The sequence below is a fragment of the Pelophylax lessonae genome, assembly GCF_965119305.1.
Source record: "Pelophylax lessonae genome assembly, chromosome: 4".
NCBI classification, from domain to species: domain Eukaryota; kingdom Metazoa; phylum Chordata; class Amphibia; order Anura; family Ranidae; genus Pelophylax; species Pelophylax lessonae.
In genome coordinates this window covers 494,831,761-494,975,939 of record NC_138771.1, presented here as the reverse complement: position 1 = coordinate 494,975,939, position 144,179 = coordinate 494,831,761, and the positions used below count along the sequence as shown (strand labels likewise).

Here is a 144,179-nt window from a genome sequence, read left to right as displayed (position 1 = left end):
AGAAGCACACAAAAGCTTTGAAATGCGTTGGGTACTTTATGCAATAGATTATCATTTTCTGTGTATCGATATCCCCATGATCCATTGTTTGCATCTTTTATATACGTGTTATAGTTTTCTATTATTTGATAATAAAATATATACGATTTTTTATAAACACATTCATGGATATTTTTTAGTGCCTTAAAAGTCCCAAACCCTTGGGGGATACGCTCTTTCTGTATCAAGGTGGGCACACATTACGTTGCCCAGAGGATGAGAGTGAAGCTGTATCAGGGAGGCTCACACTACATTGCCCAGGGGAGGAGAGTGAAGCTGTATCAGGAGGGCTCACACCACATTGCCTAGGGCCGGGGAGTAAAGCGGTAGCAGGGGAACACACACATTGGAAGTGCCCAGGGGAGGAGAGTTGAGCTGTATCAGGGGAGCAGATATTGGAAGTGCCCAGGGGAGGAAAGTGAAGCTGTATGGGGGGAAGGGGGGTTGGGGGGACTCGCATTACATTGCCCAAAGCTGGGGGTTGAAGCTGTATCAGGGGAGCAAACATTGGAAGTGCCCAGGAGAGGATAGTGAAGCTGTATCAGGGGGACACACTTTTGAAGTGCCCAGGGGAGGAGGGTGAAGCTGTACCAGGGGGGCACACATTACATTGCCATGGGCTGGGGTTTGAGGCTGTATCAGGGGAGCAGACATTGGAAGCGCTTACAATATTAAAATTATAAAACAGCAACATTTATATTCAGAATCCAAAAATATAAATAAGATCCTGAATTAAGATGTGAAATTAAACTCACACCTGCGTGAAGAAATAACTCATGTGACTCATTTCTACCCAAGCCCAACTGGGGAGCTAATTGAAATGAATGGACTGCCCTAGAAGCAGCAGTACAAATGTGAACCTTCACTTTGGGGTGCTCACCTCCACACACACCCCTCACTGCTCACCTCTGTACCCCGAACCCCTTTGTCTGTTTACCTCTGTACCCTGAACCACCTCTCTACCCACCTCTACACTCCCATTTGCTCACCTCTGAACCCTGAACTCCCCCTCTCTGAACCCCAAACCCCTCTCTGCTCACCTTTACCCCTCCTATACTCACCTCTGTACCCCAAACCCCCGTCTGCTCACGTACGTAACCTGAACCCCACCCCCTCTCTGCTCATCTCTGTACCCTAAACCCCTCTCTACGCCTCTTTTGCTCACCTCTGTACCCAAAACCCCCTGTCTGCACATGTCCATACCCTGAACCCCCCCTGCTCCTCTCTGTTCCCCAAACCTCTCTCTTCTCACCTCTATGCCTCCTATGCTAACCTCTGTACCAAAAAGAAAAACCCTGACTCATCTCCATACCCTGAACTACCCACCTCCCCCCTGCTCATCTCTGTACCCCCAAACCCCTCTCTACTCACCTCTATGCCTCCTATGCTAACCTCTGTACCCAAAAACACCCATCTCATGTCCATACCCTAAACCCCCCCCCCCCCCGCTCATCTCTGTACCCAAGCCCATCTCTACTCACCTCTACACCTCCTATGCTCACCTCTGTACCCAAAACCACTGTCTGCTCACATCCATACCCTGAACCCTCCCCCTGTTCATCTTTGTACCCCAAATCCCTCTCTACTCACATCTATGCCTCCTAAGCTTACCTCTGTACCCCAAACCCCCTTTATCTGCTCATGTCGGTAACCTGAACCCTACCCCCTTCTCTGCTCATCTCTGCACCCCAAACCCCTCTATCTACGGCTCCTATGCTCACCTCTGTACTTCAAATCTCCATCTGCTCAGAGCTATCCCCTTCATCCCCCCCTGTTCATCTCTGTACCCCAAACCCCTCTCTACTTACCTCTATGCCTCCTATGGTCACCTCTGTACCCAAAACCTCCTGTCTGCTCACATTCATACCCTGAACCCTCCCCTTGTTCATCTTTGTACCCCAAACCCCTCTCACCTCTATGCCTCCTATGCGCACATCTGTACCCCAAACCCCCATCTCTCGTACATACAGGGGTGGACTGACCATACGGGCATTTAGGGCACTGCCCGGGGCCTGTAGGGGGCCCCATGACGCTCGCCATCCTACTATATTCAGGGAAGATGTCAGCATGGTAGTGAAGCCAAGTATAACACGGATGGACTATTTGGTGTGAGCTGGAGCAGGCACGGGCAGAGGAACACACAGCAGCTCTGTGCTCCGAGGTTGTGTTACACTTTGAGCTATGGGAGAGTAAAAACAACATCTGATGTGGGAGTGCAGAGACAGTATTTCAGATTTGATGGACCAGCAAGCTGGAAGTAGAATTGAAAGTCAGTAAAGCTCTCTGCTCTCTCTATGACCGCTCTGACTTGCTGACATCCGTGGAAGAGCCCTGAGTGTTAACCATTGCTTATCTACTGCAAGGAAATGCTACACTGCTGCTATCCTCTGTTCTTGCATTAAAGCATATGTAAAGTGAAATTCTTGCCTCTGCTCACTGATTTTCTTACACTGAGCATAAAAAGCTGACTTGCTATATGCTTGCTGACAGAGGCGTAACTAGAACTTTCAGGGCCCCAGTGCAAGAACTCATGGGGCCCTCCTGACCCCCAGCCTGGGCCCATCCCACTGATCCCTGAGGCCATTTGCTCCCATTTCAGGTTTCTTTATTACAATCCAACAGCAGGACCTTTTCACATGTTCTGTAGCGGATCTCCTTCCTGTTGTTTTGGTCCCCCCCACGGTAGCTAAACACCAGAGCCTGGTCGCATATGCAACCTTTGCAACCCTGGTAGTGTCAGTCAGTAGGGCAATGGATCGTGTCAGTAAGGCCGTTTACAGTGTCCGCAGGGCAGTGGACAGTGTCAGTAGGGCAGAGGATGGTGTCAGTAGGGCAGTGAAAGGTGTCAGTAGAGCAGTAGAAGGTGTCAGTAGAGCAGTGGATAGTGTCAGTAGAGCAGACGACAGAGTTAGTAGAGCAGTGGATGGTATCAATAGAGCAGTGGACGGACGGTGGCAGTAGAGCAGAGGACGGTGTCAACAGAGCAGTGGATGGTGTCAGTAGGACAGTGGATGGTGTCAGAAAGGCAGAGGACGGTGTCAGTAGGGCAGTGGACAGTGTCAGTAGAGCAGTGGTTGGTGTCAGTAGAGCAGTGGTTGGTGTCAGTAGAGCAGTGGACAGTGTTAGTTGAGCAGTGGACAGTGTTAGTTGAGCAGTGGACAGTGTCAGTAGAGCAGTGGATAGTGTCAGTAGAACAGTGGATGGTGTCAGTAGAGCAGTGGATAGTGTCAGTAGGGCAGTGGACGGTGTCAGTAGGGCAGTTGACAGTATCAGTAGGGCAGTGGACAGTATCAGTAGGGCAGTGGAAGGTGCCAGTAGGGCAGTGGAAGGTGCCAGTAGTCTTTTTATTTTTGTTAATTTTTTTGCCAATTTATTTTATTATTTTGTTTTACAATTTAATTTTTTATTTTTTTTATTACTTTATACAACTTTTTTTAGGAGCCCAGTTGGGAGGCTTTGGTGATATACCAGGGTTCTAAACACAGCTCTAATCTTTCACCTTGGAGCGAAAATAAGAAAGAAAGAAGATTGAGGACACAGCCAGGGCTGGTGCAAGGATTCTTGACACCCTAGGCGAAACCACATTTTGCCGCCCCCCATTGGCTCTGCCCCTGACTCCACCCCCTTTTCCCTGCCCATGTATACGGTGGCAGGGGTGAAGATTTTTTGTGGCGCCTCTCTACCTATTTCTTCAGCCGTGGTCCCCAGGCCTGCACCTGCTCTTCTGGGCTCAGACTGAAGACAAATAATGGCAACACCGGCTCGCTTCCTCACGCCAGCTGTGGTCTGCAGGTATACAGACAAGCTAGGGAGGTATACAGACAGGCTAGGGAAGTATACGGACAGGCTAGGGAAGTATACGGACAGGCTAGGGATGTATACGGAAGGCTTCCCCTATGTTGTTCCATAATCAGAGTATATTCCTGTGTTCAGGGGATTTCTATGGTATTCTACATATAATAATAAACACACACACAGTTCCATGTTGGACTGTCACAACAAACAGTCAGGTGACTGCTTCTGCCAATCAGGTCCCCTCTGCCCTAGGACCCCCAGTACAGAGCCCAGGAGGTACTTCTCCCCTCTGCCCCTCATCACCTTCCCTCCAGGCTAATCTCCCCAGACAGGTCCTACTCACGTTCCATGAAGGAGGCTGCATCCCGGCCGCTTCCTTACTTTGTTCGGAGCTGACAGCACACAAGGTAGCAGCAGCCGAAACTCGGATCACCTCTGCCAGCTCTCCACCCCATCAAGCGCACAGCCCCGCCCCAACTGGTGAGGCACACCACCAACCTCCGCCTCTAATACCTAGCAACACACAGCTCTGGCAGCGTTTTGAAGAGGCGGCAGTGGGGCCGGGAGACGGAGTGTCACAGGAAAGAGCACTGACAGCACGCGCCCAGCAGTCCTTCTGCCCGGGGGGGGGGGGGGGTAGCGCGGGGGCGGCGCCCCCGACTGATGTGCACTCTAGGCCGGCGCCTACCTTGCCTATAGGGGTAGCGCAGGCCCAGGACACAGCCCTCCTTACAGTTTAGCTGCTGCTAGACGGTGACACACTGCTTTTCTTTTATTGCTGCTTTAAAGCATTTGTGAGTAGTGCAATATGTAGGTGTGGCTTGAGTGTGGATGGGGACACAGGGGGCCCCATGATCTCCTATTGCCCGGGGGCCCCATGAGTTGTCAGTCCGCATCTGCCCTTACGCACAGAGATTGTTCCAGATTCTCTGGATGATATTATGCACTGTAGATGATGATAACTTCAAACTCTTTGCGATTTTTCTCTGAGAAATTCCTTTCTGATATTGCTCCACTTTTTTTCACTGCAGCATTGGAGGAATTGGTGATCCTCTGCCCATCTTGACTTCTGAGAGACACTGCCACTCTGAGAGGCTCTTTTTATACCCAATCATATTGCCAATTGACCTAATAAGTTGCAAATTGGTCCTCCAGCTGTTTCTTATATGTACATTTAACTTTTCCGGCCTCTTATTCCTACCTGTCCCAACTTTTTTGGAATCTGTAGCTCTCCTGAAATTCAAAATGTCTCACTTTCAACATTTGATATGTTATCTATATTATATTGTGAATAAAATATACGTTTATGAGATTTGCAAATTAGTCCATTCCTTTTTTACTCACAATTTGTACAGTGTCCCAACTTTTTTGGATTTGGGTTTGTATGTATATATATATATATACACACCCCCCCCCCCCCAGCTAACAGAAACATCCCACAAGTGATAAACACCAAGTGCTCTGCAGTGAACAGGGAGGGAGCCATGGTTCTCCGGATTGTGAGAGAAACCGTACAGCTTCTGGAAATGAATGCACCTTCTAATAATGTCGTTTCTGCTTCCGGTTGCAAACCTGAGCTCGCGTATACGCAGGTTGCGAACGTGAGCTCGCGATCACGCGGCAAAAATGGCTATCATTCAAAATACACAATGCATGTCCAAGATACAGATGTACATTACACCAAACACATCTAACAGACACAATTACATACAATACATTGAAAAAATAAAACAAACTTTTGGGTAGACCATAAATCAGTTTTATTGAACACATAAGGAATTAGTTCAGCAGACATTTTTAACATGGCCGCCCACCACCATCAATGTTTATTCAAAGCACAGTGCAAAGCTACAACTATTCAGATATGGCATTTTTTTGGACAATATACAAGCCTCAAGCTATAATAGGTTGAGAGAGTTTAGCAAACAAACTACTTACAAGTACAGCAATAGAAAATACATAAAACATACATGAACAAAAAGCGAGTAAGATTAATATACATGTACAGATTGACAATACAAAACACAATTTACCCAAAAATAACAAACCTTTAGAGAGAGTCAAGTATTCATTCCCCCAAATACAGCCCTGGGGTATGTGTCAAAAGACATGACGGACAACGCAGCCAAACTTCCAAACCCCCCCCCCCAAAAAAAAAAAAAACATACCCCCAAAAAACAAACACAAAGAAAATAAAAAAAAATTAGAAATATCCCCACCAAAAGATATTTGACCTTTTCACAGGCCATGACATTCATGATGTCTCACAGCTTTTTATAAAATAGCTCAGACAACACACACCCAGTAAAGGGAACGCCCAGCAGACTAAAAGCAACACTAAAAGTGCAACTGCGAATTAGAGTGGGATGTGATAACAGGGATCAATTGCAAAGGTTTGTAGCATGCATTGTTTATCTACAAACTGCCGAAAATGGCAAAGTGTACGAGCATGCTCAGTAGATATGAAATGGCAGAGAATTTGTAAGAGAGAGAGAGCTATATCTGAACACACAGAACTTTATTGTGGTTGCCAAAACAGTTGCGCATATATATATATATACATACACAAAAAAAAATTATATATATATAACATATATAATATAATATGTGTGTGTGTGTATATATATATATATATTTATATGTATATATATTTATATCTACATATTTTTGTTGTTTATATAGAGTTATATATATATAAATATATTTATGAACAAAAACATTATAGATTATATATATATATATATATATTCACACACATACAGTGCCTTGCGAAAGTATTCGGCCCCCTTGAACTTTGCGACCTTTTGCCACATTTAAAGCTTCAAACATAAAGATATAAAACTGTAATTTTTTTGTGAGGAATTAACAACAAGTGGGAAACAATCATGAAGTGGAACTAAATTTATTGGATATTTCAAACTTTGTTAACAAATAAAAAACTGAAAAATTGGGCGTGCAAAATTATTCAGCCCCTTTAATTTCAGTGCAGCAAACTCTCTTCAGAAGTTCAGGGAGGATCTCTGAATGATCCAATGTTGACCTAAATGACTAATGATGATAAATAGAATCCACCTGTGTGTAATCAAGTTTCCGTATAAATGCACCTGCACTGTGATGGTCTCAGAGGTCCGTTTAAAGCTCAGAGAGCATCATGAAGAACAAGGAACACACCAGGCAGGTCCGAGATACTGTTGTGGAGAAGTTTAAAGCCAGATTTGGATACAAAAAGATTTCCAAAGCTTTAAACATCCCAAGGAGCACTGTGCAAGCAATAATATTGAAATGGAAGGAGTATCAGACCACTGCAAGGAGAAGACTGATCAGAGATGCAGCCAAGAGGCCCATGATCACTCTGGATGAACTGCAGAGATCTACAGCTGAGGTGGGAGACTGTGTCCATAGGACAACAATCAGTCGTATACTGCACAAATCTGGCCTTTATGGAAGAGTGGCAGGAAGAAAGCCATTTCTTAAAGATATCCATAAAAAGTGTAATTTAAAGTTTGCCACAAGCCACCTGGGAGACACACCAAACATGTGGAAAAAGGTGCTCTGGTCAGATGAAACCAAAAATCAAACTTTTTGGCAACAATGCAAAACGTTATGTTTGGCGTGAAAGCAACACAGCTCATCACCCTGAACACACCATCCCCACTGTCAAACATGGTGGTGGCAGCATCATGGTTTGGGCCTGCTTTTCTTCAGCAGGGACAGGGAAGATGGTTAAAATTGATGGGAAGATGGATGGAGCCAAATACAGGACCATTCTGGAAGAAAACCTGATGGAGTCTGCAAAAGACCTGAGACTGGGACAGAGATTTGTCTTCCAACAAGACAATGATATATATAATTTTCTTGGGCCGGCCCCCCCCCCCCCCCCCACCTCCGTTCTTGGGACATACATAAAAATAGCAGGTAGACTCAAAATCAGTTTACTGCAGCAGATCATGCAGTGATTACATTTGGTTGCCAGAGGTTACAGTCTATCCTTACTGCTCACAGACTGGTTGCTAGAGGTTACAATACATTATTTCTGCTTGCCAATTGGTTGCTAAAGGTTACTGCACATTATTGCCGCTCACTGATTGGTTGCTAGAGATTACAGCGGATCACTACTGTCAACTGATTATTGATTGCTACAGCTAATTGCACAATATTACCACTGACTGAGCAGTGGAGCAATCCCAAATAATTGCGCAAGTAAAGCGGCATATTAATACACCTACTACAGGAGAGGGTCAGAGATTGTAAACGTACTACAGGAGAGCCTCAGAGACTGCAGACATACTACAGGAGACGGTCAGAGACTGCGGACATGGTACAGGAGGGGGGTCAGAGACTGCGGACATGGTACAGGAGGGGGGTCAGAGACTGCGGACATGGTACAGGAGGGGGGTCAGAGACTGCGGACATGGTACAGGAGGGTGGTCAGAGACTGCGGACATGGTACAGGAGGGAGGTCAGAGGCTGCAGACATGGTACAGGAGATGTCAGAGGCTGCGGACATGGTACAGGAGGGGGGGTCAGAGACTGCGGACATGGTACAGGAGGGGGGTCAGAGACTGCGGACATGGTACAGGAGGGGGGTCAGAGACTGCGGACATGGTACAGGAGGGGGGTCAGAGACTGCGGACATGGTACAGGAGGGGGGGTCAAAGGCTGCGGACATGGTACAGGAGGGGGGTCAGAGACTGCGGACATGGTACAGGAGGGGGGTCAGAGACTGCGGACATGGTACAGGAGGGGGGTCAGAGACTGCGGACATGGTACAGGAGGGGGGCAGAAAACTTTCAACAATGCACACTTTACAGTTTAATAACACAGCTCAGGGTTTTAGAAAAGTAGGCATTCTATTAGTGTAAGGACATACCTGGCCAGCTGGGCTCATTATACAATGTCAGAGGTCACTGGATGGTACTCCCACTCTCATCTTGCTTGCTAACTCCCGAGCATGTAGGCTGCAGGGGGCGGGGAATAGAGGTCTGGGGGCGGGGCTCCCACTCTGATCATTGCTCTCACTACAGGCAGGCAGCGCTTCTCAGAGGCGTAACTAGAACTTTCAGGGCCCAAGTGCAAGCACCCTTTCACGTGTTCTGTAGCATGACCCCCTACCTGCATAGTTGCCAACTTTTCCCAAAAAATTTCAGGGACACCTTTTTTTTTCTGTGTGTTCAGCCAGCCATTGTAGGCGGAGAACGTATCTTAATTAGGGGTGGGCCATTTAAAATGGGCATAAGTTTACAAGAACCATCTAATGCCATTCACCTTTTCACATTTCTACACCCCTTAGCACATCTATGTACTTCCCAAATAACCCATGTACCCCTGGCACAACTTGGTACCCCCCCAGCACACTGCTGCACCTTCCACACACCTCTGCACCTCCCAGCATCCTCCGTACCCCCACACACCTCCTAGAATCCTCTTTATCCCCCAGTATGCCTCCACATGCCCAGCAAGCCTTTGTAACCCCCAGCACACAAACACACACACCCACCCGTCAGTGGGATCTGCTTGCTCAGCGGGGGATCTCTCCGCTGAGCAAACGGATGACAGGTCCATGTCTGCTCTGCTAATTCAGAGCGGACACGGACAGCCAGCTGCTCTCTATGGAGCTGTCGGATAGAAACAGGCCACCTGTCATTTGATCCGATCCACCGGATGGATAGAGAATGGACCCCCATCAATCTTTTTTTAGCAGACAGGATTGGATTGAATGGCAGGTGGTGTCAGCAGACACATGTCTGCTAAGATCCACTGCTCCACAGAGAGCAACAGATAGACAGATCGGGTCCATCTGAAAAACAAACCCGCAGACCTAATCAGTCCGTCAATGTGAAAGGGGCCTACCACATCTCTGCTCTGTACCCACTTGACGTGGACCTCCAACCCCCAGTGCATCTCTGTATCCCACCCCCAACTTTCATCCCATGGCCACTCACCTGAACATCTCCCCCTGCATCTCAGTTCACTTCAGCTGCAGTTCACTATGCAGTGGAGGGGGCGATCAGCAGCTCTGTGGTGTCCAAAAGCTGCAGGATCTCTCTTAGTCTAGCAGTTCACTTCCCGAGTCTATACAGTGGAGAGGGGTAGGGGCCTCTGACCATGGCAGGTATTGGCTTCAGAGTACAAGGAGAGCGACTTGTATTCTGAAGCCAATACCTGCCATGGTCAGAGGCCCCTATAGTTGCCAACACTTAAAAAATATTTTTTAGGGACATCCTGGTTTCCTGCATGTCCAGAAAGCCATTGTAGGCGGGGCATGTACTTTAATTAGGGAGGGGGCATTCATTTATTTTCGGTGTGGTTCTACAAGAAGCGTGCCATTAACATATTTATTTGTTGGGGGAAGCTTTCCTTGTATCTAAAGTTTACTGTTTACATTTTGTGACATGTACATCACTTGGGTCCCAGGACACCCCATGAGAGATTTGGAGCACCCAGGGCTAGCGATTATACTGCATGTATTATTATTGTCACTAGGACATTAGGATGTTATTTGAGATATTATCATAACATGCATGAAGATGTGAAAAATTGCTAAAGTGAACATATATACTGTGACTGTACTTTTATATTACTTCCATGGTAATGTGAACATACAGATATTTATTTGGATTTATTATTGTAGCTTATTATAAACTATAATAATAAACCCAAATAAATATCCACGTTCACATTAACAATAAATAAAAAAAGCAGTCCAATATATGGTGACTTTAGCAATTGTTTACATCTTCATACATATTAGGAACATCTCCATTTGTAGTCCTAGTCACAATAATAATCAATGAAATCTGTAATGTTGATTACTGACTACAAAACCTTACATTGGCTGGTGGTGGAGACACTGAGGTTCCCTGGATTTTGGTTAAGGGTGGAGGTGTGCACACCTCCACCCTTAACTGAAATCCAGGGAATCTCAAGGTCTCCATATGGTCACATTTTGCTGCTTAGAGAAGCGTCACCTGCTGCACATTTTCAACCTGGAATCCTCCACCGTGCGCTGCAGTCTCTCACAGGGTCTCTCTCTCCATGCAGCTTGAGCCTCGTACCTGCACTAGAACATGGACTGGGCACCATCAACTTTGAGGCTGGCCACACCCCCTCCCAGAGTCCAACCCAATCAAAATGCATGCCTCAGCAGGCTCCGCCTCGGGGATGTTCTGCAGAAGTAGGAGCAAGTGTTCTGATCTTCTGATCCGCAGATCGAGACAGCTGGCAACCACAGAGGCCCCTCCCCTCTCCACTGTACATACAAAGGAGAGTTAGCTGCTAGCCGGAGGGAGATCCCACGGCTCACGGGCACCGCAGAGCTGCCGATTGCCCCCTTCCGCCCCTACTGAATAGTGAACTAACAGCCGAATCTACAGGGGGAGATGCCGGGTCTTAGGGCCCCCCCCACATTGGCGGAACACCATGGCCCAAGTGCGACTGTCTAATCCTACCAGACAGGATGCAGCAAGGGAGCGGGACTGGGAGCTCCACTGATGCTCTGACCCCCGCCCCCCTCTAAACTGGCAGGGGAATACAAAGGTATGGGTGCGGGGCTCCCTCTCCGATCACTGCTCTCCCTACAGCCGCTCTGATCGAACATACAGGATGCATGGGGCGGGGATCAGAGCATCAGTGGAGCTCCCAGTCCCGCCCCCTCTCTGCTGGCTTGCTCGGGAATGCAGCCTCCGTGCGCTCTGCATCATCAGGGGCCCCAATGTGCGGGTTCAAGCCGCAGCTGCTTTGGGCCCCTCAATAAAGATTGGGCCCTGGGCAGTTGCCCCGGTTTGCCCTATGGTAAAGACGGCCCTGGTGCAGTGACAACATGCAACTTTTCCATCTTCGCCAGTTTACATGGGCGAAAACGCGATTTTGACATGCAAATTCACTATATCACGAGCTAACGTTTTGCAAAACGTTAAATTTTAAGCAAAGTTGTCATTGAGCATGCGCACATGTGCCTTCTCCCAGCTCTGGACTTCAGGAGCTATTTTTGTAATTTACACTTTTGAAGAAATCTCTCTTTATATTTCACTTTTTGACACAGTTTAAAAGCCATTAATCTCCAAATGATATACCAAATCTCCCACAGTCATTTGGGCTTTTTTGGGTTCTTAACCTCCTTAGCGGTATTCCCGAGTGTGGCTCAGGGTGGAATTTCAGTGCCATTAGCAGTAACCCCGAGCCACACTCGGGGTACCACCAGGGAGCATCGCTGGATCCTGGAAGAGAGGTTACTTACCTTGTCTCCGGGATCCCGGGATGTATTCCTGCAGTATATGGCAGCTGGATGCTCTGTGCCCCGACTTCCGTTCCCTGCGAGCGTCACGTCGCAGGGGGGTGGAACCGGCGGCAAATTTGAAAGGTAAAACACACAAACACACTGATATATTGTAATCCTATTAGATTAGATTACTTGATAAAATAAATTGACATTAGTTTGCCCCTTGCCTGCAGTTTTACTGTACTAATATGTGTGTGTGTGTGTATATATATACACTTTAACTTTTTTATAGTTATTTATTATATTATAATTTATGATTTTGTGTTACCTGAGATGTTATAAAGAAGAACGCACAGTAAAACAAAATCATATGTAAATAGTTGGTTTGGGCTTCTCGTCCTTAAGAATTACATGCAAAATAATGGTACCGTTTTCAGCACCTAAAATCGGAAACAATCATACCGCCAGGGTAAAAACAATGTTTTTGAAAAAAATAGTCCAGCTTTTAGCTGACCTGTTTTTAACTCTCGCCCTGATGTTATTGGATCTTAGTGAATTTGACATTAGGCGTTATTTTCCACAGGCGATACAGTGAATTCCGTTTTCAAAAGTTAAAATTCGCCATATCGCCAAAAGGCTGGCGAAGGGGAATTATCGGTACAGTGAATTAGGCCCTGAGTCCCCAACCAAAGAAGTGAGTAGAGTTCAGCACTCAGGATCTGGAACACAGGCCACACATGTATACAGTATGTAAATAAATACATATATATGCTAGAGGATTGTGTTCAGCAACAATATAAACACACTAAGTTTTCTTAGTAAATAGAGAGTGACCGCAAATTAAGGTTGACCACACTTAGTGAATAAATGTAGAATAAACAGTATAACAATACTAACTAGATAAAAGGGGAGAAAAAAATTCCTGCGCTAAGTTAAATAAATGACAGTGTATTCGATATGAATTATGTGAGCAGCTAGCACCAAAATCAACTAACAGTGATCAATAACCAAAATCTTTACAAAAAGTGCAGCGCTAAAGTAATTTGAATAATAATGTGGCAAGTGGAAAACCACAAAGAAAATATACAATATAAGCTAAATAGTGTCCAAAATACTGAATAAAGTCCCAAAACAGAAATGCAAATGAAAATGAATCCGCATGCAAGGTGTTGAGGAGAACAATCCTTTTCAGTGACACCCAGGGAAAAGTGAAGGATGGGGACACCTCTGTGCACAAGTATCACAAGCAGCTTACCAGAACTCCTTGGCTACTCAATTTAATGAGACAGCCTCTCCCAGCAAGATGTTATACCAATGTCACCAGCGGTTGTCAAGCTCCAATGCTTCATAATCACTCCATCATATATGCATGAGTATATAAAAAGAATAAAAGCCCATAGCGTAATTCCGTAACATATAAAATCCAATTTATTAAAAGAATACTACTCACAATGAGAAGGTAAAAAACAGGTACATAGAACAGTGCGGCGTCCCGCAATTGTCCAAAGCAGCATCAAGCAATGTAAAGCAGCCGGCTCCGTAAGGGGGCGTGTGGACTTTGCGCCTGGAGTCGCCAACGTTTCGTCATCAAAAGACTTCGTCTGGGCGTGACTCCAGACACAACTCACACGCCATTTGTACCCCCACATCTAGGTGAGTGACAACCTCATCCACCAATGATGAAGCAGCGTGGAGACAAAGGTTGTGTACATCCATCAATGATGGCCGACAACCCAGAAGTGTAAGCAGTGTCATCACATCTGCCAATGGTAACCACCAACCCGGAAGCGGAAGTAGTATCATCACATGGTCTCACTCAATAGGAAGTGATAAGACTACCCTGCACTCCATCCCTCTCTATGGTAGCTTAGTGCAAACGAACCACTGCGGGCTATATCATGCACCCACCACTAGAGACAGTATACCTCGCTCATGATTAAAAACTATAAGAAATAGGGAGGAGTACAGTGTATTAAAGAGGTTGTAAACCCTCTTGTATAACTTTTACCTATAGGTAAGCCTATATTAAGGCTTACCTATAGGTGCTATAAATATCTCCCAAACTTGCACCGTTTAGGAGATATTTACAGCGCAAACTGCCGATGACGTCATCGGCGCAGGCGCTCTGAGGGAACGGCCACCCGTGCCGTTCCTTCAGAGCTCAGTGCCGTGAACGGCGGCTCCCGCGCGCATGCGCGGGAGTGATGTAATCGCGCCTCCGGCCAATCAGATGGCCGGAGGACGCGAACCCGGAAGCGGGACGGCAGGACATGTCGCCGTCCTGTCGCTGAGGTGGCGGCACGGCGGGGGCTTCGTTTTAAGGTAAGTACTACTCGGATTTTTTTTTGGAATTTACTTCCTCTTTAATCACAAAGATTGAGGAGAATTACACAATTTAAAAATACCTATATTGAAACATAATACCTATTTAAGCACTATGTATTTCATATAACTGTACACATCTCGTTATTCATGGATTGGGCTAATATGAACACACATCCTGTTGTGAATAAACAAGACGCCATCTTGTGGCCAAAAATGTGTGAAACATCTAATAAAAAATTATGAAAAGGTGAAAAAACTGTGAAAAATGACTAAAAACATTAAACATTTATACAAAAAAGGCTGTTGGTGAAAACAGTGTAATATTAAGAATATATTAAAAAATGAAATTAATATTTGATCGTATGAAATAAAGAAAAATATATATAAAAATATATATATAAAAATATATACATGAAAGGTGTATATAAAGTAGTGCATGTGAATGTATGGAAAAAGGTATTATTATTTATTATTTATTAATAAATGATGAAGAATTCTGAATGAATCACCAAGAATCATACTATAAAGCGTGTCGTGCTAATGAAAAATTATATTAGCAGGATGTGTGTCCTATAACAATCCCAAATCTATACCAAACATATATTTATCACAGTTATCATCATCACAAATGTTAAATAAAAATAATAAAAGGTTAAAATATTAAAAATCAACTGTTATTAATAAAAGAGTTTACATCCCATTCCACATTCAACCCATGAGGGACATAAGTCTTTAAAAAATAGATCCAACGGGTTTCCATCCTTGATATCTCTCGTCTTACGTTGGATCCTCTCCAGTGAGGTGAGAACTTATCTATCCCTATAAACAATGTGTTTTTAGGGTTATTGTGGTGGCACTGGTCATAGTGTTTAGACACACTATGACCAGGGAAACCTTTCCTAATGTTTCCCACATGCTCCCCTAGCCTGATCTGTAATTTCCTCGTTGTTCGTCCAACATATTGCTGACCACACTTACATTGCAGCATGTAGACAACATTGGTGGACGCACAGGTAATGAAAGAATCAATCTTATATTCACGTCCTGTGGAAGAGGATGTAAATCTTTCAATTTTTCTCCCCTTAAAAGAGTTGAGAGAACAGATCTGACATCTGTGGCAAGGGTAAAAACCTTTAAAATCACCAAAAAATGAGGGTTGAATGGGTCTCTCAATAACATTTTGAGCTATTTTGTGTCTTAGGGAGGGGACTCCCCTAAAAATAACTTTGGGGTGTACAGATAAAATAGGGCCCAGAATGCGGTCATTTTTTAAGACCGGCCAATGTTTTTTAATAATGTTTTTGATTAAGAAATGTTGGGTGGAGTAGGAGGTGACAAAAGAGTTTTTGAAGCTCTGGTTGTCATTCCCTTTCAGACTCGGGCGTAGTAGAGACGACCTGTCAACGGCAGCTGTGTCCCTAATGGTCGCGTCCAATTGGGTAGCATCATACCCCTTCTCCACAAATTTTATTTTGAGAGTGTTAGCTTGTTGTAAAAAATCTTCTTGTCGGGTACAGTTTCTGCGTAATCGCAGAAATTGTCCTTTGGGAACAGCGTTAAGCCATGACTGATGATGACAGCTGTCATGAGGAATAAAGCTGTTCCAATCCGTTTTCTTGAAGTGAGTGGTGGTGATAATTCTATCACCCTGTGATACCAAATTCAAGTCAAGAAATGTAATATGGGTAGAGCTACTGGTATGGTCCAATTTAATGCCCCTATCATTGGTGTTCAGCCTGGAAATGAAGGAGTCCAGCGAGGGGGTACCGCCATCCCATAGGAGGAGGATGTCATCGATGTATCGCCGCCACAGTATTAGCTGCGGCGGTCGATTGACAAAGACGACATCCTCCTCCCACTTGGCCATAAACAAATTCGCTAGGCTGGGGGCAAATTTAGCCCCCATCGCGACTCCTCTATTCTGTAGATAATAGGTGTTGTTGAACCAGAACAGATTATGAGACATGGCAAATTTAATAATGTCAATTATGAATTTACTTTGTTCACAGGGTAAGGAGCTCCACAGATCCAAATAGTGCTGTACAGCTTCTAATCCCTGTCCATGATCAATTATGGTGTACAGCGACGCCACGTCCGCTGTGGCCATAATATACCCTTCTTTCCAAGAAATGTCCTGTAGAATATTCAGGACGTGAGTAGTATCTTTAAGATAAGACGGGATCTGTTTGACAAGTGGTTGTAAGAACTCATCTGCGTATTTCCCTTTTCGGGAACAGAGGGAATCTATCCCGCTAATTATGGGACGTCCCGGAGGTTTAGCAGGGTTCTTATGGACTTTGGGTAAAAAATAAATAATTGGCAAACGGGGCGCAGAGGGTATTATAAACAATTTTTCTTTTTTATTAATAATTCCCTCTCCATGGGCCCTATCCACTAGGGATTGCAACTCCTTTAATACTAACTAGATATCAGAGTGCACTCTGTGTACTAATGGGGGCCCCCTTTATACTAGATTGCAAGAGTCTCCTGGAGAGTGAGGCCTCACTAGTCTTCACCGGTAATTGTAATCCAAATATAGGTGATGGTGAGCTGTAATCCCCAAGGTAGTCAGTAATTGTAAGCAACAAAGATGAATGTTAAACAGATCTTGATGCTTCTTAACAGGCAAACAGCCTAGGACTGGAAAAAAGGCTTAAGGCCTGCTTCACCCACCTCGCACTATATGTAGCTGCAGTGTCCAGTGGTAATACTATAATTCAATATGGCCTTCTATTAAAATAGTTCGGCAGTCCCGTTCCCTGGCTCAGTCTAGGTCTGTGATAAATGTAGATGTAGATGCTGGATGTCTCTCACCCAATACCGGGAACTTCGCTCCACGCTGCAACCAGGCCGCGCTCTGCTCGGCGACTCTCTTGGCCTGTCAGACGTCCTTCCACTCGGTCACGCTACCGAGACTCCTCCGCACACACACACACCGCCCGCCTCAGCTCCGGTGTCCGCTACTAGGACTCCGGCCTTCTCCTCTCTGATCCGCAGCAGCTCTTCCCCTTCTTTACAGCACGCTGTCCTCCAGGCAAGAGAGCGAAAAGTCTTAATCAACCATCTAAAATAGCATTCATAGCAACTGAAAACTGATTAAAAAAGCACTATCTAGTAGCTTATTATATATGTCATCAGATAAATTTGGGTCACTCTCACAAAAGGCTAATAGAAGATCAGTAGCCAATTTATTAGTGTCAGTGGGTGGAATAGAACTTTCTTCTTGCGAGTTGTCAACAGAAGAAACAGTCGATGGCATAGACCATTGTGCTGTGGAGAATTGTTCTTCAGAACTTTCCCCCAGGGTACTATAAATTAGTCTCTTGGGAGGATGTATCTCTCTCCGCAATCTAGCAGATATTCCACTGTCATGTTCAGTAATACCTTCTTCCATTTGGGACTCGGGGCTCATTGATATTTCTCGCCTATCCTCAAAATAATCCACTTCTTCAGAAGGTGTGAACATTTCTGAACATTGACTCCCATATAGATCTTCAAATGATTCCATGGGAGAAGAACTTGAATTTTCAACAGCAGGCTCTTCTAATCTGAATGAGGGGGAATCCACAGAGGCATCCACATTAGGCAAAGGATCCTCAGTGATCAATATAATCTCTTCTTCCATCTGTCTTGGCTCCACATTACTCACAGGTGGACTATGTCCCTGACTAATGTCCCGTTTAGGAAGAGGGGCAGAAGTCCAGTCAGCAACGGGTGGAGACCGTTCAGAAGAAGAGTCCTCACAAGATGGCCACACCAATCAAAAATTACACTTTCATCATCGCTATCCCCTTCTTCATCTACTACACTTGCAGCTTTTGGATTCTGTAAAGATCGAGACCAAAGCCTAGGGGTTCAGGGAGTATCCTCCTTTTCAGTCAATTCAGTCGATGTTCTGACTGCTTCATAAGTAGGCAATAGGTGATTTCTGTGCCAAGCTTTAAGAGGCCCCATCTTACCCTCCGGATGGATTTGGTAAACTGGCAGCCCAGGGAGCTTCCTATGAATGATGAAAGGCTGTAGGTGCCAGCGGTCAGCTAATTTATGCTTTCCCAGTACTCCCAGATTCCTCAAACGCACTTTATCCCCCGGCTGCAGATTTTGGACTCTTACTTTTAAATCAAAGTTCCTCTTATTCTGTTGTTTTCGACTTGCAGAGGCTTCCATGGCCTTTTCATGAGCCAATTTCAAATTTCACCTACCGTATATACTCGAGTATAAGCCGACCCGAGTATAAGCCGAGACCCCTACTTTTACCACAAAAAGATGGGAAAAATCATTGACTCGAGTATAAGCCTAGGGTGAGAATGCAGGGCGGCGGGCATGGTACAGGAGAATGCAGGGTACTGGCATGGTGCAGGAGAATGCAGGGCGGCGGGCATGGTACAGGAAAATGCAGGGTGACTGGCATGGTGCAGGAGAATGCAGGGTACTGGCATGGTACAGGAGAATGCAGGGTGACTGGCATGGTGCAGGAGAATGCAGGGTGACTGGCATGGTGCAGGAGAATGCAGGGTACTGGCATGGTGCAGGAGAATGCAGGGTACTGGCATGGTACAGGAGAATGCAGGGTACTGGCATGGTACAGGAGAATGCAGGGTACTGACATGGTGCAGGAGAATGCAGGGTACTGGCATGGTGCAGGAGAATGCAGGGTACTGGAATGGTGCAGGAGATTGCAGGGTACTGGCATGGTGCAGGAGAATGCAGGGTACTGGCATGGTGCAGGAGAATGCAGGTTACTGGCATGGTGCAGGAGATTGCAGGGTACTGGCATGGTACAAGAGGATCCGGGGTTGTGGGCATACTACAGGAGATGCAGTGCTGTGGGCATGGTACATGTGGACCATGCCCGCAGCACTGCATCCCTCGTAGTGTGCCCGCAGCCCATGGCAGGTAGTGAAGCTGTTTCACTTACCTGTTCCAGAGGCGCCTTCATTTTAAAAATGGCGCCGCCCGGCGCCGACACGTCATTGCGCACGCGCCGCCGCCGCTCGTATACTTTCAGCTATTCCCGGCCTCTCCCGAGCGGCGCCGGGAATAGCCGAAACTACACGAGCGGCGGCGGCGCGTGCGCGGTGACATATATGCGACGGGCGGCGCCATTTTTAAACCTTAAACCCGTCGGAGCGGACAGAAATTTTTTTTTTTTTCCTTGACTCGAGTATATGCCGAGGGGGACGTTTTCAGCACAAACAAATGTGCTGAAAAACTCGGCTTATACTCGAGTATATACGGTAAGTCTATCGACATAGTTCTTATAAGAGGCTTACGACGTATGATCCAATGAAGTACCGAAAGCTAAGTCGATGGGTAGTCAAGCCTCTCTTCCAAACATTAGAAAATAAGGGGAAAACCCTGTGGAGTTGTTGACAGTACTATTGTAAGCATGTACTAGCACCGGGACATAGGACATATTCACTCCATTTCTGCTTCTTCTCAAGAGGTAATGTTCCCAACATGTTTAGCAATGTTTGATTGAATCTCTCCGGCTGAGGATCTCCCTGGGGATGATACGGAGTAGTCCAAGACTTTTGTACATCCAGAAGTCCACACAGTCTTTTTATCAGCTTGCTTTAAAAGTTTTGTCCCTGATCAGAGTGCAGCCTTTGTGGCAAACCGTAGTGAACAACAAACTTCTCAACCAGCACTTTGGCTACTATACTGACCTTCTGATCCTGGGTTGGAAAAGCCTGAGCATATCGGGTAAAATGGTCGGTCACTACCAAGATGTTACCATGCCCACCCAAATCAGGTTTGAGACACAGGAAGTCGATACACACCAGCTCCCTGGGACCATTACTCTGTAGATGACCCATAGCAGCCGCTCTGTGAGGTAAGGTCTTCCTTTGGATGCAGCGTATACAGGAATGACAATAAGCTTCCACTTCTTTCCTCATGAAGGGCCTGTCTCTGACAAACTGAAATGTCCTATCAGGCCCTAAATGTCCATGTGAATCGTGTAAAGTTGCAAGGACAGTCAACCAGTATTTTTCAGGCAGGAACAACTGACACACTCCACCGGACTCTTCCACAGTCTTTATTCGGTAGATTATTCCTTCTCTTAACTTTATCCGTTCCCAGTCCTGATGGAGTACCTTAATCCCCACTATAGGGCTCTCCACTAGGAGTTTAGGGTTATTGGTCTTCAATGCATTCTGTACTACTGCTCCCAAAGGAGCTTTCCTAATATCCTCCTTGGATAATTGGGGAAGTTCCTCATTCCATACTTGGGTCAAATCACAATAACATTTGGGCACCCCTGAAGGGGAAACTCCAGCTACTTCAGCTCCCATTGCTCCCTTCAGGCGGTTCTCTACTCCTTGGCAGGTGGCTTGTACTACCTCAGAGGTGAGATGCACCCATTCACGTTCCCTTTTATTAGCAGAATGCGGGCGTCTAGACAATGCATCAGCATCTAAGTTCCTTTTTGCCAGGCCGATACTTCAAACTAAACTGAAATTCAGAGAGGGCAGCTAACCACCTATGACCGGTAGCATCCAACTTAGCAGTAGCCAGCAAGTACGTCAATGGGTTATTATCGGTTTTGACCACAAAGTAAGCCCCATAAAGGTAGTCCCTCAGTTTGTCCACCACGGTCCACTTGAGGGTCAGGAACTCCAACTTGTGAATGGGATAATTCTTCTCTGAGGGGCACAAACTGCGACCAATATAAACAATAGGGCGCAGCCTTCCATTAGCTTCTTGGTATAACACTCCTCCTAAGCCATCTCTGCTGGCATCCACGTGTAACTCATAAGGTTTTGCCGGATCTGCATAGGCCAAGACTTGGGCCTTAGTGAGACTCTCCTTCAACTTCCAGAAGGCCTGTTCACACTTGATATCCCACTGGGCTTGAATAGACTCTTTATATCCTGTGGGCCCTTTTCTGGATATCTCTGTCTTCCGAGATGACAGCCCTTCGTCTTCAGTTTCCCTCTTTAGCATTTCTTTTAAATGACCAGCTATCTGAGAAAAACTCTTCACGAACCTTCTGTAGTAAGAACAGAAACCTAAGAAGGATCTCAACTCAGTCACATTTGTAGGTCTTGGGCAAGTAGTGACAGCTTCCAACTTCTTTGGATCAGTAGACACCCCTGCGGCAGACACCACGTGCCCCAGATAGGTGACAGAGGTCTGATAAAACTGTCATTTCTCCAGGGATAACTTCAACCCCTCTTGATAGAGCCTCTGGAACACCTTCTCCAAATGGGCTACATACTCTTCCAATGTTTTCCCAAAGACAATGATTTCATCCAGGTATACCAGAACTTCAATTAAATGCATGTCCCCTACAGTATTCTCCATGAGTCTCTGGAAGGTTGCGGGGGCTCCTGCCAATCCTTGGGGCATGCGGTTGAACTTGAAGAAGCCCAATGCGCTAATGAAAGCAGTTTTCTCTCTGTCTTCAGTATGCATGGGTATTTGGTAATACCCACTCTTTAAATCCAACACGCTAAACCACTTGGCCCCTGATAAACACTGTAGAGCATCTTCTATACGAGGGGTGGTGTATTGATCGGGGATCATTCGGCGGTTTAGAGTGCGGTAGTCGATACACATCTGGATGGTGTGCTGTTCTCCTCAGTTATTTGTACATTGCATTATCATCTTACTTTCCCAATGTTGTTTCTATGCATTGTCGTACTGCTGCCATCTGCTGGCCAGATTTGCATGCCGCACGCCTTGTTCTGGTTAAGTAAAGTTTATTGTATAATGGGCGTGGTTTTTTCACACTGTGTGTCTTGTCACACGCAGCAGCCATCTTCATTAAGGCTGTATGACTGGAAACTCTCCACATTTTTGGACTTGTGAAAAGGCATCAGTTTTTGACCAGCAGTTAGCCTCAGAACAGACACCCACAGGACAGTATTGATAACACTACTACAGAACAGTATTGTATCACCGTCTATTGCTGTATCTGGATTGAATAAACCCCACGTTTGATTTCATCCTCATGCCTAAGTCTGGATTCATCTAACCTGAGCATCTGCCGGTCCGGTCTGCCCCACTGCTTGGATACGAAGGTAGGAAGTCACACAGCTATTATCAGTTATACCTTCAATCGCCTTCATGTGGGGACAGAACAGTCAAAAACTGCCTTAATGTCCACACCCCAGCCACAGATTCCCTCAGAGTCCAGTACCACACTCAGGAATCTCCCTTGCAACAGGCCCACACGCAGCAAATCTGCCCGGCTACAGTGCATGTTCCACAAGTCTTCGCTCGCATAGCAGAAGAATTGTTAACGCACGCGGGGTCCCTCTCTAACCAAACCCCGCAAATCACTCAAAACACCTGAGGAACCTTGCCTGAGTGCCACAGCGCAGTCGCACTGCAATTTTCAGCCCCCAATTCAAAAGCTTATTTTCTTAAAGAGACAGCGCACCTTAAATAAAAATGGCTGAAAAGGACCTTGCACAGTTCCCCAGTGATGAAACAAAGTTAATGCAGCCTGATATTGATCATTATGAAGAACAGGAAGCAGAGCCCACACTTCCAGCAGACCAAGTCGTGCGACCAAGACGCTCCCTCAAACCGACACTAAAGGTCAGGGAAAACTATCAAACCACAAAAGATGAGCTATGCGATAACCTGGAAGAGCTATGGGAATGAGTTTCCTCCCTCATGTCAGGACTTAAATCTTCTGGTGATGTCACAAGCTTACAAATCGCCATCAGGCGGCTGAACACAGCTCATGAAAGATACAAGTGACTGTCCACAAGGTATATAACCTTTCTAAAAGATGCTAATATTGATGAAGCCCTTTCAGAGCTGAGCAAGGCAGAATCAATAGACAGAAAAAGAGACACCATGGTGCTGCGTGTTAAAGATAAAGCGGAACTCCGAATCTCCCATTTGCAAGAAACTAGATCACACAGATCAAATTCATCTAAACATTCCTCTCGGTCATACAGATCATCGTGCTCAAGAAGCTCAGCCCTAAGTGACAGATTACTAGAGGCCCGCATAAATGCAGAGCAATCCAAAGTGAGACGTTCCTTCACTGAAAAAGAAGCTCTTGCAAGAGCAGAAGCGGAGGCCAAGAGGGCTGAAGCAGAGGCAGATGCCAAGAGGGTAGAAGCAGAGGCGGAGGCCAAGAAGGCTGAAGCAGAGGCAGATGCCAAGAGGGTAGAAGCAGAAGCAGAGGCTCGAATAAAGATTCTTGAATCAGAGATGGAAGAGGAAATTGCATTAGCTAAAGTAAGACTACTTGAGCAAGCATCGAGCCAAGGTCTTGATCCAGTCTGCTCGCCACCACAGGAAATAGAAGATCCAGCTGATCGCACCAGCGACTATGTACTGGAACCACCTCCAGTATGCAGTACTGTCCAAGCAGACAACACCGAAACCTCCAAGTCAACTCCACTTACAGCGCCAGTGCCACTCACAGCGCCTATGCAACCTGATGGCATTTACCCAGATGTGCCTTCTCAAGGACAGCTATTACAGCAAAAAGGCTATCAGGCGTTTCCTGGCCTACCCCCACAGCTCAAGCAGCAGTCATCACAATCTACAGAGGCTAGATTGCAGCTCAACCCTGCAGCAACATCATTCTACCCGGAAGCATCTCACCCTTTCACGCCGCGCAGCCTACATGCCCGGCGGCATCACAAGTTGTCGTGGAAACAAGCAGTGAGAAATCAGATATGTCTGAGTTTGCCAGGTTTATGGTGAGCAGAGAGCTAATTAATACAAGTCTCTCAAAATTTGATGACCGTGCAGAGAGCTACAGAGCTTGGAAGGCAACCTTCAAGGCCGCCATTGCCAACTTCAACTTAACAGCAGAGCAGCAGCTCGACCTCTTGATCAAATGGCTGGCCCCAGGCTCCACAAATCGTATCAAGAGCCTCAGAACTGTCTATGTGGGACAAGCAGATGCAGGTCTCGATGCCGCCTGGCAGAGACTCGAACGTACCTTCGGCAGTGCAGAAGCAATAGAGAGAGCCCTATTCAAGAGACTGCAGAACATCCCAAAGATCAATCTTAAGGATGTCCATAAGCTTCAGGATTTGAGCGACCTACTCATGGAACTAGAGCTTGCCAAAAGAGACCCTCGCCTGACCGGGCTGTGCTACCTGGATACAGCCCATGGAGTGAACCCAATTGTCGTGAAACTACAATACAGTCTGCAAGAAAAGTGGGCAGCATCAGTCTCAAGGTACAAAAGGGTGCATGACGTCACCTTTCCCCCATTTATTCATTTCTGCAGATTCATTGATGAACAGTCCCAGATGAGAAATTACCCCAGCCTCGATTTCCTGGAGTTCAACACTACAGCTTCAGCGACACCATCATCAAGGTATGAAAGTGTCATGCATAAACACAGAGACTTTAAGAGCAGCGTGAGTGTTAGAAAGACTAACCTACCGTCTTCTACAGCACCCACGGGTAAACAGTACAATACCTCATCAGGAGACAAGTTCTTCAATCGTGAATGTCCCATTCATAAAAAACCACACTCACTGAACAAATGCACAGGGTTTAGATCCAAAACCATACAGAAGCGCAAGAAAGTCCTCAGTGAACTTGGGGTATGTTTCAGATGCTGCGCTTCATTGAGCACATGGCTAAGGACTGTAAATCCATCATCAAGTGTGAGGAGTGTCATAGTGAAAGACATGCCTCAGCTATGCACCCAGTTCCACTCCCCAGAGACTCACCAGCTGCTGTCACCACCAGTCCTGCTCCAAGTCATGGCGGGGAGCCCCAGAACCACGCTAACACAGCCGCCGCTGTTTCCTGCTCATGTTTGGAAGTATGTGGTGAGGGCCGGAGTGAAAAATGTTGTGCCTGCATATGCCTAATCAAGGTCTATCCAGAGGGACTACCAGAAAAGGCAGTAAAAAAGTATGCCATCATCGACGACCAAAGCAACCGGTCCTAAATTCTTCGAAGCCTTTGGGATAAAGGGACCATCAGAACCCTACATCTTAAACACCTGCTCAGGCCGCATAGAGACTAGCGGCAGGAGAGCGCAAGGATTCATTGCTTCTCCCATCAGTGGGAATACAGAAATATCCCTACCAACGCTGATTGAATGCGATCAAATACCCAACCATAGGGATGAGATTCCTACCCCAGAAGCTGCATTTCACCAGCCCCACCTAAGGCACCTAGCCAACGTTATTCCACCTATGGACAACAATGCCGAGATTCTAGTCCTGCTTGGCAGAGACAATCTAAGGGTGCACAAGGTGCGTCAACAATGTAATGGTCCTGACTACGCACCATATGCCCAGAGGTTGGACTTGGGATGGGTAGTCATAGGAAATGTATGCTTGGATCAACCAAGAATTGACTCCTTTAAAACGTACGTGCGTGCTGATGGACGCACAACTTGCATTAAGCCGTGTCCTCATCACTATGAAGTGAAGGAGAAGTCTCCAGACCTCATACAACCACCTGACATAATTTCTCCCCTCTTTGCTGACAATTTGGGGAGATCAGTCTTTCACACAACCAAGGATGACGATAAAGTAGCCTTATCAGTAGAGGACAAAGAGTTCAGGACAAAGAGTTCATCAAGAAAATGGACAGTGAGTTCTTTAAAGACGAAACCGATCACTGAGTTTCTCCATTACCCTTCCGAACCACCAGGGTAAGGCTCCCGGACAATCGGGAGCAAGCGCTATTCAGATTTAAATCTCTTCAGCGTACCATGAACAGCAAGCCTGAGACGAGAGAACACATTGTCGCCTTTATGGACAAAATATTTCGTAACAACCACGCAGAACCAGCTCCATCCCACGGAAACCTAATCAAATTAGGGTTGTTTTTGATTCAAGCGCCAAACATCAAGGTGTATCCCTTAATGATGTCCTTCTTACAGGTCCCAATCTGACGAATAACCTAGTGGGAGTGCTGATGAGGTTCAGGAAAGAGCTTGTCGCCATCACCGCTGACATCGAACAGATGTTCCACTTTTTTGTAGTCAGAGAGGACCACCGGGATTTCCTCAGGTTTCTGTGGTACAACAACAACGACACCAACGCACAGGTGGTGGAGTACCGAATGAGGGTACACGTATTTGGAAATAGCCCTTCACCTGCCGTAGCGACGTACGGCCTTCGGAGAACTGCGCTAGAGGGAGAATCAGAGTACGGTACAGATGCCAGAGACTTTGTAGAAAAGGACTTTTACGTAGACGATGGACTCAAATCACTACCAACTGAGGAAGCGGCTATCGATCTGCTTAAAAGAACTCAAAGCATGCTGTACCAAGCTAAACTTAGACTACAAAAAATTGCTTCAAACACCCTGGCCGTAATGAGGGCCTTCAAGTCAGGTGATCATGCACCTGGATTCAAGGACATCAACCTGGGACTAGATAGTCCACCTGTCCAAAGGAGCTTAGGCCCCCGATGGGATCTCTCAGCTGACTCCTTTGGGTTTCAAATAAGCTGTGCAGACAAGCCGTTCACGAAATGTGGCGTCCTATCAGTGGTGCTGGGATTTGTAGCACCCATCACTATACAGGGTAAATCCTTACTGAGACAGCTTTCTGAAACCATCAAGGATTGGGATACCCCTCTTCCTTCTGATAAAGAGCAAAAATGGGAAGCCTGGAACCAATCTTTGTGCGCTTTGGATGAGATCCGCATCCCAAGATGTTATATTAAAACCTCACTCACTTCTAGCGTAAAGATAGGAACTCCACGTATTCTCGGACGCCTCCACGGAGGCCATAGCAGCGGTTGCCTATCTGAAGGTGACAGACGCCAACATTCAAAGTCACATTGGATTCGTTTTTGGTAAGGCTAAGTTAGCCCCCAAGCCTGATCACACTATTCCCAGACTTGAACTCTGTGGGACTGTGTTGGCAGTGGAAATTGCAGACTTCATACAACAAGAATTGGATGTCGACATAGGTCGTTTTAGGTTACATTTACAATCAGACAAAACGATTTTATGTGTATGTCAGTAACCGCATTGAGAGAATCAGGAGGTCATCCAAACCCGAACAATGGCAACATCAAAAACCAAACTTGAAAGAAGGAGACCTCGTATTGATGAAGGAGCAACAAACTGAAAGGATTGCCTGGCCTATGGGACTAATTACAAAGGTTTTTCCTAGCAAGGATGGCAAGGTTCGAAAGGTGGAGTTGAAGATCTTCAGGAAAGGTGAGCTTAAAACGTTTGCAAGGCCAATTAACAAACTCATTTTAGTATTACCCATCGAGAATGTTCCTGAAGGATGAAAAGGACTGAACTTGAACTTCATGATCTACTCTATTACGAGTCAGGGAACCCGACTGTTATGTTTATTGCATTTTAACATGTTCTTTGTTGCAGGTTGTATCATATTTCTTGGACATTCGTCATAGTGAAATCTCCAAAGGAAATTTCAGACGGGGAGTGTGCTGTTCTCCTCAGTTATTTGTACATTGCATTATCATCTTACTTTCCCAATGTTGTTTCTATGCATTGTCGTACTGCTGCCATCTGCTGGCCAGATTTGCATGCCGCACGCCTTGTTCTGGTTAAGTAAAGTTTATTGTATAATGGGCATGGTTTTTTCACACAGTGTGTCTTGTCACACGCAGCAGCCATCTTCATTAAGGCTGTGTGACTGGAAACTCTCCACATTTTTGGACTTGTGAAAAGGCATCAGTTTTTGACCGGCAGTTAGCCTCAGGATAGACACCAACAGGACAGTATTGATACCACTACTACAGGACAGTATTGTATTACCGTCTATTGCTGTATCTGGATTGAATAAATCCCACGTTTGATTTCATCCTCATGCCTAAGTCTGGATTCATCTAACCTGAGCATCTGCCAGTCCGGTCTGCCCCACTGCTTGGATACGAAGGTAGGAAGTCACACAGCTATTATCAGTAATACCTTCAATCGCCTTCATGTGGGGACAGAACAGATGGTCCTATTCTTTTTGCGGACCACCACTATGGGTGAAGCATAAGAACTACGGGACTTCCGTATGACACTTGACTTCTTCAGCTCAGCCAATTGCTCACAAAGGTCTTCCAGGTCACTCAGAGATATCCTCCGAGCCCTGGAAGGGTTTGTCTTCACTGAGGCGGATTCGATGTTGGGCACTCTTAGCACAGCCCACATCATAATCATTTTTTGAAAATAGTTTCTCCCATCGAGACAGCTGTGTCTTCACCCGCTCCCCCCACTTAAAAAGGGACAGCTGGGCGGGCAGGAGAAGTACCTTCTGGCCCCTCTTCTTTATTCTTCTCTTCCTTCAACTCAGAAGGGGTAAGTGGAGAGGCAGCACTCACATGTCCCAACACCATTCCAGGCTATAGGCATACTGGCTGGGTTGTAACATTCCGGACACTTACAGGAATCTTCCCACCATTCTTCTGTAGAACCCTGGTCGGAATCACTTCCAGCACCAGTTCAATCCCGCTGTCCTCTGCCAACAGATCCCCTTCCACAATCACAAAGGGCCCCGGCTGGTCCCATGTCAGCTTCACCACAGCCTTCATGCAGGTTCTTTCTCTAGGTTGTAACACCTGCTCTTTCGTGTCCAACCGTCAGAGCTTCCCCACTTCTTCAATCAGGGTCTTCTGCTCCTGCAGCACTCGCTGGAAAGCTGTTCTTAACTTGGGATGCACCTCTTCTTCTGTAGATCCTTGGACTGCTAGAGGGATAAGCATCTGTCAAACCAAATCCGTGTTTGTATCAATTATCAAGGAATTCTGTTCAGCACCTGGAGGTCGAGGGCACACTACAGGCAGAGTATTAAACACTTCCATCTTTGCCCCTTTTGCTGGTTGAAACAATATCTTCACGGGGATGTACCCGTCATGGGGGAATTTTTGGGTCCCTAAACCCCAGATCTCTAGTTCTTCCAGCTTGCACAAAGGGATGTGTCTCAGATGCTTCTGGTAGAAGTCTTTATAGAGCAATGTCACTTGAGCACCCATATCTAACAAGGCCTTAGTATAAATGGTACCACCGGGGACGGCCCCAATAATTTCTTGGGTACAACTTTTTTGGTGGGCTGGAACAATTTCCGGGAGACCTTGTTATTAAAATTGTTCGCCCTCCGGGGCTTGCAGCATTCAGAAAGTTTGATGGTTTGCACCTTGACCAACTTCGTTTTTGGGGTTTTGAATTCTCTCTGTTGAAAAGGAGTGGAGGTGTGGAGGTATCAACCCCCTGTGTCTCTCTACCAGATTCAGGGGATTCCCACAAAGATATAGAGGTATTGGGGAAAGATGGGGGGGCGCACCCCATCCCATGGTGACTGTGGATACCCTCATGACTGCAGGAGCTCAGGCTTTTAGCGGGACTCTCAATTGGCTCCTTCACTGAGGTCCCCTGAAGTTTTCCGCCTTCTTGTTAAAGCGGAGTTCCACCCGAAATTTATACTTACCTCCATCTTCTCGCTCCCGGTCACCTGAAAAACAAATGGATAATCGCAATTCTCTTTTTTTTTTTCACTTACCTTTTAGAGAAAATATACTCACCTTACTTCCTTCTTCCTCCCCTCGGCGGCCACGGCGATTCGTCACTTCCTGGCTTTTGCAATGATTCCTGGGAGCTGAACGTCATTCTAGCTCTGAGGAAGAGGTACCGCCTCGAAACGCGTTAGTGATTTCCTTGACTTAGACAGTGGACTCCAACATTATGGACGTTGTCAGTCGGATTTGATATGCTGGTTTACGTCACTTGTTTGTGAGTAGACATTTTTTAACAATTTATTAATAAAAGCCTACTGAGGATAATGCGCTAGGCTGGTGCGCCCTCTTTTTTGTGTTTATGTTTACAGTGTCAAGTCGACCACCCCGGTGGTAGAGGGCAGCACGGTCTAGCCATTTGGGGATGCCAAGTGAGAGTCCCGTGACAGAGGTTGTTTGAGAACCAGGTTCTGAGCGCAGGAGCAAGGTGCCAAGCACCACAATTTTATTTTGGAGTCTTTAGGGTCAACACCTTTCCGCAGGAGGATTTGATGTAGCATCTTATCTACTCAGGCGATGTACTCCGATAGCTTTTCTCCTTTCTGTATGATTGAACTTATAGAGCAGATCAGTGGTTTTCTCCACCCGCCCGAACACATCAAAGAGGGCTTTTAAATAATCATCAGCTGTGCAGTTTTTGTTCCCCATCCATAGATTTCGGATCACTTCTGCTGCGGGGCCCCTCAAGCTCTCACTTAACCTCTGTCTCTTCACAGATTCTGCCACACTCCACTCATTCACAGCCTGGGTGGTCTGAGTCATCCAACTCTCAAAGTCCACTTCGCCGGTGGGGGTGGATGACTGCCCAGAAAAAAAACACAGCTTGCAAGAATTTTGGTCAGCTCCACTTGCCCCATTCAGAACCAGGCTGTCCACCAACCGACTCATGTCCGTGTAGAAAGACGCAGGAGGTATAGGAGGTATGGTGGCTTTGTCTCCATCCTTGCTCATGGAGCTGGGCCCTGGGCGGGGACTTCCTGGAGGGGAGGGTGATTTCCCTTCATGATCCTCCTTCTTCTTCAAGGAAGAGAAAACTCTAGCCAGGACATTCTCATCCAGCATCACCCTATTTGTTTGGAATATATCCAGCACTTCTCCCTTCCATTCCACCAACACTTGCACAATGTCTAAGGCGTAGTAAGCCCGAACATCCAGGATATAGGCAGATTGTCCCGGTGTTAGGGCCCGCACCCACCATCTGATTTTGGTCTCCGTATGTTCATTCCCTGCAACTTCCAGGACCACACTTTTGTCCAAACTGGCCCCTTGAGACAGTGCCCAGGACCGGGCAAGAGCAGGGTTCATTGCTTCTCCCGCTACTGGTCCTCTGGGGGGGGGGGGGGCAGTCATGGCAGAAGTGGCACTGGATATCCCGGACGAGCCCCAAAATGTAGCCCTGCTCCCAGGGGAGTGGCTTAATGCAGGTATATCCTCTTCACTTAGATCACCCTGAGTATGCTCCGACCCTACTGACACTATTGGTTCTGTCATGTTGAATGATTAAGACCACAAGGATTGCAGTGAAAAATCAAATTTACTGCTTTTAGATTTGAAGTTAAAGAGTTTACAAACACAATCAGTGATAATGCAAGAATGCCAACAGCAATATAGATCCTGAGTCCCCAACCAAAGAAGTGAGTAGAGTTCAGCACTCAGGATCTGTAACACAAGCCACACATATATATGTAAATAAATACATATATATGCTAGAGGATTGTGTTCAGCAACAATATAAACATACTAAGTTTTCTTAGTAAATAGAGAGTGACCGCAAATTAGGGTTCACCACACTTAGTGAATAAATGTAGAATAAACAGTATATTAATACTAACTAGATATCAGAGTGCACTCTGTGTACTAACAGGGGCCCCCTTTATACTAGATTGCAAGAGTCTCCTGGAGAGTGAGGACTCATTAGTCTTCACCGGCAAGGAATCCTCAATTAATCCAAGAAAAGTAATTGTAATCCAAATATAGGTGATGGTGAGCTGTAATCCCCAAGGTAGTCAGTAATTGTAATCCACTCCTGGGATATTGATCTGGTCAGGTAAGTAGCAGAGGGGGTTGTTAATCAGTTTCAGCTGCTTAGCTGTTAATGAAATTAACAAAAGGTGCACTAGACGAGCAACAATGAGACGACCTTCAAAACAGTAATGGTTTTACAGGTGTAGGCCACTGACATTTTTCTTTGCAAGAAAAAGGGGGAAGGTTATGGGACTTTGCATGAGGTCAATGCTGTTTGAAAAAATCCAACCAAAAGCCAGATGATACAAAGAATATATTTATTGCTACATGATGAGATGCAAATATGCAGCATATGTCACAAAAATGAGACCAAGTAATCAACAATAAAAAAGGATGACCAATAAGGACACGAGCATGAATCAAGAAATAAAAAATACATATATCAAAACATGCATACATCTAAATCATACTTAAATAATTATATATAGGCAGATAAAAACTATATCATACTAAGGCACATATATATATATCAGTTTAAAGATGCATGGTTAAAATACAAGTCAAAAAAACCATATGAGAGTGTACAGGTTCTGTGTAACCGATAGATCATCCTTATTCCCATACATATTCCATGGTTCGTGTCCTGATCAGTATAAACAGTACATAGCTCTACGCGTTTCATGGAAATCGCATCCACTCTTCAGGAGCTTTTTAGAGATAATCTATGAATAAAAACTGATTAGTTGACTGAGCATATATCTAATCTGTTTGTGAAAAAATACACCGATGAGTTTGAAAATTAAATCAAAAAGTCTAGAGGTCTAGTACTTACATATGGATAGGTAGAAAATTATTTTCCTTACAAGATTGGCAAGCAACAACCAGGTCTTTACTCAAAAGAGTCTGGGATTTGATAATATAGCTTGAGTGGTAATCCATTACTAGGATGCACGGTGTGGGTGTATGCCTGATCCGGGGCTGAGGCGGGTAAACGCCCAGACGGTCCAACAGGAGATAACAAGGAAGGGGTAAGCAATCCCAAAGGAGACGATGAATATTTGGTCAAAAGTATCAGCAAAATATATGACCATATGTGCTGTGCAAGAAAAAATATTATATATATAAACCATATATCTAAATATATTGAACGTATATTAGATGTGTATAATCTTGAAACGACTAGATCAAAAATATTGAAGATACATGAAAAAGACCAGTGGGGGGGGGGGGGGGGGGAGTTGTAAAAAACCCCCAGGGCCACATGTGAACCGAATCTGGTGATAGGATGCAAGATAGAGGAGCCAACAAAAGAAAAGAAAAACGAACAACCGTGAAAATATTGAATGAAATGTGAGGATACCAAAGGTAGGGGGGGTAACCAACGACCAAAAGAGAGGAGAGACACACGTCTTAAACCAAACGTGCAGCCATTAGAGAGTACAAACATATGGTGCATGTAAAGAGAATCTTACCGATTGTGTTGTGAAAAGAAAAAAAAAAAAAAAAAACAGGCACAGGAAGTGCTAACCACAAAGCATGTCATGTGAGGAAAAGACATAACGAGGATAGAGTGAGGGTGTGAATCAATTTATATCCTGGAGGACCGGGGCGGATCACCGCCAGCGCCATACAGACGCCGAAGGAAGAGGTGGAACAGAGTGAACCTGGTATCCGGTATTTGCCAGAAACCGTTCACTCCAGAGACTCCCCCCAACGGCTCAGATGGAAAAAACACCAACACATCCAATGATCCATATAGACGGACCATGGATTGGGTGGAATGGTATGACGCCGATGCTAAACGTGACAAGCCCCACCCCCTTGCCCATGCAAGTGAAGCAGGGGGTTGAGCAGCAGATCGAGCATCGCAGCCCCGGAACCGGAAGCCCACACTTGGCACATCCTTCCTAATAGGGGGCGATGGCACGAACACAATATTGTAGAAGAAAAAAAAAAAAAAAAAAGGGGGGAGGGGAGAAAAAAACGAATGTAAAAAATTGATAATAAAAAATGAAAAAGGGAAATCGGTGTATTAATCAATAGGTTGATGCAAGCGGATCAGAGGGGGACGGGTGTCTGCCACCCAAAAATTGTATGCAAAATATGGGATTGATCCGCAGCATCACAGCAGAGACCTCCATCCCTGAAGCTATTTGCAAGAAAAAGGGGGAAGGTTATGGGACTTTGCATGAGGTCAATGCTGTTTGAAAAAATCCAACCAAAAGCCAGATGATACAAAGAATATATTTATTGCTACATGATGAGATGCAAATATGCAGCATATGTCACAAAAATGAGACCAAGTAATCAACAATAAAAAAGGATGACCAATAAGGACACGAGCATGAATCAAGAAATAAAAAATACATATATCAAAACATGCATACATCTAAATCATACTTAAATAATTATATATAGGCAGATAAAAACTATATCATACTAAGGCACATATATATATATCAGTTTAAAGATGCATGGTTAAAATACAAGTCAAAAAAACCATATGAGAGTGTACAGGTTCTGTGTAACCGATAGATCATCCTTATTCCCATACATATTCCATGGTTCGTGTCCTGATCAGTATAAACAGTACATAGCTCTACGCGTTTCATGGAAATCGCATCCACTCTTCAGGAGCTTTTTAGAGATAATCTATGAATAAAAACTGATTAGTTGACTGAGCATATATCTAATCTGTTTGTGAAAAAATACACCGATGAGTTTGACATTTTTCCCTACTAATCTTTTCTGACTTTGTTTCGCTAGTTTTGCATTTGGCTAGGGTCCGTGTCACTACTGAGGTGATACCTGGACCCTATAAAGGTTGCACAGGCAGTCCAACTCCTCCAGGATGGCACATCAATACGTGCAATTTCCAGAAGGTTTGCTGTGTCTCCCAGAGCATGGAGGAGATTCCAGGAGCTGGACAGGGCAATAGAAGGTCCTTAACCCATTAGCAGGACTGGTATCTGCTTCTTTGTGCAAGGAGGAACAGGATGAGCACTGCCAGAGCCCTACAAAATGACCTCCAGTAGGTCACTGGTGTGAATGTCTCTGGTGAAACAATCAGAAACAGACTTCATGAAGGTTGACTGAGGGCCCGATGTCCTCTAGCGGGCCCTGTGCTCACTGCCCAGCACCATAGAGCTCAATTGGCATTTTCCACTGAACACCAGAATTGGCAGGTTCGCCACTGGCGCCCTGTGCTTTTCACAGATGAGAGCAGGTTCACCCTTAGCACATGTGACAGATGTGAAAGGGTCTGGAGAAGCCAAGGAGAATGTTATGCTGCCTGTTACATAGTTCAGCATGACCAGCTTGGTGGTGGTCTGGGGAGACATTTTCCTGTAGGGACTCACAGACCTCTACAGGCTAGACAATGGCATCTTGGCTGCCATTAGGTATAGGAATGAAGTTGTCAGACCCTATGCAGGTGCAGTGGATCCTGTTTTCCTCCTTGTGCATGACAATGCCGGTCTCGTGGCGAGAATATGCAGCCAGTTCCTGGAGGATGAAGGAATTGATACCATTTAATGGCCCCCACGCTCACCTGACCTAATTCCAATATGGGACATTATGTTTCGGTCCATCTGACGCCGCCAGGTTGCACCTCAGTCTGTTCAGGAGCTCAGTGATGCCCTGGTCCAGATCTGGGAGGAAATACCTCTTAACACTATCCATCGTCTCATTAGGAGCATGCCCTGACGTTGTCAGGCATGCATACAAGCACGTGGGGGCCATACAAACTACTGAGGACCATTTTGGGTTGCTGCAATGAGATTTCAGCAAAATGAAATAGTCTGCTGCAACATTTTTTCCCTTTGATTTTGAGGGTGTCTTTGAATTCAGCCCTCTGTAGGTTGATGATTTTCGTTTCCATCAAATGATGTGGCATCCTTTCCTTCCTAACACATTACCCAATCCATATCAGTATAGATTTGTTTTCAAAGTGTTCTTTTCATTTCTTTGAGTAGTGTATATGTACAAAAAAAAAAAAAAATTTCTATGAATAAATGTAAACTAACTTTTTAAAATGTATTAAAACATTGACATTTTCAGTAAGGCAGTTGATGGTGTCTGTGAAGTGGACTGTGTCAGTAAAGCAGTGGATGGTGTAATTAGAGCAGGGGACATGTCAGTAGGGCAGAGGTTGGTGTCAGTAGGACAGTGGACACTGTCAGTAGTTTTTTATTTTATTACTTTATTTTGTTTTTTTTACAATTTTTGTTTTTTTTTACAATTTTTTTATGAGCCCTGTTGGGGGCTTTGGTGAAATATAAGGGGTCTAAAAAGACCCCCAACGTCTCAGCTGCACTGCACAGTGAATGAATGGGAAATGGAAGTTCCTGTTCATTCACAAATTGAAGCATAATAAACAGTTTGCTATGCTTAAGTTATGATTGAATACAATTGAACACAGTGAGTGATAGGTACTGATCACTCACTGTGTTTATTCAGAAAAGGAAGCGGCTGGTAAATTACATATTTACTGGTCCTTCCCCCACTCTCCATCCTGAATAGATCCCCTACAGCAGCTGGCAGGAGAGGAGAGGAGAGGAGAGGAAAGGAGGGAAAGCCAGCAGCACTATGAGTGGACAGGGGGCCAGGGGAGCACACAGGGGGGCCGGGGAGCAGAAAAAAGAGGAACAGGGATAGGGAAGCGGCATTTACTGGTACTGATCCCCTATCTTTACCTCCTGTTGCAGGAGGAGAAGCATGCTTTCATGCTCCCTGTATTAGGGTGTGCCCAGGCACACCTGGCACATCCTGTGCTCACGCCTATGTGCATTGTGTAATTTACTGTAAAATGCAAATTTACCACAAGCTACTGCAACACACTAGTCTGAATAGACTCTGAAACAATGAAAACAAGTTTTTGTCTGGACAACAATTAACTAATATAAGACAAACATAAATATAAAACAGTAAAAGACTGTTAAATTAATAGTCAGAGCTCAGATAGGGAAAATAAACATTTTTATTCTACAGCTTTTGCGGTCAGTCCGAAACGTACAGCTTAGTATTCTTCGATATGCAGAGTTACACACACTTCTGTTTTGATCCAAAAGCAACATTCATTACAAATTATAAACATCCACCCTATCAGTTGTACATAGTCACAAGGATACATTTTCAACTTGAATTTTGGGCTCTGTACCATTTTACTGTACATCCTTGTATTCAGACTTGATTCTTGATGTGTTTGCAGATATTCTAGCCATGCTATAACATTGCTTCTATGTTGCAAACAGTTGCATTTAAAAGCGACAAGCTCCATAATATGTTCAATCCTACTATGCAAGGCTTTTCCTCTTGTGTGCTTGTAAATAAAAGACACGTGTCATTTTATTAAATTATTAATATTAAGAGCCCACAATTCACCAAACGCAGCAGACACTTTAGTAAATGTTTAGGAAATTAAAACTACACATCATTTTACAAAATAAAAAATGTAAAGATGGCGCTCACATGCATAAATAAAATGTGAAAAACATTCCACTTCTTTCCCTTAAAAAACTCTTTGTTTGCTTTCGCAGTATGCTTCGGGTCATCTGCACTGTGAAGCGCCGTCCAATGAATTCTGAAGCATTTGGCTGAATATGAGCAGATAATTTTGCAAACACTTCAGAATTCATCCTGCTGCTTTTGTCAGCAGTCACATCACCAATAAATACAAGAGAACCAGTTCCATTGGCAGCCATACATGCCCACGCCATGACATATACCATGCTTCACTGATAAGGTGGTATGCTTTGGATCATGAGCAGATCCTTTCCCTCTCCATACTCCTCTCTTCCCATCACTCTGGTACAAGTTGATATTGGTCTCATCTGCCCATAGGATGTTGTTCCAGAACTGTGAAGGCTTTTCTAGATGTTGTTTGGCAAACTCTAATCTGACCTTCCTGTTTTTGAGGCTCACCAATGGTTTACATCTTGTGGTGAACCCTCTGTATTCACTCTGGTGAAGTCTTCTCTTGATTGTTGACTTTGACACACATACACCTACCTCCTGGAGAGTGTTCTTGATCTGGCCAACTGTTGTGAAGGGTGTTTTCTTCATCAGGGAAATAATTCTTCAGTCATCCACCAAAGTTATTTTCTGAGTCTTTTGGTGTTGCTGAGCTCACCGGTGCGTTCTTTCTATTTAAGGATGCTCCAAACAGTTGATTTAGCCACACCTAATGTTTTTGCTATCTCTCTGATGTTTTTTTTTTTGTTTTTTCAGCCTAATAATGGCTTACTTCACTGATAGTGACAGCTCTTTGGATCTCATATTGAGAGTTGAACGCAACAGATTCTAAATGCAAATAGCACACTTGAATTTAACTCTTGACCTTTTATCTGCTCCTTGGAAATGGGATAATTAGGAAATAACACACACCTGGCCATGGAACAGCTGAATTGCCCCCAATCGTCCCATTACTTTTGGTCCCTTAAAAAGTGGGAGGCACATATACAAACTGTTGTAATTCCTACACCTTTCACCTGATTTGGATGTAAATACCCTCAAATTAAAGCTGAAAGTCTGCAGTTAAAGCACATCGTGTTTGTTTCATTTCAAATCCATTGTGGTGGTGTATAGAGCCAAAAAGATTAGAATTGTGTCAATGTCCCAATATTTATGGTCCTGACTGTGTGTATACACAGTATATATATATATATATATATATATATATATATATATACATATATATATATATATATATATATATGTGTATATAAATATACTATATATATATATATATATATATAGTGCAGTGATGGCGAACCTTTTTGAGCCCGAGTGCCCAAACTGCAAAAGGTGCAAGAGCAGTGTGCCAGAGGTCATGCGACTGCATCCAGAGGAGGGGAGAGGACAGAACTCCGCTCACCCCACCCTATGTCTGATCCCCGGAGGAGATCACGCATGGCTTGCTACAGTAATGGCCCCTCTAGGAGTCCCCGCCATCCCCAGCAGGTGCAGCACCCCCTCCCTTCTCACCTGTGCACTTTGCAATCCCAATCCTCCAGGGCCAGCAGTGACACCCAGCACTGCTCAGGGGTTGTGAGAGAGAGAGGGGACTGAGAGAGAGGGGTGTATGAGAGAGAGGGGGGACTGAGAGAGAGGGGTGTAAGAGAGAGAGGGGGACTGAGAGAGGGAGGCATGTAAGAGAGAAGGGGACTGAGATATGGGGGGTTGAGAGAGAGATAGAGTTGGCCAGAAAATATTGTGAAAGAACCAAAGGGCTATATCGGTGCTGGACAGTCCAATCTGAGAGACAAAACTAACTAATTTACATATAAAAAATATATTTTATTAATAATAATTCTAGTAAAATACCATACAGCAATAGTACAGTAGAGACATGACAAAAACATGTGTAGACCTCTTAATTCCACCCTGCCCTACCCAGCCCCACACAGGTGCACAAGGGAGATGCCTCAGGTGATAGCACAAGGTTAGGGTATCCAATGCATTTTGCCTATTCAGGGAATGATGGGTGTAGAGGATTCACAATGTCAAATTACTGAAAATAAAGAGAAAGAAAAAACAAATATGATAGTAATGAAAAAATCCACACACGGCGTAGTCTCAAAAGAGATAAACCGTATAAATGACATATATTGTAAACATAAACATATCCGATTCTATATACATTAATCATCTATAATCATAACATCATCATAATACTTACAAATCAGATAGGGTCCCATATAGAAAAGTGCAAAGGCCACTCGCAATGAGTTTTTAAAGCTGGCTCGCCAGTATATGAGACATATTCATAGTTGTCCCAGAAATTGTTGCAGAAATTATATGGTAATATTCCACGCCAATACAGAGAAAATTGAAAGAGAGAGGAGGAGGGTCTCTACATAAACACCCAACTGTAGTCAAGATAGCATGAGGAAGAGCAGGAGCGTACGTCTGAGTGGCACATATAATTATTTCCTGTGATGGCCCAGATGGGACCCTCTTTAGGTAACCCTAAAATTGATAAATAAAACCATATAATAGTATACTGTAAATTAAATCACTGTAGGTAATGACTGAAATAGTACACCTACAGAAAAAAATATATATATACAAAACATACCTCTCCTAGGTATCCCTAAAGGTCAAGAGAATCTGCTGTGTTCCAAGCTGTCCAAAAAAATGTTTTCTATAATTGATCTCTGGATCGCATCAGTATTGAGATTGATAATATTCAACATGAATTGACCCACATATTCCCGCTGTTTTCATTTCTAAGGTGTAAGTAACTGAAGGAAGGTCCCCGCTGGGGCTGCGGTGTATGTGATAAGATGATGGTTTCCATCTTTGCACATCACTACCCCCATAGGAAATTAATTATAATATCTTTCATTGGAACCATCTGTATTAATGTTTCCTGTTGGGTGTTGGTTGACCTCATACTTCACTTTGAGGCGGCACTGGACCACTCTAATTTCAGTGGGGGCTGGTTGTTGAAATATTTAATTTTATTTTCATAGGTATATACATTTTTTGATACTGAAGATAGTTGAATTGTGCAGTTTGTTATCTCACCACAAGAGGGCACTGTACTCCTGTCTATTACATTTCAGGGCGGGTTCCCTTTTATTTTATTTTGTGTGTAGTGGGGTTTCCTGCAATGTTTTTAGGCATCACATCTAGACAGCCTCAGCTGGTTAATCTGTCCTCTTCAGTCTTGTGGCGGGACGTGGCGGCCGCCTCGTCCTCCCCTGTCTCTCCCCAGGCTCCCTGTGAGGACGGGTGACAGGTAGGGTTGCCACCTCATCCCTTTAAACCAGGACACACATTAATTACACAGGTTCTGTGGCTGATTAAGGTGGTAATTAAACTCACTTAGTGCCTTATGTGCATTATATTAGCCTCAGAACCTGTGTAATTAATATGTGTCCCGGGTTTAAAGGGAGGAGGTGGCAACCCTAGTGACAGGGTGGGAAGATACCGCATGTCCCGCCATTACTGTGCATGCGGGGGTATCTGCGCATGCGCGGTAGCACCTTTTCTGCCTGACGATCTCCGGCGTCCAGCTGGAGATGTCAGCAATCAGTAGAGGAGAGAGGAGTATAGTTAGGCGGCTGTAGTTTTGGCGCCAAACTAACTATTTAAACGGCCCTGTGTCTGTAATCAGCAAAACTGCTGTGAGAACAGACTGAAGGTCTTTTAAGTGAGTACATGTATACAGGTATATGCAGGCCCGGATTGGCTAATCGGGAGCATCTGGAGTATTCCAGATGGGCTGGTCCATTTGGGGAGCAGGCAGGGCCGGTGTAATGCTGAAAGTTACAAGTATAATCTGCCCTGGACGTGTCCATATCTGTGATGAAGGGGGGGCGCACTGAGAGATTTTGCCTTCTCCTGCCTGACAGGGGTGAATATCATTCTCCCTCCTGTCACTGTACAACAATGTATGATCCTTGGACTTGTTCATTCCATTCACTTCACCTCTGCCTTATCTCTCCTTCAGCTGTTTATCACTCTACTCTTTACAAGCTCCCCCTCCCCCCTGTCAGCTTCTTCTACTTCCCCGTTCCCGGCCAGGTCACTTGAGTCTTCCTTGTTGGTCACTTTCACTTTGTCCGCAGCATGTGTCTCTTTTCCTTCCCTGAACAATAGTAAGTCAGCACCGAGTCTTCTGCTCCTCTCTCCTGTTCACATTAACCCTTCACATTAACCCTTCACCTTCTTCTTTCAGCTGTCCACTCCATAAATCTGCACTGTATGTCCTGAAGCCTCTGGTCCCAACTCTGGGCTATCCAAGCAGCCATTTAGCTGACCCTGTCCTGTCCTAAAATGCAGCATTAGCACTTTCTTTACAGCCCTTCACTCTGTTCTTCATTAACACATATTCTTATTACCCAGACCTGCCCTCCCCCCCCTATACCTATCCCCCCTATACCTATTCCCCCCCTATCCCTATCCCCCCCTATACCTATCCCCCCTATACCTATTCCCCCCTATCCTTATCCCCCCCTATCCCTACCCCCCCCATACCTATACCTATCCCTAATAACCTGTGCACTGCGGTTTGGTCACAGTGTGATTGTGTGCGTTTTACCTGGATTTTAGGTACACTTCTATTTGAATTTCTATTACAAAGTGTGTTTTCATGAAAGTACATCAAAGTCCTGCATGTTGCATCTGTGATGCGGTTTCAGAAATCGCACTGTGTAATGGAATTCAATAGAAGTGCACCTAAAATCCAGGTAAAACGCACACACAATCCCACTGTGACCAAACTGCAGTGCACCGGTGTGACCCCACTATAAGGCAAACTTCACACCTTTGAATGTCAGTCACAAGATTGTGGCTTTCCTGACACACACACAAACAAATTGTCCATTAGTAGACGTGCGACAGTGCCATTTATTGGTAATGGCACCCCACACATCTGCTATCACATGCACCAAACCACATGGTATCTCAAAAGTGAAACATCTGGGGTCTGTTTAGAGCCCTGATATTTCATCAAAGCTCCCCAACAGGGCAGTTAAAAATGTAAAAAGTATATATATACACTGTACATATAAATTCTCAACACAATATAAATAATGTAAAACATTTGTAAAAAATAAATAATTAAGGGCTTGTTCACACGTGTTTTGGTCTCTGAAAAGCAACCATCATGTAGATTGCTCTTCAGAGAGCATTTGACAGGAGGTAAGGAGCTGTTGTATCGCCTCCCTACTGCCTGAAACAAACCTTCTACTATTATTAGCCTTATGGGTTGGGGGGGCACAGCTTGCCATGTTTGCCCTGGGCACTGAATGACCTTGTCTCGGCACTGGGTGCAGGGGGTCCGGCCGCACCGGGCGCAACATCTGAGGGGGTGTCGTGTAGCATGACAGTGAAGGCAGTTTTATTCCAGGACAAAGCAGTGTCCCAAAATGAAACGCACACTGTGTGATTCCTGTACTGGTGATTCCAGTGACGTCAGGCACACACAGGCAGAAGCCCAGCATTCATAGCGGAAGAGGGTTTAAATTCCTCCAAGAAAGTAGCTCCACCCACCTCCTCCTCGCTGCAGGTAAGAGGATTGTTCATGTTGCCCTCGCTCTGGCTCTGATCTTCTTCCTGCTAAAAAGCACTGCCCTTACCACAGTGTAGGATTGTCTTCTCATGAGCTTTGCATTACTCAATATTCCCCAGGATCTCAATAGGAGGAGATGATGTCCTCCTTGGTTAGCTACCTCTGGAGGAGGCTCATTACCCCCCCCCCCCCCCCACAGGTATTTAGGGGATATTTTTTTTTTTTTTGCAGTTTTAACTAACATTTTATGGAGAGTGAGGTGAAGGATGGCCTTGAATAAGGAGATATTGCCCCTGAGTTGTAAGGTCCTCTTGTTGCCATCATTCATTTTGGTGTCCCTGAGACAACTGCACAGTACAGGAACAAGTAACAAGAAGCTTGCATTCCATGTGGGAGCTTGCATGAATCTTAGATTTTTGCATAATTCTTAGAAATACATAAAATTCAGATTAAGGAGAAGTAAATTAATTTCTGACTGCAGCACAGTTGCAGGGTTTGGTAGTTTACTGAAGCAAAATTGGAAAAAAGCCTCCAATGGACGCAGCTTAGGGGCTTTTGAGGTCCTTGAACAAATGCAAATAGACCTTACATGACCGAATGTAACCGTCACCTTTCACCAAACTGAATGTGATCTGTGGATTCTACATCGTTGCATGTCTGTGTATTTCTCTAGAAATTTGTACAGGGTAGAGGTTTTATGTGAGCTATAGCCGGAGAACAGATTACAAAAGTTCCCCACTTTATATCACTGCAATGTTTAATCTCATTTTTTAATACTAAGCTAAAACATGGAATAGGCTGCTTTGGCAGCACTATGAATTAGTGATTGACCGATATAGTTTTTTTCATTGCCGATACCAATATTTTGGCCATTGAATATCGGCTTTTGCCGATATTGGCCGATATTTTCGTACATTTAAAAAAAACTATGTGGCAAATGAGGTTTAATGTTGATAAATGTAAAGTTATGCACTTGGGGGCTAAGAATATGCATGCATCATACATACTGGGGGGGGGGGGGGGGAGGATCTGGGGGAATTCATGGCGGAGAAGGCTACTGTATTTGCACTGAATTGTAAATGATGATATTTTTTGAAAAATACAATGAATTACAAGGCTGTAGAGAACAGTGCGCCATTGCAAACTTATATTCTGAGGTTTTAATTACATTATTTTAATATAGTCAGTCGTGAACTAAAGTGGGCCGGTCTAAGGCATGAAACTCCAGGGCTGAAAATGAGTCCCACTCCGGCCCTGGGTATATGGATGGGGCAAGCAGGGCAGCCATCAGAAATTTTTGGGCCCCTTACACAGCTTTAGGTCTCAGCCCCCCAGGGCCCGTCCAATGGCTGTCCCACTGGATCCGCCCACTGGCCATTCTACCGAGTCCTTCAGTGCATCAACTTTTTTTAAAACTCTTACAATATAACCACTTTAGCCCGGGAAGGATTTGCCCCCTTCCTGACCAGGCCCTATCTTGCGATTCGGCACTGCGTTACTTTAACGGACAATTGCGTGGTCGTACGACCCTTTACCCAAACAAAATTTACGTCCTTTTTTCCCCACAAATAGAGCTTTCTTTTGGTGGTATTTGATTACCTGTGCGATTTTTAATTTTTGCGCTATAAACAAAAAAAGTGACAATTTTGAAAAAAAAAAAACAATATTTTTTATTTTCTGCTATATAACATTCCCAAAAAAAAAAATGTAAAAATCTTTATTTTTTTAACGTTTTAGGCCAATTTGTTTTCTGCTACATATTTTTGGTAAAAAAAAATTGCAATAAGCGTATTTTGATTGGTTTGTGCAAAAGTTATCACGTCTACTAACTACGGGAAAGATTTATGTCATTTTTATTGTTTGTTTTTTTTACTAGTAATGGCGGCGATCTGCGATTTTTTGCGGGACTGCGACATTGCGGCGGACAGATCGGACCCCTAACTGACATTTTTTGACACTTTTGGGGGGACCAGTGACATTACTACAGTAATCAGTGCTAAAAATATGCACTGTCACTGTAATAATGACAATGGCAGGGAAGGGGTTAACCCTGTGGGTATAGTAAACGAATGGCGTTAAGCGCCAAAAATACCTGCGCTTATTGGATAAAAGTGCAAACGTGCTGTGCAAAGTTAATTATTTGTGCAATATAATTAATGGTGAATATGTGAACTAAAGAAATTGTTTTATAATTGTATATAAAGATAATAAAATTATATAGTTTTATATAAATGTGCACAGTGTAATGGTGTAAACCAATAATGTAGGGAGCTGCAACTCAATCGTAAAAACGTGTGGAATGGTATATGATACACACAATGTGTACTAAGCTGCGCTCACCTTAAAAGTGCAAATATGTGGTAAATAATGACATGAACGGATAAGTCCCCGTTCACACTAAGGCGACCTGTGAGGCGACCTGGTCGCCTCACAGGTCGCCGTAGGTTGCCTTCCATAGGGAAGCTGCGGACCCGTTCTAATAGGAGCGACACAAGTCGCTCCGACTTAGAAAAAGGGTCCGGAGCTTCTTTGGGGCGACCCGGAGGCGACTGCCATAGACTTCAATGTTATGAAGTCCGTGGCGGCCGCTCCGAGGTCGTGGCGCGCTGCTCGCACCGCGACCTCGGAGGTCGCCCCCCCCCCAAGTCGGATTGCGGCAATGTGAACGGGGCCTAAATGGATAAAAGGTACACTTCTCCAAGGGATAAAAACTCTTCACATGATAAAGTCTTCAAACCCTTCACCATATAAGCACCCAATGTGTGAGTGTGCTTACCAGAAAGCACAGACCCCCTATTACAGGGGGTCAATGCAAGCAGGATAAATCAATGCGACCAAGATCCAAACGTAAAAGACCAGGCCCTCTAAAGTAATCCACTTCACAACCGTCTGTAAACCACAGAACTACACACTCCTCCTCCTCCTCCTTATGCTCCTCAGCGATATGTAAACAAAGGAATGGCCAGGATAGTGAAGTACATTTAAACAGTTTATTGTAAAATAAGGTGGACACACTTACATCAAAGGACATAAAAACGGGCATTAAGACTCGAGATCCGAGATTGGACTCAGGACAGAACCGCTTCCGCGTTCACTGGTCCTATCCAGACGGTCTCAAAGATGGCAGTGATAGTAGGGTGATTGTATCCCAATATTCCCGACCGGTTTCGTCGGCACGTATGGCCGTCGTTTTCAGAGATGTCATTATTTACCCTGTGGGTGATCAAGGGGTTAAATGTGACCCTAGGTGAGTGATTCTAACTGTGGGGGGGCGTGGCTTCTGAGATGACCATAGAGACATGTGATCCTATATAGAAGGATCATAGGCGCTCTGTGATCATCCCAGGGAGAAGGACGGTCGGCTGCGTTTACAATAGCCGATCGTCATTCTCTCTCAGCAGGGAAGGATCGCGGGTGTCAGGCGGCAATCGGAGCCGCCTAACAAACGCATCGGCTTCCCCGCAAAGAGACATCCCAAACCAGCAAAGAGACATTCCAATCCAGCAATGAGACATCACAATCCAGAAAAGAGACAGACCTATATATTTAGCAAAGAGACATCCCAATCCAGAAAAAAGACATCTCACTGCCTGCATTGGCTCACTCTGTGGCTGCCCTGCTCTAGCACTTGCTAGTTACTACAGCAGCAACAACTCGGTCTCATTGGTTGGGTCGCTGGGCCCCTTGGTACGTCTGGGCCCCCTATATGTGTATGGCCTGTACCCCCCTGATGGCAGCCCTGGGGACAAGGATCCCCATGTATGTTCTATGGATGCGTATATGTTCTTCCTTTCCCCCATATGCTCTGGATATTAGGGGTGTACCAACAGACCTGTGGAGCTCTGAGGGTCGCGAATATTGTTTCCCTATTTGGACAGCTTGGAACACAGCAGATTCTCTTGACCTTTAGGGATACCTAGGAGAGGTAGGTTTTGTATATATATATTTCTTTCTGTAAGTGTACTGTTTCAGTCATTACCTACAGTGATTTAATTTACAGTATACTATTATATGGTTTTATTAATCAATTTTAGGGTTACCTGGTGAGGGTCCCATCTGGGCCATTAATCACAGGAAATAATTATATGTGCCACTCAGACGTATGCTCCTGCTCTTCCTCATGCTATCTTGACTACAGTGGGGTGTTTATGTAGAGACCGTCCTCCTCTCCCTTTCCATTTTCTCTGTATTGGCGTGGAATATTACCACATAATTTCTGCAACAATTTCAGGGACAACTTTGAATATGTCTCATATACTGGTGATCCAGCTTTAAAAACTCATTGCGAGTGGCCTTTGCCCTTTTTTATATGGGACCATATCTGATTTGTAAGTATTATGATTATAGATGATTAATGTATATAGAATCAGATATGTTTGCAATATATGTCATTTATACGGTTTATCTCTTTTGAGACTATGCCGTGTGTGCCGTGTGTGGATTTTTTCATTACTATCATATTTGTTTTTTCTTTCTCTTTATTTTAAGTAATTTGACATTGTGAATCCTCTACACCCATCATTCCCTGAATAGGCGAAATGCATTGGATACCCTAACCTTGTGCTATCACCTGAGGCATCTCCCTTGTGCACCTGTGTGGGGCTGGGTAGGGCAGGGTGGAATTAAGAGGTCTACACACGTTTTTGTCATGTCTCTACTGTACTATTGCTGTATGGTATTTTACTAGTATTATTATTATTAATAAAATATATTTTTTATACACAAATTAGTTAGTTTTGTCTCTCAGAGTGGGCTCTCCAGCACCGATATAGCCCTTTGGTTCTTTCACAATATTTTTTGGCTATATTTTTGGGGTGATGGTGCAGGACCTGATTGACTGGACGTACTTTTCTTATTTTAGATAGAGAGGGGGGCTGAGAGAGATGGGGGGGGGGTGCTGAGAGATACAGGAGGGGCTGAGAGAGAGAGGAGAGTGAGGAGGGAGATGAGCGAGAAAGACCCTTAGCTCTGTCCCTTTATGCAGTAGCTGCTCCCCCTCCCCCCCCAGTCTCTGTCTGCAGGTAGGTGTATGGTCATGTCTGGTACCTTCCATGCCACTCTCCGTGTGCTCTCTGCTCTGTTCCTTCTGGCGGCTCCCTTGTAGCCTATGCCTCCCGCCTATCCTCGTCTTCCAGGCCCCCTGTCAGCCTGTTCTCCTGGCCTCCCTGTTGGTGTTTTAGCAGAGGGGAGGTTTGAGGAGTTCAGGTTCTGGGGGGCCCTGGGATGCTGCGCCCGCTGCTCGCCTCTTCGGGGTCAAGGAGGTAGTAAAGCTTTTATTCTCCCTCTCGGGCTCTCTGGCCTATCTCTTTACCTACCCCGTGGAGGCCGCGGGACCGCCCACTCACCCGCCTTGTGCAGATAGATTCCCACACCTCACCCTCGCCGCTGTTTGCTCACGCGCTCCTGCCCCCACGAACCTGGACTCTTCATGGATCTCCCTCTACCAGCTGTGGCATGCGTGCCATAGGTTCACCATCACTGATATAGTGTATATATAAAACACTAATACATGCGAGTGCAATTCCTATTTGTTATGTTTTTAACACCAATTACAAATAAAATACTACACTATGTTACTTTGTTAATCTTGCATCCTGCGGAGTAATTTTCTCTATACATTGTGGAATAAAGCTGAGCTTCTCATCAGAGGGATTCCAGCTATTTTTTGGTTTCACAAGCCCACTTTGACCACCTGTAAAAAGGGGTCAAACACCTCTGGTGAGTGTACATTCACCAGTTGAGCACAAGCGGTGAAGATTAGGAGCATCCAATCACTGAAGCAACCATTGGTGTTGGGACAGTCACACTGGACTTTATCTTATATTCAGTATCTCACAAAAGTGAGTACACCCCTCACATTTTAGTAAATATTTTATTATATCTTTTCATATGACAACACTGAAGAAATGACACTTTGCTACAATGTAAAGTAGTGAGTGTACAGCTTATATAACAGTGTAAATTTGCTGTCACCTTAAAATAACTCAACACACAGCCATTAATGTCTAAACCGCTGACAACAAAAGTGAAATACACAATGTTAACAGGCGCTTGATCACATATCGAACCAAAAGTCCATAGAGTTAAAAGTCATTAATGGCACAGGGGGAGAAAAAGTCCACCATGTAGGGCAGACATCCAGAAACCAAAAGCCAGGGGTTCCACAGGGCTAAAACAAAGACAAACAGAGGCGCCTCTAAGTGTAGACGTTTTGCAACAGGTTCAATGAATAAAATTATGCACTCACGTTAGTAAGCATAAATTCATGCCCATAAAACAAGGTTCCAGTGTGGAGAAGTGTACATCATCCAGTCATGGACATCCGTCCTGCTGGAGCCGAAAATCCTTTCGCCGTGGCCGGCGTGCCGTGAAGAAGGAGCGCGGCTGCCCTCCCCCAGGCAGCAAGCACGCTCGGAAACGCATCGCATGCAGATGACATCATCCAGGTTCGACTATCCACCAAGCCTCACTGTCAAGCAAATACACCGAGCCTACTTCCTGGTTCTAACCTTGCCGTACAAGCCGGCCACGGCGAAAGGATTTTCGGATCCAGCAGGACGGATGTCCATGACCGGATAATGTACAATTCTCCACACTGGAACCTTGTTTTATGGGCATGAATTTATGCTTACTAACGTGAGTGCATAATTTTATTCATTAAACCTGTTGCATAAAGTTTACACTTAGAGGCGCCTCTGTTTGTCTTTGTTTTAACAAAAGTGAGTACACCCCTAAGTGAAAATGTCCAAATTGGACCCAATTAGCCATTTTCCCTCCCCGGTGTCATGTGACTCGTTAGTGTTACAAGGTCTCAGGTGTGAATGGGGAGCAGGTGTATTAAATTTGGTGTTATCGCTTTCACTCTCTCATACTGGTCACTGGAAGTTCAATATTGCACCTCATGGCAAAGAACTCTGAGGATCCGAAAAAAAAAAAACATGTTGCTCTACATAAAGATGGCCTAGGCTATAAGAAGATTGTCAAGACCCTGAAACTGAGCTGCAGCATGGTGGCCAAGACCATATAGCGGTTTAACAGGACAGGTTCCACTCAGAACAGGCCTTGCCATGGTCGACCAAAGGAGTTGCACGTGCTCAACGTCATATCCAGAGGCTGTCTTTGGGAAATAGACGTATGAGTTCTGCCAGTATTGCTGCAGAGGTTGAAGGGGTGGCGGGTCAGCCTGTCAGTGCTCAGACTATACGCTGCACACTGCATCAAATTGGTCTGCATGGCTGTCATCCCAGAGGGAAGCCTCTTCTATAGATGATGCACAAGAAAGCCCACAAACAGTTTGCTGAAGACAAGCAGACTAAGGACATGGATTATTTGGACCCATGTCCTGTGGTCTGATGAAACCAAGATAAACGTATTTGGTTCAGATGGTGTCAAGCGTGCGTGGCGGCAACCAGGTGATGAGTACAAAGACAAGTGTGTCTTGCCTACAGTCAAGCATGTTGGTGGGAGTGTCATGGTCTGGGGCTGCATGAGTGCTACCGCCACTGGGGAGCTACAGTTCATTGAGGGAACCATGAATGCCAACATGTACTGTGACATACTGAAGCAGAGTATGTTACCCTACCTTCAGAGACTGGGCCACAGGGCAGTATTCCAACATTTTAACAACCTTAAACACACCTCCAAGATGACCACTGCCTTGCCTAAGAAGCTGAGGGTAAAGGCGATGGACTGACCAAGCATGTCTCCAGACCTAAACCCTTTTGAGCATCTGTGGGGCATCCTCAAATGGAAGGTGGAGGAGCGCAAGGTCTCTAACATCCACCAGCTCCGTGATGTCTTCATGGAGGAATGGAAGAGGACTTCCGTGGCAACCTGTGAAACTCTGGTGAACGTCATGTCCAAGAGGGTTAAGGCAGTGCTGGAAAATAATGGTGGCCACGCAAAATATTGACACTTTGGGCCCAATTTGGATATTTTCACTTAGGGGTGTACTCACTTTTGTTGCCAGTGGTTTAGGATGGCAACAAAAGTATGGAGTGGGTGTGTGTTAAAGAGGTTGTAAACTCGGTAAAAATTTTTTTTTTACAACCTGAAAGAGAAATACATAATGAGCTAGTATGCATCGCATACTAGCTCATTATGAAATACTTACCTTAGAACGAGCCCCCGCCGTGCCGTCCGCTCACCTCTATGACGGGCGACACGTCTAGTCGCCCGTCTTCCGGGATCGCGGCATCCGGCCATCTGATTGGCCGGAGCCACGGTGATGTCATTCCCGTGCACGCGCGCGGGAGCTGACAGTCACGGCACGGAGCTCTGAAGGAACAGCACGAGCGGCCGTTCCTTCATAGCGCATGCGCCAGTGACGTCACTGGATGCATTGAAGGTAAATATCTCCTAAACGGTACAAGTTTAGGAGATATTTACAGTACCTATAGGTAAGCCTTATCATACCTTATCTTAGCTGTACACTCACTACTTTACATTGTAGCAAAGTTTAATTTCTTCAGTGTTGTCACATGAAAAGATATAATAAAATATTTACAAAAATGTGAGGGGGTGTACTCACGTTTGTGACATACTGTGTATATATATATATATATATATATATACTGTGTGTATATATAATATAAATATATACCACATTACCTTTTCATTTGTTATTCATGGGTGTATAGGGCATGTATGTGAGCATCATTCACTATTATTTGTTTATTGTAAGATGCTGTTTTTCACAATTTATTTATGCATGTTATCTCCATCTTTACATTCTTTATTTTTCATAATTAGAGATGTTTAGCTCACCTATAAAGGGGCCGCTACATTTTCATCACAATTTTAAGGCGCCACACACTGTTATTGTATTACACATAATTTTATACCCCCCACCTTTCTCATTTACTGCCCCCTCTGAAAAGCAACCTGTCAAATACCCTTCAGAGGATTTTGAGAGGAGGTCTGCAGAAACTCAGGAGGCAATACTGTCACTACCTAATGCCTGTTGGGATTTTGCATTGTGGAACCCCGAGCAAACATGAGCCAAGTGTTTGTTTCACAGTTGCAGCATGGTCCCGTTCACTTCCATGGGAAATTTTGACAGGCAGTGCCACCTGTCCAACTCAGCATGTAGTGTTGAAACAGGTACACCTCAATGCAAAGCATTGGGGCCACAGCAATGCCTACTCACCCAAGTGGCATTATGTCTGCTTGTAGGTGGGAGGTCAGAGGGCAGTAAAAACTTAAGCCTCGTACACACGCAACGATTGTTGGCCGTGAATTTTCGGCCAACATCTGATCGGCCGATTGTCGACTTGTTAGTATGATGCTTCCGGCAACCGACTGCAACTTTTCGGCCGAACAAAATCTGGTGTGCATGCTATGAAATTTTTGTTGGCCGTCAACAGAATGGCCGATTGTTCGTCAGTCAGTACAGATTTCGGCAGACAAAAATCAGATGAGCAAGACTGGGCATGCTCAGAGAAGAAAAAACACACGGAAAGTAAACCAGCACATGACATCACTTCTGAAGTTGGTTTTTGTAGGCCGAAAAAATTTGTGTGCAGTCTAGAGCACATTTCAACCAACACAACAACACTGGACAAAAGACGGCCGATCGGTCGGCCGATAATCGTTGCGTGTGTACGAGGCATTAGATCAACTGCTTGTTTTTACCACCACCTATCAACCCGTGTGTTGTGTCTAGGCCAACAGTGATGCAGTGTGCTCACAAAGTAGCACCATTATTGGTTAACATGCAGTTAAAGTGCATGAAAAAAATGCTAAATATTTAATTCTGCGTTCAGGTCGCACTTGGCTTGATTGGCAAAACATTTGAACACCTTTTGTGTAAGGAACCTCTTGCCACCCCGCGATTTTCTAATTAGTGAAAATGTCTTTTAATAATAATTTTAAATTATTTTAACATATTGTGAGCTAATTGCAGCTGCAGTATCTGGTTTACATTAAAATCTTAAAGTATTTTGCATATTAAAGCTTAACAACATTCACACTATGTAAAATAAGCATCTTTTGTTAAATATTTAGCAGTATATGTTCAAGATAGTGCACACACCATGGTGCTGCCAGTAGCAAGAATTCAAATATTTCTTGGAAATACGACTTTTTTTATGGCACAAGAAAATCAATATATTACATCTTATTGTTTGCTACTGGCAACACAATACTTGACACCTTTAAGATGAACTGTAAGTTCATAGTTAGAAAAAAATGAAAGCAATTTGATATTTATTTCTTATTAATATTTTAATTTAAGCTAGTATAAGTATGTGAATTGGTCATTATAACCTCTCTTTATTTAATTCTTTTTATAATTCATTTCACAGCAAAAACTCAAAAATTATAGAGTACCACGACTCTATGCCAGACAGCAATATATATATATATATAGACAGTGTGTGTATATATATATATATATATATATATATATATATATATTGTGACAGGAAGTCAGGTAAATCTGGGAATGTAGTCACTGAGAGGAGACCCATTCCCACCTGCTTTGAAAAGTTCACTGATACTATAGGGTGTTGGCTGCAAAAAGAGCCAGCAGGAAGTGGAAAACCATTCAGCTGTTCAGAATGAGGAGATCAAGGCCTCTATAATTTGTCCAGAGAAAATCTATTGAGTGCTGCCTCCTGTCGCCGTGTAGGCTGGGAAGAGGAGGACAGACATACGTGTACCTCCCGACGCCGTGTGGGCATGGGAGAAGGACTGCTGCCGCCTGTCGCCGTGTGGGCTGGGAGAGGGGGACAGTCGGATGTGTGCCTCCCGACAAGCTGGTGAGCATGGGAGAAGACCCCCTAAAGCGATGTGAAGCTAAGGAGGGTAACCAAGAGTGAAGACGTCTCAAAGGTGAGAAGACGAAGTGTTTCTGTGTGAAAGAAAACAAAGGGACATGTTCAATGGACAATGTTTGTGCTGTGTGAAAAGCAAACAAATGGACATTTGAGTGTCTGCTGTAGGATCAGCAGTGTCGGCCCAACAGTAGGTTGGGAAGACTTCTTAGGTAGGTTCCAGCGTGAGAAGGTAGCCGCCCACAGAGGCAAGGATTTATTTTGTCTTTTATTTTATTTTGGCTGTTTTGACGCTTGCAATTGTGTGAAGTAAATTGCATGAATAAATCAGTCTTGTTTTCAACCTCTGCTCGGCTATCTCTCTGTGAAAACGCACCCCCAAAGGGGTCACCCATACGCCTACCACCGAGCTAATCCCTCACATATGGTGGAGGTATGCAGTGGGCATAAGCAGAGATCCCTGCAAGGAAGTGCAAATGTTTGATGAACTTTATCTGGTGCATGAGATTGCACAATCTATGTGTGCAGGAGAGAAGATCCTGACAGAAAAAAAAAAGTGTTTTAAAGAGACAGCGGTCTCAAAATTATTTGATGAACTTTGTTGTGTCTGGTGCAAGTGACTGCACAAACTGTGTGTGCAGGAAAAGAGATCTTGCAAGAGAGAGAGAAAAACTACATGTGTTAAAGAGACAGTGGTCTGAAAAATTTTTGCTGGACTGTGAAAAATTTGTTTGTGGAGTTATTGAAGATGGGGCGTTCAAAACGCCTGAAGAATGCAAAGATAGATGAAATGAGAGACCGGATTCTATGGATGGAGGGGATGTTGCCGTCTGAACCAGCCCCATCCATGCCTAAAGAGAGTCTACTAAAGAGGAAGGTTGTTGTCCCTAGCAACACTGATGAAACTGCTATGGAGACGCAGTGTGCTCAGATGAAAAGTAAGCTCAAAATGGAGGAGATGTTGAAACATCTGATTATATCAAATGCAGCTCAACAGCAAGCAAATGCAGCTCAACAGCAGGCAAATGCGGATTTTCAGCAGAGCTTTGCAGCTCAACAAAAGGCTCATCAAGAGAGCATGGCAGGCTGGAAACAGAGACGCCAGCAGCCAATGGAGGCCATCGGTTTGGAGGAAACCGAGTATGTGTGCAGGGCTGAGTTGGATGCCTTGCAACGGAAAATGGAAGAAAAGGAACAAGCCTTGGAATTGCTTAAAATGGAGCATAGAAACTTGCAGGAAACAAATGAACTACTCAAGTCTCATGTGTCACAGTGGGAAGAATCCACTGCTCTTCTTTTGGTCGAGTTGCAAAAACGCAGAGAGACTATAATGGAGAAAGATACCATCCTCATGGAAAAGGAAAGTGAAATTCAGACTTTGCAGAAGCAAAGTATGGTTGATATGTTGGAGTTGCGTAATCAGCTGGAAAAAAGTCTTCAGTGTTTGGAAGTTACAAAAATAGACCTGCAGGAGTCGCAGGAACAGAATGTCGCTCTGAAAACGACATTGTCTCTCAGCGACAACGAGAAAAGTGAAAGAGAGGCTAAATTACTGAGTACTGTGTATGAGCTCACCACTTTGAGCAATGTGGTAGATGAATTACGTGCAGACTGTGAAAGTTGGAAAGGTGAAGCCCAACGTTTCCAGCAGCAGTTAAAGGAGAAAGAAGCCTGTGTGGCAGAATTACAATCTCATTCCCAGAAACTAGCCAATGAGGTGAAGGCTCTTATGCAGGGAAAAGGAGATTGTGAACATAAGAGGGAAAAAGTAGAGGCACAGCTTCTGGAATCGCAAGTCAAGGTGTCAGAAGGTGACCGATTGTGTGCTAAGCTGTCAGAGAAGGCAAACCGACTGCAGGTTGAGTTGGACAATGTTACAAATCAGCTTTCTCAAGCAGACAGCAAATCTAGAGAAATTGCGGAAGATTTTTCTATCTTGGAATCGCAGCTGCAAGACACGCAGGAACTCTTACAGGAAGAGAGGTGTCAAAGGCTGAGTTTTAGCACAAAGCTCAAACAAATGGAAGATGAGAAAAATGGCTTCCTGGAACAATTAAAAGAGGAGGCGGAAGCAAAGAAAAACCTATCAGAGCAAGTCGCAACATTGCAAGCTCAGATAGCGGATATGAAAAAACGCATGGAAGAAAGCGTTGCTTCATTACAGTGTGTTGAAGATGTGAAAAAGAAGTTTGATCAGATGCTTGGTGAAGAGAAGACTGTGTCTGCAAAATATGCAGAAGAACGCGACCGCGCAGAAGCGGAGGCGCGTGATAACGAGAGCAAAGCCCTGTTCTTGGCTCGCTCTTTGGAGGAAGCTCTAGAGTCCAAGGCTGAACTAGAAAGAGTTAACAAGCAGCTATGTACAGAGATGGAACATGTGGTCAGCTACAAGGATGATGTTGTGAAAAGCGTTCAGGAGCTAGAAAAGTCTAAGCGAGCCTTAGAACAGCAAGTAGAAGAGATGAAGATTCCGTTGCAGGAACTGGAAGAGGAATTCCAGGCAACAGAGGATCTGTCCCAAAGAGGGGATAGTGTGCCTGATGCAGTTTTTAAAAGGATCAGAGTTTTGGGGTCTGTCCTGAGTGAGCCTCAGAAATGTGACGACATGTGGCTTGAATCACCCCTTTGGAATAAACCGTTCCTTCAAAAACTTCAAGCATTGGAAAATGTATCATTAGAACTTCAGCAAACAAAGGAGCTGAGTAAGAAATGTGGTGATTTCTCAGTTCAGGCTGAAAACCTAGTGGAGAAAACTAAGGCTGTTGGTGAAAACGTGAAGCAAATGAATAAGTGCCTTTCAGGGAGTGTTTCCAAAATGGAACTGGTGAAAGACGGGTGGCAGAAGTTTGATCGTGATCTTGAGATGCATTCCATGTGGAATTCAGATAGAGAAAAAGAACTAGGTGACCTTGAGCGGTCAAATAGTTCAGCAGAAAGTGCATTGAAGAAACCTGTAAAAGAATGTGTTGCAGTTCCATGCTTCTTCACTGATGCAGAGAGGAGGTCTATAATGGATACCACCCAGATCGCTGGGTTCAACTGTGTTGTTGCCTTTGACCCCTATGTTGGTGGAAGGAAAGTTGATGATGTTCTGGTTGGCTACTTCTGTGAAGAGTTTGGCAAGAAATATAAACTGAATATCAAATCAAATAGTAGGCCTTTACTGCGACTCGCTCAGGAGGGCGAAAAGTTTAAGAAGTTGATGAGTGCAAATGCTTCAGATCTGCCTATGAATATGAAATGTTTGGTGAATGATATTGATATCTCTGGGAAAAGGAACAGGGGTCACTTTGAAGAAATGTGTGACAGCCTGTTGTCTCAATTGGAAAATCCTCTGCACAGCATCTTAGAGCAAGCAAAGCTCAAGAAGGAAGATCATTCCCTTTTACAACAAAAAGTCAATGATTGTGTACAGCTGTATGGAGAGGCAACTCAAGTCACAGAGGGATGTCAAGAGTCCCTACTTGGAACAAAGCTTAGTGAAGCAAAGGTTCTCAAAGTTTTGTGGAAAACATTTATGGATTGCAGAGAGAGGCGTCTTAAGAATGTTGAAGACATTAAGACTAGCCCAATTGAGTTGCCTATGGATCACGGTCCTCCATGGTGGATTGGACAGACGGTTATGAGGGACAAGCTGTCTGACATTTATGAGAAAGCTGTCAATGAAGATGACAGAAACGAGAAGGAGCAAAATTATGCCAAAAATGCAGTTGAAGAATGTGTATATGAGATGAGAGACAAACTGTGTGGCATTTATGAGAAATCTGTCAGTGAAGATGACAGAAACAGTTTCATCCGGAAGCTTGAGGATAATAGGAGGCTTATCAGTGAGTCAGCAGTGCCTGACACATGCGTGCCTGGAAATATGTGTCCCAACCCTAGGGTTGAAACAAGAGGGGGGGGTATGTGACAGGAAGTCAGGTAAATCTGGGAATGTAGTCACTGAGAGGAGACCCATTCCCACCTGCTTTGAAAAGTTCACTGATACTATAGGGTGTTGGCTGCAAAAAGAGCCAGCAGGAAGTGGAAAACCATTCAGCTGTTCAGAATGAGGAGATCAAGGCCTCTATAATTTGTCCAGAGAAAATCTATTGAGTGCTGCCTCCTGTCGCCGTGTAGGCTGGGAAGAGGAGGACAGACATACGTGTACCTCCCGACGCCGTGTGGGCATGGGAGAAGGACTGCTGCCGCCTGTCGCCGTGTGGGCTGGGAGAGGGGGACAGTCGGATGTGTGCCTCCCGACAAGCTGGTGAGCATGGGAGAAGACCCCCTAAAGCGATGTGAAGCTAAGGAGGGTAACCAAGAGTGAAGACGTCTCAAAGGTGAGAAGACGAAGTGTTTCTGTGTGAAAGAAAACAAAGGGACATGTTCAATGGACAATGTTTGTGCTGTGTGAAAAGCAAACAAATGGACATTTGAGTGTCTGCTGTAGGATCAGCAGTGTCGGCCCAACAGTAGGTTGGGAAGACTTCTTAGGTAGGTTCCAGCGTGAGAAGGTAGCCGCCCACAGAGGCAAGGATTTATTTTGTCTTTTATTTTATTTTGGCTGTTTTGACGCTTGCAATTGTGTGAAGTAAATTGCATGAATAAATCAGTCTTGTTTTCAACCTCTGCTCGGCTATCTCTCTGTGAAAACGCACCCCCAAAGGGGTCACCCATACGCCTACCACCGAGCTAATCCCTCACAATATATATATACAGTGGGTACGGAAAGTATTCAGACCCCCTTAAATTTTTCACTCTTTGTTATATTGCAGCCATTTGCTAAAATCATTTAAGTTCATTCTTCTTCCTCATGAATATACACATAGCACCCCATACTGACAGAAAAACACAGAATTGTTGACATTGTTGCAGATTTATTAAAAAAGAAAAACTGAAATATCACATGGTCCTAAGTATTCAGACCCTTTGCTGTGACACTCATATATTTAACTCAGGTGCTTTCCATTTCTTCTGATCATCCTTGAGATGGTTCTACGCCTTCATTTGAGTCCAGCTGTGTTTGATTATACTGATTGGACTTGATTAGGAAAGCCACACACCTGTCTATATAAGACCTTCCAGATCACAATGCATGTCAGAGCAAATGAGAATCATGAGGTCAAAGGAACTGCCTGAAGAGCTTTAGAGACAGAATTGTGGCAAGGCACAGATCTGGCCAAGGTTACAAAAAGATTTCTGCTGCACTTAAGGTTCCTAAGAGCACAGTGGCCTCCATAATCCTCAAATGGAAGACGTTTGGGACGACCAGAACCCTTCCTAGAGCTGGCCGTCCGGCCAAACTGAGCTATCGGGGGAGAAGAGCCTTGGTGAGAGAGGTAAAGAAGAACACAAAGATCACTGTGGCTGAGCTCCAGAGATGCAGTCAGGAGATGGGAGAAAGTTGTAGAAAGTCAACCATCACTGCAGCCCTCCACCAGTCGGGGCTTTATGGCAGAGTGGCCCGACGGAAGCCTCTCCTCAGTGTAAGACACATGAAAGCCCGCATGGAGTTTGCTAAAAAACACCTGAAGGACTCCAAGATGGTGAGAAATAAGATTCTCTGGTCTGATGAGACCAAAATAGAACTTTTTGGCCTTAATTCTAAGCGGTGTGTGTGGAGAAAACCAGGCACTGCTCATCACCTGTCCAATACAGTCCCAACAGTGAAGCATGGTGGTGGCAGCATCATGCTGTGGGGGTGTTTTTCAGCTGCAGGGACAGGACGACTGGTTGCAATCGAGGGAAAGATGAATGCGGCCAAGTACAGGGATATCCTGGACAAAAACCTTCTCCAGAGTGCTCTGGACCTCAGACTGGGCCAAAGGTTTACCTTCCAACAAGACAATGACCCTAAGCACACAGCTAAAATAACGAAAGAGTGGCTTCACAACAACTCCGTGACTGTTCTTAAATGGCCCAGCCAGAGCCCTGACTTAAACCCAATTGAGCATTTCTGGAGAGACCTAAAAATGGCTGTCCACCAACGTTTACCATCCAACCTGACAGAACTGGAGAGGATCTGCAAGGAGGAATGGCAGAGGATCCCCAAATCCAGGTGTGAAAGACTTGTTGCATCTTTCCCAAAAAGACTCCTGGCTGTATTAGATCAAAAGGGGGCTTCTACTAAATACTGAGCACAGGGTCTGAATACTTAGGACCATGTGATATTTCAGTTTTTCTTTTTTAATAAATTTGCAACAATGTCAACAATTCTGTGTTTTTCTGTCAGTATGGGTTGCTATGTGTACATTCATGAGGAAGAAGAATGAACTTAAATGATTTTAGCAAATGGCTGCAATATAACAAAGAGTGAAAAATTTAAGGGGGTCTGAATACTTTCCGTAACCCACTGTATATATATATATATATATATATATATATATATATATATATATATATAATATCTTTCTGTGGATGTCACCGGACACATATCAGAGATAAAAAATGGGCCCAGGTGCACAGCAAAGACTGTAGTATATATAATCCAAAAAGAGAGAGCGGCACTCATGGGTCTTGAAAGGTTCAGGTTATATACATATATATATATATATATTTTTTTTTTTTTTTTTTTATTTTATTTTTTTTTTATATATTTCTTTTTTTTTTAATTTAACCGGAGTTCTGCTTGGGTAACACAAAAAGGAGAAGAAAAACAGGAGTAGTATAATTTTATACAAGGAACCTCAACAATATACATTTATATCACCATATAAATGACTATCTTTAGCTATGTACATGATAACATAATATACAAAGACAAAAATGAAATCTCTTTAAAAAAAAAAAAACAATTTTTCCTGTGACGGGGATCCATATTGTCTCCCACTAAGAGAGGGACTAGGGAGGGAGAGCCATTCAGCAATGCTGATTTTAAGGCATCATTGGTATCAGTAGCAGACAAGCAGAAGTACTGCAGACAAAAATATAGTTTTAGGGCAATTTATACGAGAAAGGGATGGGATGCAGATCACCGAGCAATGATTCTGTGACAAAAAGGATATATTCATCAAGTTTCCATGAATATTACATTTGGTCCATAGGAAGGGAAAAATATTCTTTGCTGATCTATAATGCAAGTTGGAATGATTCCTGGCTCACAATGTTCTCATAATGTCCCTTAGTATAGGGAACTGTGAGTATATTCTCTGCCACTCTGAAATGGCATCTTTCAGTCTAAGGTACATAGTTTGGTTGAAAACGACAAAAAGTCCATCCAGTTCAATCAATAGAAGGGGGAAAAAAATATACAGTATATAGTCCTATATGCACAATCTTAAACTCACAGTTGATCCAAAGGAAGTAAAAAAAACCCCAATAAAGCATGATCCAATTTGCTACCTGATCCCCCAAGAGACTATTCCCTGGATCAACTTTATCTATAAATATTAGTATTCAGTTATTTTATTTGTATCTTGAAAAGAATCCAGTCCTTTTGTTAAAACAATCTACTAAACTGGCCAGAACCAGCTTTTGAGGGAGTCTATTCCACATTTTCACAGCTCTTACTGTAAAGAAGCCTGCAGTAATAGATGTATTATAATATTTACCCCTTTAAAGTGTATCTAAACCCAAAAACAAAAAAATGCAGAATACCAGTCCTTGTGGTTGACTGCATACATTTTCTTTTCTTTTTTCACACACTGATTTTGCCGATAACACACTTCTTCTAAAAGAGTGACAGCAAGCACTCCTACATAAGCGGAAGCCATGCTTGCCAACAGGCTGGACTACAAATACGTCTGCCTTTTTTCATGTCCATTACATGCTGAGTGATGGGATTAGTAGGTAGAGAAGAAAGATAAGATTTTTTTGCTTTCATTGCAATTCTCAGGAAGTGACAAGGACTCTGCATTTCTGGCAGGATCAACAAGTAATTGATGTATTTGTTAAAAATGTTTTAAGCCTGAAAAAAAAAATGAATGCAGCCACCACATCTACAGACTGGAAAACAGCAATATATAATATTTTGGTTGTTGGTTTTAGGGATCAATTAAATCTGTTTAGCTTGGTGCTGTCTTCACATCCTTCAATCTAAAATAGCCATACAGCACAGAAAACACCAAAGAAAGGAATCTGATAAACTAGCGGCAAAATGAAAGAAGATAATTGGCAGGATGTTATCTCTACTTATAGGGATGTACAGTAGTTTTGTACATATTTTCTTTCTTTGATATAGTCAGGATAGGGATATATAATTTAAAACATTTATATATTATTATTATATTTTATTATATATATATATATATATATATATATATATATATATATATATATATATATATTATGTTTTCTTTTTCTTTTTTAGTCAGGTAAAGAGGAAATTTTGCCTATAATTATATTATAGTACTGAATTCAACCAACTGGTGGAACTTTGAGTTCTTTTTCACTTTATTTTTTTTTTTTTACTTTGCTGTACTTTACAGATCTTAAAGCAGAGTTCCGGGCACAGAAGTCATTTTTAATAAACATACCCCCGGGACAGTCAGGGCTAGCACATTCCACAATGGCTAGCCTCTGATCTGTCCCGGTTCGCACTTACCTTTTAGAAGAAATACTTACTTATAAAATTTCTTCCACAGCGTTTCCATCTCTCTTGTGGGCAGCTGAAGCCGGCGCGGTCCTCTTCTGTGTCTTCTTCCGCGTCTTCTTGTCCCAGAATGCGCCTGCACCGGCCCCTCTCGTCACTTCCGGTGCGTCGCCCGGAAGTGACGAGCGGGGCCGGTGCCGTCGCATTCATTCCTGGAAGCGATGACGTTCAGCTCCCAGGAATCATAGCGAGACAGGAAGTGACGGGGTGAGCCGCGGCTCCGAGGGAGGAAGTACTCTGAGGTGAGTCTTTACGATCTTCAATTAAAAGGTGAGTAAACAAAAAAAAAAAAAAATAACTATCCAATTCCTTTTCAGGTGATCTCGAACTAGCGGAGGGGCACAAAAAAAAATATCGTTTTTGTGCCCGGAACTCCGCTTTAACTGCTCAAATTAAAATTTACACACGTAAATGAGTGTTTGTTGCTCCTTATCAGACACCTCCATTAAGTGTTTCAGTCATGACAGAGCAAAACTGAAAGCGGGAAGATACTGCAACACACAGTTGCTCTGAGGAACATTTTTGTAATGTATTAAATATGTATTTAAATACTATATAATTTAAATATTTACCTGCAAAGCAAATATTCTAATATGCTAATATGCTGCCACTTAGCATTGTTATAGTTATTGTACATCATAAAATGTGTAGCTTTAAAATATACGGTATTTATTTGCTAATTGGGCATGGATGCAGTGGTTGTCAAATTAAATTATTTTTGAGATACAATTAGATTGTTTTTGAGATAATTCATATTCATCTGCTTAAAAAATAACAGATTTTTTTTCAGGAGCAACTCAATGCACTTAGAAAACAAAAAATTGGTAAATGTAAAAACAATATTTTAAAGGTATATTTTTTTAATGCTGTTGTCTGTATATTTGATGGCACCTTGGAGGCAAAAGACAATGCATCTGACTTGAAGAACTCGTTGTTTTTACATTCTAGTGGGGTGTCCCTCTTAATTCCCATCTATGAAACAGCAGATTTTGAATAAAATTATGACACTCCTTACCTCATTGTGCAGTGCTCTGGAGTGATAATTAAGAAATCTAAAATAGTATTAAAAACTTACTAAGCCTACCCTCCCTCCTTCATTTCCTTCTCTGTGTTGTCTCCTCTGCAAGAATTCTCCTGTCCCAACGTCGCTCATAATTGTCTCCATTAACACACACTTCACTCCCCTCCTGTTAGTGAGCCCTTTTATGGTCTGGTGTTGTGTGAAGTTGTTTCCTTTAGGGAAGAAAAGAAAGCAATCTGTATTCCAGCAGCTTTACGGGATGTCAACAAAATGGGTCTCCAATCAATTGTAAGCCTTCATGTCCTACTGGCTGTTGCCCCAGGTTTCATTGGCTAAATCTTCAATGAACTTGTCCCAGTTCTTCTGCCACATTTCCGTGAGCTTATCCTTCCCTTCCGCAGACAATGAACTGTAGCTGTACGCAACACAAACAGTAAAACCAACTTTTAGTGTGATTACAAACTTCTTTCTGCTGAAAGATCAGCTACAGGCAATGGGTACTAAACCCAAAATAGTAAAATCAGTCTGTATATGTATGCAGTAAAGCATGCTTGTTATACTCACTGGTAATCCTCTGCATTGTGTAAAAAGGCTCTTTGATCCTTTATGCACAGATCCTCCTCTTCTTCCACTGACTCCAGAACATGTCCGGATAAGACAGAGCCTTTGGAGTCAGGCTGCACATGCTCAGTTTGGTGTGTATTGCTCGAGGGTTTTTTTTTTTTTTCTGGGGAGAGTGCATGCAATCAGCACAGGGCCAATCAGCACTGTCCAGACAGAGGGTCAGGGGTCCTGCAGCCTCATAAGAAAGCTCAGTGCAGTATGAAAACTCCTCCTACAAGCTTCACCAGGAACTGATAAAAGGCACAAGACTGCTATATACTGCTGATAAGAAAAGGTATTTAGCGGTGTATATTTACTAGTATAGTTGCATTTCCATGTTCTGTGTATGGTGGGAGAGCAGATATAGTGAATGAAGGGTCCTGGGTTTAGTAACACTTTAAGATCATGGGGCACAAATCATGAACTCACATTAAAGTATAACTAAAGGCAAAATGTTTTCTTTAGCTTTGGATAGAGCGGAGAGGGATTAGAAAACCTGCCAGTTTTTATTGCTGTCTGTTCCCCCAATAGGGAAATTCACCCTCTCTCTTTGTCCTGTTTGCCATTATTATTGAAAGTGAAAGTAAAAGAAAATCCCAACTTTTGGGTTCTCCCCAGAAAAGTAATAGAGGGAAAATCTTCCAATGGGGACATCAGTTCCAGTGGCCTGGGGGTCCCCAAGGAATTCTCTTAATCTCACTTTGTTTTGGCTATGGGACAGCAAGTGAAGGAAAATCTCCCAATGGGGTAGAGGTGGAAAAAAAAATGAACCAAAAGGAGTTATAATCCTCCCTTACTCTAACTAAAATAAAAATGCCTATAGTTATACTTTAAATTCTTTATACTATAAGACTTACAGTAAGTATGTAAGAGCCTTGTCTGAACTGGACCAAGGCAAAACTTACGTTTTTGATGGGAGTGTAAGTGCTGTTTCACACTAGTACGACTTGTCAGGCGACTTGGTCAGCCTGACAAGTCGTGCACCATCGCGGTCCATTGTGTGGTACAGGAAGGGTTCTAATGGGAGCGACACAAGTCGCTCCGACTTAGAAAAAGGGTCCTGTACTACTTCGGGGCGACCTGGAGCCACTTGCATAGACATTAATTTTATGAAGTCCGTGCAAATCTCGCCGAAGTCGCGGTGCACGCCACTTCACAGGTCGCCCCCTAAGTCGGATCGCCATAGTGTGAACCGACGCTTAGGGTTAGAAGCTCTTTTCTTTTCCAATGTTTTTATTTGAATATTCAAGAAGGAAAAAACAAACAATGTTGTTCAGACAATAGTGGTTATCATGCCACTATGTTCCTACATTTATATTTTAACATATGTATTATCTTTATCAAAAATATCTATTAACGTGTTTTTTTTTTTTTTGGCACTGATATAAAAACATTGTCAGTATTGCTGAGAGTAACATATAGGGGTTGACCTCGATGGGGAGAAATATTGGTATATTTTGTGGCCAGTCTTCCGGCCTCCCCCATAGAGTCATCCTGAACACTCTTCATATTTAAAATATAAGTAGACAATGAAAAGGAAAAACAAACTATATTGGAAGGAAAAAGAGAACAGATGGAACAAAAATAGGGAAAGATGGGGTTTAAGGGTGTGATAGCATAGAATAGGTTGAGTTACTTCAGGTTAGATTCAATTAGAGTAGGTTATCTGCATGCTCACAATAGGCCCTCGGATGTGGTCTATATTGGCCCAACTCGGGGATCTCCCTTCAAATACTCAATCCACGGGCTCCAAACCTTTTCAAAGAGCTTCACTTTGTCATTTCGTATTGCTGAAAGGCGTTCATTGACCATTATCCTAGGTAATTTTGCCTTGAGCAGTTCAAAAGGTATGACGGCCAGCCTCCATGACCTTACGATCACTATCCTTGCTGCTACAAATATAAATCTGCTTAGTAGTCTGCTTAGATCTGAGAGTTTGACAAAATTATATAATGAAATATAATGGCTGCGCTCAACCTAATAGTAAATAAATTAGCAAAACCAATTGTGTAATATCTTGTGCTATGATTAAATATAAACAAACAGTATATATATTGAATGCAAAACCCAAATAGTTGGTATCAATTACTAGAATATATACTTTGTACATAAACATAAATAATATGCCATACACAATCAATAAAGTGCAAAATAAATTGTGACCAAGTGGCAAAAAAGTCCCAAAAAAGGAATAAATTAGAACCACTGCAAACAGTCCAATAGAGATGGAAAGGCTGAAGAATCCTATATTGTGCTTCTTCCGATAGAAAGACACCTCCACCAAATAACAGGGTCACCCGGTGAGTCAGGCTGCTTACCAGATATGGTGACTGGGTCTTATAACAGCCACCATGAAGTATAAACCAGGTATAGACTCCAATAAATCCTACATGGATGAAAAAAGAGAGCTCCATGGTGAAGTATATCGGTACAATGTGTATTTATTAATAGAATAAAACTTACAATCAGGGACGTCTGATCGCATCACGCTAGCCACGTCATTTCCGGCTCCGGGTGGAACGCGGAAACGCGTTCACCTGGCGTTCGGCATCTACTTTGTGATTTTATCTGCTCTGATTCAAGAAGACTTATTGTAAGTTTTATTCTATTAATAAATACACATTGTACCGATATACTTCACCATGGAGCTCTCTTTTTTCATCCATGTAGGATTTATTGGAGTCTATACCTAGTTTATACTTCATGGTGGCTGTTATAAGACCCAGTCTGATGTATATAGTGGGAACCAACTACTAATCCTGCCATATACTTATGAGAAAGGTCCTTATTGACCCTCTATAATTTAGGGGTCTACCATATCTGGTAACCAGCCTGACTCACCGGGTGACCCTGTTATTTGGTGGAGGTGTCTTTCTATCGGAAGAAGCACAATATAGGATTCTTCAGCCTTTCCATCTCTATTGGACTGTTTGCAGTGGTTGTAATTTATTCTTTTGTTTGGGACTTTTTTGCCACTTGGTCACGATTTATTTTGCACTTTATTGATTGTGTATGGCATATTATTTATGTTTATGTACAAAGTATATATTCTAGTAATTGATACCAACTATTTGGGTTTTGCATTCAATATATATACTGTTTGTTTATATTTAATCATAGCACAAGATATTACACAATTGGTTTTGCTAATTTATTTACTATTAGGTTGAGGGCAGCCATTATATTTCATTATATAATTTTGTCATATTTCACATTTTACGTTCACGCTGGGGCTCCCTTCATTTATACATTCATTTATTTCTGTTATTTGAAACAATCTTATCACCTAATAAAATTTTAATTTTACACTGCGCGGGATTGTTGGTGCTTAACGCCAATATTTTTCATCGATCTGAGAGTTTGCACTGAATCGGATCGCACTAGTGTGAACCACCATGCGATCCGATTCTGCTGCGGACCAAAAAAAGGGTCCTGTGCAAGTTCACTGCGATTGCGGTGCGAATTTAGCCATACAAACTGTATGGCTGAATTTGCATCGCACAGACATTGCATGTGATTTTAGGAGCAGTGCGCTCCGAATTACATGTGATGTCTGTGATCGCATAAATGTGAACCGGCACTTAAGGAGATGTACAGCCAAAGATCGTTCTGCACTCCTGTGAGCCGTTTTCAGCAGATAGCAGACTAAAGTCACAGATGTCGTTCCAGGCACCGCATCATCACGACCACGGAGTCGGGATCCGCCAGGTGCCTGGACTGACACCCGGCTCAGGCTCTCAGCGAGCCGTTGAGAGACTGAGCCAGCTGCTCCCTGCCCCTCCACAGCTCAGCGCTCCTATAAGTGAGGAGGGAGCAGAGCAGAGAGCTGTCAAAACCGAGCGATCGGTGTTTGATCGCTCGGTTCTCAGTGTAGAAGCGTCGGGGATCAAATGCAGCATTGGACCGATGCTGCATCCACCTAGGTAAATATAATTCTCCAAAAAATAAAAACTAAACCGTACTTCTCTTTTTAAATGTAAACTGTCCTTCCTATAACTACACATAAAGACTAGGCATTGGCAAATGCCAATTGTTGGTACTTACTTCGAAAATTTATCCTTCGAGCATACTGGGAGTCCTAAAACATGAGGGCATCGTAAGTATGTAGCTTCCTGGTTTTAGAAATATTGGTGTGAGCAAGCCCCTATTCCATCTCGAAATGTGCTACATGGGGTCTCTCAGTAGGTTGTTGAAACCCTTAAATGCATTGTGGAAAGTGCTGTGTGTTTTCCTCAATATCAATTTGGTAAAGCAGTAACGATTTATCCAGCAAAGGAGCACTGATTAAAACCTTGCAGTGCCTTTTAAATAACTTTCCATTACATTTAGGAGTATGGTGAAGGGGTCTAATACCTAGTAGCAGGAAAACATTGGTAAAGGTCACAGGACCATCTACTAGGGATGTGGGAAACTGAGGGTTATTATTTCCCCCAAATTGCCGTAAAAATGGAGGGATTTGAGTGAAATTTCCCCATTTTGGCAATAGGCATTGGAGTCGATAGGGTAAGGGAAAATTAAAGTGTTTTTTGGTGGTTTTAAGCCGAATGGGTCTTCTGTGCAGTATGAAAGCTTGTATCAACTATTCTGGAATGGATCTTGTGCTGAAAATGACCCCATTAGCTTCATTATTTTATGTTCTTTCACATAACTTAAAAACAGATAGGCAGTTTAAATGTTAATTTTCCTTACTTGATTGAGTTCAGTACCAGTTGTTTAAGAGTCTTCAGATCGGCCTCCATCCCCCCAAACCCCATGAACACCTCATAGAAGTCATATGACAATCCTTGGGATCCAAAGACAGATGGGTCATCGGAGCTGATGATCAGTGGGTGGCCATCAGCCAGGAGAGCAGCTGCTGGGTGGTTGCGAAGGTCAGACACCAAGAGAAGGACCTGAAGGTGAAATTAAATCAGATAAAGGAGAGTGATGAGGGGAAAGATGTACGCTATTATATGACTAAAGGCATGTGGACACTCCTCCAAATTATCACGTTTTGTTCCAGCAGGATTGTACCTCTGTGCACAGTGCCAGGCCCATAAAGACAAGTTTTGACCAGTTTGGTGTGGAGGAACTTAAGTAGCCTGCACAGAGCCCAGACCTCAAACTTACTGAACACCTTTGAGCAGGGCTGCTGTTCGAAATCACGGGGGCCTCGTACAGCCTACCTGAGAGGGCCCCCTTCTGAAAATATCAAATTATATTTCCTTAAAAGTTCACGAACACAAAGCCATGGCGAAATTTATACCCCCTCAAACAAGACCGATGCAGGTGAAGAGTGATCCAAATGCTGGCTGTTCTTCAGAGAGCAAAGCATATGTGAACGAATCCTTAATTTTTTTTTTCAAATTATTTTTTAGAACTTAAATTTCTTTACATTTTTTTTTTCATTTTTTAACTGCCCTGTTGGGGGGGGGGGGGCTTCAGTAAAATAGCCAGGGTCTAAAAAGACCCCTGACGTTTTGCTTTTATGTCAGAGGTAGGGACTGAGGACAGAGATTCATAAGTTCCTTTCTCTGCAGCCCCAGCTGCACTGGACAGTGAATGAATGGGAAGCGCTCTGAGGCTTCCTGTTCATTCACAAACTGAAGCATAGTAAACACAGTTTGCTTCGGTGAGGAATAGACACAGGAGTAATCAGTAATGATTGCTCACTTTGTTCATTCAGGAAAGGAAGGGGACGGTAAATAGGACATATTTATTGGCCCCCTGGTCTCCATCCTGAAACACCCCCCATGTGTCTGCAGCAGCTGTCGGCAAAGGAGGAGGGAAGCCAGCAGTGCTGCAGGGGAGGGGGGCACGCAGGGAGTGGGGAGCAGATACCAATTTCTCTGCAGCAGAGCAGGAGGGAGAAAAAGTAGGAGAAACTGGTAGTGCTGCAGGGGGAGGCACAAGAGTTGGCAATAAGGCAGTACAGCTGGCCCTCCTGCTCAGCAGGTGTCCTGGCCCACCTTTTGAACTGATGGGGCCTGGGCCCAGTACAGGAGGGCTGACAGTACTGCCACATCAGCAGCCATGCCTTTGAGATGAATTGTAATGCTGATAGTAAGCCAGGTCTTCTCATCCAACGTCAGTACTTACCCCACAAATTCCCAAAGTAGAGGCTTTTAAAGCTGCAAGAAGGAGCAACTCTATGTGACCTTAAACTGGACTTAGAACGCCGCTCAAAGCCGGGAATTACACTCCCACGATCCACAGGTGAAGGCGTGCAGGCTGTCAAAATGCCTACCCAGAATGATGTATACAACAAATGAAAAAGACGCCACCAGTCACCATTACATAAAAATCAAGATTGATTTCAGCCCGCAACTTTTCCAAAGGGCACGCCCCCTGATGTGCTTCGCCCCGCCCACCAGGGCTTAATCATAGGGTGGAGAGCCTGGAGCCAGTTGGGAAGTTTTATGCATCATCAGTCGCTATACAACAAAGACAAGACAGGTGAGGAATATTATATAATCAAACACAGTAGTGAAGAAACAAATTGAGTGAAAAGACTGAAGGAAAAATTGGAATGCAATGAAAATCAAAATAAATGAAAATCAAGATGAAAAAAGAAATGAAAATCAAAAAGAAAATATAGTAAAGGGAATCATTTTCTCATTACTGTTATAATTCTCATTACAGTACTATGTTTTTTTTTTTTACTTTTCATTTTCATTTCTTTTTTCATTTTGACTTTCTTTTATTTTCATTGCATTCCAATATGTCCTTTTCACTCAGTTTGTTTCTTCAACACTGAGTTTGGTTACACACAATATTCCTCACCTGTCTTGCCTTTGTTGTATAAATGTAGACCGCGCTCACATGAATGATTAATACTGAGCTCATAGACGTGCATATAGTGATTATACCACAATAAAAGATAATCAGTGATCACAATAAATATGATAAAGTGCAAACGTGCTGGAACAATTAATAATCCTAAGGGATTGAACTAAAATAAATATGTGCAATATATGGGCATCAATAAATATATTAGTCTCTATTTAATACGGACACAGTCCCAATCCATATGGTGTTTCTTGTATGGGGTCACCCATGCTCACACAGATCTTGTACAGCCTCCACCAGATAACAAGAATTTCACCCAAACTTGTGAGATTGCTGGCAGATTACCAGATTGACTTGACCCCAGAATCAGGCAGTCAAATCAAGCCAAAGGAGATAGAGGGTGATCTTCTTATGGCTGTTCCTCGGGTACCAGAATGATTGAAGCTCAACGATCAAGCAAACACGTTGGGTGCAGGAGAGACAATAAAAGGATCCTCATAGTGTAGTAAAATTTAGATTCCAACTTTATTTAGCATAATAGTAACTTTACAATCGTGCAGACCACATCAGACCGGTAATCCGTAACGGTAGCGGTATTCAGCAAACAAGGGACGCCGCTTCCACGTTCCACCTGCGCTCGAGATGCCGGAAGTGGCGTATGGTGATCTCATGTCCCGACGCATTTTGTCAGCATGCAACTGACGTCATCAGGAGTCGACGTTAGGTGTGTGCTGAGGAAACGCGTCGGAACGTGAGATCGCCATATGCCAGTTGGAATCTAAATTTTACAACACTATGAGGATCCTTTTATTGTCTCTCCTGCACCCAAATTGTTTGCTTGATTGCTGAGCTTCAATTATTCTGGTACCCGAGGAACAGCCATAAGAAGATCACCCTCTATCTCCTTTGGCTTGATTTGACTGCCTGATTCAGGGGTCAAGTCAATCTTGTAAGCTGCCAGCAATCTCACAAGTTTGGGTGAAATTCTTGTTATCTGGTGGAGGCTGTACAAGATCTGTGTGAGCACGGTTGACCCCATACAAGGAACACCGTATGGATTGGGACTGTGTCCGTATTAAATAGAGACTCATATATTTATTGATGCCCATATATTGCACATATTTATTTTAGTTCAATCTCCTAGGATTAATAATTGTTCCAGCACGTTTGCACTTGATAATATTTATTGTGATCACTGATTATCTTTTATTGTGGTACAATCACTATATGCACATCTATGAGCTTGGTATTAATCATTCATGTGAGTGCGGTCTACACTTCACTGTATACCCATTTATTGGGCGTGATTCACGCTCCTTCTGATGCGTTGCCCACATATCCATGCACTCTTACATCTTTATTTACAATATTTAATAGTTTACACATCTATATTTACTATTTAGTGTACATATACGCACCTTAATGGATTGTTATTACAATACATATACACCTACACCATTGGGAAAGGAACTGTTAGAGGTTCCCTTTTTGTTGACACCTTTGGTCCTTAGCGCAGATTAATTAGTGTAGCACTAATTGGTTTCATTACTTTGTTGTATAAAGGCTGATGATGCATAAGGTTACCCCAGCAAGCTCTAGGCTCACCACCCTACAATTAGGCCCCGGTGTACGGGGGTGAAATGCGTCAAAGGGGCATGGCCTTTTGGTGAAGACTCGCAGTCTGAAGCCGATCTTGATTCTTATGTAATGGTGGCGGTTGGGGTAGCAGCATATTTTTCATTTGTTGTAAGGGACAACTGTATATTAACAGCCATGGTTTTGGAATGGGATCTCCAACATGCTCATAAAGCTCAGGTATCCACAAACTTTAGGCAATATACAGTAATATATAATGTTAATGTCACCTCCAGCCACCAGGATGGGAAACAGCACCAAGATATTCAACAACAGCACTTTTATCCTTAAAATCAGCTACCTGGTTGGAGATGGGACAGATTTCAAGGGGGACATTCATCTTTACTGACATCTCTCGGGCCACTGGATGTTTTAGGAGGGCATACCCATGCCCGATTCTCGATGTGTTAAGTAGCAGGGCATCCAGGACGTTCTGGTCCACATCCATGCCTAGCCAGCCTGCAAAAAGTGAGAGTAATGACTGGAAACCAGATATACAGTAGAATGTATTTCTGAAACACACACACATGATAAAATCGATGTACATGCATGCTTTGCTAGTAGAATAAATTTGTTTCAGCATTGCTTCTTTTTATGTCAGGGGCAGAGAGCTTTGTTGTGCAAGATGGCCCAATAATTTTGACAAGAATCTAAATTTAAAGGGAGTTACCTTTTGGGTTAGTGGTTGAATATAGGGGTCTTGTCAAGATTAGGGTCAGAATTTGGACAAACATCAGGTTTAGGATTTATGAATTTATATGTCAAGTCAAGAACTTCAGCCAAAAATAACACAATAATAATGAATAACCCATTAAAAGATACAATAACAAAAATAGCTCTCAGCTTTAAAAACCATGTTTAGCTGCAATCCAGAGATTTCCCACACCGTTTTTTACTGCCACTAGATGTGCTCAGTCTGATAGCCAGCAACATTTAACCCACTGCCTTTAAGCCTGCTCCCTGCCTAATGCCTCGTACACACGCAACGATTATCGGCCGACCGATCAGCCGACTTTTGTCCAGTGTTGTTGTGTTGGTTGAAATGTGCTCTAAACTGCACACAAATTTTCTCGGCCAACAAAAATCAACTTCAGAAGTGATGTCATGTGCTGGTTTACTTTCCGTGTGTTTTTTCTTCTCTGAGCATGCCCAGTCTTGCTCATCAGATTTTTGTCTGCCGAAATCTGTACTGACTGATGAAAAATCGGCCATTGTGTTGTCGGCCAACAAAAATTTTATAGCCTGCACACCAGATTTTATTCGGCCGAGAAGTCGGAGTCGGTTGTCGAAAGCATCATACTAACAAGCCGAAAATCGGCCGATCGGACGTTGGCCGAAAATTCACGGCCAACTATCAACACGTGTGTACGAGGCATAAGACTTGACAGGGAAAAGAGAAGTACAAGGATGAGCTCATCTGTCTGCCAGTCTGCTTTTTCCTGCTATCAGCATACTTCTTGTCAGCACATAAACCTTTTGGGTTCTTCTGCTGCTTCTTCCTTTTACACCACAGCCCTGCTGTAAAGAGATTGCAAGAGACTGACACCAGGTCAAATTCATGTACTTACATTAAAAATATATTTATTGGTGTGTTAAATAATACAGAACTGCATTAATGTGTGTCTCTTATAACTGACTAGAGTTCAGGCATAATTTTTTATTTTTTTTTTTCCGTAGCGTGTTAAACACACTCAAAAGACTTCACCCGGTGCATAAAAAAGTGCACACACACAAACGTGAGGAACACAAAAAGTGCACAGGGTGTGCGAACACAAATGGTCTTCCCTCCGAAGAGGTAGGACCCGAACCTCGATCCCCCGGGGCGCAAGACTCCTGACAGGGATTTAAGGTACTCATGGTCTGTCTGGCCGAAACCAGACTGACCCCGTTCTTCAGGGGGACTGCCGAAACAGCCCCCACCGAGTACAAAGTAGGGCTCCCCCGAAGGGAGACCCCATGAGAGAGGGCGGACTAAGCCAAAAGGCCATATCCACCCCCTCCCAAGACTCAAGGCAGGGCCCGAGGACCCACACCCTACAAGTCGTGCAAGTGAAAAAAAGGTGATAGAAAGTGACAAACTACAAAGAAAAAACACACACAAACAAAAAGGTGGGGGAGGGGAAGTGGAGAGGTGAATTAGTGCCCTTGTGAAAATACAAGGGCAGGCCTTCCGGCCGGAATAAAAATTCCTCTGGTCGAAGCCAAAAGGCCTTGCCCAAGAGGCAGGTGCTTAAAAAAGTGTGCGTAGGTGCAGTGACCATGGTGCCGAAAAACTCAAGGCGAGCTGCCCCTCACCAGTGAGAATTAAGGCACCCCTGGGCTGCCACCCCAGGGGCACATACACTACGGTCTAGGCATAATTTTTTTAAGCCCGTGGTGTGTGAAACACACTCAAAAGACTTACACCCGGTGCATAAAAAAGTGCACACACGCAAACGTGAACACACAAAAAGTGCACAAGGCGTACACACATGGCCCTCCTCCGAAGAGGAAGGGCCCTGACCCTGATCCCCCGGGGCGCGAAGCTCCTGACAGGGACTGAGGTACTCACTTAGGTCCACCCAGCCGAAGCCGGGCAGACCCCATTCTTCAGGGGGACTTCCGAAACAGCCCACCCCGAGTACTAGGTAGGGCTCCCCCGAAGGGAGACCCCATGGGAGAGGGCGAACTAAGCCAAAAGGCCATATCCACCCCCTCCCAAGACTTACAGGGCAGGCCCGAGGACCTACGCCATCCAAGTCGTGCAAGTGACAAAACAACCAAAAAGGGACATACGTGAACACACAAACAAAGAAAAAACAGAGTGGGGAAAAGGGAAGTGGAGAAGTGCTGGGTAGTGCCTAAGTGCAAGACCTCGGCAGGCCCCCCGGCCAGGAATAAAAAAATTCCTCTGGTGTTGGCCAAAAGGCCCACCCCAAGAGGCAGGTGCTTGAAAAAGTGTGATGGTGCAGTGACCAAGGTGCCACAAAAACTCAGGTGAGCTGCCCCTCACCAGTGAGATTGAGGCACCCCTGGGCTGCCACCCCAGGGGCACGTACACCACGGGCTTTTTCGGTCTCAGCCCCTGGCCAGACCCAGTGTAGCCCTTCCTGTCAGGAGGCCAGGAATGCAGACAGCTCGGGGAGAGCCCGACCTCGAGGGTATAGAAAATGGCCCCCTTCTAGCCAAATTCACCCAAGAGGGAAGGCCCTTCCCCTCACCATCCGCACTCCCACCAATTACATCCAGGAGCAGTACTAACCGTGGTCGCCCGGCTTTCCCACTCCCTTCAAACTGACAGGGGCGGACCCATTCAAATCAGGAAGGCATTGGAACCGTCCGGCTTTCTCTGGTTTGGCCTACTCCGGTCCTCCAGTTACGCCCAGAGCGCCCCGGTATACTTCGGCCACCACCGATACTAACCTTCAGGCTCCATTCCAACACTGATAAGAACAGATACTACACTTGATCTTAGCCAAAAGGCCGAGAAGCGATACGGTCTAGGCATAATGTTAAAGCTGAACTTGAGCCCAAATTTTTTTGGATTGACTTTTAAAGAGTAAAAATTTCTGTCAGGCTTTCACTGCTGTCCATAATCCTGTTGGGGAGATTTCACCTCCGTTTCTGTCCCTGTGAAAACAGAAATGGACTAGAAGCAGTAGTCACTGGGATAAAATGCCATGGATTTGATAATAACCGGATAGAGGTTTTATCCCTCCCCATTATCTGAAAAAAAAATTATCAGTCTGTGTCCCCACTGTAGAGATTTACAATCACTTTCTGTCCCAGCAATTGAATGTCCCCTGATCGAGCTGCATATACTCATCTACCCTTTGCTTTCCCCACTTCTCTTTTCATTTGACAGGAGTGAGAAAAGAAAGAGCTACATAAGCTCTGAGTCACTCTAATCAGCACTCACATAGAGCTGAGGACTCTCCTTGCTCCCGATAATATTTTAAAAAATATGTGTGGGGAAAGTCAGGGGTGCCATAATCCATTTTTTGACTACAAGAGAACATTACATTATACTTCCCCGCCCTCACTTGCTTACTTGTCTCTCCAGCATGGAAAAAGTAAGGCAGGGTAAAACCTGTCTGGCTGGGGATGTTGAGGGCATCTCTAAGTTGGTAGAGTGAATGGCCTGCATCTTCTTGGCCAACCTGCAATAAGCAGAATGATTATTGATAGCAATACACATGGACAGTACAAAGAGTATTCAAACACCCACAATGCACTGCAGGTACACTTTATGGCCAAAATATGTGGACCATACTCCAAATTGAGTCAGGTGTGCAACTCCAACCAAAGCCTCTTTTCTGATCAGGCATTAATGTGCCCCTGTGCACAAAGCCAGCTTCTTCTAGGCATTATTTGACCAGTTTGGTGTGGAGGAACTCGAGTAGCCTGCACAGAGCCCTGACCTCAACCCTACTAAAAACTTTTGGGGTGAACTGGAATTATGAATGTGAACCAGGTCTTCTTGTCCATTATCACTGCCTGACCTCACAGTTTTTTCTTTGGATAAATGGATGCACATTCTTACAGACACACTACAAGATCTTGCAAAGAGATTTCCCAGAAGAGTAGAGGCTGTTACTGCCACAAAGAGGAGCACCTCCATATTAATGCATTTGGTTTTGGAATGGGATGTACCACAAGCATATATCGGTGTGATGGTCAGGGGTTCACAGATTTTTCACTATGTAGTGTACATCTCCATGATTGTACTCTTTGCTGGTTCTCCTCCTACTTATCCAACCACATCTTTAGCGGTACTTACAATTCTATCTCCTCCTCCTCTCCTTTTCCTTTCTCTGTAAGGGTCCCCCAAGGTTCTGCTTTTGGACCTCTCCTATTCTCCATCTACACCTCCTCCCTGGGTCAACTGATAGCATCTTATGGCTTCCAATACCATCTCTACGCCGACGACGCCAAAACTCCTCTCTCTACCCCTCAGCTCACTCCTTCAGTCTCCTCACGTATCAGTAATTTACTAACAGACATATCAGCCTGGATGTCACACCACTTCTTCAAACTTAATCTATGCAAAACCAAGCTCGTATGTTTCCTCCCCCACTTGCCCCTTCCTCTGATCTCTCTGTCAAGGTCGATGGCACAACTATCAGCGCATCCCCGCATGCCAAGCTTCTAGGTGTAATCCTGGACTCTGAACTATCCTTTCGGCCCCACATCCAATCACTGTCCAAATCTTGCCGCCTCAACCTCCGCAACCTCTCTAATATGCACCTTTCTAACCAACGACACTACTAAGCTCCTAATTTACTCCCTGGTTATCTCCCGCCTTGACTACTGCCACTCCCTCCTCCTTGGCTTACCTTTACATAGGCTATCCCCCCTTCAGTCTGTTATGATTGCTGCTGCCAGGCTCGTCCACCTTACCAACTGCTGTGTCTGCTACTCTTTTGTGCCAATCCCTCCATTGGTTCCCGCTCACCCAACGAAAGTGATTGTAAAGTCTTGTTTTTTTTTTAAATACCAAACATGTCATACATACCTCCTCTGTGCACTGGTTTTGCACAGGGCAGCCTGGATCCTCCTCTTCTTGGGTCCCTCTTTGCTGCTTTGGCTCCTCCCTCCTGTCGAGTGCCCCCACAGCAAGCAGCTTGCTATGGGGGCACCCGAGCCAAGCTGCAGACACAGAGCTAAGGTTCAGCCCCGCCCCTCTCTGTCCTGATTGGCTAACTGACTTTGACAGCCATGGGAGCCAACTGTGTATCAGCCAATCAGGATGGACAGCTGAGGAACTCGTGGACATCGCTGGACAGAGATGGGGCTCAAGTAAGTATTAGGGGGTGCTGCCACACACAGAAGGCTTTTAATCTTAATGTATAGAAATCATTAAGAAAAAAACCTTCTGACTTTACGACTCCTTTAATTTCAAAATGCTATCAACAACTTACAAAGCCATCCACAACTTTGCTCCCAGCTACATCACTAACCCAGTCTCAAAATACCAACCTAATCGTCCTCTTAGTTCCTCCCAAGACCTTCTGCACTCTAGCTCCCTTGTTGCCTCCTCCCATTCTCACCTTCAGGAGGCATCTCTTCAGAGAAGCCTATCCTGCCCCCATCGAACAACTGTACTTTAATTACCTCCATCACCTCCTCCCCCACAAAGCTATTACCTTTTGTATCAATTGACTCGCCCTCTTATTCCTCCTGTATTGAATTGTGTTGTACCTGTACTGTCTGCCCTTATGTTGTAAAGTGCTGCGCAAACTGTTGGCGCTATATAAATCCTGTATAATAATAATCTCAACAGGTAATTGAGATGCCCTCATTCCTCTCTGTGATGACAGGGAAAGAAGGGCCCGAAACATCAACCTAGAACTTCAAAGTCTGTATTTACACAATGATCACACTCAGTTTTTCAAAATAAATTCCCTTTATTAAATAAAGTAGTTTTAAAGGTTTACATCACTAATATCTACATCCTTTTGCACATGTTTATAATAAAACCAAGGTAGAGCAGCAAGATTCCCTAATGTTAAAACTAGTTTGCTCCTCATGTGAAAAAAAAAAAAACCCAACAAGTCAGTGTGGGCTGCCAAGGTCTATTCAACTGATCAGCTCCAAAGCTAATAGCTAAGATAGTGGACACCATTAAAATAGTGCTGATAAAGTGTTTTCCTAATCTAAGCAGGATCTAGGAGCAGGAAATAACAAGACAATCACACCAAGGGTTCCTGGAGTCCAAAATATGCTTATTTTATTATTAAAAGCCAGGGTAACAGATGAAGCCTGGTCGCACGGCTAGTATTGTTCAGACTGTTGTTTGTTATTAAAGTTCTGCAAAGACAGTGACTTTGGAATTATGGGAGATGTAGTTCCGGGAGGAGCCAGGACCATGGACTGCTATGCAAAAGGACTCCTCTCCCAGGGAGCAATGTGACTCGCGGAGACTGCTGGGAGTGTCTTTATAAAGGGGGACGGGATCAAGTTTTGCTCTCTTTCTTTGAGAGACAGCGTGCTGTGAAGAAGGGGAAGAGCTGCTGTGGATCGCAGAGGAGTAGGCCGGAGGCCTAGTAGTGAACACCGGAGCTGAGATGAGCGTGTGTGCAGAAGGATCTCGGTAGTGTGACCGAGCGGAAGGAAACCTGACAGGCCGAGAGAGTCGCTGAGCAGAGCGGGGCCTGGTCGCAGCGCAGAGCAGAGCTCCCAGTATTGGGTGAGAGACATCCAGCATCTACATCTGCATTTATCACATACCTAGACTGAGCCAGGGCAGGACTGCTGAACTATTTAAGTAAGAGGCCATACTGAGTTCTAAAATCTCCACCGGACACTGCAGTTATACATAGTGCGTAGTGGGTGCACAAGGCTTTAAGCCCTTTTGCAATACTAGGTTGTCTGCCTATCTGAAAGCATCAAGATTATTAATCTTTGTGGATTACAATTACTAACTACCTTGGGTATTACAGTTATCAATCACCTTTATTTGGATTACAATTACTTTCCTTGGATTGACTGAGTATTTCTTGCCGGTGAAGACTAGTGAGGCCTCACTCTCCAGGAGACTCTTGCAATCTAGTGTAAAGGGGGCCCCTGTTAGTATACAGAGTAAACTCTGATATCTGGTTAGCATTATTATACTGTTTATTTTACAGTTATTCTCTAAATACGGTTAATCTTAATTTGTGGTCACTCTCTATTTACTAAAACTCAGTGTGTTCATATTATTGCAGAATACAATTCTCTAGCATATATATGTATGTATATACATTATATATGTGTGGCTTGTATTCCAGATCCCGAGTGCTGAACCCTACTCAAGTTACCGATTGGGGACTCAGGATCCATATTGCTGTTGAAGTTCTTACCTTATTACTGATTTTGTTTGTGCATTCTCTAACTATGAAAAAGCAGTAAATTTGATCTTTTATTGCAATCTCCTGTGGTCTTACTCATTAAACATGACAGAACCAATAGTGTCAGTTGGGTTGGAGCATGCTCAGGGCAACCAAAGTGAAGAGGGTATACCTGCATTAAGCCACTCCCCTGGGAGCAGGACTACACAACCAAATACATGATGGACATTGCAAAATACCCCCTTCTTCAGTGCTCAAAGTGATGATTGGAATACAAAATGTCAGACTTAAAGGTGTTTGGTGGCTTTGACAAATAATTCTCCTTCTAAAGCAGACTGCAGCAGCAAATACATTTTTTTTCATCCCAATTAGTACTCTAAGCCTCGATGAAAGAGATATTTTTAAACATTGAAATGCATTTGTGTGTTACTCTGGATCTTTTTCTAATAAATATATCTGCATAGATATAGGTAGTTTGCAGGCACTCAAAACAGGAGCACATGCATACAGGAAAAGAAGGGTAATGGTAACTCCCAATGGACTTCCAAAACTTCTGTTAAGTTTTTATGCCCTGGGGGAAATTTCTTGTCAATCTTGGTCTTGGTGCGCACAAAAAAGTGGGGCGAAAATCCCCCCACCGGAGACATAGAGAGCAATACAAACCTGACAGTGGTTCTAACCTCTCACTACTCCATTCTAACAACAAAGTTTAGTCCTTAACCCACACAGTGTGCTTCACAAAAAATAGCTTACCAAATCAAAGCCAGCAATGGTGTCAGGGAACTCAGTTATCAGCTGAATCGCAGTGTGAATGGCATCCTTCACCTTAGAAATATCCTCGTGTCTGTTGAAATAAAAGAAAGCAAAGTAAGAAAGGTCAAAAGACATCCAACCTCATGGTATATTATTAGAAAACCTACATACTGTATTACTCAACACTTCACAAAATAAAACTAGATTGGTCTCCGTCCCAGAAAAGCTTACATTCTAATGATCCATGCAATCACACAGTATTATTATACATAATAATACCAGTGCCTGCATCAGAGTAGGTTTCACTCCAGTGCAGGGTTTCTCAACCAGGGTTTCGTGGAACCCTAGGGTTCCTCCTGAGGTTGTTAGGGGTTCCTTGAGCAATGGGCAATTCCTGACTTTCAGATAAGTTTCCAATGAAGGCATTGTTCCTTTTAGCTATCTGTAAGGGGTAATTCTTCCCAATGATGACAAGAGTAGGGAGCATTCTTCCCACTGACTGTCGCACGAATGTGTCATGAGTTGTAGATTTTCAGTTTTTAGCAGGGGTTCCCCGAGACCAGGAATTTATTTCAAGGGTTCCTCTGTGTTGAAAAGGTTGAGAAAGGCTGCTCTAATTGTCTCACTGTAGTCACAAACAAATAATATTATACATGTATAGCTCTGACATAGAGTATTCTGCAGTGTTGTACAGAGAATAGTCTCTGCATCAAAGAAACTTGCACTCTAATCTCCCCCAACTCTCACACACTATTAATTATATTATTATACATCTATATAGATCTGATATATTCTATAGTGCTGCATAGAGAACACTGAGCTAGTCACATCAGTCTCTGCAACAAAGGAGCATACACTCTAATCTACTACAGTCACACACTATTATTATACATTTATATATCTCTGACATGTCTTGCAGTTCAGCAGAGAAAAAATATATCAGCGCAAACCAGAGGCATAACTATAGCCTTCAGGGCCCCGGTGCAAGAAACCAGGAAGGGCCCCCGAACCCCTGGCCGGGGCTCTTCCCTTCAAGCCTGGGGCTCTTCCCAATGATCCTGGGACCCTTTTCTCTCGTTGTGGGGCCCCTTATTACGGTGCCACAGCGGGACCCTTTCACAAGTTCTGCAGTGGGCATCCTTCCTGCCATCTTGGGGCCTCCCCACGGTGGTGGAATGCCAGAGCCCGGTTGCAAGTGTGGCCTTTGTGATCCTGGAAGTTCACCCACCGGAGTCAGTTGCTTTTATTTTTTGGTATTTTAATTGTATTATTTTTTATCATTTAATTTTTTTTTTTTACAAAGTCACTGACTATGACTCTGTCCATTCAGAAAAGGAAGGAGCTGGTAAATTACATATTTACCGACCCTTCCTGGTTCTCTATTGTGACACATCCCCTGCAGCAGCCGGCAGGAGAGGGGAAGGAGCACAATGGGGGGGGGGGACCAGGGGAGCACACAGGGGCCCAGAGACAGCAGAACACAAGTGAACTGGATAGGAGGAGTGGCGGGGGCAGCAAACAGATGAACCAATCTCCTCCATTTTCCTCCTGCAGCTACAGGAGGAAAAAGGAGGACAATGATTTCTCTACATGCTGCCCCCGCCACCCCTCCTATCCAGGTGTACAGGGGAGCCACACAGGGCCCGGTTGCAATTGCAACCCCTGTAGTTAAGCCCCTGGCGCAAACACCAAAGAAACTGAATAACAGCAGCTAACACTTAAGGTTAATCTATATAACCAAAACAGTAATATTGCAATGAAATTAGTGCAGCGCTATAAGAGAATAATCCAACAAAAAGTCCAATAAAAGTCCATTAGGCTAATGAAGCAAATCCATGCAGGAGGGGCCCGTGCAGAGAAAAGTGCTCTTATTCTATATCATATGCTGGATCCCTTAAAAGCTTGATGTGAAACGAATGTGCAAATCCACCACCAAATAAGCTGGCCTCTCACCTTGCCAATTGACCCCTGAGCTAATAGTGGGTCATAAACGCTTAGGTCTCTCCACACCAGGTAAAGGAATTACTAGGAATACATCCAGGACCATCCTTCAGGTCCAGGCTTAGATATGGCAGACCAAAGGTACGGCTCAAGCAAAAAATATAAGGCAGAGCATAGTGAAGTACTTCAAAACCACAGTTTATTAAATACAAATAGCGCTTCTTACTTGAATAAGCAGTGCTAGGATAAAACAGCCTGTAATGAAGAGTTAGTCAGTAATACAACTCCTGTTTGCAGGATCCTCCGTGAGACAGCGGGTGACATCATGACTCCTCCTACCCTTACGTCCCAAGGGGAGGGACTTCGTCAGCGGAGATGAGCGGAAATGTCTAGGCATCACATCCAGGAAGTGGCATCACGGTCTGCCCGAGGATGAGACTCTGCGTTTCGCGGAGTTGGGGAGCAGCAGGAGCCACCAAAGCAGCCCCTAACCACAGGAACAGCACGCTTATTGCCATTGGGGATCCCCATGACAGTGATGCTGAGGACTACCTACCACAGTGCTATATACCTGAAAATTACTTACCTTTGTAAGATTTTATCTGTATTTCATTAAAATTTCCTGCATGCTGCACTTAGTAGGCACTTGTGTCTTTCTCCTTCCTCAATGACACCCACAACTAGTGATGTCGCGAACATAAAATTCGCTGTTCGCGAACGGCGAACGCGAACATCGGCGAATGTTCGCGAACCGGCGAACATTGCGAACCGCCATAGACTTTAATAGGCAGGCGAATTTTAAAACCCACAGGGACTCTTTCTGGCCACAATAGTAATGGAAAAGTTGTTTCAAGGGGACAAACACCTGGACTGTGGCATGCCGGAGAGGGATCACACAAAAAAAAGTTCTTAAAAATTGTAATTTTTTGATAGAGAGCCAATTATTGGAAAAATTAAAAAAAAATAAAAATAAAAAATGTCTTTGGATTTAGCATCTGGGGGGTCTAAAAAGTGTACCTGTGAAGTTTCAGCTCTGTAGCATGTCCGGAACCAGAAAAAAAATACGAATTAGGGTTAGGGCTAGGGTTAGGGTTAGGGCTAGGGTTAGGGTTAGGTTTAGGGTTAGGGTTATTTTTATGGCTAGGCTTAGAGGGTTAGGGTTAAGGTTAGAGGGTTAGGGTTATGGTTAGAGGGTTAGGGTTAGGTTTAGTGTTAGGGGCTAGGGTTAGGGTTATGGTGAGATACTTAGGGTTAGAGTTAGTAGCCCTACCCCTACCCCTCTAACTCTAACCCTAAGCACTAAAAATAACCCTAACCTTAGCCCTGACCCTAACCCTAGCCCTAACCCTAACCCTAGCCCTAACCCCTATTCTATTTTTTTTTTCTGGTTCTGGACATGCTACAGAGCTGAAACTTCACAGGTACACCTTTTAGACCCCCCAGACAATAAATCCAAAGAAATTTTTTTTTTTGTTAAGTTTTTTTTTTTTTTCAATAATTGGCTCTCTATCAAAAATGACAATTTTTAAGAACTTTTTTTGTGTGATTTAGTGTCTAGGGGGGGTCTAAAAAGTGTACCTGTGAAGTTTCAGCTCTGTAGCATGTCCAGAACCAGAAAAAAAGATAATTTTTCAGTAGAGCAGGGATGGTGGGAACCCCTTTTACACCTATATGATCTTTTTTTCCTGGTTCTGGACATGCTGCAGAGCTGAAACTTCACAGGTACACTTTTTAGACCCCCCAGACAATAAATCCAAAGAAATTTTTTTTTTGTTAAGTTTTTTTTTTTTTTCCAATAATTGGCTCTCTATCAAAAATGACAATTTTTAAGAACTTTTTTTGTGTGATTTAGTGTCTAGGGGGTCTAAAAAGTGTACCTGTGAAGTTTCAGCTCTGTAGCATGTCCAGAACCAGAAAAAAAGATAATTTTTCAGTAGAGCAGGGATGGTGGGAACCCCTTTTACACCTATATGAGAAAAATATCACAGTATTACCTGTGAATTGTATAAATGATCTTTAGCCCAATGAAGTCCTGGTGAGTATTAATGAACTGCCTGGCCACATTCCTGTAGGTGTCCACTAGCCAGAAGCTGTCATGAATTGTACCGTCCAGCTCATATACCTGCGGGAAGAAATATTACAATACATATTATCAGGGATACAGGTTCATGGTCAATAATGAGCAGAGTGATCTCAGCAAAGTTAATTATGTGAAGTTGCTGCTTCATTCAACTGCCTCGTGAAATTTGCCTGAAAATATTCTAGCTATTTTTAAAAAAGGTTGTGTTTTGGGAGGTGGGGGTGCATATAGCAGAATTTAGAGTATTTAATTTTGTGTATTTTGTATTTGTGAGTTTTTTTTTGGCGTATCTATTTATTATTTTTTACTGTTGCTGTAATTTTTTAATTTTACTTATTTCACTGTCTGTTTTTTTTCCTTCTGTGGAAAAAAAGCTAAAATAATTAGACTAAAAATGGGGATGTTAATTTGGCACCGTAAAAGGAGTTACTGTAATGCTTAGGAGCTATTAAAAGCTTATGGCAGCCTCAAAATCCACCAAGAAGCACCTTCATTTTTGGAAAATAAGTATCTGCGCCAGCACAACTTGGAATAGTGATAATCTATTTCTTTATTCGCATAAAGCAACAGGTATCATGGGCCGTTGTTTCAGGAACTTGCAGAATCCCTTTTTCAAGCCAGGGAGATCACTTTGCCTTGAAAAAGGGTATCCTGTGACATCCTAAAACATTGGCCTGTGATGCCTGTTGCATTATGTGAATAAAGGAAAAGATTATCACTATACCAAGGAGTTCTGGTGCAGATCCTTATTTTCCTAAGATTACTTATTGTGGCCATGTACCAATTCACTAAAACACCCTGTGGGTGAGCCTGTGAGGAGTGCAATGGATACAATACAATTTCTACCTTCACTTTTGTGTTCGGCATTGAGTCCAGTGCATTTTGACAATATCTGACTTTTCACCAAAATTTCAGAGGAATGGAAACTGTTGCTCATCCCTAACTCTCACCGGTAGTAGCATGGCTCGCAGTTCAAGATACTGGATGCTGTCCTCGTAGAGCTCTCGCAGACTCTCGTAGATATAAGCTTTGAAGACTGGAGCATAGGAAATGAGGCCACCTGCAGCAATGAAAGCACCCTCGAACCTGCGCCAGATCACATCTTGGGTGGGGTAATCTAGTTCCGGAGTGTCTGTTAGCAGAGTCAGGTTCCTGATCAGGCTGAAATACACATGACAGGTAGGTGCTTTAATATGAGAATTTTTGGTCATGTTGTATGTTCGAAACAGCTGAATGAACCTACAAAGTAGTTACAAAAAAAAACAGGTTCTGTTTATAGCAATAGTTTCCCTCATGCCCATACATTCTGCCTGTGCTGGAAACCGCAACACAAAATTCATGAAAATTTTGCGAGAATGAGACTTTAAACATCCTACGATGAAAGGTCATCTATGCATCTAAAGATGGCCAGGAGATGCATTTAAATTCTGCAGATAAAGCAGTGGCTGCAGCCGCTGATTAGTGTATTCTGACAGAGGAGACTCCCTGCTATCAGATTACAATGTCACAGCGAGAATGATTCCTCTGTCAACTTCGTTTGTGTAGATGGGGGAATTTTTTTTTTTTTTTCGATCAGCTCACTAAGCTGATTAAAAAAAAAAAAATCAATTATCTATGGTCAACATTAGTTTTGCAGTGCCAGTATGTGTCAGTTAACTTGACAATAACTTGCCCACAAAAATAGATCTTGATGCAAAAGTATTTTATTTGGTACAATGTTTTAATAAAAACCCTTCTCAGATTTATTATTATGAACTGACAAATGAACAAAATTGTAAAAAAACAAAAAAAATCATAATTTATTAATTTAATAATTTTTCTTTTACAACACATTTTTTAAAATGTATTTGTTTCTCTGTACATAATAAATGCACATAGACAGAAATATACTGACAGCTGCAGGCTGCAAAAATTGTTTACTAACAAATCTTATGCACCCTGTCATAGCTGACTTGGTGATCACATGATCAGAATGCACGCTGATTGGTTCCTGACTTGTAGAGCTGTCAGTCACAGTACAGGTTTAAAGCTAGGAATACACAAAACTGCAATACTTCATGTCATGTAACATTCTCTTAGCACAACGCACTGGCACGCTGATGAACGTTAACCTGTTACCACCCATGTAACGCATACAGTATACAGTATGTGGTAGCAGATAGGGGCGGAGATTCCCCTCCCCCGGAATCTCAACTGTTAAGCCACTGTTGAGCCACTTTATACCATCCTGTCTGGTCTGTTTCATAATCCTGTGTGCCCCTGTGTCTGTGTTTTAAAAAAATAAGCCCGTTCTTTACCAATTTTTATAGCGCCGAGAGCCTCTCATGTGACCAGTCGGCTCTCTCCTTTCCCCGTCTGACAGCTACCTGCCGCGGGCGGGGCCGAGTATTCCTTGCTGACGTCAGTCGGGAGGGGGAGAGGAGGAGAGAGTCACGTGACCGACGATTGGTGCTCTGAAAACTTTTTATAAAACACAGACTTGGGCACACAGGATTATTAAACAGACTGTAGACAGAATATGAAACTTTAAATGAAACTACAGCAGCAGGAGGGGAGGTGAGGGGGCGGGCACTGACACAGGAGCAGACAGGCAGGGAGGGGGGGGGGGGACAGAGGAGGACAGGAGATCTGCGGATGATGGAGACACGTAAACTGACCACAGTGCCAGGGCTCAGCAGCCAGGGTATACCGTGTTTAGTTTACAGAGGAGAGGACATACCCAGGCAGGATCAGCCAGGTATTTTAGGTGATAGAAGGGGCCAAATTACACAGCACAAGCATAAGCTGTATAACATGCTTTAAGGAAACAGGATCAGTTTTTTTTTTTTAAGGTTAACAACAGCTTTAAAAATAAATGCTGCTGTTTGCCCTTTAAAAATAAATACTCAAAATAAGTATAATGACTAAGCCCCTCCCCTTCATGACATTGTTGAAAAGGGGTGGAGAATGGGTGACCTTAAAATGATGCCCCCCCTGAAAAAAAGTTCTGCGGACGCCCATGGTGTCGAGAGCACTCCCACAGTGTGTAGGCAGGTGCATCTAGTTAGTCTGCCACTAGGTGGCTTTGTGCCAAAATAGTGTCTGGTTACAGCAGACAGTGTTATCAGGTGCTAGGCCTCTTTTAGTTTGAACCCTCCTGCAGTGATCTCATGGGTGGGTCAGCACCCACATAAAAGACAGGTTGGAGGAGCCTTATTGCACTTGGGGCATAGAAGCCAAGCACTGCAATACCAGCTTAGATGTACCAGCACGCAGTGGCCCTTTACAGGGCAGGAGGACAGGGAGGAGTAGTCCTGCACAGAGGAGATCTGCCTGTAGATTTTCTAACCCTTATGAAGGTGAAGGCTAGGTTAGATTGCAAAAGGCCTTTTAGGCCAGGCCAGGCCAGGAGTTCCCTGAATGAGGCTATTCCCCTGGAGAGTCCTGGGAGAGGTGGACTGAGAGGTCAGTCCTGTGAGCACCAACGACCCTGGGTGAAAGGGGAGAAGTTGAGAGGGAGATGGCTGCTTAAAGTGCTGCATATGCTTTCACATGTGAGTACTGCGGACCATCCACAGTGATGAGTCTTGTCAAATGACTTCGGAATTCATGTTGACGTGATGTCAATCCGCAAATTTCATCAGTAAAGTGAAAGAGTACTAAAAAGTCACCAAAATTATTGTTTTAAATAGATCCTTCAAAACAGAAACATTTTTGACTGACCTGGTATCAAACTCAGTAACATCTGCCACGGTCTTCCTATATGTCTCCAGCAGCAGCCAATCCGAACAGCCCGGTAGCAGCTGACCAACTGGAGACTCTTTGGAGAAGATGAACCTCACCGCTGCATTGTCAGTAAAGCAAATGTAACAGTCCGGTAGGTATGTTGCATTTTTCACCAGCCAATCAACACTTACAACTGCAAAATCGTGCATATGAAGTGCGCCCCCTGCAGATAGAAGAATTACTCCAATTATATATATATATATATATATATACACAACACACTGGATACAATTGAAACACAAGTCAAATTACAGTTTCATATTAAAAGTGGCCTCTACATTTTATTCAACAGCTGCTATTACTACTGAGCTATCGGGGGAGAAGAGCCTTGGTGAGAGAGGTAAAGAAGAACCCAAAGATCACTGTGGCTGAGCTCCAGAGATGCAGTCAAGAGATGGGAGAAAGTTGTAGAAAGTCAACCATCACTGCAGCCCTCCACCAGTCGGGGCTTTATGGCAGAGTGGCCCGATGGAAGCCTCTCCTCAGTGTAAGACACATGAAAGCCCGCATGGAGTTTGCTAAAAAAACACCTGAAGGACTCCAAGATGGTGAGAAATAAGATTCTCTGGTCTGATGAGACCAAAATATAACTTTTTGGCCTTAATTCTAAGCGGTATGTGTGGAGAAAACCAGGCACTGCTCATCACCTGTCCAATACAGTCCCAACAGTGAAACATGGTGGTGGCAGCATCATGCTGTGGGGGTGTTTTTCAGCTGCAGGGACAGGACGACTGGTTGCAATCGAGGGAAAGATGAATGCGGCCAAGTACAGGGATATCCTGGACAAAAACCTTCTCTAGAGTGCTCTGGACCTCAGACTGGGCCGAAGGTTTACCTTCCAACAAGACAATGACCCTAAGCACACAGCTAAAATAACGAAGTGGCTTCACAACAACTCCGTGACTGTTCTTGAATGGCCCAACCAGAGCCCTGACTTAAACCCAATTGAGCATCTCTGGAGAGACCTAAAAATGGCTGTCCACCAACGTTTACCATCCAACCTGACAGAACTGGAGAGGATCTGCAAGGAGGAATGGCAGGGGATCCCCAAATCCAGGTGTGAAAGACTTGTTGCATCTTTCCCAAAAAGACTCCTGGCTGTATTAGATCAAAAGGGGGCTTCTACTAAATACTGAGCAAAGGGTCTGAATACTTAGGACCATGTGATATTTCAGTTTTTCTTTTTTAATACATCTGCAACAATGTCAACAATTCTGTGTTTTTCTGTCAGTATGGGGTGCTATGTGTACATTCATGAGGAAGAAGAATGAACTTAAATGATTTTAGCAAATGGCTGCAATATAACAAAGAGTGAAAAATTTAAGGGGGTCTGAATACTTTCCGTACCCACTGTATATAGACTAATGACCAACAACATAAAGGGGCCCTTCTCCACTGACCACCAGTATAAGGGGGCTCCTCTCCACTGACCACCAATATACGGGGGCCTTTCTGCACTGACCACTAATATAAGGGGGCCCTTCTTCACTGACCTCAAATGTAGGGAACACTTCATCATTGAAGGGGCACTTTTTTTTGGGCTCCAATGTGAGTGAGTCCTTCTCCTGCTTACCCACAATTGAACACTTCCATACTGACCACCAGTATAGGAGGGCACTTCCCTGCTAACCGCCACTGTAATGTTCTTCACGAACCACCAATGCAAGAGCCACTTTTCTACTTATTAACCAATGTAAGGGAACACTACAATTTCCTTTTACAAAAAGCAGACAATAGAGATGTTTTCTGTACTAAAAAGTGCCTTGTGACTGCTCTCACCAAAATAGGATTTATGATATAGTTATGGTATAGTAATTTTATGACTACGCTGTAAAGGCTGAATCGTTATTGCTCCACCCAGTACATTTTCCCATATGGTGCTGCTTTGCTTTATGACCACCCTGTAGGAGGTAAAGCTGCCGATCCAGCATGACCCTGGATTTAGTTTTGTAAAAGCAAGGCTGACCTGGGCAAAAGTCCTCTCTCACCTTTTGGCATCTTTCTTAGAATCCTAAACACTTTGCTCTGCTGTATAAGGCTGCGGGCCTTGAAAAAGTGTATGCTGGGAGGAAAGACCCCTGTGGCAACCGCCTGACTCATTTCATTCGCTTTAATCTTCATCAGATTCCTGTTGGCTTCTGTTTCTCTCTCTCCCAAGATGATGTTGCCCCCTACTCGGCGACTGTTCTCCTTTTCTATAAGAGCATTTCTGTCCTCCCATGGTGGGAAGCCATGGCCAAGGCTGAACAGGAAGAGAAGAAGGATCCACTCTGGTGATCTTTCCATCTTATTTCTGGAAAAAAAAAAGGACACCTATTTTTTATTTTTATGTTCAGAAAAATAAAATTGTTTAAGTGTATCTACAGCCAAGACTTTTTTTCTTTTACTGTGTTAGGTTTTTAATAGGACTCATGTTAAGGATGTGGTTTTCCTGCATTTCCTTTCCACAAATGCAGGTCAACTAAGACCAAGTGATTGTAATAGAGCAGTACATATGCCAGGTCATATGTGTTTGACTTGCTTTGGGTTGCGATGCCTTTCTTTGGATGCAGCATGTCCTACTGAGGTATATTTGAACTGCAGGCACACTGCATCCAACGCTTGTTTGCCAATAAAACACAACATGTAGAAAATGCAACATATGAAAAGAATGTTCAGCCCCCGTTCACACTGAGGCGACCTGTCAGGCGACCTGGTCGCCTGACAGGTCGCCGTAGGTCGCCTGCCGTACAGAAGCTATGGACCCGTTCTAATAGGAGCGACACAAGTCGCTCCGACTTAGAAAAAGGGTCCGGAGCTTCTTTGGGGCGACCCAGAGCGACCTGCATTGACTTCAATGTTATGAAGTCCGTGCCGGCCGCTCTCCGAGGTCGCGGTGCGAGCAGCATGCCGCGACCTGTGAGGTCGCCCGGCGAAGTAGCGTCGCCCCAGTGTGAACGGGGCCTCACAAGAGCCCTCACTGTCTGTGTCACTGCTGGGTAAATTTGGCCTCTCTAACTCTCCTGGGCACCATTATCACCGGGACAAACATTGATGAGAAATCCAATATTCTAATTTGCCACCAGAAAAGGAACAAAGAGAAAATCTTCTATTGGGACAACTGCCTAAAAAGGAATTTCTCCTTACTTCCTGCTGTCTTCAGGGCAGGAGGTTTTGATTTAGTTTTATTCATAGTCTTTTGACTAAAATGCCATTTTAGTTTTAGTCCTATTTTTGTCTTTTGACTAAAATGCTATTTTAGTTTTAGTCCTATTTTAGTAAGCTGAATTGTTTTAGTTTTAGTCATATTTTAGTCAACTAAAATCTCCAGTACATTTTAGTCAACTAAAATCTCACATTTTTATCAACTACAAATCGAATGGAAGAAAGAAGAAGAAAAAAAGATGGGGTTTTGAGGGTCATAAAAGGGATGATCACAATGTACAGCACACTTGTTTAATAAAATCCATATTTATTTTTGTCAAAGAAATAAAAAGCATGTACTATTCATGCCATAAAAAGGACATACATAGTTAAAGAAAACATCACAAACATATTTTACATGAATATGATTACTCCTCCAAGGGGAGCATCAATAACTCAATCAAAACCTTGGCAGGGCTCAATAGGACATGGTAACATATGGTCCCTGTACAGCCGACGCATTTCGCATAGTTGTGCTTCTTCAGGGCTCAGGAGACCAAAACGGCTGTACAGGGACCATCTGTTACCATGTCCAATTGAGATCTACCAAGGTTTTGGTTGAGTTATTGATGCTCCCCTTGGAGGAGTAATCGGATTCATGTAAAATATGTTTGTGATGTTTTCTTTAACTATGTATGTCCTTTTTATGGCATGAATAGTACATGCTTTTTATTTCTTTTACAAAAATAAATATGGATTTTATGAAACAAGTGTGCTGTACATTGTGACCATCCCTTTTATGGCCCTCAAAACCCCATCTTTATTTGCTTCTTCTTTCTTCTTTTGATATATAACAGGAGTGTGGCCTAATATCACAGTGAATTTTGGTACAAATCGAATGGGTTTAGATAAATTGTAATGCATTGTTTAAACATTTCTCTAGAATTTCCAAACGAATTATATACACCTGGATTAAAAATCGAATAATATGTTATTATTTAGGCTGGGTTTGCACTGGGGGCGGCTTCAAAGTCGCCTGACTCTGAAGCCACCCCGTGCAGCTCGACCTTGGCTTGCAAAATACTTCTATAATAGAAGTCAATGCAAGTCGCCCCCAAAGTAGTACAGGAACCTTTTTCTAAGTCGGAGTGACTTGAGTTGCTCTGATTAGAATGGTTCCATTGCACTGAATGGAGTGTGACTCGTCAGGCGGCTAAGTCGCCTGACAAGTTGCCCCAGTGTGAACCGGGACTAAGGCTCCGTTCACATGTAGGCGTTTTGGGGCGTTTTTGGGGAGTTTTTCTGCTCTAGGATCAGCTCTCAAAACGCCCAACAAGACAAATCCTATTCATTTCAATGGCCCCTGTTCACATTTGAGCGTTTTGACGCTGTGAGCAAAACGCCCAATGCTCAAAAAAGTACATGAGCTTCATTTTGGGCAGATTACAGGAGTTTTCCATTGGTTTCTATTCAATCTAAAAATGCCTGCACAAAAAAGGCCTGTAAAAACGCCTGTAAATCGCGGTAAAATCGCGGTAAAAAAACGCTACGCTCAGGTGTGAATGTCATTCAGGTTTAAACATGGACAACAGACACAGATTTAGCTATTGTGATATTTAACGTCTTTATAAATAAAACCAAGTTTCACAAACAAACAAAAATATTGCTTTCTGACAAACAGAACTGCAACTTTAAAATACAACAAAAAACTGAAAAAACTCTATTGGCTGTAATGTCATTGCACATATTATCTGAATATATCACCAACATTAATTATTAGGAAAAAAATATAAGAAAAGCCTTTTTCTTAATTGTTTCTCTTTCAGTAGCTTAGTAGATGCTTATGCGGCAGTGAAATACATGTTTAAACTTTAATGTGCTATTATTACAGGCTGTTTGACGGTCGGGATGGTGTTCTTGGGGTCGTAGGCAGTATTCCTCCTCTCATCCAAACACAGCGAGTTGATGCTAAGCTCAATTTTGGTCTCATCTACCCACAACACTTTCACCCAGTTCTCCTCTGAATCATTCAGATGTTCATTAGCAAACTTCAGACGGGCCTGTACATGTACTTTCTTGAGCAGGGGCACCTTGCGGACACTGCAGAATTTCATTCCTTCACGGCGTAGTGTGTTACCAATTGTTTTCTTGGTGACCATGGTCCCAGCTGCCCTGAGGTCATTGACAAATTCTCCAGTGTAGTTCTGGGCTGGTTCCTCACTGTTCTCATGATCATTGAAACTCCTCGAGGTGAGACCTTGCATGGAGCCCCAGACTGAGGGAGATTGACAGCTATTTTGCGTTTCTATCATTTGCGCATAATTGCACCAACTGTTGTCACCCTCCCACCAAGCAGCTTGGCAACGGTCTTGTAGCCCATTCCAGCCTTGTGTAGTAGGTCTACAATCTTGTCCCTGGCATTCTTGGACAGCTCTTTGGTCCTGGCCATGATGGAAAGATTGGAATCTGATTGATTGCTTCTGTGGACAGGTGTCTTTTATACAGGTAACAGGCTGAGATTAGGAGCACTCCCTGAGATTAGGAGTGCTCCTAATCTCAGCTCGTTACCTTTATAGAAGACACCTGGGAGCCAGAAATCTTGCTGATTGATAGGGGATCAAATAGTTATTTTGATGGAGTGAGGAGGTGTTTTAAAGAGGAACAAAAACCCAACTATCCAAGGAAGTTGCCATCTTAGCCACTATTTATCCACAGTTGCCATAGTACTACACATATAATCAGGTATGACAGCAGCCATTTGATGGCATGATAGTTCAGTTTAAAGCACATGAAACTGTGACAGCTATTGTTCATGGCATGCCTTTAAAACTTGGCTAAATGTATATTTCCTTCGATCCATGTCCCTTGTGGATGCCGACATCTTCTTCTGAATTCTGGTCTTCTGGCCTCATTGATTTCATTTTATTGGTCGGCGCAGGAAGACCTAACTCCTGTGTATGTGCAGCAGTCAGTCATTCGAACACACAGGGACTGTGCCAGCAATGTGAGCTGAGCTACGCATGCTCGAATGCTGCGAGCCCATCGATAGATGTACTTTTTTGCAAAGGAGACATTATATATGTCTCTTCTGCAATAACAAGCCTGCCTACTTGCAGTGTGTGACAGTGGAATTTTAGTTCCACTTTAATGTAATTGTTTCGAGAAACGGTTAAATTGATGGGTTTAGTTCCTCTTTTACTGATTTGATTTTCTTTCACTTACTGTCCTGCTGATGCGCTGCAGTGCAATAAACAGCTACCTCGTTTTATCAATGCACACTAACACAGGGCATGAAGTGTACAATACAAAACAACACGGAACAAGCCCTAAAGTTAAAATAATAATCACGCAATACAGTAAATAAATGTTACAATAATAGAATACAGCACAGTACCCCTTTTAAATACAAAATCTAAAATTTAGGCAAATCGCTAAATACAAAGATATAAAACCATATAAGGGAGCCTATTTAGCTGGCAAGGGATTTATATTTTTGTCAATCTAGTGCTGCGATTTACATAGCTCTGTCTAGAAGAGCAGGATGCTTGATTGTTCTCTGTTGCAGTAATTAACACTTGCAGGTCTTGTCTCTCCCCCAGCCTGTGACTGGACAGTGAAAAGAGAAGCAGCAGAGTTCAACTATCTGTCACTCTGCTCTCCTACTATCAGCATGCCCCTTGCACTTCAGTACAACCGATTGAATCCTTCTGCTTCTTCTCCCAGCTCCTCTTTATTGTCTAGTAGACTACAGGAGCCTGATGCTAGGTCAAATCCTGGTACCTGCACTGCTTGCATTAAAAAATACATTTAATGTGGTTGTAAACCCCCTGTAATGTTTGTATCTATAGGTAAGCCTATAATAAGGCTTACCTATAGATACTGTAAATATCTCCTAAACTTGCACTGTTTAGGAGATATTTACAGTGCATGCAGCTGATGACGTCATCGACCCATGCGCTCTGAAGGAACGTCCGCCCGTGCCATTTCTTCAGAGCCCTGTGCTATGACCAGCGGCTCCAGTAGCACAGCCAGAGTCCGCAGACCCTTAAGGAAAACGAATGAAGATGGACGTGGCCTCCAGCGGGGACGACGTCGGCTTCGTTTGCAGGTAAGTGCGCTGCATACTAACACATTATGCATTTACTTTGCAGGTAAACAAAAAGAAACATTTTTTTCCAGACTTTACTTCCTCTTTAAAGAGGAAGTAAAGTCTGGAAAAAAAAATATTTTTTGTTTACCTGCAAAGTAAATGCAGAGTAAATGCAAATGTGCTAGTATGCAATGCATACTAGCCCATTATGTGACACCTCCAACCAAAGCCCGCGTCGTCCCCCTGGAGGCCGCATCCATCTTCGCCCGTCTCAGGACTCCGCCTGTGCTACTGGCCGGGGCTGCGTGACATCACTCCTGCGCATAAGCACGGGAGCCGCCGGTCACAACACAGGGCTCTCAAGAAACAGCACGGGCTTGTTCCGTCATGAGCGCATGTGCTGATGATGTCATCAGCTGTATGTAATGTAAATATCTCCTACAGGGTGCAAGTTTAGGAGATATTTACAGTACCTATAGGTAAGCCTTATCATAGGCTTACCTATAGGTACAAACAGTACCTGGGGGTTTACAACCACTTTAATATGTACTATTAATGAATACAGAGCTTCACTAATTTGAGTATTTTATATCAGCCTGGAGAACAGCTTTAAATCCTGGTCTTGGCATACTTACAATATGTGAACGTGGCAGACCAAACTTCTTCAAAAAAGGAAAGAAGCAAGCAGTAGGGGATTTTATCCCAATTAGAACTACTGAGGTCACATGTATGTGCTCAGTTTCCTTTGAAAACTCGATTAGACAAATCCCTGCAGTGTGTCCCTTTCACTTCTTCTTCTCATTTATGATTTGCTGCTTTGTGGGGGATGTACGGTGCTGAAAACAGCAGAATAATTTATAAAGTGCTGCGTCTGCCATTAAAGCCATAGCAGACAGCTGATTGCATGGACACGTACACTATCTAACCAAAAGTACTGAGACGCCTGCCTTTACACGCACATGAACTTTAATGGCATCCCAGTCTTAGTCCATAGGTTTCAATATTAAGTTTGCCTACACTTTGCAGCTATAACAGCTTCAACTCTTCTGGGAAGGCTGTCCACAAGGCAGAGGCGTAACTAGAACCTTCAGGGCCCCGGTGCAAGAAACCATGAAGGGCCCCCCTGGCCGGGGCCCTTCCCTTTATGCCTGGGGCTCTTCCCATTGATCCTGGGGCCCTTTACTCTCGTTGTGGGGCCCTTTATTACGGTCCCGCAGCGGGACCCTTTCACAAATTCAGCAGTGGGCCCTCTTCCTGCCATCTTGGGGCCTCCCCGCGATGGTGGAATGCCAGGGCCCGGTGGCAAGTGTGACCTTTGCGATCCTGGAAGTTCACCCACTGGTGTCAGTAGCTTTTATTTTTTGGCATTTTAATTGTATTATTTTTTATCAAAAGGAAGGAGCTGGTAAATTACATATTTACCGACCCCTTCCTGGTTCTCTATTGTGACACATCCCCTGCAGCAGCTGGAAGGAGAGGGAAGGGAGCACAGTGGGGGGGGGGGGGGGACCAGAACCAGGGGAGCACACAGGGGCCCAGAGACAGCAGAACACAAGTGAACTGGATAGGAGGAGTGGCGGGGGCAGCATACAGAGGAACCAATCTCCTCCATTTTCCTCCTGCAGCTACAGGAGGAAAAAGGAGGACAGTGAATTCTCTACATGCTGCCCCCGCCGCCCCTCTGATCCAGGTGCACAGGGGAGCCGCACAGGGCCCCCTGGAGCATGGGGCCCGGTTGCAATTTCAACCCCTGCAACCCCTGTAGTTACGCCCCTGCCACAAGGATTAGGAGTGTGTCTATGGGAATGTTTGTCCATTCTTCCAGAAGCGCATTTGTGAGGTCAGGCACTGATGTTGGACGAGAAGGACTGACTCGCAGTCTTCGCTCTAATTTATCCCAAAGGTGTTCTATCAGGTTGAGGTCAGGTTGTGCAGGCAAGTCAAGTTCCTCAACCCCAAACTTGCTCATCCATGTCTTTATGGATCTTGCTTTGTGCACTGGCCCAAATCATTTGGTGAAGGGGGATTATGGTGTGGGGTTGTTTTTCAGAGGTTGGGCTTGGCACCTTAGTTCCAGTGAAGGGGACTCTTAAGGAGTCAGCATACCAAGACATTTTGGACAATTTCATCGTCCCAACTTTGTGAATGTCCCCTTCCTGTTCCAACGTGACTACGTACCAGTGCACAAAGCAATGTCCATTGAGTGAGTTTGGGGTGGAGGAACTTGACTGGCCTGTAGAGTCCTGACCTCAACCCGATAGAACACGTTTGGGATGAATTAAATATATTGTCATGGGTCTGCTACCTAAGGGTTAACTTAGTGCAGAGTCTGCAAACTAATTGCAGTGATTGGCAACAGGCTGCCTTATTTCACTCCTCAGCAGCATTATGTCTTTGCTGTCTGATCTGCAGCGTCCTGTGACCCCTGCTCCTGTTTACCTGCTTCTGTGATTGATCTCCTGTATGACCCGGCTTGACTTTTGCACTCCCCTTGCTTTCTGCCTGCACCTGACCTCGGCTCCCCTCTGACCTTGAACCTGCATGCTCCTTTGGATTCCACGCTGCCTGCCTGTTGTTGACCCGGCCTGTGAACTGATCCATTTGCCTGTGAGCCCCCAGAGTGAGTGTGGACTCGGGTGTTCCGTCCTTCTGCCTGCCTGCTGTTTGGATCCTCCTACCCGCTGGTTGTCTCCTTTTAAAGCATCTGGGACCTTAGAGCTGCCTGTCCAACAGCTGACCCGCCAGGCCCTCATATCATTCCATATCATTCCGCTCCACCTATCTTCTCTACCTGGGGCCGCGAGTCAGATGCGTAAGGGAGGCCTTCCTCTGCACTATCGGGCTCATCAGTCAGGTACGTGAGAAGTTGACAAATATAGATAGTAGCTTATGGTTGCCAACATCTCTAGACTATATATATTTAGAAAAACCCTCGTATATGGGATTTTTAACAGCAACAAATAATCTTGCACAGAAAATTGTGATTTAGAGTAAATTCCTAAAATTGCTCAAAGTCTTTATTGTTATTACAAAAGTATAAAAGAATATACATTACATAATAGTAAAATAGTTTTTGCAAAAAATCCTTGGTATTTTGCAGTACACTCAGATTTCCATTTGAAATCACCAAACAGGAAATTCAAGTAGTGAACACCCAACGTGTTTCGAAAAAGGAGTTACCTTCTTTATGGGGGTGGTTAGGTATTCAGGTGAATAATCAAATTTAAATGTAAAAAACATCATTGCATATTATTCTCCAAACATCACCGAGAGGAAGTGAGGGCCGGCATTTAACCTGTAAATCACTGGGGTCGGATAGATCATAGCAAGCACAGATTGTGTGTTTAACAATGGTAGTGCCTATACAGTGCCAACAAATTTCTGAACATCATCCTTTTCACAGTCATTGAGAATTAGACAGATGGATTAGTGGATGGAAGAAAATTTTCCAAAGAATTACATTTCCACTATCTAGGGTCAAAGCGGTGATGCATACAGGTTGCTGCATGGTCAGTGAATAAATGGGTTATTTTAATATTATGTAATGTATATTCTTTTATAATTTTGTATGAACGATAAAGACTTTGTACAATTTTAAGAATTTACTTTAAAGCTGGATACACACTATACAATTTTCTTTAGATTTACCAAAACCATATAATATTAGGTCAAACCTAAACACTTTCAATTTGTATGGAATCAGGCAGGCTCTTCCATAACATAGTTGAAGGTAAATCTAAAGGAAATCTAACAACAAAAGTTGTATAGTGTGTATCCAGCTTTAGTCACAATTTTCTGTGCAAGATTACTTGTTGCTGTTAAAAGTCCCATTTACGAGGATTTTTCTATATATATATTTGGGATGATTTAGAGCGGAGACTGCAAGCTAGGCCTTCTCGCCAACATCAGTGCCTGGCCTCACAAATGCTCTTCTGGAACATTCCTATAGACACACTCCTAAACCAGGTAGATAGCCTTCACAGAAGAGTTGAAGCTGTTATAGCTACAAAGGGTGGGCCAACTCAATATTGAACCCTATCGGCTAAAACTATACTTTTGGTAATATAGTGTATGTGAATGTCCACATGTGTGCTGTGGTCTGTTCACACAAGAGTCCACCTCCTTTCCCCAAATACATACAATTACCCTTTGGACCTTGTTTTTTTTTTAGTTTTGGATGCAGTAAGGAAGGATTAGGTTCCCTGTCAGGTTTTTACTGTTCCCACTGAGGAGATTCGCCTTCTCAAATTGTCTTGGTCACTATTGTCATCCAGACAGAAATATATATATATATATATACAGTATATATATATATATATATATATATATATACTGCTCAAAAAATAAAGGAACACTTTGAAAACACATCAGATCTCAATGAGGAAAAATATTGAACAGATATCACAGTACTGAATTCAAAGACACCCCGAAAATCAAAGTGAAAAAATGATGCAGCAGGCTAGTCCATATTGCTGAAATTTCATTGCAGCAACTCAAAATGGTACTCAGCAGTTTGTATGGCCCCCACATGCTTGTATGCATGCCTTACAATGTCGGGACATGCTCCTAATGAGACGGCGTCGGATGGACCAAAACATAATGTCCTAGAGTTGTCCAAATGGATATAGGTCAGGCGAGCTTTAATGGTATCAATTCCTTCATCCTCCAGGATCTGGCAGCATACTCTCGCCACATGTGGCCGGGCATTGCCGAGCACCAGGAGGAACCCAGGACCCACTGCACCAGCGTAGGTTCTGACAATGGGTCCAAGGATTTAATCCTGATACCTAATGGCAGTCAGGGTGCCATTGTCTAGCCTGTAGAGGTCTGTGCGTCCCTCCATGGATATGCCTCCCCAGACCATCACTTACCCACAATTAAACTGGTCATGCTGAACGATGTTACAGGCAGCATAACATTTTCCACAGCTTCTCCAGATCCTTTCATGTCTGTCACATGTGCTCAGGGTGAATCTGCTCTCATCTGTTAAAAGCACAGGGTGCCAGTGACAGATCTGCCAATTCTGGTGTTCAATGGCAAATACCAATCGAGCTCCACAAAGCCGAGCAGTGAGCACAGGGCCCATCAGAGGAGGCCAGGCCCTCGGGCCACCCTAATGAAGTAAGTTTCTGAATGTTTGGTCAGAGACATTCACACCAGTGGCCTGCTGGAGGTAATTTTGTAGGACTCTGGCAGTGCTCATCCTGTTCCTCCTTGCACAAAGGAGCAGATACCGGTCCTGCTGAGGGGTTAAGGACCTTCTATGGCCCTGTCCAGCTCTCCTAGAGTAACTGCCTGTCTCCTGGAATTTCCTCTATACTGTTGAGACTGTGCTGGGAGACACAACAAACCTTTTGGCAATGGCACGTATTGATGTGCCATTCTGGAGGAATTGGACTGCCTGTGCAACCTCTACAGGGTCCAGGTATCACCTCATGCTGCCAGTAGTGACACTGACCCTAGCAAAATGTAAAACTAGTGAAAAACTGTCAGAAAAGATGAGTAGGGAAAAAATGTCAGTGGCCTCTACCTGTAAAACCATTCCTGTTTTGGAGGTCATCTCATTGTTGCCCATCAAGTGCACCTGTTGTTAATTTAAATAACACCAAAGCAGCTGAAACTGATTAACAACCCCCTGTGCTACTTAAAGCGGAGTTCCACCCATTGATTCCAATTCCTTCAAACACAATGCCAACCCGTAGAACAGTCTGTAATGGCAATTCCATAGCAACTGGGCGGGAATTTCCGACTCCGCTGCCATTGTTATGTTATCCTGTACATAACACAGTGTGCTGCGCTGCATCCTTACTTCGCATGCGTGACTTGGAGATGTGCAGGCTGGGTAGCCAGCTGCACGGAGTCCAGGAAGGAAGTGGGAGCGGGCTTCAGATGCCCATACTTATAATGACCGCTGCCTGTCTGCCGGGATTCTGTGATAAACATCATAATTGTAAGTAAGAAGAAAAACACTTATACCGGTTTACTGTTTATATTGTGCAAATAAAGAGAATCACGGGGGGCTTTTTGGAGAAAAATGACAAGGAGACTTGAGCTCCACTTTAACTGACCAGATCAATACCCCAGGAGGTTAAATGACTTGATGCTGATTAAAAAGTGTTCCTTTCATTTTTTTGAGCAGTATATATATATATACATATATATATATATATATATATATATATATATATATATATATATATATATATATATAGTGAAACCTTAGATGGAGAGTAACTTGGTTTGAAAGCCCTTTGCAAGACAAGTAAAATTTCTTTATAAATTTTGACTTGATAAACAAGGGATGTCTTGATATACAAGTAGCGTCATGTCACAACTGAGTATAAAAGAGAAGAGAAGCGCCTCTAAGTGTAGCAGTATGGTTTACATTTAATGAAGGTTGAAGGTTACAATCCTGACCGGAAGACTACCCTGCAGTAGCGCGATCTGAAAGCGAGGCTTGAATCACCCGTGGAAGGGATGATGTCGGTGGTGGTGCAGAGGACCATGTGAGATGCTAAATGTTGAACCTTTATTAAATGTAACCATATTGCTACACTTAGAGGCGCCTATCTTCTTTTTTTTACTCTGTAGCTCCTGCTAGATTTTGCTTCCAATCCCCAGGCGGCCATTTGTGGATGGAAATGTTATGGTTACATAACCTATCACATTGCTATAATCTTTTTATATGGACTCAAAAACTGAAGGATTTATGAAGAAATTGTTGTGGAACAAATCTTCTGAGTTTCCATTTTTTTCTTATGGGGAAGTTTGCTTTGGATTACAACCATGTATATATAATATTTTTTCCAAATGTCTCAGAATACAGGCACTTCTGAAGTTGCACAACATAAAAGCCCCGAAGAGTGTTTGAACCCCAAAAATGCATTCCCTCTCATTCTATTGATTATTAAATAAAAAGACGCTGGACTTTATCACCATTGCTGTTGCTTCCTTGCTGCTTTCTAAATATTCTGATTTCCTCTACTACATTTGGGGGTGCATTTGTGAAAAGCCTCACCAAGAGATTCTGCTTAACTATTGAGATAGTCATTCACAGCATTGGACATTAAAAGTAGGAGATTTAGCACCTCTTATGCATGTACAGCAAAAACAAAAAAAAAAAGAAAAACTTCCTTTTTTTACATTCCAAAATTAGAAAAACATTTTTCATATACATACACAGTAATCTCTGAAAGAGAGAAGTAGCTCAGAATAATTTACAGTTAAATAAAAAAAGCAGTAAATGACATCCTGTACTATTAATTACCATAAAGGATGAAAAAGCAGTGTTGTTAGTTTTGTATCTGTATTTTAAATCCCAGTAGTTGCTGGCAGAACATTTCCCAAAACTGAATTCAGGTCTGTATTCATTCATTATTACATGCAAGAAGTTGAAATACCTGAATATGACTTGGTTTTAGCCTCTTGCAGTCTCTGGACAGCACCGCTCAGACTTGGAGAGGGAGTAGCAGCACAAGGAGTAAAATCAGTTGTGCTGCTTAGCTGTAAAGCAGCATGCTAAGACCCCATTCAGACTAGCGCGACTTGTCAGGAAATTTGTCAGCCTGACAAGTCACAGTCCGTCGCTCGCCATTGAGTAGTACAGGAGCCGTTCTAATAGGAGCGACAAGTCGCTCCGACTTAGAAAAAGGGTCTTGTACTACTTTGGGGCGACCTGGGAGCGACTTGCATAGACTTCCATTATGTAAAGTCCCTGCAAGTCGCGCCGAAGTCGCGGTGCACGCTGTGCACCGCGACTTCACAGGTCGCCCCTCGAAGTCGGATCGCCTCAGTGTGATAGAAAGATGGCCTTCATTGTCCAGTCACAGGCCAGGGGAAGAGGCATGATTTCTGAACTGCAAAAGATAAATATCAGGCTATCTTCTGTGCCAGACAGTGCTGTGCTGTGTGACAGAACAGTGAAAATCTCAGGACTGTATGTGCAGAACTTAAAAAGTGTTAATAGCTGATATAATATTTGGGGAAGCAGAGGTTATTCATTATATAGATTGATTTTCTGAGTTAGTAGTGCTGCACAGCGGTTGTGCTTCTTTATTTGCACAAGACTATACGTGCGGTTGTGGTACTTACAAACAAAGGTAATATATCTAACCAACAATTTGGGGACACAAGGGCCCCCTTAATCAAAGGGCAGCATGTGTCCCTGAAAGGCTGGATGGGCATATGATGCTTTGTGAATAAAGCCTGCAAATGTACTACAATTGCTGGTCTTTCTTCATTGGTGTTGCTTGCGGTTCCTCTGCGGGCCAGGCACCCAAAAGGTAAACGGAGAAATGTGTGCAGGGTGGTAATCTACTACAGCCCAATATGTAAGTATGCCACACAGTGCAGCAAACATCCTACCTTGTCCAGCTGGGAGCCTTGAGTGTGATATCAGGGTTCACAGCGGCGAGACCTCCTGCCAGACCTGCTGGCTCAGCAAATACCCAGATTCAGTACGAGTGGGTGAGTTCTATGAAACAGAGATAGGAGCTGCGTATAGCAGGGGTGAGTGTTTGAGTTTGTGCGTGTAAAAAAATTACATTTTCTGCCTAGGAGAAGGTGGAGCATCTTTTAAAAACCTTCATGTTCTCTCTTTACATGCAGTGCAGTAATGTAACAATATTCATAGCAACCCAGGCATCTGCTATGGGGCCCAGGATAGGAAAGGGGCCCCATTTGGAAAAATAAATTGTGAAGTTGCCAGTATAGAAGTGCTGAAGTTAGACCTCAGAATGGTTGATAGTCACAGATTCCCCCCTGTGCAATATATAACTGATAGTGTAGATTTATTACCCTCTGAATTTTTGCTATGGACTGAAATGAACCATCGTGGGACAGATGAGGTTTGCAGTTCTACAAGGATGCTAGAGTTTAAAGCGGTGTCCTGGCCTTCCCCTCCAAAAATTAAAAGTCAGCAGCTACACATACTGTAGCTGCTGACTTTTAATATTAGCACACTTACCTGTCCTGGAATCCAGCGATGTCGGCACCGCAGCCAATGTTTCCATTGGCTGTCGGATGCTGCCATTGCCGCCATTGCCGGTAAGGGAACCCAGCAGTGAAGCCATGGGGCTTCATGGCCGGGTCCCTACTACGCATGTGAGAAGTGCGCTGCACTCAGTTACTAGCCTGGAAGCAGAGGAAGGAGGAGGGGTAAGGAGGAGGAGTGGGCCAAACTTCTGATGTACCTTGCCACAGCGAGGTCCGACGGAAGTAGGGACAGGGTACCTTCAAAAACAGGTACCCTCTCCCCCCCCGCCCCCTGGAATGGAGCCAATCGTTGCACCGGAGGGGGGGGGGAGAGACAAATAAGTGGAAGTTCCACTTTTGAGTGGAACGCCGCTTAAAAGACAAATGGATTAGGTTTTTAAACCAATTATATGCAAAAGCATTATTACTTTTTTCACATTATAAAATAGTATTATGGTCAGGGCTTTTTTTCAGCAGGAACACGGGGGAATGCAATTCTGGCACCTCCCGAATAGAATGTATGTAACGGCAAGAGGTGCTGGGGTGTGATGGAGGGTCTACTAATGCTGGCTGCTGGGGGATCTATTGTTGCTGGAGGAGATCTATTTTTGCGTAGCAATCTATTGTTGCTGGTGGAGGATCTTTTGTTACTGGGTGGTCAATTGTTGCTGGAAGGGATCTACTGTTTAGAGCAGGGGTGGGGAACCTATGGTTCGGGGGCCGTATGCGGCCCCCGAAGTCATCTGGTCCGGCCCCCCATGCAGCTGAGTCTGTGTCTTTTAGCTGATCTGTCAGAATGGAGCCGATGCTTCCTGTATGACAGTCTGAGTGAGTCACAGGCTGAGTGATATCAAATGCACTCCGCCTGTGACCAATACAGGAAACATCACCTCTTCCTCCAGCGTGGCGCTGCTACACTTCTCCTAGCCAGCATTTCCCGCCAGCAGCACACACAGCAGTACCAGCCAGAGCCAGCAGTACCAGCCAGAACCAGCAGTACCAGCAGTACACACAGCAGTACCAGCCAGAACCAGCAGTACTCACAGCAGAACCAGCAGTACTAGCCAGAGCCAGCAGTACCAGCCAGAGCCAGCAGTACCAGCCAGAGTCAGCAGTACCTACAACAGTACCAGCCAGCTGTACCTACAGCACAGTACCAGCCATCAGTACCCACAGCAATACCAGCCAGCAGTACATGCCAGCAGTACCAGCCTGAGCCAGCAGTACCCACAGCAGTACCTGCCTGAGCCAGCAGTACCAGTCAGCAGTACCCACAGCACAGTACCAGCCATCAGTACCAGCCTGAGCCAGCAGTACCCACAACAGTACCAGCCTGAGTCAGTAGTACCCACAGCAGTACCAGCCAGCAGTACCCACAGCAGTATCAGCCTGAGCCAGCAGTACCATCCAGCAGTACTCACAGCACAGTACAAGCCAGCAGTACAAGCCTGAGCCAGCAGTACCCACAGCAGTACCAGCCAGCAGTTCTTTTCAAAACTTATCACCACAAAAAAGTCGTCTGCGCTCAAGACTGACCGATGCAAACCTGGAAAACCTGTTGCGAGTAGCAACATCATCGATACCAGCTAACATCACACACCTCACCAAAGAGAAGCAGTTGCAGCCATCACATTAGGGGTGAGTTAATTAAATGTTTGACCAAATATAACAGGCTAATTTTTAAGGTGATAATTTTGTATGGCCCCCGAATGGTTTTATAAATACCCAAATGGCCCTTGGCAGAAAAAAGGTTCCCCACCCCTGGTTTAGAGAGTGGTCTACTGTCGCTTGCTGCTGGAGAATCTATTGATGCTGGCTGCTGGGAGATCTGTTGTTGCTGCTGAAGGCCTGTTGTTGCTGTGGGGCGAGGGAGGGTCTATTGCTGCTGGTTGTGGGGGATCTATTTTGTTTTTCTTTTCTTGTTATCATTGCACATATCACATACAAATTACTTAGCATTACAAAATGATACTTGGCTCTCTATTCTCTAAAAGGGGCCATACTGGGAGCTGGGTAGGGGTGGAACCAAGAGTCGGTGCTCAGAGGTAGGTAGGGGCGGAACCAAGGGTCAGTGCTCAGAGCTTGGTAGGAGGCGGAGACACAAACTGACTTAGAAGGGGAGGATTCCTGCACCTATTCTCTGAAAAAAAAACATTGATTGTGGTTATTTTTATTATTACTACTACTACTCTACTACTACTATGACTACCATGACTTTTATCCAAAGCACTGCCCTCTAGTAGTGCACTGACTATGCTGACAGCTCACCTGCTGCCTGTCCTTGATTTAGGCATACTTTATATTAAGATCATACTGTCACAGTTGACACTGCCAGCTGCTGCAGAGCAGAGTTTGCCAGGGGGCCCGAGGCCAGCAGGGGACAAATTCATCAAAGGGCCCCTGTGCAATACCAATTTTTGGGCCTCCAATGGAACTACTATCCAAGTAAAAACAATTAATTCACTGTGTATTGATTGACAGCTGGATAGATGTGTGGATGTAGAAGGAAACCCCTGAGCTTCCTGTATGCAACTCAGCATTTCAATTTTTTTTATTTTCTGCAAAGATTAACACACATGCTTTAACCACTTAAGCCCCGGAGGATTTGGCTGCTAAAGGACCAGGGGTTTTTTTGCGATTTTTTACTGCGTGACTTTAACGGACAATTGCGCGGTCGTGCGACGCTGTACCTAAACGAATTTGACGTCCTTTTTTTCCCACAAACAGAGCTTTCTTTTGGTGGTATTTGATCACCTGTGCGATTTTTTGATCACGCGCTATAAACAAAAAAAGAGCGTAAATTTTGCAAAAATAACAATATTTTTCACATTTTTTTATATGAAATTCCCCCAAAAAAAAAGTAAAAATCTAAATTTTTTAACATTTTTCGGCCAATTTGTTTTATGCTACCTATGTTTGGTAAAAAAAATCGCAAAAAGCGAATTTTGATTGGTTTGCGCAAAAGTTATCGCGTTTACTAACAAAGGGAAAGATTTTTGTCATTTTTGGTGTTTTTTTTTTTAATGCGTAATGGCGGCGATCTGCGATTTTTTTTTCGGTACTGCGACATTGCGGCGGACAGATCGGACCCTTGACTGACATTTTTGACACTTTTGGGGGTACCAGTGACATTACTGCAGTAATCAGTGCTATACATATGCACTGTTACTGCAAAAATGACACTGGCAGGGAAGGGGTTAACTTTATTGGACAGGGAGGGGTTAAGTGTGTCCTAGGGGCGTGATTCTAACTGTGTAGGGACATTCCTATTGGTGTAAAAGCAAAGATCAACCGTTCTACATAGTAGAACGGACAGATCTTCACTTTTACACAGGGAGAACTGACAGGCAGCTTGTTTACACAAGCTGCTCTGTCTTTCTCCCTTCACAGGATTGATCGCAGTGTGACTGGCGGACATCGAGTCCGCCGGTCACACGCACTGACTTGTCTGTGAACGAGCCGCGGCGGGCGCGCGCCTCGGCGGGTGCGCGCCCGCCCGCGATAGGCTCGCAAGTCAGTGACAGGCGAGTGACGTACCGATACGTCACTCTGCCTGGCCGGGGCTGACCGCCGCAGTATATAGTCGTGCGGTGGTCGGCAACCGGTTAAAACATATCCAAAAAAAAAATGTAAAAAAAAAAATCAAATTTCTTCATCAATTTAGGCCAATATGTATTCTGCTACATATCTTTGGTTTTGGTTTGCGCAAACTTTATAGCGTCTACCAACTATGGGATATATTTATGGAATTTTTACTTATTGATTTATTTTTTTACTAGTAATAATAATAGTAACTAGTAATAGTCCGATCCATGCCTTCTCTACTGACAGATTGGCAATCTGCCTTGTTTACATAGGCAATCTTCCTGTGTACCCAATAATCAGCGGGTGCCGGTGGACATCGACTCTGCAGGAGCCGCTGGTCAGCGGCGTGCACTCTGGCCTGATACCCAGAAGTGCATGATCACGTGTATATATATATATATATATATATACACCCCATCCTGCGCAGCGTGGCAGCCCTGTAGCTGTAAAACTGGCTAAAGCTGAACGATAGGCAGATATACTGTATAAGACACAAATGCAGCTCTGTAATGATTGACACGTCTTTAAATATAAATGCAAGCAGTGCCTGAATATGGTGCAAAAGGTGCCCTGTTTCTAAAAATATATGTTGAACTACCAAAAAATAATTGGCAAACTAAATGTCATATAAAGAGCAACCATCATATGAAAAGCGATAAAGTGCAAAAAAAAAGAAAAGTGGACTAATCCTGTAAATCAGTTATGCATGGTGCTCCTAAATGTAGCTCTTTGAAAGATTTAATGGGTTTTCCTGGATATATTACAGGAGTATGATATGCATAATTGATTTACAAGATTAGTCCACTTTTTTTTATTTTTTTTTTATGGCACTGGCACTTTATCGCTTTTCATATGACGGTTGCTTTCCATATAACATTTGGTTTGTCAAATATTTTTTGGTAGTTCAGTTTATATTTTTAGGAACAGTGGACTTTTTTTTTTTTTACCTAATCCACATTTCTAGGATTTATAGGCTGCAGCAGTTCACGTTTCATAGCAGGTCATCGCAAAATACCCATTTTTTATTTATTTATTTTTTTTGGGATTATATTTTAGCGCCTGAATATGACCTGGTTTCAGCCTCCTGCAGTCTTTGTACAACAGGGCTGAACAGTGAAAAGAAGTATTACAAAGAGTGCATATGTTTATGTACTGACAAAAAACATGTTGAAAAGAAGAAGGAGCAGATTAGCAGAGATGAGCTAATCACTATGAAGCTTCTCCTTTCATTGTCTAGTTATAGGCCAAGGGCGGGTCCAGGGTGACCTAGCCTCAGGGTAAGTGGAATGAATGATGGTCGCCATCAGACTGAGGACATCTAGTGGCAGAAAAAAATTACTCTGGGGGAAAATGTATTTTTTTTTTTCTTGTTCAAATGTTTTATTGAATTAACAAGAAATAGATCAAACATAGAAAATAGAACAAGATAGCTCTTAGTGCAAACGTCAACTTACAGGAAACACATACCCAGACATTGGTTCAAAATAACCGATTAGTGTTATGCAATAAACAATATTTAGAGCCAACCGGCCAAGTCACGGTCCAAAACATCATAGATAAGTCATCATCAGGACCTCATTGGCCTAGTCTGCACATCAATTGTGAAAAAACCATAAGACCTATATGCAGCTATTGAAAAACAAGGGTATAGAGATCTAAATATGATAAATATTATAAACTGCTGGAGCAAATTATGTGAAGGCTACCGTGTGTCTTAGGAGACATTTGGTAAAAGGAAGCTCAGCATTGGAGGGACTGCCTGTCATTTTCATGAGCAGTTACGGCATGGGGTATGAATGCCAGTCCTGAGGAAGAGGTAAGAGGGTATGAAATAATAGAATGGAAAAAGAGAGGAAATACAAAGAAAGAGATATTTACAGAGAGTGAAATGATCACCAGCAAAACATTAGGTGATATATAAAGGTATCTTCTGTCTACCACGGCATAAGCACCATGTCGTCAAAGTCTTATGGTAGGAAATGTTTAATCCATGGTTGCCAAATCCTGCCAAATTTAGGTATCTGGTCTTTTTCAAGGGCTTCCATCTTTGTGTGTATCAATAAACAGTTTATTCTGTGTTTCGTCTCAGCCACATCCAAAAAGGGGATTTCCACGCCTCGGCTATCGTTTGCTTCATGGCTGTGAGAAACTGAATCATGAGTTTAAATTGCTTACCCGTCAAGGCATCTGGCCTCAGATTGAGGAGAGCAGTTAACGGTTCTGGCTGTAGGGATAATTCCAACATCTCAGAAAAATTGCTTTCTAAAAAGTTTAGACCACTGCGCAATTCCACCATATATGCATATGTTTGCTTGGTTCTGAGCAGCCGCGGAAGCAAAGAGCTAGGGGACAAATTTGGCTATTCTAGATGGGACTAGGTTCCAGTGGTTCAGTACCTTGTAATTAGCTTCCACTGCAATTACCTTGGGAAAGGATGTCTTAGTTGCTGACCCAAATCTCCAACCATTCTGCGATGTTGAAAGTGTGCCCTAGTCCTCTTCCCATTTATGGGTATATGAGGGTTGACCCTCGTCCAGTTTGACTAGCAATTGGAAGAAGAGAGTAGAGATTAGTCCTCTAGTGTGTGGGTCTCGCTTGCAAATATGTTCGAACCTTGAATATTGATTAGGTAGGGTGCTTGAGGCTATACTGGGTGAGTCAAATGTTTTAATTTGTAGGTATCGAAACAATTTGGACTGGAGAAGTTTAACGGTCTCAAAGAGAGCTGGAAAAGATAGAAATGTTGTCGTCGTGACCAATTTATGTAGTCAAAGAAGGCCCGCAGAGGTCCTGGCCCGAAAACACGTTGGCAGAGTCCCAGGCTGGGTAAAAGGCTAGGGTCTTGAGAAAGGAAAAGAGAGGGGTTGTGTGGAGATTGTAAGCCATATGTTGTATGTACGTTTTTAAGCCTATCCCATATTGATATAAAATGCTTGGCGACTGGTTTTTGCAAAGTTACGCGATACATCGGGCGTAGCCATAAAATAATAAATACCGATAAGGGGCCACAATCTATCGATTCTATCACTACCCATAGAGAAGTTTCAGATACTGCATGGTACTTAGGTAAGCTAGCCATATGAGCTGCCGGGGGGGGGGGGGGGGGGATATCTTGACTGGAGTTAAATACTGTAATGAAAGTTGGTTTTGTTGTTTTATTTTGAGTATTCATATGATCCTGTTCCATGATCCAAGTAAAACAAAAGCTTGACAGAAGGAATAGAGGCATGAACATCCTTCAGCTTTGCATGATTTGGCCCCCTATTTCCAGGACACAGTACAATTTACTACAGACTGTCATTTCTGCATTGATACACAATTGCTGTGACAGCGAGACTGGGTTACATCATATTAAGTCATGGGATTGAGCCACCATCGCCCCCCGAGGCTTAAGCTCTGTCCTTGCTTTCACGCTGACAGAGTACAAGGCAAACTTTTCATGACCCCGGTAAATAATGGCGACAGCAGGGGCTCATGGGATATAAGTCCCAGAGTGATCCAGACAGAGTGGGGCAAACTTATACTGCTGAAGATGCTAAGACATTGTAGACCTGGGACAGGTCTCATTTACTGAATGAGCATTTGTTTAGCGAGATCTGCATTGTTCTTGAGACCTCTGTGTGGACTTCAAATTTTAATTTGTACACCATCTAGCGTGGTCTTAATAGAACGGCTAGCCTTCATTTCAAGTACACATAGGGAGTTTACTAAAGGCAAAAAGATTGTGCACTTTGTAAGTGCAGTTGCTCCAGAGCTTAGTATATTAGGTAAATATTCACTTTTGAAAAGAATGCCCAATTACAGCATTTTTCCTTGTACATGATTGGATGATGGAAGTCAGCAGAGCTTCCCCTCATTTACTAAGCTCTGGAGCAACTGCACTTGCAAAGTTCATAGTCTATTTAATTTTAGTAAATCAACCCCTAGGTCAGTGTTGCCAACCTTCTGCAGAATTTTTTGACAAAACATGGTGACGGACAGTGCCGTAGATTAATTTTTGCTCTGGGGGGTGGGGGGGTTCAGCAGTAGGTACTAAGTAAATGTATTTAAAAAAAAACAAATTGTGCCAAATTAAAAAAAGCTGGAAAAAGGAAAAAACTATGTGTTGCTCATAGAAAGCAATCACATCCTTAATTGTATTTACTCAGATCCTCTTGAAAATTTGACCTTGATTTCAGTTTTGCCTTCTTCCAGTTCTTATGAACAGTGCCCAGTTTGGTTGGCTATTGTCCAGCCTAAAGCTGGGTACTGGCTGAAGGAAAAAAAACTGACACATCACTGTACTAAAACTCGCTGTGTTAGTACAGCGATCTCCCCAGCTGTGCTATTAAGTTCCCCACAGCCACTGGACTGCCCACAGGGTGGTGCACTGTAATAGCCAATCTTACTGGGCAGGTGAAAAGGGCACCATCCTGTGGAAGGAAGCACTCCCTGATTTTTTTTTTAACCTGGCATACCAAACAAGAGAAGTGGCACTGTGCGTTGTCTATACATACAGAACATACCTCACAACTTTCGAGCTTCCCAGATTGAGGGACATGACAGGGAGGAAGTGACTTGTGGTGCGCGTAGCGGGCCGCAGCAAAAAAGTGGGTGTGGCAAAACATTAGAGTGGGAGGGTCTAAGAGACATGGTTAAACAAAACCTGGGCTTCCTTGTACCTATAAAATACATTGAGGCTGGGGCCTTCATAATTGCTGTTGTGTTTGCCTGTTAGGCCCTGACTTTTCACAGCAATTTGGGATCTTTACTGGGCAGATGCAAAGGGCACCATCTTGTGGAAGGAAGCGACAAAGCATACACTGTTTTTTTTGTTAAACTGGCATACAGGACAAGAGAAGTGGTACTTTGCAGACACCGCAGAGTCCATACATACAGAAAAAGAGAAGATACTTAGAATGTGGTGCACCCGGGAGACACAACAGCATCACAACAGCAATGGAAGACTCAGCCCAGCCTTAGTCGATGTCATTAAGGCCCTGTTCACATGTAGTGATTTGGGATCATGGGCTGGCAGCATCCGCGTGATTCTGCCTGCAATTCCAAATCACACTGCAATGCTGGCAAAATGCAGCACGTGTGTTTGTGTTCCATTCATTTTTTTTTTTTTTTTTTAAATTTCTGTTTATTATAGGTTTTCAATAAAAGACAACATATAACACATCACAGTGCCACACAGGGCAAACACATAAAAGGAAACACGTGACAACGAGTCAAATAACCCCTCCCCCCACCCACCCCAGGCTCCACCCAGTGGTCTGTTTATGAAGAAACAAAGCCCCCTAAGGAGGCATGACAACCCCTTGAGGTCAGTTTAACACATCATCAAAAGGCCCTCATAGCATAGAAACATCACATAACAAGCGAGCAGCAATGAGCAGCAGCAGCAGTCCTCATTTATAAAAGGAGAAGCAATTAAAAAGGTGGACAAGGAGGAATGGACAACATCAGTGCATCAAACAGGTGATATAGGCATTCAATGACTCATCCCCCAGCCCTCTCATGTTATAAGTACAATAAGCCCCCTAAGACTGTCCAGCAGAGGTCGAGGCCGGGGAGTCAATCCACAGCTTCCAAACCTTATCAAACTTATTCACCAGACTTTTCCAGAAGAGGACGGTGGGGGCCTACGGGCTCTTCCAGTGTAGGAGCAGGGCCTTACGGGCATAAAAGAGGAGCAAGCTGGCTAGCGTACGAAGGGCCCTAGCAGGGGCCAAGCCATCAACCAATCCCAAAAGGCATACCTCAACAGAATTAGGAACCAGGATTTTAACCACCTCTGTAATGCAGGCCAGCACAGCAGTCCAGTAATCCTGGACCACCGGGCAACGCCAGAAAATATGGTCAAAATCTGCCGGAGAGTGGGAACAACGCCAGCACTCCGCAAAGGATGTTGGATAGATACGGGCCAGCCTTGCGGGCTTATAATATATCCTGTGTTCCATTCATTTTAAGTGCCACCAAAACATGGTGTGGTTTTGGATCCTTGTGTAATAAATCGCTCAACAACCACAGCAAAACCACACCACATTTTGGTGTCACCAAATATGCATAGATTCACAAACACACGTGCTGCGTTTTGCCAGCATTGCCGTGCGATTTGGATTGGAATCTGGGTGTGGTGGCGGGCGGAATCACAGGGATTTTCTGCCCACAAACCTAAATTGCTACATGTGAACAGTCAGGGCCTAACAGGCTAACACAACAGCATCTATAGAAGACTCAGCACGCAGCACCTCAATCAACAAACTTTGCCAGCAGTTCCCACAATCTCAGATACCTAGAAATTCTGCACTGTAGTTTTAGCCTGAGGAGCACACAAGGGAAAGAGGCACACACACACACATATATATATATATATATATATATATATATATATATATATATATATAATCCAAACTTTGAAATTGCGCTTGGAAAACATCATTATTAAAACCACAACTAATTGGTTATATGATCAGTGGCTATGCTCTGCTGTGAGATAATTAACACAGAACACATTCAAATATGTAACAAAACAGCTGGGCAAAAATAAAGTGATAATAAAAATAATGTGATAATAATAATGTATGCGATGCATACTAGCACACCAGTAGGCCTAGCATCGCATTGAAAGGGTCAACAACTTCCTCAGCAGGACTACAATGTAGAAGGCTAGCAGCATACATTTACATAGGGACTAATAACCTTCAGGGCAGCATTCAAAAGTAGTAGCACAGCACTCTATTCAGCTAAGGGTAAATCTCATGCTCCAGTCCCAGTAGACGACCCCTTGTGTGGAAACGCGTCGGAAGGAGCTGGTCGCGCTGTCATTTTGTCACGATACCGTTCTGCAGACGGCCGTGACGCTCTTCAGCTTGTTGCATCTTTTTAACTTGGATTGCTGAGAGCAATCAATCACTCTGATGTTTGTGAGTTATCCTCCAAGAAGTTTCAACAATGAGCTTTATGGTTGGTATACAGCATCCAAAATGTTGATTTCGGCATCTGGCGGAGTTTACTAAGAGAGCGGACCGATAAGGTGGGAAGTCTGCCCAGGGCGTTTGGCCATTCGAGAGAACCTTCATTTGGGAGATTTCACCGCGCATTACCTGTACCTTTTGGTAAGCGGCCCATCAGTGTTTACACACAGAGCGGGAGTGTGGTGGAGGATCTCTCCTTATCAGCTGGCCGCATGCACCAACGTTGCTTTTAAGCTGTCAATATCTGGTAAGAAGATAAGCCTGAAGGTGGTGGGAATCACTCTATCACACAGTTGTTTATCACCTGAGTTGGTTTTCATTAAGAAGTTTGGTCACCATCACAGAGGAACAGTGTTCATCATACTGGACCAATTGTGGACTTATTGATTTCTCAGCACTGTTTAATATCACCCGATTATTCACAGTTTCACCATTGCACTTGTTGGACTATTGATATTTATGGTTATGGTCACCACGTGTATTTTTACATATTGTTTCTGTGCATTTTCATATATTGCTTTAGTGTGTTCCCACTAGGAACCTTAATTTTGTTTAGCGCACCTCATTTCACAGCAAGGGTAAATCTCAGAATGTTCCCACTGTTATGTGAATGTGGAGATAGCACACACATTGTGAGAGAGAGCCTGTTCATTTGTAGGTCTCCTTCCTTTTTCAGAGCCAATCTTTGTCATATAATAGATAACACAAGAGCATAAAAAAAATCCATCCTGCCCACTGTGCTTATATTCAGAATGGCAGGATTGGCTTTTGTAAGAGATCATCAACCTTACCCCTTTTTACACTCTAATGTTGGGACTGAGGTATGCATTGCAAGCATGAAATAAGAGGAGGATAAGAAGAGATATAATGAAAAAGTTTATAAAAGAACAGAAGAAAAAAAACTGAACTCCAACTGTTCTAGCAGCCCTGATCTAGAACACAGCACACAGAGAGAGACACACTTTGTGGTTGTTGGTGACCTGTCCTCCTGGAGTTAAGGTTAAGGTCCAGACTCCAGCGCAGAACAGCAGCACTTCAAAGAAAATTGAGATGATCCTTCCACATGGTACTGGCAAGCAGACAGACAAGCTCAGCTGAGCTAACAGCACTCAGACTCAGGCTCAGGCAGCTCCTTCCCCAAGCGACAGCCAAAGGCAGAAAGTGGCAGATCGAAGAGAGGAGGAGCCAATCATATGTGTCAGTGGGCGGGATAGGTGCTGCCCGCTCCCTCGCGCTCTGCTCTCAGTGCTGCTGTCCTCCTGGAAGCTTCTGTAACTGGCTGGACAAGTCAAGACATGTCTCCGGAGTCTCAGTCTGGGCTAGAGAGGAGGTGTGGAGGCGGAGCAGGCAGACGAGAGCACTGTCAGCCAGAGCCGCCCTCATCCCAAACGGCGTTTCAGGTGGTCAGGTGGAGTAACAGCAGGCAGCAGCATTAAAATAACAGTGCATTAGTGCCTAGTGTATATTGTACACTGATGCCCTGGGGGGGGGGGGGGGGTTTCAATCCCCCTAACCCCCCTTATCTATGTCCCTGCTGACAGAGCACATTTTTTACTAACAACCTGAAATATTACATTAAAAACTAAGAAATCAATATTTAAACAGTATAAATACTTGCAATACCCATAACAAGTAATTTGACTGGTTTACACTTACAAAAGTCAACACAGCATGACAAAATATTACCCCTTGATTTTTACAGACAGTTGTGAAAATCACAGATTTTTACAAACTGTCTGTAAATTTACTGACAGTTGGCAATCCTGTCCTAGGTGAATATGCTGGAGTCAGCACACCAGCCTGTAGTTCTCGAGAGCACAGGGTGACAAGAGATACTGGAAGAGCAGTGTTGTCACCCTATGTCAGTATTTTATTTACAAATGAGCGAGGCGCTGTCATACTGGCAGCCCAGTCCTGCAGGTTCAGCCCTTCCAATGTAATCAGTGGAGTGAAGCTGTTTGATGGTCAGCCCTCTTGATACACAGCGGGGCCAGTTACCACAATGACGGCTCAGATCCACCGATTGCAATGGGAGTTTAGCACTTTCAGGCCTCGTCCACATCATGTGGAGAGACGCAAGTTTTTCTGCATGTATTCTGCAAGGGCACAAAGAAAACAAATTGTTCGCTGTGTGCCCTATTCACACCCCAACACTGGTATCATGTGTAGGTTTTTTCTGCGCAAGAATCTGCAACGTGTATGCAGTTTTATGTGCGGAAAAAAAACTAATGTGACATCAACATTGTGGTGTGAACAGGGCAGAAGAAAGGTGATGACACAGGGTGTGATGTCTATCTGTGCATAAAAAACACACATGGAAACTGATGTCAACGTGCATAAAAGCACTCTGAAACGCCAAGGAAAACGGATGTCCATAGCGGAGAAGGATCTGGGTGTTCTGGTAGATCCTAAGCTTAAAAATAGCATGCAATGCCAAGCTGCGGTTTCCAAAGCAAGCAAAGTCCTTTCTTATATTAACAGAGGCATGGACTCCAGAGGGAGAGATATCATTTTGCCCCTGTACAAATCATTAGTAAGGCCTCATCTGGAATATGCAGTTCAGTTTTGGGCAGCAGTTCTCAAAAAGGATATTGTGAAACCGGAGACAGTGCAGAGAAGGGCAACCAAACTGATAGGCATGGAGGAGCTCAGCTATGAGAAAATTTTAGAGGAACTGAATTTATTATCTCTTGAAAAGAGGAGATTAACCCTCCTCTTATGTTAGCTTTCTGTTACTATCCATGATGTTAACGGGTCGGTTTTGACCCATGTCTTAAATCAGCCATTGAACAATTATTTATCATCCAATTTGTTTCTTACCTCTTGGTTACCTTGTTAGGCTTCTTTATCCTTGAAAATATTGGTTTTAATATTTTTGGTGTGACCCCTTAGACCTTTCTTTTGATAGCATACCTCTCATTTTAAAATTTAAAAAATGGTAAAAAAAAGTCAGCAACTCTGAAATGTATTGGTCCTATGTTTCTTTACTTTATTTAGAGAAGCAGACAAGCAGGCAAAGAGATAGGCCCCTCCCTAACTACAGCTCACAGGGTTGAGAGGTGATTGGCTGTCAGTGTTACTAAGCAGAGAGAGTGTTTATGATTTCAGTTTTGGCACTTATTAGTGTCCTAAAATCCTATATTATAACTGGGTCAGAATTGACCCTAACACCATAACTGTCTTAATTTTCACCACAGTATTTTATAATTTAGTGAAAAGGATTCTTTTTCTATTACATTGTTTAAATAGAGGTTCCTGACTAAAGATGGTGAATGATATCATGTCGGCGCAGGAATGGATGGCCAAATGTAAAGACAGATATGATAAGTTTTAGGCTAAGTGGGCGCTCTGGATACATTATACTACCCCTGACTCATAGAGACCCCTAGCCCAGTTGCATCTGCCTTTGTTAATATTGAGATGTTTGCTTCTTTACTTCACGTTCCACCCGATTCCCCCTTGGTTTTTCTTCCCCACCCAACCCCTCCCCCTTCCCTTCCCCAACCCCTCCCCCTTCCATCCCCCTTCCTTTTTTCTTTCATTCCCTGCCATAGCCCTACCCTAGCCTCAGCCTCGCTACCCTTGCCTCACGCTGGCTGGGTGGAGACCACCTTGCTCCCCGCCCACATTGCCCTGTAAGTACTTTTTCACTTTGTGCCTAGATCTGTGGCTGCAGTTGTGGGGTGGGGGAGGCGGATGATGGGGAAACTCGTGGGCGGACCACCGCCCCACCCGTTGGTGCACGCAGCAGTAGCTTCATGTGTTTAAGATTTCAGCAATGATTCTGAGTGCCCCTTCTTTTTTTTTTTTGTTCTCCATCTTCCCTTGGGCTCATGTGTGTCGTTATCGGATTTTGGGGGTTCCTGTTGCTCCCCCACTTTTGTTTCCTTTGTATATCCTGCTTCATTGTTGTATTGTTTCTTGTCCTTTATTTTTCTTAAATAAAGATTATATAAAAAAAATAGAGGTTCCTGACAAAGTAAAAAAAGCTTGATGCAATAAACAAATTTATGTGATACTTATAGACATTCAAAACCTGAAAACGGGTCGGTTCTGACCCTAACATAAGGGGAGGGTTAAGGGGGGATATGATCAACATGTATAAAATACATAAGGGGTCCATATAGTGAACTTGGTGTTGAGTTATTCACTTTAAGGTCAACACAGAGGACAAGGGGGCACTCTTTACGTCCAGAAGAAAACAGATTCCGTATTCAAAGGTTTCTTCACCGTAAGAGCTGTGAAAATGTGGAATAGACTCCCTCCAGAGGTGGTCCTGGCTAGCTCACTAGATTGCTTTATAAAAAGGCCTGGATTCTTTCCTATGTGTACATAATATAAATGGGTACAAATATTTTTAGCTAAAGCTGATCCAGGGAATAGGGGGGGATCAGGAAGGATTTTTTTTCCCTGCTGTAGCAAATTGGATCATGCTTTGCTGGGGTTTTTCGTCTTCCTCTGAATCAACTGTGGGTATAGGATTGTGTATATGGGATTGTATGGTTGGGTTTATTTACTGTTTTTGTTTTTTTATTGGTTGAGCCAGATGGACTTGTGTCTTTTTGCAACCTAGCTAACTATGTAACTATGTAAACTTGTATCTCTGCAAGTGAAATATGCATTTTATTTTCTATCAGTTTTATGCACATTTGATGAGAATGAGGCCTCATTGTGCTCTGTAGGACTGATCTGTCAGTTTGACAACCTGGTCCTGCACAGGGCAAGAGAGGGCTAGGAGAGGCCTTTCCTGCCATTGCCGTGGGCCAACACTGGTCTTTGTTTAGGCACTTCCTGTCATGGGGAGACAATTATCCCCCAATGGTGCACCTGTGTTGTCCCCTGTCACACGTGTCCCTGGTGGAGACTATAAGTGACTGTACTGACACAATGTGCAGGCATGGTCCACCGTTGTTACTATCAGGATGCTGATCCAGAAAATGATGTAACAATTCACCAAAATCTGTTTTTTTCCAAAATTTCAGGAAAATTAAAAAGCTTGATTTTACTCATTGCTATTATTTTGTAGCTGAAAATAAAAATCTTAAAAAATATATATTACTTGATCTCTGGCTGAATCACTCCCGTCATCAAAGAACAATGTTCGCCAAGACATAAGGGGTTAATGAGTAATTGTAAATAACAAAGCCAGTCAGAGAGGTCACATGCCTCATGCCTCAGCAGGTAGGAAACGTGTTCTTGTTAATAGTAATTTATGTGGATTGTTTCACTCCTTTTTCAGGATAAAGCTGCAGATTTTCCTGAAAGGTTTATGATGCGGAAGGCACCGGTGGTTGCTCAGGTTAATTAAAGAGCATTTCAGGCCAGAGATCTGACTTCTCCTGTGGATTTGGCAGCAGGTCAAAGAATTTCATTCATCAGCGGAAAGAGGAAATTTTGTAACATAAATTAACATGGCAGGTGAGATTGGAAACAATAGTTGGATAATAACCCTTTCTGGACCTCACATGAGAAAAGCAGGAGGGGTATCATAGCTGCTGAAGACAGATCTAAAACTCTATGCGTGACTTTACAACCAGTTTCATGCTGTATTTTATATATTGACACAACAGTATAAATGGTTCTGTGCAATGTCAATACATACAGAAAAAGAACAGATACTGAGAATTACAATCAGCATGCAGAATAACTGCCCATGACTACTACTGAGTTTTCTATTGAATGTTCTGGATCTACTGCTGAATGCTTTGGGTCTTTTACGGGTGCCCTAGGTTTGCTACTAAGTGCCCCCAGGTCTTCTAACGAGTGCCCCATGCCTTTTACTGGTGTCACAAGACTTTTACTGGTGTTCTTGTGTGGATTAACTTGGTTCTTTTATTGTGCCCCTACTAGTCTTCTGCTTGTATCCTGGCAGCTCTGCAGGATCCCTGGGTTTTCTGATAGTACCCTGGGTCTTCTATTTGTGCCTCAGGTCTTTTACTGGTATCCTGGGTCTTCTTCTGGAGCCCATGACCTTTTGATATTGCCAGGGATTCCACTGAGTGCTCTGGACCTTCTATAGAGTGACTTTTACTGTTGCCCTATCTTTTCTACTGAGTGCCCCTGGTCTTCTACTGAGTGCCACTAGGTCTTCTATTAAGTGCCCTGCATATTTGACTAACTGTCTTGAGTCCTTAACTTTCGCTCTAGGTCTTGTACTAAGTGTCCTAGGTCATCTGCTGGTGCCCTGGATTCCCCAATAGGTCCCCCTAGTTTTATGCTGGTATCCTGGAACTTCTACTGTAGTCTAAAGACTTCCTCTGCTGCCCTGGACTTCTACTGAGTGTCTTGGGTGCTTTACTGGTGTCCTGCTATTGATTGCCTCATGTTTTCTGTTTAGTTGTCCCTAATCTTGTACTGAGTGTCTCAGATTGACTACTATTGCATTAGGGCTTCTGTTGAACACCTTGGTTCTTCTACAGGTGACCTGGGATTTCAGCTGGTGTCAGATGGTTTCTGCTCTAGCCTTGGGTCTTGTCTTCTACTTGTGTCTTGGGTTTTCTAGAAAACCCCAAGTTCTTCTGCTACTGCCCATCACTTCTACAGAGTGCTTTGGGTCTTCTATTAAATGCCCTGGTTCTTCTACTTATATTGTATTGGGCCTTTTGCTCCGATCCTCTTGTTTTTGGCGCTCATAGATTCTCCCCCATGAGCAGCATCCCCAAAGAAAGCGGCTTGCCCTGGGGGCACCGCTGCGTGCTCGCTCCCAAGCTGCTGCTCTATGCATTTAAAAGACACATAGAGCCGCAGCTCAGTCCCACCCCCCACTCTCCTCATTGGCTCACTGGCTGTGATTGACAGCGGTGGGAGTTAATAGGCTCCAGCTGCTGTCTCAGCCAATGAGGAGGGAGTGTCCTCCATACAGTACAGCCGCGGCTTTCGTGTGCTGGATCGTAGAGGTCTCAGGTAAGGATTTGGGGGGGGGGGGGTCGCTGCACACAGAAGGTTTTTTATTTTCATGTATAGAATTCCTTTAGAACTACTTTAAAGCTGAAGTTTAATCTGCTTATATTTTTCCTTCCCTGGGTTCTCCCATCCCTCCTCATAAACATACTAATGAAATAAAGCCTTCCCTTTTCATTACATACTATATTGTCATCACTAGGTCTCAGTGCTTCTTTATGTGATGTAGGCAGATCGTGGCTTGTGGGAGAGGCCGGCAGCATGCTTGGGGACTGGCAACTTCCAGAAAACATCACAGCATCCTGCCTCAGTAGTACTCCTTTCAAAGGCCCTCATCCCTGATGCAAGCAGTAGGCTGGCTCTTGGCAAGAGTTATGCAAATATCAAAATGCCTTGATGAGTGAATATAAGTCTAGAGGAGAGGAAATTTGCAATCTGAATTTGCATGCAGATCACCCTCGGCAATGCCAACATGTGAGGTTCAGCCTTCTTGATTGAAAAAGCTGAAAGGGGTGCTCGGGGACATACTCAGACTGGGGAGGTAGTGCTGGAGCCACATGTACGGGTCTGCAGGATGAAAGCAAGGCCAGCCAGGAGTGGGACTGTCAGTGCTTTTTGGACTGAAGTGGACTGAAGGGACCACCTGGGGTAGAGAAAAACTGTCACTGTGACTCAGCAGGGGGCATGTCCTGTCGGTGAGGTGTCATCATCATCTGTGCTACTGCACACCGCTGTCACTGTGAGAGTCAATTTTATGTGTGTGCACCGACCCATTCTAATTTCCTGCCCTCCAGAGTCCTGTCCCTGAGCTACTTACTTACTTTATCTAAAATAAAATAAGAAATTTGTTTTCTGCCTTAATATGTACCTTAAATTACATTGCTAATTGCATATTGTACTTGTTTGTAGCCGAAATAGCGACATTTGCACTCAAAACTGTAATTTTGCAACTTTGGAAATGCCAGTAGAAATTTGGCTGTGCCAGAATATTTTGGGTGTTGTGTCTAGTAGGTTGGCAACACTAGGAGGGGGTAATTCAGACAGAGGAAAGGGGGAGGGGGGGGGGTAATCCTAGTCACAGCTTTATTTCAAATGGTTAATAAAATATATATATATATATATATATATATATATATATATATATATATATGTGTGTGTGTAAAAAGGATTTTGGGAATCGTGAAAGAATCGTGATCTTCATTCTTAGCAAAAAAATTGTGATTCTCATTTTTGCCAGAATCGTGCAGCTCTACTTTATGGTATGCCATAATTCCTGCTTCAGCAACGAGCTCCCGCTCTCTGCTCACTCTCTCTGCAGTATGCTATCTCCACTCCTCCCAGCGCCGCCGTCTGAGTTCACAAGAGCCGCAACTACAGAGAAGGCATTGGGTATCAATACGCATTGACAGTATTCACTGTCAGAGTGCACTGAAAACAACATTGGGTGAATATACACTCACTGGCCACTTTATTACTGTAGGTATACCTGTTCAATTGCCCAGTAACACAAATTGCTAATCAGACAATCACATGGCAGCAACTCAATGCATTTAGGCATCTAGACGTGTTGAAGACGACATGCTGAAGTTCAAACCGAGCATTGGAATGGGGAAAAAGGGGGTATTAAGGGACTTTGAACGTGGCATGGTTGTTGGTGCCAGACAGGCTGGTCTGAGTTTTACAAAGACTGCTGATCTACTGGGATTTTCACACATAACCATCTCTAGGGTTTACAGAGAATGGTTGAAAAAAATAGAAAATATCCAGTGAGCGGCATTTGTGTGGAGGAAAATGCCTTGTTGATGTCAAAGGAGAATGGGCAGACTGGTTTGAGATGAAAGGCCAAAGTAACTCAAATAATCACTCATTACAACCAAGGTATGCAGAATACCATCTCTGATTGCACAACACATTGAACCTTAATGCAGATGGGCTACAGAAGCAGAGGACCACAATGGGCACCACTCCTGTAAACTAAGACAGGAAACTGAGGCTACAATTTGCACAGGGTCACCAAAATTGGACAATAGAAGTGTAGCACCCTCCTAGGTAGGTGATAGAAGAGAGAATATAGTTTTTGGATCTTTTCTGCTTACCAGAGAGGTAAATTCCTATTACTCTCTGCCTACCAGATAGCAGGATCTGCTAGTGAGGTCTGCTCATTGTGCTCAGGTTCAGCTCAGTTTCACACTTGTTTAATACTGGACAGTGGGAGAAACCTGACAAATGAGTGCATATGCATTTAGTACAGCCCTGGTGATTGGCAGAGAAAATTGGCTCAGTGCATACTAGGATACTGTATAAATGCCAAGGGCACATGTGCTTGGGGTCTTTCAGCTGCAGAGCGGGGTCCTGGAGGGAGGGGGTGGCTGCCCCTCCTCTGCAGAAGCTGCCATGCAGCCTCAGGTGGTCGACTTGAGGGCCTGAGTGCCAGAGAGGAGCTGAACCCAGAGCTCCTGCAGAGCTGACTGGAAGGGAGACACTGGAGAGGATCTGATTCTGCCTACAGTGAGTACAGATCTTCCATACAAGTGGCAGTATGGTTAAAGCACTGTGTCTGCGTTCAAGTTGGAGTATCCCACTATTTCCTTCCCCCATCCAAGTTCCACAATAAATATAAAACTAAATCTCCTTGACTGTTTATTGAGTACCGAGCTATTGGGAGTAAGGACATAGTTGCCAACATTTAAAAAAAATTTCCAGGGACACTTTGCAGCACAGCTGTCAATTACTTACCACACCCACTTCCCTGAAGCAACGCCCACTCCACATAATTAATCCCCGCCTACTTATCAGATTATAGGGGTCTACTCAATATAGAGAGAATTACAGGAAATTAAAGAGGGAATTTCAAACTTAAGGCCAAAGTAGCAGAGTTGGAATAATTCTCCCATTCAGCTGCACTACTTCTGCGTAACATTTACGTGTCATTTGGGTTTGCCTGGAGTAAGTGGTAGGTGAAAGACAGAAACCCCACTGGTTAGGGAAAGTGAATATTGCAGTGATAATTTCTGGGGAGTAGGGTCAACTCAGGGACAAATCCTGTGTAAAGGAAGCATTCCAGTATCTGGATCAGTGAAGTGGGGCTCCTCTTAGCAGCACCGAAGGCAGTGCCAGTGCACCACAAACCACCACCCTTCCAGCGGAAGCCATCCTCCTCTAGAACAGGCTCAATTCTGGTGACACTGTACTAATACCAGCAGCTATATTGCCTGATACCAGTACCTAAAGAAACTGCCTTTATTCAATATCACTAACCTATTTACAATATGCAAAATGCAGCCCCCTACCACATACAATGCAGCCCCCTACCACATACAACACAGCCCCCTACAACATACAATGCAGACCCCTACCACGTACAATGCAGCTCCCAATCACATACAATGCAGCCCCCTAGCACATACAATGCAGCCCCCTAGCACATACAATGCAGCCCCCTACCACATACAATGCAGCCCCTACCACATACAACGCAGCCCCCTACAACATACAATGCAGACCCCCTACCACGTACAATGCAGACCTCTACCAGATACAATGCAGCCCCCAATCACATACAATTCAGACCCCTACCACATACAATGCAGCCCCCTACCACATACAATGCAGACCACTACCACATACAATGCAGACCCCTTACCACATACAATGCAGCCCCTTACCATATACAATGCAGACCCCTACCATATACAATGCAGACCACAACCACATACAATGCAGACCCCTTACCATATACAATGCAGACCCCTACCACATACAATGCAGACCACTACCATTTACAATGCAGACCCCTACCATATACAATGCAGACCCCTACCATATACAATGCAGACAACTACCACATACAATGCAGACAACTACCACATACAATGCAGACCCCTACCACATACAATGCAGACCCCTTACCACATACAATGCAGCCCCTTACCACATACAATGCAGACCGCTACCATATACAATGCAGACCCCTGCCACATACAATGCAGACCCCTACCATATACAATGCAGACCCCTACCACATACAATGCAGCTGGCTGCCCATACCTACTTGCACTCACTTACAATGAGGCACCATGCCCCTCTTCCGCTCACACACGCATACAATGCACCCACTTGCTCCTCCTCCCAAAACTCATACATGCAGTGCAGGCCCTCTCCCTTCAAATGTACAAACAGTGCTTTCCCCCGATTCAAACTATGTAGCTCCCTCGCCCCCCTCAAACATTACATCCCCCCACCACAGCAACTTACTACAGTCTTCCTGAAGCTGCAAGGAGCTGTGGGTGGGCATGGCCATGTACTGTGCAGGAGCAGAAAGTGTCCTTGTATAGGACACCTTCACCCTGCCAGCAGGTATTACAGGGCTGTGGGCAGCACCACAGCAGCAGTCAGCAAGCTTGAGGAGGATGTAGTTGGCCATGCAGTGCCCATCCCATGAAAACTCTGCACTTAGCAACTCTCCCTCCTGAACTTAATCATTGTTCGGGGTCCTCTGAAATGATATGTTGCTGCTGTGCCCTTGGTTCTTCTGGTGCTTGATTTTGTACATGGCCATGCTCTGTGGTGCCCGTGCAGAATCTCCCTCCGGCTAGAAGGTGTCTTCCATGTGTACAGTTGAGAGGTGAAGGGCCTCCAACCCGGGCAGCTAATCGGCTTCAGTGTACAAGTGAATTGCTTTGCTTGTACACTGAAGAGAGAAACTGATTAGCTGCTCAGGTCAGAGGCCCCTCCCCTCTCCGCTGAACACAAGGAAGAGACCTGCTAGCCGCAGCCGATTAGCTGTCCGGGTCGGAAGTAGGGTGACCACGTGTCCCGGATCGCCCGGGACAGTCCCGCATTTGGAGAGTCTGTCCCGGGTCCCGGTCACCCTCATTCCGGGACAATGCAGTGTCCCGGAATACCGTGAGAACACGTGCCGCACTGCCGCTCCGCTCCCCCACCGAACCGGCAGAAAGGAAGAGGAAGTGCGCGGCAGCGCGAGCTGCATTCATACTAGTGCATCATCATCATGTGCTGGTCTGGACTGTACCATGTCCGGCGGCCGCTGGATGAGAGGATGGCTGGCTGGGCTGTACCATGTTAGAGGGCGCTCAGGGCGGGCTGTACAATTCGAGCCAATACGAGAGCAGAGCAGTGAGCAGAGGAGTGTATTGTAAATGAATAGAATGTCTGCTGTGCTCTGTGTCACAACAGCGTGAGTGTCCAGTGTGTGTGGCTCGGAGCCACTGGCTCCTCCCCTGCCTTGCTGCACACTGCGCAGTGCGCGGCCGAGTGAGAGTCACGTCACGTGACGACAGTGACGTCAGCTGGACTCCGGAGCCGGGATCTGTCTGTGCGGCGCCGCCTCACCTCAGCCTGCTGCTGTAACTCAGTCACTGACTGTGACTGTCTGTAATCCAACCACGGCCGGCCGATATCAGCATTTAAGAGGAGGACAAAACCTGGACAAATGTAAGTTTAACTTTTTAATGGATGAGTGTCCGGGTGTAGGGCCTTAAAGATGTATTTGCACATTGTAAATCTCCTGTCTAAACTAATTGGCAAAAAAAGTATAAAAAAATCATCTTTTTTTTTTTGAGTGGGGGATTAGAGGGGGTGGGGTGTTGCGGGGGGGGGGGGTCCCTGAATGGCAGTTTAGAGATGTGGTCACCCTAGCCGTCGGAAGGCCACTCCCCTCTCCACTCTACACAAGTAACTCAGTGACCTGCTAGCCTGAGGGAGATCCCAAACTTCGGCTATCAACTGCCCGGCGGTGGCCAGAGAACATCGGGACAAAGCCCCGGGACACAGACAGAACGGGACATGGGTCTGAAAACCGGGACTTTCCCGGGAAAAACTGGACTGTTGGCAGCTATGTAAGGATGGATGAGTGAACTGTCCCTAAGTGACTGCAGGTTATCAGAGAAGGCCCAAGAAGTCAACACACAGCAAGCTCTACGGGGGAAGTGCTACAGAAGATTGGAAAAATGTTGCCTGGTCTGATAACTCTCGATTTTAGCTGGGACATTCAAGATGGTAGGGTCAGAATTTGAACATGAAAGCTTGGATCCATCCTGCTTTATATCAACAGTTCAGGCTGCTGTTGGTGGTGGTGGTGTAATGGTGTGAGGGATATTTTCTTGGCACACTTTGGGTCCCTTAGTACCAATTGAGCATTGTTTAAATGCTGTGGCCTACCTGAGTATTGTTGCTGACAATGTCCATCCTTTTATGACTACAGTGTTCCCATCTTCTGATGGCTCCTTACAGCAGGATAATGCACCATGTCACAAAGCTCAAATTATCACATTACTTGTTTCTTGAACATGACAATGAGTTCACTGTACTCCAATGGCCTTTACAGTCACCAGATCTCAATCACAACACATTGAACCTTGAAGCAGATAGAAGACCACACTGGGTGCCACTCCTGTCAGTCAAGAACAGGAAACTGAGGCTACAATTCGCACAGGGTTATGGAAATTGGACAATAGAAGTTTGGAAAAATGTTGCCTGATCTGAGGAGTCTCGATTTCAGCTGCAACATTCAGATGGTAGGGTCAGAATTTGGTGTAAACAACATGAAAGCATGGATCCTTATACCTTGTATCAACAGTTCAGGCTGGTGGTGGTGTAATGGTGTGGGGGATATTTTCTTGGCACACTTTGGGCCCCTTTAGTACCAATTGAGCATCGTTTATATGCCACTCCCTACCTGAGTATTGTTGCTGACCATGTCCATCCTCTTACAGTATAACTACAGTGTACCCATCTTCTGATGGCTCCTTCCAGCAGGATAATGCACCATTTCACAAAGCTCCAATCATCTCACCACTGGTTTCTTGAACATGACAATGAGGTCACTGTACTCCAATGGCCTCCACAGTCGCCAGATCTCAATCCATTAGAGCACCTTTGGGATGTGGTGGAATGGGAGATTTGCTTCATGGATGTGCAGCCGACAAATCTGCAGGAACTGCGTGATGCTATCATGTCACTATGGACCAAAATCTCGGAGGAATGTTTCCAACACCTTGTTGAATCTATGCTACAAAAAATGAAGGCAGTTTTGAAGGCAAAAGTGGGTCCAACCCGGTACTAGCAAGGTGTACCTAAAAAGGTGGCTGGTGGGTATCCTTGCACAAGAATGCTGATTTGCTGTGGAACATCTCTATGTATTTGGAAGCTGTTCTGCTTATCTCATCATTTGTTTAGCTCACCTTTGTTTGTACTTTGTATGACTTTGTACACCAACAATGAAAGTCCTGGGGCTATATACATATTAACCACTTGCTGACCGCCCGCCGTAGATATACTGTAGCAGGCTGGCTCAGCTGTGCGAATCGCCGTACCCATACGTTGCTCCTCGGGAGTTAGCAGGAGAGAGGGGAAGCTGATCTTTGGTGCCAGCAGCCGCAATTGCCGCCGGGCACTCGGGATCACTCCCCAGGAAGACAGAATGGCGGTCTGCCGTTGTAAACACAGCAGACCGTTGTTCTGTCAGTTATTATCACAGGGCTCCTGTTCCTCCTATTTAGGAACACAGGTCCCTGTGTTGATCCAATAAGCCCATCCCCCTCACAGTTAGAAAACACCTAGACCCTAGACTCACTTTAACCCTTTGATCGCCCCTGGGTTAACCCCTTCCCTGCCAGTGTAATTATTACAGTAACAGTGCATATTTTTAGCACTGATTTTTGAAGTAATGTCACTGGTCCCCGCAAAAGTGTCAAAAATGTCAGTTAGGAGTCCGATCTGTCTGCCGCAATGTCGCAATCCCACTAAAAATTGCCGCCATTACTAGTACAAAAAAAAAAATGACATACATCTTTCCACTAGTTTGTAGACGCGATAACTTTTGCGCAAACCAATCAAAATACACTTATTGGGATTTTTTTTTTTACCAAAAATATATAGCAGAATACAAGATGGCCTGAAATGATGAAAAAATTAGATATTTTTTTTGGGAATGTTATATAGTAGAAAGTGAAAAATATTGTTTTTATTTTTTTCAGAATTGTAGTTTTTTTTTTTTTCATAGCGCAAAAAATAAAAATTGCACAGGTGATCAAATATCACCAAAAGAAAGCGGGGGGGGGGGGGGTGACTTCAATTTTATTAGGGTACAGCGTCGCGCAATTGTCCGTTAAATTAACGTAATGCCAAATCGCAAAAAATGGTCTGATCATTAAGGGGGAAAAACCTTCCGGTCCATAAGTGGTTAATAATAATAATATCAATAGGCACAGCCATGTTTGCTTATCACAGGAGTAGACTCTTTGCCCTGCTTAGTGCTGTACAGTGGCTGTGCTTTCCTGCTTCTCTCCCTAAACCATATTCTCCCACTCTGGCCGGAAATTGTATATTATCCCGGTATAATTGGGTTTATGAATCCTCAGTACTCATTTAGGGTTGGTAATAAACGTTGTCACCTCATACACGCAGAGAAGGAATTTCCAAACACATATGAAATACAGAAATAAAAATATGGAACAGCAGACAGGCAACAATGTCACCAACAGTATAAAAAAAGACTTAGGAAGATGTTACAATGATTACTCACAGAGAGCCCCCCCCCCCCCCCAGGCTGGTATGTGTTCACACTTCACCACCACTGCAAGTGTCACTCTGAAGTGCCCTAAGTGCTGACATGGGTGGCAGCACCTCTTGCCAGGTGAGAGGGTGAAGGCGTGTTTGGCTGGAGAGACTAGCAGTTCAATTGCAGTGGCAGAAAACGGAGGAGGAAACGCACAGCAAGAAAGAGAGGTAGAGGGATAGTAAGACAGAGGAACACCAAGACAGGGGCAGCAAGAAAGCGAGGTAGAGGGGCAGCAAGAAAGTGAGGTAGAGGGGCAGCAAAAAAGCGAGGTAGAGGGGCAGCAAGAAAGAGAGGTAGAGGGGCAGCAAGAAAGTGAGGTAGAGGGGCAGCAAAAAAGCGAGGTAGAGGGGCAGCAAGAAAGAGAGGTAGAGGGGCAGCAAGAAAATTTGTTAGAGGGGCAGCAAGAAAGAGAGGTAGAGGGACAGCAAGAACAAGAGGTAGAGAGACAGCAAGAAAGAGAGGTAGAGAGACAGCAAGAAAGAGAGGTAGAGAGGCAGCAAGAAAGAGAGGTAGAGAGACAGCAAGAAAGAGAGGTAGAGAGGCAGCAAGAGCAAGAGTTAGAGGGGCAGCAAGAAAGAGAGGTAGAGGGGCAGCAAGAATGAGAGGTAGAGAGACAGCAAGAAAGAGAGGTAGAGAGGCAGCAAGAGCAAGAGTTAGAGGGGCAGCAAGAAAGAGAGGTAGAGGGGCAGCAAGAATGAGAGGTTAAGGGACAGCAAGAAAGAGAGGTAGAGAGGCAGCAAGAACAAGAGTTAGAGGGGCAGCAAGAAAGAGAGGTAGAGGGGCAGCAAAAAAGAGAAAGAGAGGTAGAGGGACAGCAAGAAAGAGAAAGAGAGGTAGAGGGGCAGCAAGAAAGAGAGGTAGAGGGGCAGCGAGAAAGAGAAAGAGAGGTAGAGGGACAGCAAGAAAGAGAGGTAGAGGGGAAGCAAGAACGAGAGGTAGAGGGGCAGCAAGAAAGAGAGGTAGAGGGGCAGCAAGAAAGAGAGGTAGAGGGGCAGCAAGAAAGAGAGGTAGAGGGGCAGCGAGAAAGAGAAAGAGAGGTAGAGGGACAGCAAGAAAGAGAGGTAGAGGGGCAGAAAGAAAGAGAGGTAGAGGGGCAGCGAGAAAGAGAGGTAGAGGGGCAGCAAGAAAGAGAAAGAGAGGTAGAGGGACAGCAAGAAAGAGAGGTAGAGGGGAAGCAAGAACGAGAGGTAGAGGGGCAGCAAGAAAGAGAGGTAGAGGGGCAGCAAGAAAGAGAGGTAGAGGGGCAGCAAGAAAGAGAGGTAGAGGGGCAGCGAGAAAGAGAAAGAGAGGTAGAGGGACAGCAAGAAAGAGAGGTAGAGGGGCAGAAAGAAAGAGAGGTAGAGGGGCAGCGAGAAAGAGAGGTAGAGGGGCAGCAAGAAAGAGAAAGAGAGGTAGAGGGACAGCAAGAAAGAGAGGTAGAGGGGCAGAAAGAAAGAGAGGCAGAAGGACAGCAAGACAGATTAACACCAAGACAGGGGCAGCAAAGAAAAGAGAGACACACAGACCTGATCTGTTATTTTTCTGCAGTTGGATCCTTGAGCTGACAGAAGCCTCAGATTCTCTTCATAGAGCACAACAACTGCCATCTGGAGCCTCCCCCCTCCTCCAAAGGCCAACGTCACAAGGGTCATAAACCAATGGCGAGAGAAGCAGGCTAATCCCACAAACTGTCCCTGGATTGAGTTGCCTGTCAGGGACACTGACACAGTGGGAAGTTCAGCAAAGCACACAATCAGTCCAGTATATCAGACAGCCGGCATGCAGGTGTGGCGCAGAAATGCAAAAACAACAAAAAGGAAATAACTAAGTGAGAACATAATGTAAACACGCTATGAGAGAGGACTGTAACATGTTCACTACTTAAAGGCACACAAGGATCCCATGACTACTTTATCTGCACTACTGTGCTACATACAGTACATGTATAATGCTAATAGTGTGTGATAGTAATAGTGTGTGTGATAGTAATAGTGTGTGATAGTAAAAGTGTGTGATAGTAATAGTGTGTGATAGTAATAGTGTGTGATAGTAATAGTGTGTGATAGTAAAAGTGTGTGATAGTAATAGTGTGTGATAGGAATAGTGTGTGATAGTAATAGTGTGTGATAGTAATAGTGTGTGTGATAGTAATAGTGTGTGTGATAGTAAAAGTGTGTGATAGTATTAGTGTGTGATAGAAATAGTGTGTGTGTGATAGTAATCGTGTGTGATAGTAATAGTGTGTGTGATAGTTTTAGTGTGTGTGTGATAGTAATAGTGTGTGATAGTAATAGTGTGTGATAGTAATAGTGTGTGTGATAGGAATAGTGTGTGATAGTAATAGTGTGTGATAGTAATAGTGTGTGTGATAGTAATAGTGTGTGTGATAGTAATAGTGTGTGTGATAGTAAAAGTGTGTGATAGTATTAGTGTGTGATAGAAATAGTGTGTGTGTGATAGTAATCGTGTGTGATAGTAATAGTGTGTGTGATAGTTTTAGTGTGTGTGTGATAGTAATAGTGTGTGATAGTAAAAGTGTTTTGATAGTTATAGTGTGTGTGATAGTAATAGTGTGTGATAGTAATAGTGTGTGTGATAGTTATAGTGTGTGTGTGTGATAGTAATAGTGTGTGTGATAGTAATAGTGTGTGTGATAGTAATAGTGTGTGATAGTAATAGTGTGTGTGATAGTAAAAGTGTGTGATAGTAATAGTGTGTGATAGTAATAGTGTGTGTGATAGTTATAGTGTGTGTGTGATAGTAATAGTGTGTGATAGTAAAAGTGTTTTGATAGTAATAGTGTGTGTGATAGTAATAGTGTGTGTGATAATAATAGTGTGTGATAGTAATAGTGTGTGTTATAGTGTGTGTGTGATAGTAATAGTGTGTGATAGTAATAGTGTGTGTGATAGTAAAAGTGTGTGATAGTAATAGTGTGTGATAGTTATAGTGTGTGTGATAGTAATAGTGTGTGTGATAGTAATAGTGTGTGTGATAGTAATATTTTTTGATAGTTATAGTGTGTGTGATAGTAATAGTGTGTGTGATAGTAATAGTGTGTGTGATAGTAATAGTGTGTGATAGTTATAGCAGGGCTTGACAAATTTGCCTGAAATCTAGGAGCCAGCAAAAAAAGTTAGGAGCCAGTTTTTTTTTTTTTTTTAAACTAACAACCAAGCTTTATTTAATAAAACGGATACTAAATTTACACATAAATACGACTAGAACCCCACTCTCCTCTATAGCGCAATTGGATGGAAACAGACTGTCTGTCTCTTTCAATCCAGTGGCGGAGCTAGACTTTTAAAACAGGGGTGGCAAAGGGGTGGCTAGGTATTATTTTGGGGGGTCAATGTACAAAGTGTAATTTAGTGTCAGATTCGTCCACCGCAATGTCGCAGTCCCTCTAATAATCGCTGATCGCTGCCATTACTAGTAAAGACAGGATACAGGTGGTGGTGATCAGAGGATACAGACAGGATACAGGTGGCGATCAGAGGATACAGACAGGATACAGGTTTGCCCCCAATGATTATTGCAGAGTGCCACAGCAATGCCCCCAATGATTATTGCAGAGTGCCACAGCCTTGCCCCCAATGATTATTGCAGAGTGCCACAGCAATGCCCCCAATGATTATTGCAGAGTGCCACAGCAATGCCCCCAATGATTATTGCAGAGTGCCACAGCCTTGCCCCCAATGATTATTGCAGAGTGCCACAGCCTTGCCCCCAATGATTATTGCAGAGTGCCACAGCATTGCCCCCAATGATTATTGCAGAGTGCCACAGCAATGCCCCCAATGATTATTGCAGAGTGCCACAGCAATGCCCCCAATGATTATTGCAGAGTGCCACAGCCTTGCCCCCAATGATTATTGCAGAGTGCCACAGCAATGCCCCCAATGATTATTGCAGAGTGCCACAGTAATGCCCCCAATTATTATTGCAGAGTGCCACAGCCTTGCCCCCAATGATTATTGCAGAGTGAGACAGCAAAGCCCCCAATGATTATTGCAGAGTGCCACAGTAATGCCCCCAATTATTATTGCAGAGTGCCACAGCCTTGCCCCCAATGATTATTGCAGAGTGAGACAGCAATGCCCCCAATGATTATTGCAGAGTGCCACAGTAATGCCCCCAATGATTATTGCAGAGTGCCACAGCCTTGCCCCCAATGATTATTGCAGAGTGAGACAGCCTTGCCCCCAATGATTATTGCAGAGTGAGACAGCCTTGCCCCCAATGATTATTGCAGAGCGCCACAGCCTTGCCCCCAATGATTATTGGAGAGTGCCACAGCCTTGCCCCCAATGATTATTGCAGAGTGCCACAGCCACAGCATTTGCCCGCAATCATTGCAGAGTGCCAGCGTCCGTCCCCCCCCGTGAGACTGGCTTACTTACCTCACGGACGGACGGTCATCACAGCAGCTTCTCATCGGTCCGCGGCTCCCTGCATCTTCTCAGTCCTCCCGCCGGCGCCTCCTCGACCAATGGCACGGCGTTTGCCATTCGGCCAATCAGGAAGCGGGAGGACCCGCTCCCTGATTGGCCGGAGGAGGATCCATATGACAATAGCGAATTTTCATTCGCTATTGTCACAGAATGGGCGGGCTCGGCCTCGGGACGCACTGCTCTGCTGCTCCCTGACCCTGGCCGCCAGCTTAGAGGGATCAGCCGGTTCTGCTAACCGGCTGATCCCACCACTGCCTGTGATTCCTCCGCTGCCAGCCATGCACCTGTCCAGGATCAGGGTGGCAACAGGGGTGGCAGGGACTTTTTCTGGGGTGTTAATTGCCACCCCAGCTAACCCTCTGGCTCCGCCACTGTTTCCATCCGATGCCATCTGATCCGATCCACGGTGGGGATGGATAGAGAATAGAACCACCATCCATCTGTTTTTGGCGGACAGAATCAGATGACGGCAGATTACTGCTCCATAGAGGAGAATGAAGGGTCCGATCAGGTCTGCCTGAAAAACTGACAGGCGGACCTGATCAGACAGCCCATGTGAAAGGGGCCTTCGGCTGTGGCTGTGGCATATATATATATATATATATATATATATATATATATATATATAATTTTTTTTTTTTAAATAATAATAATTGAAAAAAAAATTATTATTATTTTTTTTTAATAATTAAAAAAAAAAAGAAAAAATTATTATTATTATTTTTTTTTTTTATTTAAAAAATAAATTAATAATAATAACCACACTCCCTGTCCACTTACCTTTAAGCAAAGGTAACTGGACAGGGAGATGAAGCCTGCAAAACTTCCCTCTCATCTCCTCTTGGGAAGGAGATGGGAATGCATTGAGAACAGGCAGTGGAAACAGTCATTATTACCGGCCACCACTAGAGGGTGCCAGTTCCCCATTGGAAGCCTCTCTCATCTCACAGAAGAAGGCCGAAAAGCCGGGGCCTCAATTTTCGGACGGCGCGGAAGTCCGTGCACTCGGGGAGGAGGTGGGGGCGCAAAAGGGACAGGACACCTCCTGCAGGGCACCCCAGGCGCCAGGTCGCTAATTCTAGTCGCAAATGCGACCTGGCGCCCGGGGTTTGTCGAGCCCTGAGTTATAGTGTGTGATAGTTATAGTGTGTGTGATAGTAATAGTGTGGGCCTCATTCTTATGGGCATTGCAGCGTATACGTAGTGAATCAGACATTTGTTCATTTAGCTGGACCCGCCAGGAGCCGCATGCAGGCATTCTATGTAACTCTATGGGGATGCAGCTGCTGCAGGGACACAGATGCCCATCCTAATTTGACAGGCGTGTAAGGGAAGGGAAGTGGCCCTAAACACAGAAAGTGTGCTTTCTGGGTCACTCATACCCCCCCCCCCCCCGCACAATTTTCAATTAGAATGAGCAGCTGTATCCATACAGCCACTGCGTCCCCATACAGTCACATAGGCTGCCTGTATGCAGCTCCTGGTGGCTGCAGCCACATAAACGCCAATTTAAACTGTATGGACCACAACACCCATGTGAATGAGGCTTTAGACATGTGTTCTATTATTCTTGAAAAAAACTGTAAAATGTTGAATTTCCAGTTGCCTTCCATCTTGATGAATTTCTTCAATAGGGATCTAGACAGCAACAAATACTTGGCAGGGGTTGTAATCTCTCCCCAGTGGCAAAACTGTAGCACAGGCATGCGGCCCGGAACTGCAGGCAATGCGGCCCACTGCTCCCTGACTATTATTTTTTTGCTGGGATGGAAGGAAGCCAAGTCAGTGGCACGGCCACAGTGGCTATCCAACTAACTGTGGGCAGAGGCTGCCTTGGAGGGGAGGGGAGGGCAGGGGAGGGGGGGAGCGCTGCCGGATTACAAGCAGATCGGGGATATCCTGCTTACCCAATGGCCACTGTCATACGAAGCCCCGCTTCCGGGATCGGCTCCTATGATAGACAGCATATTGGTGACTACTATCATAGGAGCCGGTCCAGGAGACAGGACTTCATATGACAGCAGTCGCCAGGTAAGCGGGAGATCCCCGCTCTGTGTAATCCAGCGGCTCTCCTCTCTCTTCATTGCAGACTGCATTGGATGGGCACGCACTGGTGAGGCTGCATTGGATGGGCATTCACTGGTAAAGCTACATTTGATGGACACTGATCAGGCTGCATTGGATGGGCATGCACTGGTGAGGCTGCATTGGATGGGCACTGATCAAGCTGCATTAGATGGGCACGCACTGGTGAAGCTGCATTGGATGGGCATGCACTAATGAGGCTGCTTTGGATAGGTACTGGTGAGGCTGCATTGATGGGCACTGATCAGGCTGCATTGGATGGGCATGCACTGGTGAGGCCGCATTGGATGGGCACTGATCAGGCTGCATTGGGTGGGCATGCACTGGTGAGGCTGCATTGGACGGGCACTGATCAGGCTGCATTGGATGGGACTGTTTAGGCTGCATTGGATGGGCACGCACTAGGCTGCAAGTGCCGTGTGATCCCGGCTGCCGCGGGAGACTTAGGATGTCTGCAGTCAGTGACAGAGCCGCTGCTTGCTTTATAGTTCCAGCTCTGTCACAAGCGGAGTTATATGAAATGCACCCCTCCTCCGCCTGTGACAGGACCAGTAACCACCAGCAGTCTGCAAAATAAGCTGAAAAGGTATGTGCATTAGTGTGTGTAAATTGTTGCAATGTGTTTTTTAATAACTGGCGCGGGAAGGGCGTGGCGGGGTTTTATTACTTATATACCTTAACTATAGTATATATTTTATATGCGGCCCGAGAAAATTTCTCTACACTCAATGTGGCCCAGAGAAGCCAAAAGGTTGGACACCCATGCTGTAGCACTACACCCAAACGAGAAGCTGGATAAGATGGGTCCTCTGTTCTTTGCCTTGATCTTGTCAAGAACCTCAGCCCTTCTGACAAACCAGGTTGAGTATACAAACATACAACATTACAGGAAATCACTAAAAGTAATACTAACCAATAGTAGTGCTATATCAAAGAAAACAGGCACCAAACCAACATCGTTACCAACTATGACTCATCTGCTGTCAGAAGAATTGCCCGCCGACAGACAGCAGAATGTAAACAAAAGAGCTGGCATTAAAACATTTTTTAAGAAATCTATTTCAGACCCTTATCTGAGCATTCAGCCCAGCAGGTCTGGAAAGGAGGGGGGGGGGGGACAAGTGAGTGCTCCCCCAAAACATACCAAGGCACATGCCCTCAACATGGGGGGGGGGGGGACTGCTTCCCCATCCCAAGGGGGGAACTACCCTCCCATTCCAAAGCACCTTGTCCCCATGTTGATGAGGACAAAGGCCTCTACCCCATAACCCTGGCCCAGTGGTTGTGGGGGTGTGGAGGGTTGCCTTAGAGTCAATGACATCACAAGGGAAGGTCATATGGTGATATCACTGAGTGACCCTGCCCCTTAGTTTAGCCAAGTATCAGGTGAGGATTGTGGGTCAACGGCTGGCGTTCAACGTGATTGATGCTTTATTTACTTTGGGGGACTTTTTTTTTTTAGGGGCAGAGGCTTTTTTAATAAATGACTTATCAAAAACTGTCTCTTTTCTTAATTTACTTTGCCCATTTTTATGATGAATGAGTAGGGGTACTATGTACCCCATACTTATTCACATTGGCAGGGGAGCGGGATCAGGGGGCCCCCTTGTTAAAGCAATTTTGATAAGTCAGGCCCCACACAACTCCACAACCACAGGGCCAGGGTTGTGGTAAAGATGCCCTTGTCCTCATCAACATGGAGACAAAGTGTTTTAGGGGGAAGGTAGTCTCCACCAAAGCACCCCCCATGTTTAGGGCATGCCTGCTTGTCCCCCTCTTTCCTGGCCTGCTGGATATGGGTCTGGAATGGAGGTTTAGGGGACCCCCCATGCCTAGACATGTGCAATTCGTTTTGGTCCGCATACAAATGCAGCAGAATTTTTGGTTTTTCAGAGATTCAGATGTATTAAAAAAAAAAAAACTAGAAGGCCCCCCCTAAAATCCATGTTGATGAATCTTTCCGAAATGAAACAAAGCAAACTTTTCCATCCATTCTGCACATGTCTACCAATGTCATTTTTAAAAAAAAAATTTGGCTTGAGGTCCTAGTTTGGATTGGTGGGGGACTCCCATGCTGTTTAAAAAAATATATATATATGCCAGCTCTTCTTTTGTTTACATTCTGCTGACAGCAGATGAGTCACAGTTATTAAAACGGAGTTCCACCCAAAAGTGGAACTTCTGCTCATTTGCTTCCTCCCCCCCTCCGGTGCCACATTTGCCACCTTTCAGGGGGGAGGGGGGAGGGGGGAACGAGTACCTGTTTTTGACAGCAACCCTTTTTCACTTCCAGGAGACGGCGCCGCGGCGCTATTCCTCGGAAGTTTGGCCCCCTTCTCCTTCCACCGCCGCCGAGCCAATCCGAATGCGCAGCACGCTTCACGCATGCGCATTAGGGACCCGCCCGTGAAGCAGCAAGGCTTCACTTCCGAGTTCCCTCAGCGGAAATGGCGGCAGGAGCACCCGACAGCCAATGGAAACATCGGCTGCGGTGCCGACATCACTGGACTCCAGGACAGGTAAGTGTCCTAATATTAAAAGTCAGAAGCTACAGTATGTGTAGCTGCCGACTTTTAGTTTTTGGAGGGGGAGGGGGTGAAGCTGGAACACCGCTTTAAGGATACAACAGCTAGTTATTTCCTGGCTGTTGACAATGTCGGCGGGTGCCGTTCCTTGAAAACTAGCTGAAATAAAATACATTCTGTAACTAATCGCATGTCTCGACCACTTCCTATTTAGGGCCTGCGTTTATTTATTTATTTCCTTTAGTCAATTTACTTTAAAGCCGTTGTAAACCCTATAAAAAAAAAAAAAAAAAACCTGCAAGACAAAGGCATAATGAGCTAGTATGCATCGCATACTAGCCCATTATGTGTAACTTACCTTGAAACGAAGCCCCGACACGGACCCCCGGACATCGCTGCGGGCGCTGCCATGATCCCTCGTCGTCTCTTCCGGGTTCGGCGGCTCCGGCGCGCTGATTGGCCGGAAGAGACGGCTCCGGCGCGATGATTGGCCGGAGCCGCGATGACGTCACTCCCGCGCGTGCGCGCGGGAGTGATTTTTCCGGCAAGCTCCCGGCAACTTAATTGAAGGTCCCCCCGGACCTTCAGAGCGCATGCGCCTCTCGCGCGAGCGGCTGCATGCACTGTAAATATCTCCTAAACCGTGCTGGTTTAGGAGATATTATTTTTACCTACAGGTAAGCCTTATTATAGGCTTACCTGTAGGTAAAAGTGTCAAAAAGCACTATACTACCGCTTTAATGCTGTTCAATGGGGTTATTTACAAAGTGTTTTTGCTTTTTGAGCTATATACCGCATAAAGAGATATTGAATTGACATTTTCAGTATCATATGCGATATTTGGGAAAAATGTATAACGTGACCCATATACCGCATGCAATATGCTTTAGTGAATGGAGCCCGATGTTTCTTTCTCCAAATTGCTGTAGCCCAGCACCCGGCTACATATTCCCCCAATAAAATTCTTTGGTTTCCAAAGTCTCATTGACATGTGAGATCAAACAAGGGAACCTCTCACCAACTGACGGATTAGAGGCCGAGGTTATCTTCTTTATTGGCAATCAATGTAGGAATGGCCCACTTGGGTGTGTCAGGGGATGAGTACAGTTTACCAAATTTGTGGTAAGGAGGGTCAGTTTATCATTAGTGCATTGTGTTGTGTAGATCACGTCTTCTGTGCTTTCTCCCAAGGTGTCATATCAGAGGTGTAACTAGAACCTTCAGGGCCCCGGTGCAAGAAACCATGAAGGGCCCCCCGGACCCCTGGCCGGGGCTCTTCCCTTCAAGTCTGGGGCTCTTCCCACTGATCCTGGGGCCCTTTACTCTCGTTGAGGGACCCTTTTTCAAGTTCTGCAGTGGGCCCCCTTCCTGCCATCTTGGGGCCTCCCCACGGTGGTGGAATGCCAGGGCCTGGTTGCAAGTGTGACCTTTGCAATCCTGGAAGTTCACCCACTGGTGCCAGTAGTTTTTTATTTTTTTGGAATTTTAATTGTATTATTTTTTATCATTTTATTAAATTTTTTTACAATGTCACTGACTATGACTCTGTCCATTCAGAAAAGGAAGGAGCTGGTGAATTACATATTTACCGACCCCTTCCTAGTTCTCTATTGTGACACATCCCCTGCAGCAGCCAGCAGGAGAGGGAAGGGAGCACAGTGGGAGGGGGGGGGCAGCGCAGTAGGGGAGTGGGACCAGGGGAGCACACAGGGGCCCAGAGACAGCAGAACACAAGTGAACTGGATAGGAGTGGCAGGGGCAGCATACAGAGGAACCAATCTCCTCCATTTTCCTCCTGCCGCTACAGGAGGAAAAAGGAGGACAGTGATTTCTCTGCATGCTGCCCCCGCCCCCCGCCCCCCCCCTCCTATCCAGGTGTACAGGGGAGCCGCACAGGCCCTCTGGAGCATGGAGCCCGGTTGCAATTGCAACCCCTGTAGTTACACCCCTGTGTCATATGTCATTCTCTTTGGAGGCCGAATGGTCCGCTTGGTTCGTGGTTCCTGTGATGCAATGATCTTGATCAGTTTCTAGATCATCTGCTGTAGATGATATGAGGGCTTCTGGGGCCCCTAGCAGCTGACTTTAAGGCATGAACTCTGGCATCTCAGATATAGGGATCACCGGGTCTGTTTCTTTGGTTAGAGCAGGGGCAGTAGTCTCTTCAGGTGGAGAAGGCCACACAGGGCTTCTGATAAGGGGGTACCACCAGTCCTCCTGTACGGGACGGTGCCTCTTCAGTTCAACAAGGGGGCCTGGGCAGGATGGGGGTAATCTTAGCAGTAGGGCCAGAATTTACTGGAATCACCCCCCCCCCCCGCAGCAGCTGAAAGCTGCCTTCTCCACCTCTCCCTCCTGCTGGGTTTCAGCTGGAACTACAGTGGATCAGTTTCAGTAAATGCCGACCCCACTCCACCAATCACCCCTTCCTGTGTAGGTTTCCCTTCCCTCTGGTCCCCCTGGTCATGACCCCCCCCCCCCCACCTCAGTGCTGTCGCCTTTCCCTCCTCTCCCTCCCTCATTCACACACAGAAAAAATAGAATGGAATAGAAAAGAATAGAAAATAAATAAATAGAATAGAAAGAATATAACCATCTTCCGAAATTTGATATTCAGAATAAATAGAATAAATTTTAATAGAAAACAAAAATTAAACTGAATACATTTAAATTTGAATAGGATAGAAAATAATAGATGAGAATAGAAACTAAAAAAATAGAATTGACAAGAATAGAAAAGAATAGAATAGAGTAGAAAAACAAAAGAATAGAATAAAAAGAATATAACTATCTTCTGAATTTTGAATAGAATAAATTGGAATTTGAATAGAAAAGAATAGAATAATATAGAAAAAATAGAATAGAATAGACAATATAAAATAATAGAATAGAAATAATATAACAATATAACCGCTTTCCAAAATTCAAATTTCGAATAGAATAAATTTGAATTTGAATAGAATAGAAAAGAAAAAAAAATAATAGAATATAGCAGAAACAAAAAGAATAGAATAGAATATAAAAGAATATAATAGTAGAAAAAAATGGAATAGAAGGAATATAACCAAAATTTGAATTTCAAATAGAATAAATTTGATTTTGAATGCAATTCAATTCAAATTTTCGAATAGATTATAATTTGAATAAACAAAATTAATTCTGAAAACAAATTAAACAAATTTAACAAAAAGAATGTATGTAAATAACGAAATTGAAACGAAAAAAATTGTTTCATTCTGCACATGTCTACATGGTCCAGGTAGCCAAGTAGCATGTGATTTCTTTGAGCCAATCACAGATCACAACAGTAAGCAAGCTGTTCATAAATGGAAAGCCATTCATGACAGGTTTTTGACATTGTTATCATGTAATCACTATGACCAATCATAGCAATCACACGATACCGGTTACCGGTAACAGTAATCTGCTGTGTCCAGTGGACGCAGCAGTCCCAGGAGGGACGTCCTCTACCCTAGCACTGGTCCATAATAGGATACTGACTATGCTGACAGTTTTCCAGTTTTTCCTAACTTTGGTTACACTTCTGTCCTTCCCCACTCCATCCAAAACAAAAAAAAGTTCTGGGTACAGATACACTTTATTGTAAATAAAGGTATGAGTATGTGTTGGTGTTTTCAGTCATTCTTTTCTGTATACATTGTAACTATATATAAGCTTAGGAGTAAACATATTTGCTGGTTCATTGTGCAGGCACTCCACTCTCTCCTGCTTAGTAGTGCTGCACAGTGAATGTGCTTTACTGCTCCTCTCTCTGTATATACAGTATAAGTAAGACTGCTTGGACTATAAATGAAAACAATGTACTGTTTATGTGGTGTACCCTTCCACTTCAGCAGTTGTTTAGCAGGGATAGTGCATAGCCTGATACACAAAGAGACGCTGCAGGGAAAGTCTATGTATTTGAACAGGAAATAAAATTAAAATAAGGAAGAGCAAATATGAACATCACATGGAAATTATTTCCAAGAAAATGTTACCCCCCAGAATGTGCAATTTCAAATGAGGTACTATAATATCTCTTCATATGTCTCTTTTCTGTCTCAGTTTACGATGGAGGTGATGGGCTGTATAACACTGGAGTTGCCTTGCTCCCTCCAGGTTATGTAAACAGATCATGGACAGAGCATAGATTCTAATGGCAATGACCTGTCAGACCTTAAACTCTGTTCCTCAGTATATGAGGGTGACAATATTATTTTACCTCTATTTCAGCTACTACATACATACTCTATAGTCAAGTGTTTATCCAATGTTATGGATAGAAGAGAAGAGTCCAACAGCAACACGGATTAGTTCACGAGAGGAGAGTTAGATAGAGGAAGGAGCAGAGTCCTCCAGCAGTGCAGAGAATTTCAGGAGAGGAGAAATAGATAGAGGAAAG

General features: G+C 44.2%; 1 protein-coding gene and 1 pseudogene across 5 annotated transcripts; one reads left to right on the top strand and one right to left on the bottom strand.

Annotated features, from left to right (window-relative positions):
* Nucleotides 1–23,801: 23,801 nt before the first annotated feature.
* Nucleotides 23,802–25,185, top strand: LOC309552724 (annotated as a pseudogene). Its single transcript has one exon. The product of its transcript is annotated as an uncharacterized misc_RNA (transcript).
* A 37,696-nt stretch (nt 25,186–62,881) lies between these two features.
* On the bottom strand, nt 62,882–132,447 carry ADA2 (adenosine deaminase 2). 4 transcript variants are annotated; one of them, XM_082255740.1, is made up of 11 exons: nt 132,240–132,447; nt 104,098–104,206; nt 90,509–90,813; nt 88,458–88,683; nt 85,706–85,916; nt 84,670–84,797; nt 80,735–80,825; nt 76,204–76,312; nt 72,475–72,632; nt 68,460–68,662; nt 62,882–63,582 (listed from the first exon to the last, which is right to left on the bottom strand). In XM_082255740.1, the coding sequence occupies exons 3-11, from the start codon at nt 90,804–90,806 to the stop codon at nt 63,471–63,473; spliced, it is 1,536 nt and encodes a 511-aa protein (XP_082111866.1). In that variant the 5' UTR covers nt 90,807–90,813; nt 104,098–104,206; nt 132,240–132,447; the 3' UTR covers nt 62,882–63,470. The 4 variants fall into 4 exon arrangements, with proteins under 4 accessions (XP_082111866.1, XP_082111865.1, XP_082111868.1 ...); XM_082255739.1 differs by lacking the exon at nt 104,098–104,206 and having other exon boundaries at nt 132,240–132,446; XM_082255742.1 differs by lacking the exons at nt 104,098–104,206; nt 132,240–132,447 and adding an exon at nt 111,287–111,310.
* Between the last annotated feature and the right edge of the window lie 11,732 nt (nt 132,448–144,179).

What these genes read in the sequence shown, in the direction of transcription:
- ADA2 (XM_082255740.1), bottom strand. Translation starts at nt 90,806, where the DNA reads ATGGAAAGATCACCAGAGTGGATCCTTCTTCTCTTCCTGTTCAGCCTT. An exon ending in TGCGAGCCATGCTACTACCG is followed by an intron (nt 84,798 to 85,705) that starts GTGAGAGTTAGG and finishes TTCTTCCCGCAG; the next exon opens with GTATATGAGCTGGACGGTAC. An exon ending in CTGGTACTGAACTCAATCAA is followed by an intron (nt 63,583 to 68,459) that starts GTAAGGAAAATT and finishes TGTTGCGTACAG; the next exon opens with CTACAGTTCATTGTCTGCGG.